Source organism: Pteropus medius, unplaced genomic scaffold (assembly GCF_902729225.1).
Source record: "Pteropus medius unplaced genomic scaffold, Ma_sr-lr_union100, whole genome shotgun sequence".
Lineage (NCBI taxonomy): Eukaryota > Metazoa > Chordata > Mammalia > Chiroptera > Pteropodidae > Pteropus > Pteropus medius.
The window spans coordinates 577135-709136 of record NW_024343580.1 but is presented as its reverse complement, the minus strand read 5'-3'; the positions used below and the strand labels follow the sequence as shown (position 1 = coordinate 709136).

Sequence of the window (132002 nt, the reverse complement as noted above, 5' to 3'; positions counted from 1 at the left end):
CACACACATATGCACACACTTACCCACACACACGCACACGCACACGCCCGCGGAAATGCTACATTTTTCATTATCGCCCCTAACGAGCTTTCTCAGGCGTTTTTCCTAAACGCTCTCCACGCATGAAATCTTAACAGCACAGATGTACTGCACGTCTGTTTCGCACTCCGTGTACATCCGCGCACATCTGTGCTTTATACGTAAAAAGAATAAACATCTTCGCCCCCAAAATCTGATTTCCGCCCCGCTGCTGGGAGCGCATGTATAAATGCAATGTATTATTAAAGTTAATGTCACACATTTCTCTTCACTGTTGTAACTCGACCAGAAATTTTAAAACACAGATGCGGCTCACACGATGCCACTTGGCAGCACTGGCGCTGACAGAAAGCAGATGCGAATGTCATGGTGTGCAGGCGTGTGCTGTGCACAGACACGGCCACAGATAGGTACCTGTGTGCACACGGACGCACACGCACAAAGCCCAGGTCTGACCACCGACACACCTGGAAGCAGGGCCACCCCAGCTGCAGTGTGCACACGTGCACCCAGATCTTGGCTTCTAAATACCCCTCTCCCCTACGGAACCAGAGCTCCTTGGAGAAATGGCTGAGTCCTGAGCTGGGGCAAAGAGGAGCCTGGAGCTTTCTGTGGCAGAAGGGAAGAGGCTGCTAAAACATGATACGAACACGTCAAAAGACACACAGAAGCCGGTGGGAAGCAGTTCCCACTGGTCACTCCCGAAACAACTCGAGCATCGAGATAAATCGTGACGGGAACTGATGCCAACTCTCAGAATAAAACAGAAAACCGTAATCCGAGAGGGAGGGGAAGGAAAGGCAAAGGCGGGGGAGGGGAGGACTAGATATTTATACTGTTTCCAAGTGTCTTCTGGAGAACACTCGTGATCCACACACGAGGGGGCACGGAGTGACTTCGGGGTGGAGACCCCCCCCTCCGGCCACCACAGCCCCAGCAACGGGACGAATCCAGACCACATGCCACGTGCAGTGCAGGACACAAGGAGAATTAGCATCGCGGCTGCTCTAGCGACGGGGCTCGAGCAGAGACGGGGCTCGAGCGGAGACGGGGCTCGAGCGGAGACGGGGCTCGAGTGGACACGTAACCCGCGGCAACACGAGGCGGCAACGTCGAGATCCCCCAGGGAAGGCCGAGGCGCTACCCACAGTGAAAGGGGCTGACGAGCACACAGGGCCCTCGAGCTGACCCTCCCGCTGCAAGGACACACACACTGCGACCGGAGTGGCTCCCCGGGCAGCACCACTGCTGCCGTGGTCAGTGGTTCTGGAGGAGGACACCCTCATCGGAGGCCACCCGCGGGGCGCAGGGCACCAAGTCCCCAGCTGACTCTCAAATGAGTGAAGGAAAAGTTATAGGTACTGCACTTACAGCTTCTCCCTAAGTCTAAGACAGTTTCAAAAGAAAGAAGGAAGGAAGGAAGGAAGGAAGGAAGGAGGGAGGGAGGGAGGAAGGGAGGGAGGGAGGGGAAGAAATCTGCCGCAGCGAGAAGGCTTCCTGGCTCCTCTCGCGTGGGCCTTCCTCCCTCTGCTCTCCACCGCCCTGGTGTCATGCAGCTCGGCCTCTGGGACCAAGTGGCCTCCTGCTGGCACTCGGGAACTCTCTGGACACCTGAGGGCCGCTTTTTCCGTCGGCGGGCATCCCAGCAACACCCGCTGCGGAGCCCTGCTCTCCCAGAAGCGGCATGAGAACCGGGACTGGACCGGCCGGCCCCGGCCCCCCTGGCCGAGCACGGCCGGCCTGGCAGTGCAGAGGCTCGGCAGTAACCCCTCGAGAGAAGGAACACAGCGATGAAGAAGCAAAGGGACCAAGGGACGCCAGGCTCTGTGGGACCCAGAGATGAAGACTCGGAGGGGCTCACGCCAGGCTAGAGGGGACAGGCACGCTCACACGGACGCCGGCACCCCTCACTCGAAGTCCATCCAGGTCCTGGGTTGGACAGTGAGCAAGAGTATGGCTCCCAGGTGGTATCGACGTAACCAACGTGCAGGCGTGGGCTCGGGGACACTCAGGGATGCTGAAGAGAGTGAAATCAGGATGCTTTCCAGAGCAGGGGCCTCTAGACTAGCTCCTCCAGGAAGAACAGGCCAAGAGCACGGGAGGTCTCGCAGAGGCACTGCACACGAGGGACACCCACGGAAAAGGCGTGCAGCGGGCAGGCGGGCCGGGGCGTCCGGCAAGGGGCAGGGCCCGGAAGCAGGGCGCTGGAGTGTGGGCAGGGCAAACCCGGAGGGCTCCCAAGCCCTCTGTGCCATAGCCCTGCCACCTGCCAGGGCGGCGCAAGCAATGCCTGGGGAGAGGGGGTGCCCCGAAGGTTCAAGCTGCAGGCCAGACGCGAGGGCTGTCGCCTGCTGGCATCAGGACCGCACAACCGAAGCCACTCCAGACACACGCCATCGCTTACGAGGATCAGCAGATTGTGGCCATAGCTAATTAGTTTAATTAAACCCAAGGTGGCTTCCAGGCATTCTGAATAAAAAATAAAGCACACCCTGCCGGCTCCAGGAGGGCACGACAAAGGGGCAACTTGGATGTCTCTGCGAATACCTCCCAGCGCCCGGCTCTGTACACAGCAGGTGCTCAATCAGTGCGTGTTGCTGTCGAGCTCCTTTATGGCCAGTAACCCAGCCGAGAGCAACTCAGAGAGGAGGGGCACTCCAGATGCTACCATCTGAAACTGGATGTCACCATGAGAAGCCAGCGTGGCATTCTGGAAAAAGGTGACATGGTGGAGGCCTTGGAGTAGGATGGGTCCCAGGCACACTGTGACGGGGGAGATGGAAAGGCCCTACAAATGACTTACTGACACGGTATCCAGATTCCCACGGGAAACAGGCCCACACTGCCCACCCATCCAGCCCAAGGAATCGGACACACACCACGAACCACCCGAGGAGCAGGCCGGGAACATCCGCCGGCGAGTCGGCAGGACCGAAATCACAATTCATTTACACAGTCCTGGAAGGGACACCTACGTTAGGGTTTTAGTTTCACCACTTACTATCTGTGTGGCCTGGGACCAGTCACCTAACCTCCTGAGCTTTTGCTGCCTCATGAAACTGGGGTGACGCACTCCTCCCGGACTGCCTGGCCCAGGGCAGGACCAGCGAGCAAGGGCAGCTGAGATTGTTCTTGTGATCCAACCACCGTGGACCAAGAGGACCTGCCTTCGCCCCGCCTCTCAGGGAGTAAGTGTCCCGGATGACCTCTCGCAGACCCTGCACAGCCATTCACGGTCACACAGTTGTCTCTTTAACTGTGAAAACACAGATGGGGCCATGCCAGGTCACCCCCAGCCCAGTGACACAGGTTCCCAGGGCACCTACAGCCGTCCCTCTGCCAGCACAAAGGTCAGTGTGACCAGCCACACCCTCCACGAGAGCAGCCCTCAGCTACAAGGGCCATCCCCGCCAGTGTCCAGGGGATCACCCTAAATGTTTACCCAGCACTGCACCAGGGGCGTTCTCTGCCCCGCCCCGCATCGAATCCTCACAATGAGGCTATGACGGGGCTACTAATGCTGCCCCATTACGCAGATGGGGAAACTGAGGCCCCAAAGGTGGTGACCTACCTGGGAGGTGACAGTGTCAGGTTTCAATCAGAGCATGTGGCCACAAAGACACACTGACACTCGCCCGCCTGGCTCCCCTCCCACCCAGCCCCCTCCACCCCGTTCACGTGGGCCGAGGCGGGTATCAGTGTTGCTGCCCCAGTTCCCGCCCCAGGAAGTCCCTGCACTTCCAGCCCAAGCCACCTGCCACAGCCAGCACCCCCCGTCCTCCCCCATCCTGTGGTCTGGCCCTCGGAGCTCCCCCGAAACCACAGCCGGGGAGGAGCGGCCACAAGACTCAGTGGTCCACCAGGCCCACGCTGGCCGCCCTGCAATGAGGTGCAAACTCGCTAGGAGCCAGCAGGCCTGGGCGGCCCCTGCAGCTCTCAGCCAAAGGCAGACACTCCCCTGCCCTCAGCAGCCCTTCCCCCATCTCTCCAGGGGAGGGGAGAGGTGAGGACTGAGGGGGGGACTGGATCTGTGACAGCGTGGTGTGGCAGGCCCTGGTGGCAGGGACTTTGGGCTGCGTAGCCCTCAGAGTGCCTAAGGATGGTGGTGCTGGCTTCGGGGGACCCCCGCGGGCCAGACCGGGCCCCCTCCCTGGGCCGTCCGCCTGCGAGGCCTGGCTTATTACTACTGAGTGGGAGAGCGGGTCCCCTGCCCCCTCAAGGCTCATCTTTGTCAACGGCAGTCCCCCCATCACCCCTGAAGGGGGGCATACCCCCATCTCCTTGGAAACTTGGTCACAGCCAAAGGGCAGAGGCCATGCGGCCCAGCCTGGAAAAGCAGTGACTCACTCCAGCCGGCTTCCCGATATCCCACTTGTGAACGGTCCTTGTCCACACAGGTCTGCCCAGGGCCCTGGGGCTACAGGGCTAAGAGGAGGGTGGCTCCTGGGCAGTGCTGGCCAGACCCAGGCCGGCACCCTGGTCCCCTGGGGCCCCTTCTAAGCCTGCTGGTGTGGGGGTTCCGCCACCCCAGGAAAGGCAAAACGAAAGCCTCGATCCTGCTTAAGTCTCGGCCAAGTTCCCTTCAAAGGGCCAAGAACGGCAGCTCCTTCGGGAGGAGCAGACATTTTCCTGGCGGTCCGTGGCCTCACACGCCTCGGCCACGACAAAGGCCACACTTAAGGGTGCCGGGGAAGCGACGAGGGCGGGGGTGGCTCCCTTTGCACCCAGTTGCGCAGCTCTGGGGACCCGATGCCGCTGGGCCAGCCGGGGTCCAGGAGGAAGCGGAGGCCGGCAGGGCGCAGGGGGCGGGGCCCGGGGCTCCCTGCTCCCCGGGGGCCCCTCCGGCCGCGCCTCGGGCCGCGCTGCGCCGGCTCGTCTTCCACCGCGTCCTGCACCCGGCGCGAGGCGCGACCACGCGACGCCCATCGAGGCCTCCCAGTGCGGCGGGCTCCCCGGGGTCGGCAGAGACGCTCGCAGGGCCCCGGTGCCCAGGCCGGGGAGCTGGGGCGGCAGCGGTGGGCGCCCCGCCGGGGCTCGAGTCGCCCCTCACCCCGGAGGCTCCGGGACAGTGGCCGCCGGTGGCGGAGGCTCGCCCCCGGCTTGAGGGACTTCGGTCAACTTCGCGCCTTCCGGGGTTGCCCCTCGGAGGAACCGGCTCGAAGGCCCAGGGTGCGCCGCCCCCTCTCTCTCTCTGCTCTGCGTCCCGCCGCCCGCCGACCTCCCCGAGCCCAGCCGCTTCTGCCACTGTCCCGGGACTTTCCATGGGTGCGACCTCGGCGTCGGCGTCCTCCCGGCGCGCCCGGACCCTCACCTGGGACATCTGCGGCCGAAAGTTGATGTCCTTGAGGTCGATGGAGCCGGGGGACAGGTTGTGCAGCAGCTGGCACAGGAGGACGCCGTCGCGCAGCGCCTGCGCCAGGTCGAAGACCACGGCCGAGGGCCACACCACCCGGTGGTTGGGCGGCAGGACCTTGCAGTCGATGAGCCAGCGGCCGCACTGCCGCCACTGCTCCATGGCGCCCGCCTGGCCGGCCGCTCAGCGCAGGGCTCGGGCCAAAGTGCGGCGGCCGCGGGGCATCCCGCCCGGGCCGCGCCGGGCTCGGTGGCCGGGGCGGGGCTTCGCGCGGGCGGCCCGGGTCCCCGCTGCGCCGCCGCGCGTCCCCTCCTCTTCCTCCTCCGGCTCCTCTTCGACCGCCGCTCCCGCCCACGTGCGGCCTCGGGGCGGGCGGCGGGCAGCCCGCCGGTCCCCCTTACACGCGCGCGTCCCCCGGGGCAGCGGGCCGCGCTCCACGCCGTCCGCGGCGGCCGCGCGCCGCGATCAGCCCCGCCGGGCACCGCATCCTGCGCTCCGGGCGCCCCGCTGCTGCCGCCCGCCCCGCCCGAGACAAAGGCCCGCGGGTCGCTCGCTCTGCGCGTCCGGCCTGGGCCGCCTTCGCTGCCGCCGCTTTGTTCGCCCCGCCTGCGGGCTCCGCGCTTCGCTACCGCGCTCCGACTCAGTTGCTCGGCTTGCGGGCGCTGGGGGCGCGGGGGCGCGGGGGGCGCGGCCACGGCCCGGGCGGGGCGGAGTGGGGGCGGGGCGCTCGCCTGGCACCTCCCTGCGACCCAGGCGCCGCCCTCGCCACCACCCCCCACTTCCTGCCCCGCCGCCGCCCACGAAAGTTACGGAGGGCTGGGTCCCCGGCCCGCAGATTTACTCCCTGGGCGCCGGGTCTTGGGGGAGATCTGTGCTCCGGACTGGCGACCTCGTTTATGGAGTGAGAGCGGGGTCGCAGTCTCTGCGTCCCTCGCGAGTTCCGCTCCTGAAGATCGGGCGGTGGCCTCTATCGCGACGGGCGCCTCCGCATGGCCCCTCGTGGAACACAGACTCGGGGCGGGGGCGGGAGTCGACTGGGCAGAGGCCTCCCACGCCCCCTTGGCCGGTCAGCTGCCCTCCCGGGGCATAACTGGAGGCTGGGGGCACAGCGGTGGGGTACCCGCCCAGAGCTCCGTCCCTATCTGCCACATTGGCCTGCCCGGCAAGAAACCCCCAGACCCCCAAACAAAGACCGGGAGTCCCCTGCTTAAAGCCTAGAGGCCGCTCCGGCCAGTCGCAGCTGCCCAGATGGCAAACCGTGGCATCCGAGGTGGATTTTGTGAGATAAGTAAGTGCGGGCGAGGAAAGGGGATGAGGCCTGGCCGGCCGGGTGGCGCCCGCCCCCGTGCTGGCTGCGGGGTCCGCTGACCTTGGCCTGAACTCTTTCCTGGGCCACGCCCTGGAGGGAGGGCAGTGTTCTCAGCAGCTGGTCTCCTGCGGCAGTAGGAGGGCTTCAGCGACATAAAGAGCCCATCTGGCAATGAAATGGTGTCCCCAGCCGTCAGGAGCCCCTTGATTCCCATCTCTGATGTACTGGGCAGCCCTGGGCAAGTCCGAACCCTGATCTGTCCTGGAGTCTGAGTGTGGGGTGACCAATCTCAGAGGGGCCACCGCCCTGGACTCTTGTGATTGAGCCCTGTACCTGTGTGAGCTGGGACGCACTGGGACACGCGTGGCCCAGTCCCCCTCTTCCTTTGGCATTTCTGGTGCTGGAGCCAGAGCAGGGTGACACCTTCACCTCATTTTGAACCCAGAGAGAGTCCCGTGGGCCCTCTGTTCTGAGAATTGGCCTCTGCAGAGTCAGACTTGCTCCTTCGCAAACTGAGGTGGAAGCAGGGCCCTCGGGCCAGGGTCTGGCCCAGGGAGAGAGGTGGGGGAGGCGCTGGCCTCCCAGGGCCTGCGGGGAGTGGCCCCGGCCAGAGTAAAATCAGGCCAAGTGCCCAGCGGGCTCTACGTTCCTGTCCAGCATCCTTCCTCTGAGGAAACAGGGTGTGGCACCTTGGAGAACATGCTCAGGAGGGAATCTGCCTGCGGGGAGGGGGGGGGTCTGCCTTCCTTGCCTGAGACAAAAGCAAACATTCTGCAGCCCTGAGAAATTGCAAAGTGGGGGACAGAGCCTGAACCCCAGCCCCTCCAGCCTCCACTCGGAGAGGCTGCGCAGGCACCTTCCGCTAGCACTGCCCCGCCCCTCCCCTGTAGAATGGAGAGCGCCCCACCATACCCGGCAGAGTCGCTTGTGAAGAATGAACAGGACGAACTACCCAGAGGCTCTGCACCATGCTTGGTGCCGAACGCAGCTCCCACAGCCCCTCGCTTGGGATGCCCTCTTCCTGGTGCCCCATAAAGGCCTGTGTCTATGTCTCTCTCCCACAGGTAGCGCCCTCAGCAAGAAAAGGACCTCTGTCCTCACTGCCCTTGGCCATCCTGCTGGACAGAGAACCAACCAAGGTGATGAGCAGGGGGCTGGGGCACAGGCCCCCTTGTCAGCCAACAACGCAGACAGTCATCTGCTGCCCCCTGGTGGGTGTGGAGGGCACTGTCGCCGCCTGCCTGCCCCGTGTTGGGCCACACTTTTGCCCAGCTGTCTGGGGAAGAGCCGAGTCAGCAGACCCAGACCTCCCCGCCGTGCGGTCCTGACCCAGTCACAACACTTCCCTGAGTCCCAGTTCCCTAACCTGGACGATGGGGACATTCACCACCCTGTGTTCCTCCCAGGGTCCTAGGGAGGCTCTGCGGGCAGGCTGGGTGTGAGTGAATGATGGAAACTTGATGGAAAACTCTCTTCCAAACACTTGCTGTGTGTGTATCATGAGCAGGTCCGGACTGGGTCAACTCAGCATATTTCAGGAAGAGGAGACACCGTCCCACAAAATCTCCCCGCCATACACATACTCTGGGACTCAGAGCTGTTTGCCAGGACTAACTGTGACACACGCCTGGGGCGGTGGTTCCCATGGCACTCCGGAGATGGCCCCCCGGAGAGGAGCCCACAGACTGCACATGCGCAGTACCCCCGGAGCCCGCCTTTTAGCCGGGTCAGCTTAAGACGCCCGTTTTCTTTAGGGAGCGAGGCCCCGTGCTAAGTACAGGACAGTCCGCAGGAGAGGCGTGAGGCAGGGGGATCCCTATCCAGGAGAGCAGATGAAATCCAGGGGGAAGAGGTGTCAGGACCAGCCACATACCCCAAAGTATGGAAGGAGGGTCACAGGCCACCTCCGCACCTGCCACCTGCACCACCCTGGCCCCTTCGGACTGTCCTAAGCCACCAGCCAGGATGCGGTGAGCCTTGGTGAGGCCCCGTCTCTCCTGCCCACAGGGAGTCCTCCCCAAAGGCAAAATCTAACTTCTTCCTGTGCCAGTCGCCGGTGACCTCATCTCCTGCAGCACGGCAGTCCCTCCCAGCATGCCCTCGCCCCAGAGCCTTTGCACTGGCCATCCCAGCAGAGGGGCCCCTGGCTCACCCCCTCGCGTTCTCCTTGACCCCCCCATCCCCGCTCTCCTTCTCTGCTCCCCCCGCCGCCGTGCATGTGGGGTGGCGTGCTCAGTCGCATCCCTCTAAACTGTCAGCTCGGTGGCAGCAGGGACCACCTCTGTCCTGCCCCCATTTTGCACCCAGCACTGCAAACTGAGCTCAGCCCATGGGAGCTGGTCAAAAAACAGCTGTCGAATGAAACGCCGAATGAACAAGCCAACAGCTTGGCAAAGCACAGCAACTATGATCTTTAAATGCAATCTATTCTGTCATAGAAGCCGCAGGTCTGTGTTAAGCTGACTCGGAGATTTTTTTTAAAAAAATAGGCTCTATGGTCTATCTACATTTGTAACATATTTCAACAACGTTTGTAGTGTACTTTAACATCACGTGTGACTGCCGAACGTCACACTACATAAGATTTGCACTGAATGCAGCACATTGCTCACAGCTCGTTGTGGTCCAGCAGCAGAGGGGACTGTAAGGGCCTCTCGCATTTCGAGTGCCGGGTGGCTGGCCGGAGGTCTCCTTTAAGCCTCACAGGTACAATCGCTGTTATTGTCCTGAGCGCCTTGTGAGCTGCCCAGCGTCACTCAGCAGTGCCCCGAAGGAGTCAGGTCCTTGTGCCAGGCGTCCCCAGCACCTACTACACCCAAATATCGCCGTTGCAAGGGTTTCTGTGCCCGGGGACTTCCTGCTGTCCCTTTGACAAGCCGATTTGGGTGGGTGGGTGACCAGGTAGGGGGGAAAATGCTGTGGTGACTGGAACACGGAGATACCGACTCAGCAGCAGAACGCAGAGCCTCGAAAGGCACGCACGCAGGCACCTGCGCACACGCCCCCACGCAGAAACGCGGCGGGAAGTGCCTGCTGGGGCGACCGTGGCATCTGAGCTGGAGGAGAGCCGGGTGCAGAAGTGCAGCCACACAGCCCCGAGCTCTCGGAAGCCTGGTGGCCGTCAGGTCTGTGGAGGTCCCCGAGGGGCGGCCTTTGGAGGGAGTCAGGCTGAGAGGCTTCCTGGGAGGCGCCCCGGGGCTTCCTACTCTGCCTCTCTCCCTGGAGAGTAACTCAGACGGCGAATGACTGCGAGGCTCCCGCGTCGGAGCCCAGTCTGCCACCAGGCACTGCGCTAAGCCCTCCAGGGGAGGCCCTACCACAGCCTGCATGTGTTTTGCAGGTGAAGGTTCACAGAGCGGAAGGGACTTGCCCCAGGGCAGAGCGGGCTGTGAGCGGGTCTGAATGCCGAGGGTGTCTCCTGGCAGCGCAGGGGAATCTGAGCCCCCCACGCCCCACGGGCGTCACCCTCAGCAGCCAGAGCCCCAGTTCCCCGAGCACAGGGTCGAGGGTGGTACGTGGACTGCAGGGCTCTCTCTGCCCGTCCCTCCATCCATCCTTGGTCCCTCCGTCCATCCCTCCCACATCCTCCATCCAGGAAGCATCGACAGCACTGGCTTTGTTCATGGGGGCAAGAGAAAGTGAATATTTTGACTTTTCCCAACATGACTGGGTAAAGGGATTATTCTCAAGTCCAAACCCCGTAAACAGACATGTTTTTGCAAATCCCATCTGTAGCTGTATCATGCAAATTCAGCTGTCACCATTTCTCGGCAAACTACTGGTGCAGAGAGAGGCCATGTGGCCCACCAGAGGGTCCGGTGACGCCCCACTGGACAGGTGGGTGCGGGCTCTTCACATTTTGTTTGAAAAGACAAAATGCAGATTTTTCGCTGATGTTGCTTCGACTTTCAAAATGCACTCGAATGCTGTCCTTGGTTTGTGCTTCAAACGGTGACCTCGAAGTCTGAGAGGCACCTGTGAGGCTGGGGTGCAGGGTCACCTAATCTGGGCTCCCAGGAAGGGGAGAAGAGCCTCTGGGACTTGATTCATTTGTAGGCAAGAGGCTGAGAATTGGGTGTTTGGGGTACAGTTCGGGTTTCTGCGGGAGTCCCTCTCACCGTGGCACCAACAAGCCACCTTGACAAAGGACAGAAATGAGAGTCCAGGCCAGCGAGGGGCACACCCAAGACCCACGTGGCTGGCTGTGAGTCACGGGACACGAGGGTGACAGGGGCGTCCGCTGCCACTGAACGTGCTCCTTGGCAGGCTCGGCTGTCACGCCGGCTGCCAGCAGTGCTGGCTCTTACAGAAGGAGAGGCAGCACTCCGTGGAGTCAGAGCCAGGGGCAGCTGTTCACAGTTTGCCCGCTCCGTTTGGTGTGCAGGGCCGCCCTTAGACCTAGGCAGGAGACAGCCCCGCCCACTGCCCCTGCGGCCCTCCTGCATCCTGGCCACCTCATGGGGAGATAGGTGAGCACAGCCACCCATCCATCTACATCCATCCATCCACCCACCCGTCCACACGTCCACCCGTCATCCATCCATCTATCCATCCATCCATGCACCCATCCAGAAAATGTTTCCTGAATACTCACCCTGCATGAGCCATGCCCCATGGGGAGCCTGAGCTGGTCCAGGATTACCAGTCAGGAGGGAGGACTCAGGGATGGGGGCGACAGAGGCTGCTCCCAGGCCTCTTGCCTCCTGGGAGGGTCCCAGGGGTCTGAGAGGGTGCCCTGTTGTTTCTGAGCAGAGCTCAGGCCCTGCAGACATCCTGACCCCCTATCCACCTCCAATGAACTTTCCCGCTTTATCCCGATGCAATGTGGTGACCGCCCCGACCCTCGCAGAGGTCCCCTGAGTCATCTCAAAGGTCACCCAGGTGGGCTCGGCAGGAGCGAGATTTGCCTTTCACAGGTTTCCGGGCTTTACCTCGTGAGAGAAGAGAAGGATCCGACCCCCCACTGCCGCTGGGCCAAGGGCTGGGCTCGGCCAGGAGGTGCCCCATCCCACACCCCTCTGTGGGGGCCACCTCCTGAGACTTGGAGCTAGGCCTAGGGAAGATCCCGCAGCCTTGCTTCTGGAGCCTTCCACCTGTGCTTGAGCCGAGGCAAGGGGGGCCAGGGCGTCCCCTCAGAGAGACAAAGGCCATGCGTGAGGGCTCCCAGCCCCGCCCAGCCACTCTGAGCCCGTGGGCAAGCGATTTAAGTTAAGTCTCTGAGACTCGGCGCAGAGACATCCCCAGGGCAGAGGCTGCACCGTGAGGGCCGGTGAGACGGATGCGTGCGCCGCACTCCGGACACCCCCTCCCAGGGGAAAACGCGGTCCCAGCCAGGGGGTTCCTGGGACTGGCTTTGATTCAGGAAGCTGGAGCTTCCCTACAGTTGGGGGGTCTCCACTTAGCCCACCCCAGGAGCCCAGCGCCACTGCCACAAGGGGGTGCTGCTGAGCACAGTCCATCCCCGCAAAGGGGACTGTCGGAGCCGGGATGTCCTGTCCTCACAGGCAGGCCACAGGCATGTCTGTCACCTGGGACCTTGGCTCAGAGCCTGGCTCATCTGGCCTGGGGCAGCCCAGCCCCCACCCCCAGTGTCGACTGGGAGGGACCACTCTCTGCGGTTCGCACTCACACCCTGGGCCGCGGCCGCCAGAACGGGGTCTGTCCCTCGGTCAGTGGGTGTCCACCGAGAGAGAGCTGGCATCTCCTCCTCTGCACATTTTAACCTGAGCCTCGCTGGGCACTTGTGTCATTGAATTTCTGGGGACCCGCCTCCCCTCCCGCCTCTGGTCCAAGGCCTCCTCTCTCCCTTCCCTCCAGGGTCAAAACAGGTCACAGCTCTCGCTGTCCTCCTGCCTACGCAGCCTGCGACTTCGCGAGCCCCTCTCAGCTCTGCTTCCAGGGGCCAGACCATGGCGACAGGTCTTTGCTGACAATGGCCAGCACCGGCCACGCACAGCCCAGCGGAGGCGGAGGCGGGACCGCCGGCTTTTCCTTTCAGGCCCCGCAGCCCCCCCGCCAGCCGGCAACAGACCCCACTGAGAGTCCCTGGCCCGGGGCCGCGCGTCACGCCTCTCCCGGCGGGGACGGGGACGGGCGGCGGAAGGGCGGACTGGGCGCGCAGTGCCTCCGACGTTTGAACGACGGGGAAAGAGTCGTTTTGGGAACCGCAGAGATGGACGACTGTCGCAAGCAGCTGAGAATGCGCTGGGGCGGGTCCGCGAAGGCGAGCGTGGAGAATCACGCACTTGGGGCAGCGTGGGAACGCCGGGCGGCGGGCAGGGCCCGCGTGAGCCGGCCGCGGCCTCCTCGGCCAGGCCCAGGGCCCCGGCTGGGACTGAGTGGGGCCATGGGTCGCGAGGATGGAGATCCCTAGGTGGACGCTCTGGAAACTCACCACCCACACTGCTTTGGGAAACGCTGGGCGCGCAGGTGGCCACACACACACACACACACACACACACACACACAGACCTCCCAGCGGCCGCCTCCCGAGACATCGGGCGCTGGCATCCTCGCTGTCAGCCTGCGTCTGGGACTGAAATGTGGGAATCTTAGCTCTTTATTGTCTTTCCTGGAGAGTCATTAAAAAAAAATACCCTGCACCATAGCCGTCCGCTGAGCTTTCTGGCACTGGCGGGTCCTGGGTCCTCCAGAGCCCTTCGCTGGGGTCCTCACTGGGCGATCACAGGACACCCTTGGCCATATGGTCCCTCTCGTCCTGTCTCCTAATACGAATTGTACCTCTATCGGTTTTAGCCACAGCCTGGCCAGATAACCCATCCTAGAGTCCCCCGCTTTTTCCTGCATCCGTTTCCATGTAAACAGTGGGTTGAATGAGAAACATCCCCCCCAAAAAGGTACGGCAGGGTCACAGCCCTGAACCCCTGTCAATGTGACCTTACCGGAACAGGGGTCTTTGCAGATGTCATTAACTGAGAACGTTGAGATGAGATCATCCTGGATGATCTGGGCCCTAATCCAATGACAAGTGTCCTCATTAGAAATGCAGAGGAGAGTTGTCGGGGAGGAGGACAGAGACTGGGCATCTGGGCCACTGGCCGCGGAAGGCCCAGCACTGCCGGCAGCCACGGGAGCCAGGAGAGAGGTGCCAGGCCGAGCCTCTCCTCCAGAGCTGCGGGGAGTCGGGGGGCAGCGGGGGGTGGGGTGGGGAGTGGACCGCGAGCCTGCCAGCCACCTGATTTCCCACTGGCCATGCATCACCGAATGCCACTGATCGAAAAACATCGAATACATTAAAATTCATGAGGTCATAGTGATAATTCTTTAAAAACCCTGACTTTAAAAAAAAAAATCCCTTTAGAAGCCGATAGACCACTTCATTATTGTGAAATCTGACAGGTAAGGGGGGAGAAAATGAAGCATTTATAATTCCGCCTTTCCCGTATTTCGGGGGTAACCAAAGAGTTGATGAAGAAAGTTCTTCCCTGTAGGATAAGTCCAGAAAATAAAGGCAGAAGTAAAACCAGACTCAGAAAATCACCAAGCCGCAATCGTCGACGAGACCGTGGGCCGAAGTTACGACCATTCGTGGCAGTTCGAGTGATTCCGTGAAGGACAGATGGAGAATTCTGTCACGGGTAGATCGGGCTGCCAAGACCCAAAACCACCCGTCCATCCCAAAGCTGCCAGACAGAGAGAAGGTGGCCCCACAGGGACGCGAGTAGTCACGGGGAGTTTGGCCAGTGTGATGCATCGCCGAGACCCCAGGAACGCCGTTCCCCACTGAGACGCTGCTTGATCCCTCGTGAGAAAAAACTTCGAGTTCGGTGACCAGCGCTTGACTCCCGCGGCCGTCATTGCCTCCGTGTCCTTTTTCGGTCCCGAAAGCCATCTAGTTAACCACTTCGTACCAATCGTTTCTACCGACGTCTCTCTGGTCAAATCGCCGGTGTGATCTCCGTCTTCCAGCTCGGTCTTAGGAGTTAATCGCACGTACCGTGGGCCTCTCCCCGCAACCGACTTCCCTCTTCGCTTATTTCTAAAAATAAGATTTTAAGTTTTAATTTAGTTTTAGAGTTACAGAAACATTACAGGGATAGTCGAGTCCCCATTTACTCCGCACCCAATCTCTACTGTTGACGTCTGAGTCAGCTGGTACATTCGTCACAATGAATAAGCCAATAGTGACACATAGTCATGAACCGAAGTCCATACTTTATTCCGATTTCCCTTGTTTTTATCTCATGCTCTGTTCCTGTCCCAGGATCCCATCCAGGACCCACATGACGTTAAGTTGTCCTGTCTCCTTGGGCTCCTCTGGTCTGGGACAGTTTCTGACTTTCCCTGTTTTCGATGACCTTGGCAGCTTTGAGGAATGGTCAGGTGTTTCGTGAAGTGCCCCTCAGTCGGGACTCGTCTGGTGTGTCTTTCATGGTGAGACGGGGGATGGGCTTTCAGGAAGAAGACCACCGAGGTGAGGTGCCCTTCTTGTCACATCCTGTCACGGGTCCGTGCTGTCACCACGACTTATCTCGGCTGACGCTGACCTTGATCAAATGGCTGCCAGGCTTCTCCACTGTGAGGGTACTTGTCACCCGCTTTGGGGGACCTAACCCGAAGGATGGGGTGTCACGTCCCGCCCCTCGAAGACAGAGACTCTACCTAAACTACTCGTAATCTTCTACACGGGAGATGTGCTTCTTCTCCCTCATTTATTTATTCATTAAATGATGTCTTTCCGTCAATATGGAATCGTGGATATTTATTCTATACTTTGAGTTCTATATGCCAATACTTTATTTTGTTTTTTTTCCAGTCATTCCAGCTTTGGCCACTGGGGGCTCTTTCCGGTTGGGCTCCTGTGTCCCTTTGACATACCCCTCATCTCTGCGACCTTTTTTTCCTCTTTCGTTTTGTTTTTAGGAGCACGTCCTTACTTCCTGAGACTACAAGATGCTCCAGGCTCACCTTGTATATTTCTTGCCAGATGCTGGTATCCGCGCTGGCTCCAAGTTCAAGCCCTACTTCCTTTCATTGGAGAATACCAAAATCAAGATTGGAGGGGTAAGCATGTTCCCTGCTATTGGGGTGTCATTCTTCTAGGTCCCCTCAGTTCACGGAGCCAGCAAATACATGCCTGTATACCAACCCGTGAATACACGTATATCTAGAAACATTTCTGCGTGTAACCATCTACATCCATGTGAAGCTGAACGCGGGCTCACCCTGATACCTCCAGCTCTAATCCATCACCACGTGGATCATTCTAGCACCTCCTCTGCTTTTCTGCCGCTCCCACGCCAACGGTGAAAAACCTGGTTCCCACCATGCGCCATAGGTTACTTACCTGTTTAATACGTGCACAGCAGCATCGGAGTTCTGAACACAGACCCCTGCGGGAATGAACGTGTATTCTGATGAACACATTCTTGACTTAAGGCTAGCGCTGTTTGTGAAAACTTTTAAGAAAACTAATTTTCATCCCAGGGTCACCAGGATAGTGTCTCTTTTCTCGTAAAATCTCTATTGTTTCTTATTCACATGTATATCTGCAAGCCACCTGGGATTTCCCTTCGTGTGAGAGAGGGCTCGGGTTTAAGTGTTTTCCGTATGGATACCCAGGCGCCCCGGGACCATTTAGTGAGAAGTCCACCCCCACTACTTTGCCACGTCGACTGTCATCGATCAAGTGTGCAAAAGCGTGTGGACTTCCTCGTGAGCTTTCCGTTTAGTTATTCTATTTGTACTGGTGCTTGTACCACATAGCCTTCATCACGATGCCTTTGTAATAAGTTTGAAACTTCAGAGAAGCAGACCTCGCACGGATTTTCTGCTTTGAGATCTTACCAGTTTTCGATCCTTCACTTGTCCTCCTAGATTTTAGAGCTGCATACAAACTATTGCGATTTCGTTTGGGATTGCACCGAATCCGTAAACCAGTTGGGTTGGGAAGAGCTGACCTCTTTAGATGCTGTTTTCCAGTCCATGGAATTTCTCCATTTCAGGTTTCTTTTGCGTTTTCTTTCATTTTTGTGTAGAAGTCCTGAACACCTTTTGTTAGATTATTCCTAGGTGTTTGATATATTTTGATAGTATCGTAACAGATACCGCTACATTTTTTATGTTCTGTTTCTTGCTGGCATAGGGAACCGTACTTGATTCTCTCTCTTTATTTTTTTTCTCACATCAGACGGGTCACGTGTCGACGTCATAACAAAGTTTGAGGGAGGCACATCTCACACAAAAGCGTGAACCCCCAATGGTCACGCTCATGGGCCGCCAGAGGATCTGCAGTTGATTTTGTGTTTTCATTTTCCACCTAGTAAGCTTATGAAGCTCTTATTCGTTTTAATAATTTGTCTGAGACTCTCCTGGGTTTGTATACAACCATAACATCTACCAGTTTTGTTTCTGGGCCAATCTCTCCCTCTATTTCTCTCTCCCTTCCCCTTCTCTCTCTCTCTCTCCATATATATATATATATTTTATTTTATTTTATTTTTTATTTTTCCCAGTTTCTTTTTGTCACATCAACATGCTGGTTAGAACTTTCAGTTCAGTGTCAAATAGCAGTGTCCTTTTCCTAATCTCAAAGCAGACTCTTTCGATGTCTCACTATTCATATGATTTCGCTGCAGGCCCTTTTCTAGATACGTTCTATCTGATTAGACAAATTTAATTCTTATTCCTAGTTCGCTAAGAGTTTTTTTAACCATAAAAGTTAAATTGAATCAAATGCAGATATTGAAATGGTTATATGCCTTTTCTTCTTCCTTAATACGTTAATGTGGTGAATTACATGGGTTGAGTTTTTAAAATACCAGGTGGACCTTGTACTTCTGAAATAACCCCAGTTGGGTCTGGATGTATTGTGTGTGTTTATATGTCTTCTGTATAGATCCATTCTTTTGCTTAGACTTTTCACATATGTTTATGAGTGAGATTAACCAACGACATCCTCTTCCTGGAATGTCTTTGGGAGTTTTGGTATCAAATTCAGACGAGTGCATAACACCAGCTGGAGATTATTCCCTCATTTGCTAGTTCCAGAAATCTTTGTGTAAGGACAGCTTTATTACTTCCTTAAATGTTTGGTAGGATTCTCTGGTATGGCCATAGGGGAGGTTTGAAATGAAGGACTCTATTGCTTTCATAGGACTACTCAAGCTTTCTATTTCTTCTCGTGTCCATACTGATAAACTATGTTGCTGGGGATTTGGTCCACTTAGTAAAATTTACGAGTTTACTGACATCGGCTTGTTCACAATATTATCTTTTTAAAACGGCTTCTGTAATAAGCCTCGTTTTAGTCCTTAATATTAGTTTTATGTATTTTCTGTTTTCTTAATCAGAGGCTTAGCACTTTTATGACTCTCTTCAATGAACCAACTGTTGGCTTTGCTGATCTCTTTTTGTATATTTTCTCCTTAATTTCTTCTTTCATTCTTATTCCATTTACTTTATTTGCATTAATTTTTGCTGCTTTTTTCCCTGATGTCTTGAGATGGATGCTCAGCCCTCTCGTTCATAATCTTCCTACTTTTCTAATATATGCATTTAAGGTTAAAAATTCACCCCCCCAGGCATGATTTTAACTGCATCCCGCAACTTAAATATTGTATTTTTATCATCATTCATTTAAAATATTTTAAAATGTGTATTGTGAGTTCCTCTATGACCCATGAGAAATTTAGAAATTCGTTTGTAATGATCGAATATATAGATTTTCTTCTAATTCCCTTTTTATTGTTGCCATACAGGCTATTTTTCCTGTGACCCTATTTATGTGTGATTTACATGTTTTGAAATGCGTTGAAATTGATGTATGGTCTGGCATATGGTCAGTTTTTGTAAATGTGTGGGTTCAGCGTCCTATGGATGTCCACGACGCCGCTTCCCTAATCAGCACTGGGAGAACCATAAAAATAACACTTCGGCAAGGAAAGGGACAGAACCGAATGACAGCGTTACGGAGCATGACTGGAGGCGGGTGCAATTCAAGGCCGAATTTGGAGAGTGCCCGGGACGACATTAAATTACTAAAAACGGCTGTATCGGTTCTTAGGAGTGAGAATGCTGACGGCAACAGCAGCGGCGAAAGCACACAAGCGGCAACGCTAAAGTGCAAAATGCTAACACCAAGCGACAGTCCCGGAGGGCGACGACACTGTCGCACCGCCCCCTCCCCCGCCCCCCGGCCGAGGCCCCGCCCCGCGCCTGATCGGCGGCTCCGGCTCCGCAGCGCGTCTGCGCAGCCCGGGCCCGGCTCTGCGCTCGGCTCGGCATGCCTGCGGCGTTGCCATGGAGACGCGGCCTGCGGCCGAGGCGCCCCGCACGTCTGGTCCCTACCGCGCAGGAGTCAGAGGCGCGGCTCGGCGATTGGGTGCGCGACCTAGGATGCTGGGGAGGCAACGGGGACACTCCACGGGGGGGTCCGGGTCGCGGATTGGGCGAGGCGGTGACCCAGATGCTGGAGAGGCCATGAGGACGCACCATGGGGGGGGCCCGGGGCGCGAGCCCACGATGAGGGCATCTGGCAGTAAGGGCGGGACTGGCGATGGGGGCCACCGGCCGCACGGAAGATAAATGAATTCGCATTGCTGGGAAAGCACTTGTGTGGGGGGCGTCGATCCTCCCGTTTGTTTCTCACCCGACATCACTTTCTTTCTCGTACAGGAGCCTCCTGATGCCTGGAGCAGAGAGAAGGTGCTGGTGGCTGGGTGAGTACCAGGCGGTCCTCAGCATGGCAGCCTGGGCAGCCGCCCTCCAGGTCTGGCTTGTCTGGGGGCAGTCCCAGGTAACCTGTGCCCTTTTTAAGAGCTCGGATTAGGCTCACAGTCTGCTCACTAGAGAGCTTGGCTGACACGGGGATCCAGAGTTAAGAAAGGTTCTGTGCCATAAAACCTGCCGTTGCCACGTGAGCCCTTTGCTCCCTGGCACCTGACAGCGTGTTCATTTCTTTGTAGCATCACCTTGGGGAAGAGTCGCAGACTAGCCAGACAAAGAGCACTGAGCGAACGCTGGCTGCACACCCCCAAGTGCCACGCCACGCTGTCGCCCCACGAGCTGGCCCGAGCTCCCATCGGGGAGGGCGGTCATGGGTGCCGCCGGCGGCTTCCGTCCAGGCGTACAGCACCCTTTCAGCCAGGACGCCGGGCGCGTCTTCTCAAGTTAAGCCGTCCAAGCCACAGTGTCGCAATCGCAGGAGACACCTGACAAGTCGCCCCTGAGGTCACTGTCAACCCCACACCTAATAAAGTGTGTGCAGCAGTCACCAGGAGAGGCTGTGGCCAAGGGGCCACCTCCCCTGCTTGCTGTCCCCCATGTGGCTCCCCGGTGCCTTCAGAATGCCCAGAGCCTCCTCTGACGTCTCCCTCCACCACCTCCCTCCCAAGGGTGCCGCCCACGACCGGCCCGACTCCTCCTCTCTGCCGTTAAGTTAAAGAAGGCGCTTCGCCACCAGCTGAGGAGCGTGCCCGGAGCCCACAGAGCAAAGCAGCTGGCAGCCGTCCGCGGGGGCGGCCGGGAGGCCGCTGGCTGCGGGAGCCCGGGAAGTGGGCGGGGCCGGGCCAGCGGCCAGCGATGAGCGGCCGCGTCCCGCTGGCAGAGAAAGCCCTGTCTGAAGGCTTCGCCCGGCTCCGGTACCGCGACACCTCCCTGCTCATCTGGCAGCAGCAGCAGCAGAAGCTGGAGTCCGTGCCGCCCGGGACGTACCTGAGCAGGAGCCGAAGCATGTGGTACGCGCAGTACGGGAATGAGGCCATCTTAGTCCGCGACAGAAACAAGCTCGAGGTCTCCCGGGACACCGGCCAGTCGAAGTTTTGCACAATTATGTGAAACCCGGGGCCCAGTGGGAATCCGCCTTTAGCACAGTGTCGGCCCAACTGGGAGGCGGGGTCCCTGGCCTCCCTTCTGATTGTCCAGGTGCTGTAGGCCGGGGGTAGGCCTGGCGTAGGCCGGGGCAATGCTACATCTGCTTTTCTGCTCGGCTTCCTGTAAGTCACCCAAGAGGAGCACCTGGCTACAACCTTTTCAAGTTCTGTAGGTCGCTAAGAACGGGTCAGATCTTGAAACAGGTGAAGGAACGGGCATCACGTGCGGTTCAAAATCCATTCACGAGACCAGGATGGATGGAACTTAAAGTCATCAGTGGCACTTCAGCGGCAACTGTGACGTGCCTGCGTTTTGAGTCGTTTCCAAAACGGCGTTGTGTGCCACACACCGTGGCAGCTCCCACACCCGCTCCCAATACTTGACTGCGGGCAAGTGCATCCCAAACGCCAGCCGCTTACAGGGATTTCAAGCTTGATCACAGGGCTGAAAAGGTGAGTTCTTAGAGTACCTCGGCCTTTCTGCCCCGAGACTGCAGCTCCCCACCGCTGCGGTGTCTGATGCGTTGTCAGCTGTTACCGCACACGGGCGGCCAGGGCCCAACGTGTGGGCGAGTTCTTACGCGTCATTTTGCAAAAGGATTTGCCGTCTGCTGTAACTGAAGTGTGCATGGCTATGCAAATGTGGAAGCATCCGTCAAAGCTGATTTTTCTAAATAAATATTTTTCCTTCCTCCTCTTTTTATCTGTTCATTCGTGTCTTGGCTTTGTTTTTAGTAATGTCTAATGATTGGTAAAAACCCCAACACAAAAGCGGGCCCCTCTGCTGGGCTTTGTCTCGCTCAGCTGTCCAGGCCGAGGGGTTGCACTGCATTCTCGCCAGCAGCCTTCCTGGGAGCCCAGTGGGCCAAATGCATCCTCGCCGTCACCACGCACACAGCACGCCCTGCGCCTCACTGTATGTGGTCCCTTTGGCAGCCACGTGACTCGGTTAGCGAGCAGCGTTCTGTAAATGGCACTGCAGGGTCTGGCCGGAGGCCCGGTCCTTGCCCAGGGGTCCTCGGCTGGTGTGCTGCCTCAGGTCACGGCCCTTCTTGAAGTCAGAGTGCCTCGATCACTTCCCAGAGGTGAGAGCGGAAGCCTGTCCCATCAACAGTGAGACCTCTGCACTATGGGCTCACCTGCGCGGAAGCCCCGGCTTGGGAATTACCCAGCAGGTAGGTTCGTCAGCATCTTTGCAGACCTTCCTGCTGGGGCACAGAGCACACACTTCTGACGTCCCTGGAGCACCCGTGCTGCCCGTGCACTGGGAAGACTGGCCTGTGTCGTTGGCTTGGCCCCAAGCACAGATGGCACCCGGGAGGAAAAGCCGGCCATGGCCGGTGTCTGCACAGGTCAGGGCATGCAGGTGAGCGGCATGTCCTGGGACACTTGTAGGACAGCCGACACTAAGCTGCTTAGTGTGCGGAAGACACTAACTGCCCGAGGGATGCCTGGGACATGGCCCAGTCCCCGTCCTCAGGGAGGTGGGTCTGGATGTGGGTGACATGTGCCAAGGGAACATAGGGGGGCATGGGGGCGTGTGCACTGGCAGTCGGGGGTGAGATGTCACCAGGCCTGGGCTGGGGCCGACGGGAACCTCTTCCGGGGGCATCAAGGCCGGGCTCGAACGGCTGTGACCGGTTTGCAAACGGTGTCCGAAGCCTGGTTCACGGCGCCGTTTCCTGCCTCCTCCACCGCAGCCTCTGCTACGCGCAGGGCCCCGGCCCTCGGGCCGCGCGCTGACGCGGTGTCACGGAAAGGTCCGCTGGGCTGGCTGGACGAGCGCCTGGCGCCTCGAGTCTCGGAAACCCCGCATGCAGACTGAGGGGCAGGAAGGCGCGCGCCTCCTGAACCAACAACCTGGGGATAAAGGGGTTTTCGCTCTCTCGGGCAGGAAACGACGCTCCCTAAATGCTGGTGGCTGCCAGCCCAGGCTGAGGACCAGGCTGCTCGAGCTGTGGGTGTCCCGCCGAGCGCCACGGAGGGCGTGGAGGGCAGAGGGCGAGGGGCGGGCAGCCAGTGGCTTCCGAGCATCTCTACACCCCGCCAGAGGCGAGGACAGCACAGGAAGAGGCACACGCAGGCACCTGCGGCTTTTTTTTTTTCTGCTTTTATTATGAAAACAAAACAAATGCCCCAGGAGAAGGGTCCGTGATTACCAGAAACATCAGAGTACTTTCTACCATTTTATTCTGTTGTGTTGAGGCCAGCATTGCAATAAACAAGCTAAAACTACTTACATTGGACTCATTTTCAGTAACTGACATTTACAGGAATATACTAGAAACGGCACTAAAAAGTTTTAAGAAAAGTTACGGTAAACTTGCATGCACGTCATACAGAAAAGTAACATTTTAGATATAAAAAAGGAAAACGTCCTGAAGTGTCACGCCAGAGTCACCGAGCGGGGCCGCACTGGATGGGACTCATCCTTTGTCGAGGGTGGATTTTCCCCGGACGACTGTCAAAGACGTGAATGTCGCAGAACAACGAAAAACAAACAAACGAAAAAGGCAAACGTATCTTACAGTTTGTAAGCGCGACGACGCTGCCCAGCACGAGCGCGCGGCGCCCCGGACTCGGCCCGCCCCCTCGGCCCGCACGGCCTCCGGCAGCGCCGTCAAAGCCACTTCCCACGCGCGGCCAACCTACTCGGCACCCTGTCCCTTTCCCCTGGGGAAAAGCTGCTCTACGGCTCCCGGCACCACGGCCACGCTGCCTGTCCAGCTGCAGTGTCCCCAGCGCAGACAGAAACGACCAACACCCAGGGTGCGCTCGCAGGGCAGGAGGCACCCCCAAACTGGAGGGAAGTCAGTTTTGAGGTCTGCACAGAAAGCCTTAGGAGCTCAGCACCAGCGAAGCGCCGGCTCCGTGGGGACGGCGGCCCCAGGAGGAAGGTGGGCGGGGCTTCGAGAACCCACCGTCCGGCACAGAACCGGCGGCAGGGGATGCTCCGAGAGGCTCGCGCTGTGCTACACCCCAGGGCCAGATGTTTCCCGCTCATCGGCTCCCACGGGGCCCTGCGCGCTCTCCACAGCTGGAGGGAAGCTCCACGGGAGCCCCCACACACCTCAGGGTGCCCCGCGCTGGGGGCTGCGACGCCTGCCCACCTGCCGTGTGCTGATTCCTTAAAGTCAGAGTTCAAACATTCCATTAAAGACCAAGTTAGAAAATGCCTTTGAAAAACAAGGGTAACTTTAAAAAATGGCAAGTTTAAAATCCATTTATATTTTTATTATAAACGAAACTTAATTAAAAGTTTAACAAACTGGCTCAAAACTCGCCAAGTGTCAGAATCACCGGCAGTAAGAAAAACGGCACTCCACCATCCACTCCTCCTGAGCCCCCCGCATCCATCAGAGGTCCCCACAGCCGTAAGGGTTGGCGCAATCTGAACCGGCTTCGTGATTTTGAAAAAATGGCCACCTCTTAGGACACTGCTGACTGGTCCCCGGACCATCCAGGAGTGCTGGCAGAAGGAACGCGCCACCAAGGGCCAGGCCGCTCACAGCTCCGCCTCCAGCTCCCGCCTCTGGGGACTTTGAGTCCTCTCTGCTGAGAGGAAAACGCCCGAGCAGGGAGCCACCGGGAGGCCTTGTGGGGGGCGGGGGGTGGGGTGGGGCACCTCCTGGGCCAGAGACTCTTCCACCCCCGGCGGGAGGAGCCAGGCCACCGCCACGGCTGGAAGAGTGTGTGGCAGTGGGGGCCGCCCCGGAGGCCTAACCCCCATTCCTGGCCGAAGCCACAATGCTCTGAACCTAGGCAGGCACCATGGGGCGTCCCTGACTCAAAAGGCCACACGGCAGCCTCTGGGAAAAAAACAAAACCAAAACATAACTTTCTGTTAAACTCTGTATATTATTATTTTTTTACAATAGAAAGTTAAAAATCAAGACTTAGATTTACTATACATTTTTTTTTCCTCTCAGATTACAAAGTTTATATTATATAACTGGGGTTCCCTAAATTGATTTCTTTTAAAACAGTCCTAAAGAGACAAGAGAATAAAAAAAAAAGAAAAAAACTAAACAAAATAAAAAATTAGAATGTGCTGCAGCTGGAAGTTGTCTATACCTGTAAGTCTCCAAACTTCACACACACACTTACACACAAGAACAGAAGCACAAGCCCCCACGCCCAGGAGCGGGGCGCGCGCCAGCGCTGGGGCGGGGCTAGCACCTGGCGGGGCGGGGCCAGCACCTGGCGGGGCGGGGCCACCCCCGGGCGGGGCCACCCCCGGGCGGGGCGGGCCCAGCCCCGGGACCGGCTGCCGCCCGAGCATCGGAAAGGCCTGCGTCTCTGTTGCTGCTTTTAATGCATTTCTTTTGCAGTTTTGTTTTTCTTTTCTTTTTTTAAAAAAACGACCAATGGTGTTAATAAATAAAGTACTCGTATATACATGAGATCGGGGAGATGGGCCGGGGGTGCGGCAGCGCTACTGAGTGGGGGACACGCTGGGCTGGACTTCCGTAGAAAATTGCTGAACCTTACAAAAAAAGTCTCCTTTTTTTTTTCTTTTCTTCTTTTTTTTCTTAAGTTGAGGTAAAAGTTTCAGTGTATGGAAACCCACACGCTGCGCACGCGGCCGCTGTGTCCCTCCGGGGCTCCTGGCGTCGTGGGGGGGCGGGCCGGACACCCCACGCGCCCACTCCACGCACGCCGCCCCGCCCGGCCCCAACCCGCAAAGGCTCGGGCGACCCGGCCACTCGGCCCCGCGTCCGTCCTCAGCCCCTGCACGGAGCTGGCCCCTCGGACTGAACCGGCTTAGAGCGACCGCCTCGGAACAAGTCCCTTGCGGAGCCGCAGCCCAGGCCCCGCACAGAGGGCGGCGCCGGAGGGTCAGGTCACCTCGCCGCGCTTCCTCCGTCACCTCCTCGCGACCAGACTCAGTTACGAAGAGGAGACTGTGCAGCCTCCCACCTCCTCACAGTCTCGTGTGCACACAACAGACCTGCGACCTAGTGAAGCAGAAAACGGGAAGGGACCGTGACACTGGATGGGGGGCGCCGTGGGGCACAAGCGGTATGCTGACGGCGGGAGGGAGTCTGTGGCGGGCGGCGGCTCCGGCTCCGGCTCCGGGCACGTCCAGGTCTGTCCCTATTCCGAGTCGCTGCTGTCAGAGCTGGATCCGCTGGAGCTGCTGCTGCCGGACTCGGAGGAGCTGCTGCTGCTGAGCCTGGAGGGCCCTCCCGAGGGCGCCGGGCCCGATCTCTCTGAGGGAGGGAGACAGGGCGGGTGAGGGGGGCCCACCCTCCGGGCAAGGCCTCCATCCTCGCCCGTCTCCCGGACACTCGCCGCCGCCCAGCACCCACGACGTGCCGTGGCCCATCCGCTTCTCCACGGTCACTGAACGAGCTGTTAACTAGCAGGTGTGTGCCGAAGCGAATGGACGGGCTGGGGAGGGTCTGCGGCTGTGAGACCTGGGCTCCGTCCCAGGGCCAGGCACAGAGACCCCAAAAGCCTCGTTGTTTCCTGGGCAGTGAGAACGCCTTGCTGTTTAGGAGGAGCCGCGGTTTATTCTAAGGGCGGAGGGGGCTGGTCACCAGGGAGAGCCAGCTGGGGATTTTCAGCCCCCGGCCCATCTCAGAGTCGGGGAGTGCGCTGCACACGGAGCACTACAACAGCCTTGGTTCCTGAGCCTCTGGGCTGGGGCGCGCGTGGCGGGGGGCACCGGAGAGGCACCCACTCCCAGCTGGCCCTGGGCACCCCTTCTTTCCGCTTCCTGCGACTGAGCTGTCGCCTTTGTAATAGAGCGAAAAGGTAAGGAACGTGCTTCCCTGAGCTCTGCAGTCCTCCCAGCACATCGCCTGAACGGGGGACTGTGGGAACCCCTGACGTACACCTGGTCAGTCGGAGGTGCGGGAGGCCCGGAATTGGGAGTCTGAGGTGAGGTGAGGGCAGTCTTGTGGGGCTGAGACCTTAATCTGCAGGGTCTGCACTAACTCTGGGTGGGTGGTGTCAGCACGGAAATGCACTGCCGGACACCTGGCTGGTGCTGGGGACTGGGGGACTGGTGTGAGAAAAATCCCACACGTTTGGTGGCAGAAGTGTGAGGAAAACTGCTCAGAGGTCAACGAGGCCACCTAAACATCCTCGAGACGGGGAAGAAACGAATGCGAGCTACCAAGACCTGACGGGGTGTGGGTGGGGCTGACCATTCAATGACACCCATCGGTCACATGGGGCCAGGCAGTAACAAGAAGCCCTGCCGGGGGACCCCCCCCAGCCTTTGGTGAGAGCGGGCCGGGCTCTCAGCCCTGTCTGGGCACTGAGCAAGCAAGGTCAGGCAAGGACGTAGCACTCGGCTGCCGCGTGCTCATCTGGGTGGGACCCTGACTCTGACCGCCTGGACCTGCTCACTGTACCTGTCCGTTCTTACAGGTTCCAGAGGAGGATGGAGAACTCAAACCACCTGCTCATCAAAATTAAGACCCTGCAATCCACAAATCACAGGGCCTGGGCGCGGGGAGTCAGAGCCTCTGTCCCCATGATTATCGGCTAATGTGCTGGCCCTGGTGTGCCTGGGGGCTCCAGAAAGCTCGCTGCCAGGGGCTGGCAGTCAGACTGGCGTCCCCCAAGCCACACGGTCCTGTCCCCAAACACCACGGCTGAACCCTTCACAAAGAGCCCTTTCCAGGAGCTCTAGAAAGTGGCACCTTCAAACGTGCCTCTGAGTAGGGCCGGGGTTCTGTCCCCAGACTACAGGTAGAGACGGGGTCCCAGGAGGTCAAGAGCTTCATCTAAGGGAACGTGGCTAACTGTTAGGCCCTGGACCCACAAGCTCAAGGCTGGGTCTGCCACCCACTGCCCACCTGGACCCTCCCACCTCCGGACCGAACAACAATGCGGGCCACCGGGGACCCCGCACCCCGGAGCGGCACGGCCCGCGGACGGCTACCTTTCTTGGCCGGCTTCTTGTTGCTGCTCAGCTGCCCACTCACGTCCTGCAGCCGCTTCTCCAGCTCCTTCTTCTTTTCCTGAGCTAACTCCTCCTTGGACTTGGCCGCCTGCTTCTTCCCGCTGGCTGCTGTGGGAGAACCGGGAGCTGAGACGGCGGGGGGCGAAGAAGGGACAGGTGGCCGGCCACCGCGCCTCGCGCCCCTCGGCCACCTGGCCTCCTGGGTGTTCATGACCCCCGACTGGCCCCCCAGGGCTGACACTGAGCTCCCTGAGGGAAAACTGGTATCACGAAACCCCTGCCTGCACGTCCTGAGCTCGTGCCCCAACTCTCACAAAATGTGAGGCGGGGCAGACCATTCCAGCTCCAGACGGGACGTGTGTGGCCCGCGGACACCCTCGTGAAAGGCAGAGCCACGACCTGAAGCCCTGACCCCCTCCCCGAAGTTCTCCCTCCCCGTGGTCACGGCCGTCTCGCGGCCTCAGCAGGAGGCCCAGTGCACCACCCGGCTCACCTGCGCCTGCCACCCACCGAGGGTCAAAGGCGCCGAGGCTACAGGGGCCATGAGACGCTCCACGGAGACGGTGGCTGCCCCCTCTGAGCACGTGAGGACCAAGCGAAGCCCCCGGGGCCCCACATGGGCTCAGGCGCCCTGGGTGGTCCTTGGCCACTGTCTGTTCTGCCACCACAGAGCTGCCTCGGGCCTGCCCTTCCTCTCACTTCCTAGGACCCTGGTTCCTGTTCGGTGACATCATCAACGCCCAGGGTGAGCCTGGGCCAGTGCTGGCGTCTGTCCTGGGAGATCACTAGACCCTCGACCCGTCAACAGGGAACTGGTCTACCCTGGCAGGGGACCGCCAGCTCCAAACGCAGGCTCAGGAGAGCTCGTGGCGAGGCCCTGAACTGGCACTTGAGTAGGGGGGCAACCCAGGGGTCCCGCCTGCCTACCCGGCTGCAGTGGGGCTGCCTGGCTCCCCGCCCTGGGGCTGAGCGAGGGTGGTGGGGGAGGGCTGTGAGGGCCCCGAACACCGACGACTCACAGAGCGGCTTCCTCTGCTTCTTCTGCAAGCATGACTTCACGTATCTCTCCAGTTCCCGCAGAGTGGTGGGCTTCAGGGTCTCGAAGTCGATCTCGATCTCGTCGGGGTTGGAGTCCCTGAGCGAGGGCTCCCGGGACTGGATGATGTGCACCACGCGGCCCAGCTTCTCGCCCGGCAGCCGGTTGATGTCCAGGCTGAGCTGCCGCTTCTCGTCGTAGCTCATGGGCAGGCCCTCCTCCTCCTCCTCCGAGTCGTAGGAGGCCGACGCCTGCCTGCCGCCCTTCTTCGGCTGCCTGAGGCACGAGGCAGAGAGCGCCCTGGTGAGGAGCCTGTACCCTGTCCCCCGTCCCCAGGAAGCCCTGTCCCCCATTCCTGCCCCCTTGTCTTCCTACTCCCGTGGAGCCCGTCCCTTTGTTCCCCCGCCCGTGGAGCCCCTGTCCCCTCGTCCCCCTGCATCTCCCTGTTCTGTCTGGCCCCCTCCCTCTCCAGGACCGGGCCCAAAGTGGCGCCCTTGGCAGAGAAGCCAGGCCGACTGCCTGTGTGTCTCCGGGGACGTGGATGACCCCGCTCCAGCGGTCAGAGCAGAGACTGCTCCAAGCTGCTGGGGGTTTCCGGGCCTCAGTCAAGAGATGACTAGCAGCCAGCTTTCTCAACACCCCACAGGCACCTCAAAGTCGACGGGGTGAACACAGATCTCCAGAGTCAAATGATCCCAAAGCAAGCGGGCAAGGAGACGGGGGGCGTCAGACAGAGAGAAGAGGCAGAACGGAACGGACCGGCAAACCGAACGCCCAGTGTGTCCACGATCACGTCACGTTAACTACAATGAGCTTCACGCGCCAGCTGAAACAGACGGCCAGGCTGGGCACGGAGCGGGAGCCGGCTGACGTGCTGCGTACTCAGAGCCCACTTTAAATACCAAGACAGAACACCGAGTCAGACGGAAAAAGCGCAGGAAACGACACAGCACGCAGACGCTGAGCGACAGAACCCGCGGCAACCTACGTGGTCATCTTCAGACCAAGCAGACTTCGGAGAAAGGAACGGGCCCAGAAAACAGAGACGCTGCGTAACGATCAGGGTCGCCTGAAAACCACCTTCACGACGTGAAGCAAAACCCGACGGCACCCAAGGGAAAACAAGAAAGACCCAAAACCATGGCCGGAAACCCCGACGATTATCTCTTGGTGACGAATAAAAAAGCAAATCGGCAAGAAGACAGACGACTCCAACGTCACCGTCGCATCGACCCGGCCGCCACGGGTCCGTCGGGGGGTTCTCGCGGGTTTTCTCTCCTGACCCACCCACGGGCGAGGCTCCGCCCAGGCAGGGCCCACCTGCCGCCCGCTCGCTCGCTCGGAGCGTTCGCCAAGACGGGCCCCGTTCTGGGCCCGAAAACGCATCTGAACAAATTCAAGTGTTGATCTCCGACCCTGATGGATTTAAACCAGACATTGATAACCGGAAAATATCTGGAAAAATCCCCAAATAGTTGGGAAATCGGAACAACACACTTCCAAAGAACCCATGGTCAGCAGGGACGGCCAAAGGGAAATCAGAAGGTATCCCGGACTAAAGGAGATCACGACGCGCCAGGTCTGCGGGCCACGGCGAAGACAGCGAGCGTGTCGGTGCATCCGTGCGGCGCTGAGCGCTGGTGTCAGGAAGGGTCTCGAGTAAACCCTCCGAGCTTCTAAAACAGGAGAGCAAACTAAGTCCAAAGCAAACAACAGGAAAGAGTGAAAATGAGACCAAAAAGGAAAAGAGTGAAAACAGGAAAAAAAAGGGAAAAAAGAGAAAATCAAACGCCGGATCTTGGAACGACGGGACAACTGGCCCATCTCCAGATTCACCAAGGAAAAGACACAGATGACCAGTTTCGGGAATGAAAGGGAGGGCACATCGCCACAGGCCCTTCAGACGCTGAGAGGGGAGGGTACGTGGCAGACACGCAAACGCCACGATGTAGGTGAAACGGAGTGATGTCTTGAAAAGCACGAACCCCCAAAACTCACGAGGAGAAACTGAGAACCTGACCAGCCCTGTATCTACCAAAAGAATTCACTTCATGGTGAAAAATGCTCCAGCAGTGAAAATGCTAAGCCAGGCTTGCTGTGGTGGATTCTACCAAACCTTTAAGAATTAACACCGATCCTATAGATCCACCCTGGAAAATGGAACGGGAGGAACAGCTCCCAACTCATCTTTGAGACCAGCATCAGAATGACACCAAAGCCAGACAGAAACAGCGCAGGAAAAATTGATTTCTGCACCCTCCCCACCACAAAGGAAGAGACAGGAGAAAACCCGAACCCCCATCCTCGCGGCCAGTCTCGCTGCCCACCCAGCCACCAAGCCCAACCCCCCTCGCTCCCCACGGCCGGGAACCAAGGCCTGTCCCTTCTGCCTCCCAAACGCTCCTTGAAGCAGCCTGCTGTCCAGCCAGCCTCGGCCACACCGCCCTGTCGGCTGCAGAAGCCCCTGGGGCGGCCTCTCCCCGACTCCTGCCCCCACTAAAAGGCCGTGGTCTGACTACCTCTAAATGCTTCACACGCCTTTCCATTTGAATAAAAGGCGAACACCCCAGAAAGCCTGTCAACCTCGACCCACCCTCCTCCCAGCCGCCCCAACCCGGTGAGGGGCACACGTACTGCCCGCCCCGCTCCGCTGCCAGGCTTGCTCCTGGAGCAGCTGCCACCCCCTCCTCCAGGAAGCCTTCCCTCTGCCCCGCGGGGGAGGCACCCCGGCCCCGAGCGCCTCCCTGCTGTCCTTGGCCAGTCTGTGGCAGGCATCGCTCAGCAGTGCCTGGCCACGGCGGACAGGCCACGAGCTGAACCCGTGCCACGGCGACCCTCTGCCTGGCAGGCAAGCTGGGAGTGGAGAGCCAAGTCAACAAGCCCAGTGTCCCCGCATTAAACCCTGGGGCCCAGATCACAGCACTCCCTCGGCCTCAAGGCGCCGAGGTCGCCAGGCCAGGCGGTGTGACCACTCCAGTGCCGAGGCAGGCCAGCCCCAGGCACATCACCCTCCGAGCCGGTCATCCGCCCGCCTCCCCACGAGGAGGGCGAGAAAGGCCCGCCCACCCCCAGCCTGCTGTCCACGTAGCGGCTCTGTCCCCGAGACACCAGGACTCACGGCCGAGGCGCCCCCACACCGCGCTCGCCCCGCAAGGGACGCACCTGCTGGCCGTGGCTGTGCTGTTGGCCTTCTTGGCGGGGGGCTTCTTCTGCTGGGCCTGCTTGGCGGGCGGGGCCACCTTGGCCTTCTTCTCCTCCTCGGACTTGGCCTTGTGCCTGTCCTTGTCCTTGTCCTTGTCCTTCCTCCTCTTCTCCTTGTCCTTCCTCTCCTTCTTCCTCTTTGGCTTGTTCACTGGGGCCTGAGACAGGGCCGCCAGCTGCTCGTGCACGGCCTTCAGCTGCAAAAGCGTGTGCGCTGAGCGGGGCTGCCCAGGGCTGAACCACGGGGGCCGGGGCGCTGCCTCAGCTGTGGGGGGAGGTGAGCCAGCAGCACCTGGGCCACGGCCGCCTCGGGGAGCCATGCTGCCGCCACTACCCGTGGCCGCTGGCCTGTCGCCGGGCCCTCCGGCCTTGGCTTCCTCAGGTGAACTGCAGATAAGCTGCCTGGCCCTCAGGTAGCTCAGAGAGCGACAAGGTCAGATGGTGACATGCTCGGCCCGAGGCAAAAGGCAGGACAAGGACTCAATGGATAGGAACTGACGGTTTTCCTAGTTTTGTTGCTCAGGCGAGGAAGACTCTCCGGGCAGGGGCTTAAACGCCCGCACAGAGAAGGTGGAACAGCGCCTGGGGCACCGCGCAGCCAGTCTACAGGGCTGGAACGAGGCAGCGCCGGCCACTGCCACGCAGCGGGGCCGACAGGCGCCTGGCAGGGTGCTCAGTGCCGCTCGCTCCTCTGGGCCCAACGGCCCCCGCAGGGGCAGGATGGCTGCCGGGGGAGCACGCGGGGCGGGCTCACCTGCTCCTGCAGCTCCGCCAGCCTGGTGGCCCGCTCCTCCTCCGAGTCCGAGCTGCCCGACTCCGAGGAGCTCTCCTCGCTGCTGCGGCTGCTCTCGGTGCCCTTGCCAGACGCCGGGGCTGCAGGGGCGGCCAGCGCGGGCACCTCAGCCGGCTCGTCCGGCATCTTGGCAAACCGCATCTCAAACACGTCCTACGGGAGAGCAGGGGCCGCCTGAGGTCCTGGATGCCGCCAGGGCGGCCCCCTCGAGTCCCCGAGATGTCCTCGGAGCTGCCCCTCGGCCAACGGGAAGGTCAAGGTCAGCCCACCCACCACCCCACCACCCCTGGGAAATGGCCTGGCCCGCACCCCTCCCTCTCCAGGCACAGAGCACAGACCCAGGACAGGGCGGGGCCAACGGCCCAGAGAGGGTGGGTCCCCAGGGAGCGACCAGGAAACGGAAGCCCGTGGGTGTGCACCCCTCCCGCCCGCAGGCCAAGGCCCTGCGAGGTCCCCCCCTGAGTTCTGACCCGTAGGGGTCCCCCAGCCACGGGCTCTGGGACCACGCCCCACTCCCTCCGTTCTGGGACAGTACTGTGGCGTCACACCTCACTCCTAGTTAGCTCCAAAACGTGGCTCAAAAGCCAAAGTCTCGTCCTCCCAAAACTGGCTCTGCAAGCCCTGTGCAGGCCCACGGAGCAGGACCTGGGCCCCTCGGGAGCCCCATCAGCGGAGATCCCCTCTCCCTGGTGGCTGGGTTCGTGTAGGACAGGAAGAGTGGCCATGGGGCGGGACATCGCTTCGTCAAGTTCACACACCTGAGTCCGCCTGGTTCACACACATACAATGTGACCCCACCAGCGAGGCATCAGCTCCCGGAAGAGCCCATTCTGGGTTCTGGTCCCCAGACTCTCCACCCTCGGGGTGAAGACATCCTCCAAAGGACACTGACATGCAGAACCACAATCAGGTGGCCCTGACAAGCAGCCTCGCGGGGTGTGTGCACCTGGTGCCTCCACGGTGGACTCTGAGCCCGCAGCTCGGCTCACACAAACGGTGTGTGGCTGAGCAGCCACCAGTGGCTACGCGACTCAGTCTCGGAGGTCGTGCAGCTCGGAACCACCTTTGCAGAAACAGAACCAGAGCCGCTGGCCCAGGCCCAGCACGGCCTAACAGTGACACCAGCTCGGCGTTCTGCAAACTGCAAAACCTTTTGGCTTCGAGACATGGTGGGCGCGGTCCCGGTGTAAAAGCACGGGTCCTGGCAGCCTGCTCCACGCATGCTGGGACCTCCGGGGCTGCTCTGCCGTATCCCCCATGGGGGCCGGTCAGCACCAGAGCTGGGGAAAGGTGCGGGCAGGGCCCTCGCGCGGGAGGGAGGGCAGCAGGACCCGCAGTGTGGAGCAAGCTGGGCCCTCGCTTGGAGCCTGGTGACCGAGGGTGACACCGTGAGCCCCTTCACAGAGGGCAAAGGACTGGGGCTGTGACAGAACACGGTTCTGGGCTCTGTGATGGGAAGAAATTCTGCAAGTGGAGCAAAACCCACGATTCTTACTCTTTTCTCCAAAAACAAAGTTTCCTGACTAGATGGCATTACAATAACGGTGCTGCCGTCTACGAAACGCCAGCCCACACGATTCGTGGCGAGGAAAAGGCCGGGTCCCGTGTCCTGACCCACACGGGCTGCGGGAAATCGCACACGCGCCTGAGGCCGCCGTGCACGAGCACACGGCCCGCCCGCAAGGACCCTCGACACTCTGGTTTCGCCACGCTTCACCTCGCCTCGCCAAGACGTAAGTACACAGAGACTTCCGCTGAACCGTCTGGCCAGTCGGGCTGGGTAGGAGAGCTGACGGCGCCTTCTTCTTTCCTCTCCGCCGGCGGGGTCCGTTCCCTGTGCCTCAAACCCCCGCACTCACTGCCCACCCCCCACCTGAGCCCGCAGCTCCTGGAAGGCAGAGGGGCCTGTCTGTCACCAGGTCCCCGGGAAGCAGGCTGGGGCCTGGCTGGCACCCAGGCACTGGCAGGAGCAGCATGTTGCACGGATGAGGCTCCCGCGGCCTCCCCAGCTGGACGTCCTGGGACGCCTCTGCCCTTCCAGGAGCCGTGCGCGCCAGGACGCCCCGGTTACCTGCAGCTTCCGAGCCATGGCCACCACCTCGTGGTCCGGCGGGTTGTACTTGTAACAGTTGGAGAACATTAACCGGATGTCGGCCGCAAAGCCCTGCGCGTCTGGGTACTCGCGGCTGTCCATCTTCTTCTGCAACACACGGTGACAGGCCGTGAGGGACGCCGGCCAGCGTCCCAGGCCCAGCCAGACCCCCTCGCGCGGCCGTGGGGCCCTCCGTGCCCCTGCCACCAGCCCCGACACCTTGCAGGGGAGTCTGGAGAGGGAGAAGGGGGACTCGGGGGCTGGGAGGGGAGGCTCTGGAACCCCACAGAGAGGCAGAGCCCTGGGGGGGAGGGAAGGTGCTGGACAGGAAGTCCCAGCCGCCACCGGACCCCGCCTCTCCCAGGGCTTCCACTGCACTGGAAAAATTTAGTTTCTTCTCCATGACATCCGGGTGCTGTCAGCAGCCCCCCCCTCACAGGGGCACCAGACTGTCCCGGCCACCCCAGCAAAAAACTCGGTGGAAGCAAGACAAGGGCCCACTGCACACGAGAACAGAAGTGTGACCAGCGAGGGGCACGCGGGGTGGCAGCTGAGAACGACTGGGGCTTGAGGACACGGAGAGCGTCACCACCGTGAATGCCCCAGCCCTGAGCTAGAGACACTAGCTCGGCCCTGATGACCGAGTCTCCACAGCCCCCCACTCCCCAGGACCAGGCCCGGGACTTAGAGGGGATGTGGGCCTCGTGTGGGGACAACGAGATGGGAGCACAGCCTTGTCCTACCCGCCCGCCAGGGAGAGCGGGCCTCAGGGACGGTGCACGGAGGGCCCACATCCCACTGCCCACAGCCAAACCGCGCCCGGAAAGAGCCAGCTGGAGCCAGGGGCTAGTCTGGCAAGGTGTAACCAGCCACTGCCGGGACCCCCGTGGAAAGGGGGCGACGGCAGAGCTGACACCCACTCTCCACCTGCCTCTGTGCTGCGTGAACACCTGCAATGACCCTCTGTGCGTATCTGCCCACGCGGGAAAAGAACACCCCAACGGAAACAGCCAGCGTTCCTGGGCTCCCGGGACGGGCGGGGCCGCAGCGCTGACCCCGTCCGTGCCCAGGGAAGCAGGAGCCCTGGCCCGCAGGTGGCAAAGACGCTCAGAGAGAGCGAGGGAGCTGCTCGGCCGCCTAGCCGGGCCTGTCTGACGGGTGCGGCAAGCAGCACCCCAGGGGAGGGCCAGGCAGGCGTCACCGGGCAGCGGGGCAGAATGACCGAAACCAGCCAGTCAAGGCCCAGACCCCAACGACGGAGAGACACGACTGACCCTTTCTGTGGGGGAGGAGCCCTTCCTAGGGCCACGAGGGCAGCCCAGGGAGGAGGCGGGTGACACGCACCCAGCTGCCCGGGGTGTTCCTCAGAAGTCAGAGACCAAAGCCAGGCTGCCTCGGAGCTCTGCCCAGGGAGGACGGGCGCGCTGGAGCCCGGGCCAGACAGGGGCTCAGGCCGCCTCCCCGCCTGCCCGTGTGCACTCAGGGAGGCCTCCCTGGGAGGTGATCCCGGGTGCTGTCCTGGGGGTGCCACCTTCCGGGCACAAGCCTACTGTCTGCTGATTTACAGCTGGCCTGATCTGGAGCAAACCCGCACGAGCCCGGTGGGGAGCCTCTGACGCAGGAAGACCCTGGCACGGGAGCTGGAGGAGCTGGAGGCCAGGCTCTCGGTCCCCACTCCGGGACCCACTTCCGTCTGCTGAGGGGGTGGGTCACCTGAAAGGGCCTCCCTGCCTAACAGCACAGAAACCCGCCACCGTTCCAGGACGGGAGGCGGGAAGGAAGGAAACGAGGCAACCAGGTTCGAAGGGCTGGACGACAGTGAAGCTGCAGACTCAGCCACCAGAGAGCGGAACGCACCGCCGGCCCGGCCAGCCCCGCCGAGTCACCCGCAGGCCGGCCCAGGACGCCGGCGCCACAACGGACCCTCGGCGCGTCGGCGGAGCAAGCGGACGGACGCAGTGCCCGGGATACCTGTGCGGGAAGCGGCCGGCCGCCCGGCCGCCCGGAGCCCCACCGCCCACTGCCCGGAGCCCAGCCGGCCGCAGACCTTGACGGTGCTGAGGTCCATCGGGTGCTTGATGATGTCGTGGTAGTCGTGCAGCTCCAGGGCCTCAGCGTCCACCGGCTTGTAGAAGGGCCAGGCGTAGGCCGCGTGCTTCTTGGACAGCATCTCCTTGAGGATGCTCTCGCAGTGCCGCAGGTGCTCCGACAGCTTGCCCTTCTTGCCCGCGTGCTGGGGCACCTCGCCGTCCTCCAGGTCCTTCTTGGGCGGCTTGATGGGCCGGCCCCCGCTCTCGCGCCGCGCCACCACCTTGGCCTGCTTGGGGTCCGACAGCGGCGGCGGCGATTCGCTCCGGCTCGCGGTGATGGCGGACGTCGTGGGCGTGGTGGTGTCCGCTTTCCGCTTCACGCCCTTTTTCTGCGACAGCAAAACCCCCGGTGAGCACCAGGGACGAAGCCCGGCCTAAGGACACGCGTCGTCACGGCCACGCTTCGGGAGCGCTGACCCCGCCAGGCACCGAGCGAAGCGATGCCATGCACGCGGCCCAGCCGCCCCCACGGCACGGAGGACACCGAGGCTCAGAGGGGCCACGTCGCCGGCCCAAGGTCACACAGCTGGTAGTGGCGAGGCTGGACTGGGAACCTACCCCCAAGCCACCCCGAGGGCCCTCTCCCTTGGTCACAGTGGGCTGGCTCGTGACGCCCACGCACTTCATCTGCACCAAACCAGCACCCCAGGCCGAGCGCGCGAGGGGCTCCAGAGACAAGCACGACAGAGGTGGCACCACGACCGGGACTGTCAGCAAGCGGCACTCGGGCTCAGGGACAGCAGAAACGGAGGAACCCCCCGCTTGTGAAGGCCGGATGGAAAGTCCCAGAGGCCTCAAAGCCGGTGCTCCAGAGACACTCGCAGTGGAGCAGGACGGGGCGAGGCGGGCGGAGCATGCAGGGAGGGGACACAGGCAGCAGCAGCAGGTTGGACGAGGGCTCCAGGGGCTACGGGAGTGGGTGGGTCTGCACTTCACCCAGACGAGGGAGGGAGCCGGCTGGAGCTCTCCCCCCAGCAACGGACACTGCAAGGACCCGGAGCCTTCAGGAGGTGTGTCCAGGGCTGACGCTCACGCGGGGCGGGGTCCGGTGAGCGTGTTTAATGCCTGAGCACCCCCGGCCTGTGGCCTCTCCAGGCGCAACGACTGGCCCTAGGGCCCACGGGCACTGCAGCCACGTCCTGCAGCCAGGACCAGCTCACCCGGCCCCCGCACCTCAGCTCAGGCAGGCAGAGGAGCCCCTCAGGGCCGCAGGCGCCGGGGCCGATGGCCTCGTAGGCGTCTGCTGTCTAGAACACCACCACGGCGGCCGCCCCTGCCAAGCCGCCACCCCCAGGCTGGCTACCCGCGAACACTTAATGAGGGGCACCCACGAGACGCCAAGCGCGTGCCGCAGAGGCCTGGGGTGGGAGGGTACCCATCTGGCAATGGCAAACAGGACATGCTCCAGGAGCAGCGGGTGCTGTGTGGGGCAGCCTGGCTGAACGCCGCCCGGAAGTGCAGGCAGTGAGGCCACAGGGGAGGGGAAAGCAGCAGAGGTGGCATTTTACCTGCGGGAGCCATTAACCCCTCTGAGCGCCTGCTTCCTCATCTGTAAGAGGGGGAATACTGCCTGCCCCAGAGGGTCGCTGTGAGGGTCAAATCGGAGAAGACGGTACACGTCAGTGCCCGCTCGGGGCTCGCTCTGGGCGGAGCAGGGGGCTCGGCAGTCTTCACCTGCCCCGGGTCAGGCGGGGAGCACCCGCTCCGAGCCCGGACTGGCCGGGACGGTCCCTGCCACGGACGGACATGCTGGTGCTCCCGCTAACGGTGGGGTGACCGATGAAGCTGGTGCCACAAGACCACGGCCAGGCCACCGCCCGCCCCGTGCTGACCGCCAGAAGTCCGAGGGAGAGCAGGGGAGAGCCGGGACCCCTCCCGCCCTCCTCTCCTACAACTTCCCCTCGGGGACCCATGCACTGCGAAGGCCTGGACTTCGGGGCCTGAGGGGCTAGGGCCCAAGTGCAGCCTGCCCTCACCAGCTGTGTGACCTGCAGCTCCGGAGCCGTGGTCTCGTGTGCATCAGTCGGGAACAGTGGCCCGACCTCACGGGCACAGCCAGACCACTCCAAAGTCACATGCACCAAGTGCCCGACAAGCGGCCGGTGCCCAGGAAAGGCAGCAGCGCCTCCTGCCCCGCCCGACGCCCACCCACACCCAGGAACAGTGACCAGCGCTCAGACCCCAGGCCGGCCTGGCGCCCAGGGACACTCACCTTGACGACGGGCGGCGTGGGCGGGACCACGGGCATGATGGGCGTCGCGGGAGGCGGAGGGGCGGTGGCCGGGGGCACAGGGACTGACGTGACGTTTGCGGTGATGGTTGGCACAGGGGTGGCAGCGATGACGGGCGTCTGGGCGACAGCGGGGGGCACGTTCTGAAAGGGGGTCGCTGGGGAGACAGAGGACACGGCCGCCACCTGCTGCGTACCTAGAAAACACGAAAAAGAGGTTGGACACGCCCGGCAGGGAAGCGCCACACTTCCAGGAGCTTCGTGGACCCTCCTCTGCGGCCAGAGAACCGATCCCAGAGGAGCCCCTCACCCCGAGACCCCTGGCCCTGCATCCTGGCTGCCTCCGCAAGGCCTGCTCACCGGGCAAACGAAAGGCCTGTCGCCTGTGCCGGGACCCGAGGCCGAAGGAGGGAGCCAGGACGAGCCACACAGCCTGGCAGGTAAGCGCCGGGTCTGTGCCTGAGACACCGTCGGTCACCTCAGATTCCGCCAGTAACCGGCTGAGTGACCCTACTTAGCCACCACAGTCCCCATCTGCAAAGTGGGACGGCCAGCAGCGCTGGTGACCCACCTGGCCTCTCTCAAGGACCAGTCCACCTGGTCGGCCTATAGGGACCCAACTCTGTTCCAGGTTCCCAAACCAGGCACAGCCCTGGGGCCCCGGCACCTAACCCCGCCACGCTCCCCGGCGGGTGACCTGGCCCCTCTCCTGTCACAGAGAACGTAACACGCGCTTGGAGAGGACACGGGGAGAGCTGTGACTTCTGGGGAAAGTGGCCTCAGAGCCAGGGCTGAGAGGAGCACGGGACGCGGCAACGCCACGGTCCCCTCCCCAGAGCCGCGGGAAGGCAGACCGCGACATCGGCAAGGGCCACGTCTCAGAGGACCTACGGGTCACATAGCTGAGACGTGGCTCCTGGAGTCCATCTCTTCGCTGCCCCAACTTCACAGACAGGGAACTGAGCTGAGTCCGGAGGGGCCGAGGGGCCCCCCCAGAAGAGACGTCCGCCCGGGACGTCACGACAGAACAGCCACAGGCATCCAGCTCCCGTCACCCCTTTACCTGCACTCTGGGTTCCCGCAGCCGGTTTCCGGCCTTTGCCCTTCGGAGCAGGGGGTAATAATTCAACTTCCTCCTGGGGCATCTGGGCCACTTTCTGCAGAAAAATTTTCTCTAAGGCTTGGGCCATTAGCACTATGTCATCTGTGGGCTGAAGACACGGGAAAGCCGACGTTACATGCTGGGGACGAGCCACACGCTTGCAAATCACATCGCCGCTTGCAGTTCAATGTATTTATTTAAAAATTTGTTAAGAGATTTGCTAAGGCAAAAGGAATACGTTTTAACGTGGAAACTCTTGAATTCAGAAAATCACGAAGACTAAAACCCACCCATCGTCCGTCACGTGGAGACAAAGAACCTTCAACTCGGCACTGGTTTGTCTTTGCCCCGTCACCTTAAAACAGAACCCCACACGGCCAGGATCACGGGGGACGTCCCTAGCCTGCTCTTCCGGCTAAAAACCCTCTTGCGGACGCCCCCTCTTGTCATGAAGTACCCGCATCATTCTGGGAGCTGCGTGTGGCTGCCACGAACGAGTCTCGCCACTCTCTGATGGCCCTGCATGCAGGTGCTCTAACTGTCCACGGGTGTGAGCCTACGATGACCCCTTCGGTATATCTAGACTGAGAATGTCCAGGTCCAAGGGTGCGGACGCTGTCGATGAAGCATTTGGCACGTGTCACTTCCCTCTAGCTCTCGCTCCCTCCCGCAGGGACCAGAGCACGGGGACCGCACGTGGGGCTCGGGCCAGAGAGGCGCCAAGTGTGACAGCGTGACGGCCGACGTCTGCCCAAGCCTGCTGCAAAGCAGCCGGGCCAGTCTCAGGGCCCCGTGTCAGCCCCTCCCCACCCCGGGTCTGCCCTGGGCCAGTGGGCAGCTCGCGGGTCGCTTTGGGTCCGTGCCACGTGCACCTTCTTACCTTGTTATAAATGTAACAATTTGTAAACATGGTGTTGAAGTCCTGCATACATTCACTTGCACTCCAATAATAACTATTTTCTAGTCTCTTCTTAATAGTCCCCATGTCCATTGGGTTTTTTATTATTTTATGATAATCCTAGAAAAGAGATTTTCACAGGCGTTACTAAGGACGCAACGTTAACTATTCTGTAGTTCTCAGGGGCAGTGACTGCCCACAGAGCGGTCTTCCCGGCTGCCCTGGGTACAGGGCTGAGCCAAAGGCGTTTCTGGTCACCTGAGTGAGGGCAGGTGGGCGTGTGGTCCAGGGCACACACCCGGCCAGCTCTGAACCTCCTCCTCCAAACCTCCCGCCTGGCAAGGGTCTGCGCGGAGGGGAGGTTCTCACAGAGGCACAGAGCCGCGGCCGGTCTACACTCTGGAGACGGGGCCACGCCCCCACCCAGACCCTAAGCCTTGCTCAAGGGCCTCAGGGGACCAGGGCGGAGCTGGGCCCAGAACCCAGACCACCAAGTGCTGGCCCAGGGCATCCGCTTGTAACACGCAACACTCTCTCTCTGGGCCCGAAGAAAGCCATCGGACGTCAGGTCAGCCCTGAGAGTCAGTGTCTATGTGGGGGGTTCCCCCTGGAAACCGAGTGTCAACCCACTCAGAGCATCGCACCTCAAGGAGGGTGCAAGGGACAGGAGGCAGCCACGGGTGAGCCTGGGCACCACCACCACCGCCAGCCCGTCCCCCCGCCCCCAACACGGAGAGGCAGGATTTCCTCCCCCGCCCGGCCCCCGGGTCAGCCGCTCCCTGTTCTCCAATGTGCGTGAGCGGCCCCGTGGCTCCCTGGTCGCTGGGGACCTGGGCTGTCCCCGCCCCCGGAGGCACCGGCTGTGCGCCTGGCTTACCCGCACCAGCCACATCTCAGGCAGCACCTCTGCCAAGGCGGGGGCAGCCCCTCCTGGGAGCCGGAGCAGCGGGGTGGGGCGGGGGCGGGGTGGGCACTCACGGGCAGGTTCAGCTTGATGGCGTCCACGGGCTGGTAGAAGGGCCAGGCGAACTGGTGTTTCCACAGCGTCTTCACCACCACGTTCTGCATGTACTGCAGCTGGTTGGTCTTGCGGCCGGGCTTGGCAGGGTTGGCGACCTCCGGCGGGGGCGGGTTCACGGGGCCCGGGGCCACCGGGATGCCCGCGGGGGCGACCGTCGCCGTGGTGGACATCCTCCGGCGCACGCTCACTGGCCGTCACAGCAGCGGCTCGGGGGGGCCCTGGCTTCCTCTGTGCTCCCCGCGGAGGCGTGGCATCCCATGTCCAGGCCCGACCAGGCAGCACCTACAGGCAGGACAGCAGAAAGGCCGGTCACCCCAAGCCCTGCCGCCGTGGGCCCCCCGGCACACCCTGCGGTCACGTGAAGCCCCTCGCCTTGGTCAAGTAGAGCCTCGCCTGCCACAGAGCCCCTCTCGAACTGGAGGACAGAGACACGGGGGACGGGACAGCACACGAACACGTGCCACCTGGGCAGTGGGGAAGCGCCAGGGGCCAAGGCGCGGACTCGGCCCGTGGCCTGATGACCACCTGCCTGCGGGGCCCGACTGTCCACTGGTGTCGGCCGTGGCAAGATTTTAGGGAACGAGCGACCCGCAGAGCGCTGCCCCACGCTCCCCACAGCGCCGAGCCCGGAACCGCCGGGCCCCCCGCCTGCCGCCACGCGAGGTTCCACCGTAACCACGAGAACCAGCTCTGGGTTTGTGACGACAGCCAAGCCGTGCCACAGCCGACCCCTGAACCACGGGGGTGGCGGGCCCAGTCCACGGCGAGGGGCTGCTGCGGACCCCGCCCCAGCCCTGGCCAGCTTTCGGGAATGCTCTCCGAGGGACATGGCGCAGCACAAGCACGCACAGGCCACCCCGACGTCCTAGAAGCCAGCGCCCCGCCTTTGCCTGAAGGACACAGGCAGCCTGGGGGCCGCCCGCGGACCCTGACCTCCAGCGGCGTCTGTGTGGTCTGCCACACGCCGCTCTTCCTGCGTCCCTGCCCCTTCTGTGTGAACTTGTCCCGACATTCGGAGACAGCGCTCGCCACGGGCGGGGCCAGATGGCCTTCGGGGAGGACACAGCAGCGCACCGCTATCGGCCACTGGAACCAGCCACTGTTAGGACCCCGGTCACTGGCAGCACAGGCCACGAGTGGGGGGCGGGGGGGCCTTCCCGGAGCGCTGGCTGGGCGACGCTGACGAGCACCCCGACTCCCCTCCGTGCTGCAGCCCAGGGCGAACGGGGCGCCAGTGAGCCCCTCGCCCTCCAAGCCAGCCCGCCCCCTGCCGGCTCATTCGAGGAACATCCCGGAACACCCACTAGGCGCCCCGCCTGTCCTCTGGGGAGCCCGGCCCCTCTCCGCCCACTCAAGGTGAGGGGGCGCCTCTCACCAGGCCTGTAACCAGTGACCAGGTCAGCAGGTAGCTATGGCCTCAGGCCAGTGGCTCAGTGGGGACGGCAGCCACGTCAGCTGGTGCCGACCACGTCTTCACCGCCAGACAGAAACCCTGGCACCAAGCTGGTCATCCTCACCACCTCGCAGCCCCATGCCCACTGGGAGGTCAGCAACCCTGAACTCAGCCCAGCATGGCCGCCTCCCGCTGGGACCGCGGTGACAGCGCCCGGGGTCTGCCCTCCCCACGGGTGGAGCCCTCCCCAGCGGCACTGGCCCTGTTCAAACCAACCCGGGCCAAAGCAAGTCCCTCACCCACTCCAGACCCTCCAGTGGCTCCATCGCTCCCATAAAAGCACCGTCCCCCCTTTGGCCGATGGGGCCCAATATGGCCAGTGACCAGTCCCCCTCCTGGGCTGCTGCGGCTGCACTGGCCCTCGCCCTCCCTCGCTGCAGGAACAAGCTCGCACCCTCGCCGCCCCCAATGCCACCACCTGCCAGGGCCTTCCGGAATCTCCTGGAACACCAGCCCCCTGGACCCCAGGCACCTCGGGGCTGCAGAGCAGACACCGGGGCCAGCCTGTCGCTCCCAGTCCCAGCTCTGCCCTTTGCAGCCGTGGGATCCAGCCCCCCCAGTGTCCCCACGGGCTCTCTGAGGTTAGGAGTCAGACGCAGAGTGCGCTCGGCCGGCGCTGGACAAGCACTAAGCGCTGCACAGCCCTGCACTGACCGCCTCGGTGGGAGCTCGCGGGGAAGGACGCGCTGTGCTGCTGCCCCCTCCCAGGGCAGTCGACCCGTGAGTGGGTGGCTGCCCAGCACCTGGTGCTGCTGCTCGGCCCAGGGAGCTGGGAAGTGGGCAGATACAGCCGCGGGCTGAAACTGACCTGGAGGCACATGGAGCCCACAGGAGGACCCAGGGCTACTGGCCAGGGTGAAGGCTGGCCTCCTCCAGGCACGAGGGCAGCCGAGCACGGATCACTGCAGGGTCAGGCTTGGCTTGTCCTGGCCCTCGGCCTCCCTCCCTGGCCAGCCACGGCTCCACACCTGCGGCTGAGCAGGAAGCCAGCTCCAGCCATGCACACGGGACACACACAGTCCTGGGGTGGGCGCCCAGGAGCAGCGCTGCAGCCCAGGACCCGCAGGAGCCCTGGGCCAGGCAGGGGCGGGGTGGGGGGGGCGGTGCCAGGGCAAATCCCAACCAACACACTAGGGCTGACCAGTGCCTGGCCTGGGCACGTGCTCACTGCACTGGTCACTGCAGGCCACGGGGCGTCCCTTCCATAGCAGCCAGAAGTGAAAGCTGCATCCGGTCCTGCCTCGAGGACAGAGACGCCATCGGCCCGTGTCTGGCAGACGGGTACCCCACATCCGCAGGGACTGCGCGTGGTCAGAGCCCGGCAAACATGTGTCCCCGTCAGGGTGCAGAACCAGCCCTCTGCCACAGTGGACGCAGGCAGGGCTGCCCTCCCCGGCCCTCAGCTCCCTCCCAGCTTGTCCTCTGTCCCCAGCACCAGCTTGACAAGGAGGAAGGACAGGCAGAGCATAAGAGCCTGGGGGCCCCCGTCAAGCCCTTCCCATCGCAGGCACCAGGACTCACCTCCCCAGAAAGGCCACATGGGCGGGGGAGGAGAATGGCAAAGGGACAGCCAGGGAGCTCAGGCAGGACCCCTCCTCCACGGAAAACACCCTGGGGAGTCCCCCAGGGAAGGAGGACGGACACCCCTGGCCGTGAAGCTACACAGCTGTCCCACGCCGCCCCCTCTAAGGCAGCAGACAGAGAGCAGAGGCTGCGCGGCCCCCTGCTGGGGCACGCACACCGTGACCCCTGGGACAGGCCCAGACCCGGCCACCTCACAGTCAGCTCTCCTCGAAGCGAAGGTGGGCGCAAGTCCAGGGTAGGCGGACACAGCGAAAGCCTGGTCTGGCCCCTGGACGCTTCTCCAGCCAGACAGCTACGTCGCAGACGGGGCCACGACAAAGGGCCACTGCGTGCAGACAGATGGCAGGCCTGCAGACCCCGCGTCCGGTCCACAGCCCCTGCGCGCTGCCTTCTCTGGCTGCGTCATTCCTGAACACTGGTGTTTTGTTTTTAGAAAATGTTACTTTTGCAAAGGGAAACAATGTAAAGAAATTTATATTTTGCTCAAACACCAACCAAGAAAGCACAGTGGGGCACAGAGCCAGGGGCTCCCACAGCTGCCCTGGGTCAATCAATAGTCAAGGGTCTCCTCCTCCAAGGTCTGGGGACACTGCTGCCCTGGGGCCTGGGGAGAGGCCGAGCAAGCAGCCCAGAGTGTTCCTGAGAGGGGAATTTGAGGGCATGTTCCCTAAGAAATATCAGGGCTGTCAACACCCCCAAGTCTGGGACTCAGCCTCAGCAGAGCTACCAGCCCCTGGGGTCCAGGCGGCCACCACTGCGTCACCCAACTGCCCGAGAAATCCCAACAGAGTCCACCTATCAGGGCAAAGCACACAGAGCAGCGACATCGGCGAGCACAGGCGCCCCACCTATGGCCCCCCACTGTCGGGCTGGCCAACACACACAGCAGCTGCGCTGCGCCCTCAGCCGCCCTTGTCTGGGAGGGGGATCGTGGCCACACCCCGAGACCAAGAAGGCAATGCTGCTTCCAGAAAAAATTAAAATTTAGGCCACTAGCTGACTTTCCCATGGAGTTCAGGCCTGAACTGAAAATCAGTCACAGACAAAGGTACAAAGGGACGTGGAATCGCCCGGGCTGATTCCTGCCTGTCCCGTGGGGCAGCTGCCTGTCCCCCAGCACTCTCAGGAGTGGCCTCTCTCAGTGACATCCCCAAGGGTCGTGCTGACACCATCGGCCAGGTCCCGCCTGCACGCCCTGCCCCAGCAGTGTGACACTCATGCCCCAGCGCCCTCCTGGGTGAGGCCGGGCAGCAGCAGACAGTGAAGACACCTAGCCCTATGCGGGTGGTCGGCCGTGGCCACGAGCGCTTTCTCTCTGCGGAGGCTGAGACACCCACGTGACCCCATGAGGGCAGTGACCGTGCCCACTGCACAGATGACAAAGCTGAGGCCCCTCCATCCTGGGGCTGCTTCCTGGGTCTACCACATGGAGATTCAGGGACTTAAGCCCAGGGCCTTGTGCCTCCCCAACCTAGTCCTAGCACTGGAGGACACAGGCAGCTAAAAAACATGGCCCACCTGCCAGCTGCTGGCAAGGACACCAGGCAGTGCCCTGCAGGGAGGGCCACACAGAAGGACCCCAAGGAGAGCCCTGGGGTCTGCACGCCCGCTCCCTCGCTGCCAACTTGGCTGTCACCCATCAAGGGCTCCCAACCCGCCCCGTGGTCACAGACAGGTGCCATAACTTCCCCCTCACAGGACTGTGGGCGGTGGGGTCCGGACACCAGTGCTGAGCCCTGAGCCAGTCTGTGAGATGCCTGCAGAAAGCCCGTGGAGGGGCCGGCACGTCCCTCAATGCCAGCCATCTAAGAACCTTCTGGACTCAGTGCTAATGGTTTGGGGGTAACGGCGGTGTTGTGGTTTTAACTTCTAAAAGCCCTTACCTATTAGAGAGGGGTACTGAAGGTCACGTGAACGGGACATGTCTGGAGTTTGCTTCTCAATAATGGGGTGGGGACTGGAAATGAGTGGGGGTCTGCAGGAGACCGTGCAAGGGGCCACTGAGCCGTGGGGACCGTCCCTCTGCCTCCGCCTGCATTTGAAAGCTGCCACCCCCCAAAAGGAAGAGGGTGACGAGTCGGTTTTCCTCGTGTGCTCAAGGCCCCGCGTCCCTACCCCCACAGCAACTGTGAGACCCGGGGGACGTGACCTTGCTCCCCACTCCCCCCTCGCCTGGCAGGGTGGGTCCAGCACCCTCAGATGCGACAGCAGACATATGCTCTCTCCAGCTGCACATCTGCCCTGCTCCCCAGCCTGCCACTGGGGGATTGGGGCTGTCTTCTGGGGTAAACGTGCAGCTCGCACTCCCCAGCGCCAGAACCTCAGGCCCACTGAGAGCTGGGTGGGCTGGACGCCGTCTTCTAGAATGCGGGCCGGAAGGGGTCGGCCGCAACACAGAAGCAACGCCCGGCAGGAGCAGCTTCGGTCTGGGCCGCGGTCGTGGCCAAGGCTCACCGCACGCCCGGCAGCCACTTCACTCCAGAAAGCTATTTACTGCACAGACGACACTGTCCTTGTGCAGCCAACCCTCCTGGTCACGACCACGGCCACGGTGTCCGGACTCCCCCAGGGACAGCGCTCACTCTGCCCTGGGCACTGCAGGGCAGGGACGGGGCCAGTGTGAGTGTGTGTGGGGGAGGGGGTGGCGCTGAGGCCAGAGAACCGTCCCCCACTTCCCGGGGATCCGCCAAGGACGGGGAAGCAGCCCATGTGAATCTGGGTAAAAGTCAAAGACAACCGGCCTCTGACCCGAGAGGATCCGAAACCACGCAGGGCGGAAAGTCAGACAAACCACAAAGCCCTCGGACATCAGGCGAAACCCCAGACCTGGGGTTCTGGCGAGATCCTGAAGGACCCCGAGCACCAGGCAGAGATGTCCGCAGTGGGCAGCCACCGGGGGAGGGCGGAGTGTACAGGCGGCCACCCCACCCTCCAGGGGCCCTGTGGGGACTGCTAGGGCGGGAGCAGCCAGCCCACAGGGAAGCTGCCCAGAACACCTGGCCCAGCCTCCCCACGCAAATGGACAGGTGGAGTGGTGGAGTCTCCCATCGTGGAGATGGGGCTGGCCCGGGGGGCCGTCTCCCTGCTCCCTCCCAGGGGAACTGGGATCCTGACGACACGGAAATGCAGTCCCCTGCAGGCTCGCTCAGCTCGGAGGGGTGCACTGGGACAAACGGGGGAGCTGGTGGGGACCTCTGGCTACTCGTGGCTATAGAAACACCCAGAAAATTCAGCGGCAGCCACACCAGCCCTCCTGCCACAAAGCTATGCCTCGGGCACGACCACAGGCAGAGCTGGGTATTCCTGGACAGCTGGACCCTGAGAGGTGGCAGGGGGGACACTGTCCTTCAGACGGTGGATGGAGGAGCAGGTACACTCACTCACCGGTGCTGCCAGTCAAAGGTCAAAGGATGAGGCCGGAAAGTGACCAGGGGCAGGACCAAGGGGGCACTTCCGGGCTGGCCCAGCCCAGCGTGGAGCCCTTACTTGGGCCCGGGGGAGCGACAAGAGGGGGCAGGAATGTCCCAGCTCTGCAGGAGCCTGGAGCACTGAGCAGGGCTGGGAGGAGGGTGCGGACTGGAGGGTGTGCGGGGAGGGAATCCTGCCGCAGGTCCTGGGAGGACAGGAGCGTCAGTGCCACTGAGGGCGGCCGGCCAGCGAGACCCCATCTCAGCAGGGGGGGCCGGGAGGGGGCGGGGCGGGGCCGCTTCTGCCTTGGCCTCAGCTGGGATGCGCCATCCCCACCAGCAACAAAGTGGCCTTCGAATCAGCCTCCTGAAGGGATGGTGCGGGCTCACTTTCTTGTACCCCTGAGGAGGGGGCTTCCAAGGCCCTGGGGGTGCCCTGGTGTTTCACTCCAGCCCCAAATCCCCCCGCGCCATCCGGCACAGTGCTGGGGGTCACGTGAGCTCTGTTTTCCAGGTGGAGCGCAGAGGTGAAGGGGCACGAGGCCCCCCAGCCAGAAAGGCAGAGCTAGGTCCCAAACAAGGGGTCCGCCCCACACCGGATTCCCGCCCCCTAAACCATCCAGACAGTTCTGCAGAGACGGGGGCCGAGGGCAGGCGGCTGGGCCAGCCTCCACGGGCACGCTGACCGGCGGCCACCCGGCAGCCAGCTCTCCAGGCCTCAGGAAACAGGATCCACATGGGCCCCGCGGCTTCAGTGACAGACAGAGCCAACTGCCTCCTTCTGTGGGCTGGGGAGGGGGCCTCAGGGCGCCTGCCAGGGGCCCCAGGGCAGGGCGGGCAGGCGGGTGGGAAGGGGGGCACCCCCTGCTGGGCCCCGCAGGCCACCACTTCCCGCCCACGCACACGCCCTGCCCAGGCGGGAAGCAATGCCACCGCAGCTGCCGCCCAAGGGGCCTCTGCCCACAGCGAGGCGGCCCCAACCAGGGCCCCTGAGCCCTGGGTCTACACGGCACCCGCTCTCTCGAGAGCAAGGGACCAGCCTGGCGAGCTCAGTCCAAGCAAACGTCCAGGCTGGAGCGTCACCCTAAGGCAGCTGAGGCCGCGGTCCCCTTCCCGACAGCCCCCGATTCTCTCGGGGCTGTGCCCACTGCACCTCCATGACCCCCCCTCCAGGAGACTTCCTTTCTTGCCAAAATGTCAACCTCACACGGGGACCCAAGACACCCACCAGAGGGGCACCTCTGGCCCTGCTCACCCACGGGGGACTGGGCCAGCCATCTTCCCACTGTGAGGCCCCGCCCCGTCTTTCACCTCCCCCCAAGAAAAACCAACAGAAACACAAAGAAACAGTCCCAGCGGTGCCTCCTGTGGGGCATGAAGCCCCCAGGGGACCAGGGGACAGCCTCTCCTCCCCAGGCCCGCCTTCTACCCCCCACTCCCAGCTCTTGGAAACAGCTCTGGCCCAGGCGGCCTGTGGGGCCCCGGGAACCTGGTGTTCCTCTGAGGGAGCCCAGCAGCCACTTACATGGCCCACCCCATGGGCACCTCCTGAGGGGAGGCCAGGCCAGCAGCTGCACTGAACGGGCCCCTCCTCGGGGAGGAAGGGGGCAGAGACCCCCAGCTCAAAGGAGAACTTCCTCAGGTGAGTGAGGGCAGTGCGACCAGCAGCTGAACTTTGCCCTAGAGAGGGAAAAGGACATCCCCCTTTGGGTCGGGTGGTCTCGCTCATGGGGGTCCGGCCCCATGAGCACCAAGGCCCCACCCAGCCCGGGCACCTTCTAGAAGCTCAGACTGGCCTGGTGCCGGAAGCTGCCCACAGGGCTGGTCCAATCGATCACAGGAGGGGGCCGGCCGGTGGCAGAGCCCCTCCCCCTGGAGGGCCTGACAAGCGGCGAACTCAAGACTTCACCGTGTGCGGCTTCACAAAGCACCACCACCCCGGGCTGTCTGGGCCACACGCCCCACTGCACAGAGAACCCAGAAAGGCCACTGCCACCCACGATGGGCCCTGAACCGAAACCACCCCACGCCAAGCCTAGATGCCCCCCAGCACTTGCCTTTCCTCCCCAAACCTGTCCCCCCCGGGATGGCAGAGGGCCAGGGGCTGGGACCTCCTGAGCTTCTGGCTGCCCCCTCATCGTGAAGACCAGGGACCTAGAGCACCTGCCGTCCAGACCTCACCTGCACAGAGTCCCAGCCATGCTGCCCATCCAAGCGTGTTCCCAGGTGTCGCCCGGCACTGGTGGCAACCCCAAGGAGGAGAGAAACACCGTGTTCCAAACCTGCCCGAGGAAATGGCTGTCCCCACCAGGCCTCCGTCCTCCTGCCAGGCGTCACCCTTGGACCCCTGGCAGTGGCCCTCGGGAGGCCCCTCACCCACCGCCCCACTGAAGAGCTGAGACAGGAGACCTAGAGAAGAGCCCGGGTCCTGGGAGACGCGCGCAGTGGGCGGGAGGCCACTGCCCCCACCTGATGTCAAGGGCAGCGGCCCTGCCCACCCCTCACTTCAGCTGCCTGTCAGGATCAACAGCGTGATGCGGGGGCCAGCTAGTGAGCCCAGAGCAGGACCCAGGACGGCCCCGCCCTCAGCAAATCAGGGTCTTTGTTAGGCTCTCATGCCCGCCCCCCACAGTCAAGGACCCCAGGTGTCCACACTTTTCCAGAACAGGTGCCCATTCACTCCTGCCTACGAGGCAGGCTGCCTGGAGCCCTAAAGCGAGAACGCACAAGCCCCAAGCACAGAGGAGCCCCAGGGAGCCCCACCCTGCCACCCACCACTGCCAATGTCATGGGCTCCCGGGGCTGGGCACCCACCTGCCCGTCACGGAGAGCACTGCCCACCAGTGCCCAGGTGTCCACTACGGCCCGCGGTGCTTGTGTGAACCAAGCAACTCCCGCAGGCTTTACTCACTGTCCCCTTCTGACCCTCGGTCAGCCTGCATGGGGAGGGGGCCGTCCACCATCCCAACATGGCAGTCACACCGTCACGCGTGTCTCCCCACCCCAAACCCACAAACAGCCTGGCTAGGCCGTCCTGGAGGCAGCTAACATGTTAGAGGGAGTGCGGGCCTCATCGCGAGTTCGCAGCCAGCAGAGACCCAGGTCTTGACACCCGGCTCCTGGCAGTGGGCTGGCACCAAGGGTGACCGGTCAGCCTTCCCAAAACAGGCCCTCCAGGGCCCTGGCTCCAGACGGTTCAGTACCTGTGACATGGGTGCCCCCACTCCAGCCCCGCCAGCCCTCTCTTCATTATCACTTCTGGAAATGGTGCCATGCCAGTTACCAAGCCCAGCTGGAAAAGGCCTTTCCCAAACCCCTCACTGACTCCTGGGGGCTGTCCCAACACTTCTGGGGCCCGTGGCGAGGAGGGAGGGGGGCTAGATTGAGAACTGACTCTCTTACAGTGTAGGTGAAAGCTGGCAACAGAAACACTCGGCCCCGGGACCTGGAGCGGCAGAGCCCAGAGCCTCTGGCCACAGCCCCGGTTCCCAGCGGCTCGGTCGCCACCCGCGTGGAGGAGCCAGGCTTTGGATGCAAGCCACCAACCGGGAACAATCCTGAAACGTGACTCTGCCTTAAGAGCCCCATGCTGCCTGATGGCGGGAGCAGGGGGGCAGGCACCCAAGGGCTTCATGCCCATGGGGATGCCGAGAAGGTTCGAGGTGCCAGTCCCCACCCGGGCCGTGACCAGCACCCCTGACCCAAACACCTGTTGATCTCTTCTTCTGGAATGAGAAGGCAGAGCCTCGGGCGGGTCCCCGACATCCGAGTTTCTAGAAGGCCAGCATGTGACAAGGAGAGAGCTGCTTTCTGCCTCCATCCACCGGTTTCCTTTCGAAGGAAGAACGCTTCGGCCGGATGCCCGCCTCCTGACACGCAACACGCGAACGGGCGGCCGGCCTGCGTGTACAGCAGAGTCCCGTCCGCCACAGTCGGTTGGGCAGACAACACAGGAGGACCAGGCCACTTAGCGACCCACAGTACTGAGCCCAGGACTCGACTGCCCCAAAGCCAGGACACCTGCAGAGTGGCCTCAGGCAAGTTCCCAGCTGCAGTCATGCGGGTGGGGGGTGGGGGGTGTGCTGTGAGTCTGGGGCAGCCACCCCTCGCCCACCCCAGCCCATGGACAGACCCGCAGCAGAACGCTGCTCTCCTTAAGAGAACAGGGCTGCAGCAGGGGACAGAAAGCCAGACAGACACGGCGGCTCCGCACCGAGGCAGAGCCCCATCCGTCTTGTGCCAAGCTCCCCGCTCCAAGGGCTGCGGGGCCAGTGCTCCCAGGGGGCATGCTCTGCCACCGAGCACCAGTACGCGGCCGCGCACCTCACCGCAGCCTCACACAGGGCTCCGGCAGCTGGCAACTGGCCCGTCTGGAGGAAGAGGCGCAGGAAGGAGACAAGCTGGGCGGTTTGCTTTCGCTCCCCCTCCCCCCCACTTTCGCTTTCTTCCTGTCCCGGCTCAGTGAGTCCAAGGCGGGAGCAGAATGTTTACAAACTCCTTCCCTTATTCGAAGCTCACTTCGGAAGCACACGTGAGCTCTTGCCGAAAAAAAGCAATCATTCTACTTTCAAAAAAAAAAAAAACAAAACCAAACAAACATCGCAAAGCTGCTGAGTGTCCAGCCCAGAAAGCGTTTTAAAGCCCTCCCCTCAGACGCCCCGTGGGGGGCTGGGACTGGATCTAAGCCAGGAGGAGCTGCTCAGAGGTGGGTTTCCAGACACCCAGAGCGGAGGCAGTGGGCACCCAAGTCACCAGAGAGCTCAGAGAGAAAGCCCTCGCCCCCTCCTGGCACGGCCTCCTCCTGCTCGTCACTCCGCGTGCCCAATCTTTCCTGATCTGTAACCACTAGCACACATCAAGGCCTCGACACAGAACAAGGCAAACACAGACCTTTATTTGCAAATGAGAGGCCCACGAGCAGGGCCGCGGGGGAGGGGCGGGGAAGGAGTCCGGGACTCCTGCCGGCTGACCCTTGCAGGGAGTTCAGACCTTTTCCTGACCAGCCCCCTCCCCCGAAAGCCAAAAATAATCACCCCAGAAAAATGCCGTGCCAGGCTACCTGGCAGAGGTTTCGGTCTTCCCAGGGCCACTGTGTGGACCCAGGTCCAGCAGCCCCATTTCAAAGGAAAGAGCAAGGCTGAGGACCTGCAAATCGGCAGAAAAGTTTCCCGCTGGTCCTGGGGGGAAGGGAGGGCTAGAGCCGGAAGGAGAGGGGACCCTCCAGCCAGGTAGTGTGCCCACTGATACGCGTCCCCCGGTTAACACGGGAGAGGGCCCAGTTATGCACGCCCCGGCAGAAAGCTTTCGGCCAAAACCAAGGGTTGCAGGGCACTAGGGGCTGGGCACGACGGGGGGAACTCACGAGACAAACCACGAGATGCGCCCAGGTGGGCCTCGTAGCGGGCCCCGTTCAATGCCCCCACTTTTTTCTTTCCAAAACTACCCATGGCGCCGAGGGAAAGGAGGCCGAGAGAGGCCTCCGCCCGGCCCTGTCCTCATAAGAGCAACCGGTGGGAAGAGAGGACCCGCCTCTCCGGAGCCCGCAGCTTTATTCACGGGGAGCCCACCGGGAACACAGGGACATTCGAGGTTCGGGGTGAGCACTTCTCCCCGATGGGCTTGTAACACGCTGTGACGCCGGTGCCCACCCCGTGTTCTTCCCGCTCCAACTCGACCTCGCCCGCATTAAGCGCTTTTTCTGGCTGATTGCAAAACGGGAACCGCGTCTCCTCCCGGCCTGGCTGCAACGACCCCGCGAAGCGGCTCAAAGTCGGCGCCGGGCCCCTGGCTCTGGGAGGGAGCTGCGCCCACGCCACGCCGCCGGCTCCGGGGCGGCCGCCCAGGCCCGCGCCCGGCGTCGCCCCCCGCCCCGGCCGCGGAGAGCGGCGACAGCCCCAGCGCGAGCCCCGCGGCGGCCGGGAGCGAGGGCGGGCGGGACGCGCGCGAGAAAAGTGGCGGCGGAGCGCACGGCGCGGCCCGGGACGCGCCGCGCTCCTTCCCCGCCGCGTCCTCCCCGATTTCCCCCTCCAAAAGATGGCGGGCAGAGGAAAGGGGGGAAAAGGAATCCCTTCCGAGAGGCAGAGCGCGCGGGAGGCCGGCTGACGCGGGACTGGCGGGCCGTGCCAACTCCGGGCTGCGCGCCCCGGCCGCGGCGACGCCCCCGAGCCCGGGACGCGGGCGGCGGAGAGGCAGCGGGCGGAGGGGAGGGGGCCCGGGCGGCCGCCGCCGCGCTTTGTTGCATCGTGGCCGCGCACAAAGGCGGCGGCGGCGGCCCGGGCGCCGGGCTCCCCGGACGCGCCGGCGGCCTGTGCGGGGTGCAGGGGGCCGCGCTGCCCGGCCCGCCCGGCCCGCCGCCGCCCGCGCAGCCCGCAGCCCCGCGCGCGCAAGGAAGCAAGAGAAAGGCGTACTTGGCCTCGGCGGCTCCGGCGGCCGTCCCCTCCCGGCCCGCGCGGCCGGCTCCTCTTTGGCTCGCCGGCCCCGGCAGCATAATAGACGCGCCGGAGCCGAGCAGGGCTCATGCGCTGCGCCGCGGCGCCTGGCGGGAGTCGTAGTCCGCGGCCGGGACCGCGCCGGGCCGGCCCAGGGGAGCCCGCGGCGCGCGAACTACATGTCCCGGCCCGCCGGCGCCGCGCCCCGCCCCGCGCGCCCCCGCCCGCCGCCCTCCCGCCCCGTCGACCCGGCCGCGAGCGGGCCCAGCCCGGGGGGCGCGCGGGGGCGGAGCGCCCGCCCACCTCCCCGACGCGCAGACGAGGCCGGGACCGCGGGCGGCCCTCCCTCCCGCGCGGGGGGTGGGCGCCTCGGGCGAATCTCCCTGTGCCCCTGGGAGGCGTGGAAAAGGTAGGAGCGCCGCCAGCGACCGCCCGCCCGCCGCCACCCGCCCCGGGAGACCCCGCAGCCGGAGGCGGGGGCCCGCCCAGGAGCCCCCGGCCGCGCACGGCCAGGGCGGCGCGCACCTGCCGGGCGCCCGTGTTTGTAAACAAACCGCGCGCCTAATTAGCCTAGCGGGGGCGCGCGCGGGAGGGCAGGGGCGGGGCGTCGGGGCGCGCGCAGGGGCGGCCCCGCCCGGGGAGGAGCCGTGCTCGGCCGCGCCCTCATCTACCCGCCTCCCTCTGCGCCGCACTCCGCCCGCCTTCCTGACCACAGGGAGCCCGGGCCGGGGGCCGAGTCTCGGAACTGGCGGGGAGCAGGGGATATCCCCGTTTCCGCCCGGAGACCTCGCCCCCAGCCTTAGTTTCCCCATCTGCCCCAATGGGGCAGGAATGAGCTCAAAGGTCTCTAGCCTGACAGCCCAGGCGTAGGCCACAAAGGTAAAAACGAGGACTCCAGCCCTTTTTCTGTAATTCGAAAGGCTCGGCTCGTCGACACGTTTAGACTCTTCTTTGGGTGGCAATTCCTCGGGTGTATACATAACTAAAGTTTTGTCCGTCTGTAACTTAAGGTGGATTCGCGCTGTGTACATCAGATCCCCCCCTCCCGATAAAAATGTCAGAAACAAAACAAACAAGTTTTCCTCCGTGCACGCCGAACCTGGTGGAGTTTCCTCGTGTGGGCCGGACCCATCCCAAGCCCCTGGGTCCCTGGGTTTATTTGAGATTGGACAAGAGCTCCATTGCCGAAATGCACACGTCTTTACGATGGGAGGAGGGTCGGTGCCAGGCCGGCCCGCCCAGGCCAGGTGGACCCACGCCCCAGGCTTCCAGGTGATGAGAGAGGCTCTGGGAGGTGAAGTGACTTGCTCTGAGTCACAACCAATATGTAGGAGAGGAGATGTCAAAGCCCGGGGTCCTGGGAAACACTTTGCTGGAGAAGCCCAAACCTTCCTCAGCCTCCCCACAGCATCTGGGATGTCTTGCAGACCCTGCCGAGGCTCTAGGGCAGGGCTCAGGCTGGGGAAGACCTTTGCCTCTTCAGGTTCCAGGGGAGAGAAGGTCAGGCAAGGTGAGGGTCTACAGATGGTCCCTTGGAGCCATCGTCCTGGCTGCATCTGTCCCCGAGCCCCAGTGTGGGAACCCGGCTTACAGGCTTCTGTTTCACTTCCAAGGCTTTGCCCCGGTCCTGCTGTCTGGGTCTCACCCTCTTGGACACCCTGAGCCCTCTGCCCATCAGGATGATCCACCTCACATCCCCCGAGGCCAAGAGCCTCTCCACCTGCTCTTGACCTTGCAGAAGCTGGTCCTGGCCAGCCAGCCTGTCAGGGCTGCTGGACCAAATGCCCAGGACCCTGATGACACTCCTTGGGCCTCCTACTGATCAGAGAAGTCCCCCGTGGCAGCATGGCAGGAACCTGGACCCTCCCTGGGGACCTGGCTCTGAAAGAAGGGCCCAGGTCTCGCCTCTCCGTTCCCCACGCCCATGGGTCCTGCTTGTCCACTCGTGCAGTGGGCTGAAACTCCCCGCAGCCGGAAAAGTCTGAGGAGCAATGTGACAGACACTTGAACTTGGGCATCTTGGCCTCTGGCCCACCACTCCTCAGGCTCAGTGCAGGGGCCCCTCCCTCGGACCTCTGGGGAAGCAGGGGTGCCTTAGGAAGGGACTCAGGTGACCCTGACTGTGCCCACAACCACTGGCCACCATTCCTTCCCTTCCCAGGCTCTTGGATACCATTTCAATACCATTGAGGTTGGGCCCCCAGCAGCTGCTGAGTGCCCGGAGTGGAGTCACTTAATCTCCCCAACCAGGGTCTCCTCATCTGTCAAGGGGGACAAAAATAGGACCTGCCGCCCCGACTGAGGGAGGCAAAGGGGTGCGTGTGAGAGGCCAGGCACATGGCCCCCCCTTGGCCGGGGCTCACAGCTCTGCCCTGATCTCTCACTCACCGGGCTTGTTTACTGGCTTCTGGCTTCCAGAGTGGCAGCCCCATGTGAGCCAGGCTTTGTGTCCCCAGGGCCTGCAACGGATTTGGCACCCCCTAGGTGCTCAAGCTACTTCCTGAATGGGTCGGTTTTCTCTGCAGTGCACCTGTCCCACCTTCCAGCCTCCAGCTGCAAACCTCAGTGCAGCCAGACCTCTGCCGGCTAAAGCAGCTGCTCTGTTCATCCCCAGAAGACACCCTGCAGGAGGCCTTAAAGCTTGCACTTGGCCTTAAACCCATGCTCAGGCCAGAACAGGGCCTGGGGCCTCAGCTGCCTCCCCCTCCCTGGTGAAGTCTTCATCCACCATGCCCCTGAAAGCACAGAGCAGTTATGTTACTGCATTATAGTTTATAGTCTCTGAAAAGTTTACTTATCCTGAGTCCTTCCCCAGGAGACTGATCAGCTCTCAGAACAGCTAAAGAAAAAAAAGAAGCGTTTCTGTCTCCACCACACAAAGACAGGCCACAGAGACCTCTAGAGGGTAGGAAGCAGAGGTTTCTAATTATATAATCATTTACTGACCACTTACTGTGTGCTGGGCACTGTGTCAAGAGCTTTACATACATAATTTCGCCCGAATCCCCAAACAACTCTGTGAGGTGGGGATTATCATACCTTCTTTACAGATGAATATGGAGGCACGGTACGGTTAAATTGCTAGCATGAACCATGCTTTGGACGCAGATGGGGTTCACATTTCACCTGCAAAGTACATTCCAGGAGTCCGCGTTTTGGTAGGGGAGATGGGCATATTTGAAGAGGCAACCGCCCACATCCGAGTTCATTAACTGATTTTCTCAGGTGTGGGGAGCCCCGGAGGGGGGATGGAACTTGGCGATGAGCCTTCTCACTTCCTCGTTTTCCTGCCCCCAGAGTAGATCACGCACACAGGAGTGATAGCAAAGTCCTTAAATGCACGGAGCGGAAAGGTCTCAAGTGTGAACAGAGAGGCTGGGCCACGCCGCAGCCGCGTGAATGTGGTCTCAGAGGCGAGAAGACAGGCGGTGGCCTGCCAGAGCCCCAGCCTACTCGTCTGTAAAATGGGGGTAGTAAACACCTGCCTTGGCGGATCATTGTGGGGAGAGAGGAGGTGAAAGCTGTCATTCGTTAGATCGCGTGTGCATGCTTTCCTTCGTTCACTTCAGGGGTACGGACGGGAGGGGCGGTGGCCTGCACTCCCAGTCCCTGGCGCCGCAGATACGACAGGGAGCAAGACAAAGTACCAGGCGTCATGGGGCCGACATGCTACTGGGGACACACAGACTGTCATAAATAAACTATGCAGCATGCCCGATGATGCTCAGTGCTATGGAAGAAAATCAAGCCAGGGAAGAAGCTGGGGAGCTCGGCTTTGTGGTCACGGCAGCTAAATATAGGAACTAGGATTGCGAGTGATTTCGGTTTATTTTTTATTCTTAATCTTTTTTTCTCCCATGGCAAACACATATCACTATGTGATGAAAAACTTGAGTTTTGATTGGAGAAACTCCTCGGATCCCTGCTCAAATTTTAGGTGCTCCTGTCACTCCTGAGATGCTGATGGTTTAAAAGATGACGATGCCAGCCCCTCCCGGCTTTGCTACCCCCAGGAAAGCTTTCTCCACTGATGGCCTGTCTGCATCCCCTCCCCATGCTCCCTGCTTCTGGGATGAAACCCCAAGACTATAAAATAAATGTTTAATATGACTGAAGACATAAAATAAAATTTTAAAAAAGACCAACGAAAAATTTGGAAGTTTAAAAAAATCCTAGAACTTTTAGAAATTAAAAATATAGGCTACACAGAAATTTAAAATTCAGAGGAAGAAATAAATAGTGGCTTAGACAAAGCTGAGGAGAAAATTAGTTCCCCAAAAGATAGATCTGAGAAAATCAATCAGATGAAGCTCAGAGAAAGAGATGGAAAATATCTAAATTGGAAAATTCAGTTAAGAAACAGGAGAGAGGTATTACACCATCCTTGTAATAGGAACTAATAGAATTAAGTAGAGGAGGAGAAGAAATTTTGTGACAGATAATAGGTGAAACTTTAACAAAGTAGATGGAAGAAACGAATCCTTGGACCCAGGAAACACAAGTCACAAGTATAAATACAAGACACTCCAAACCTAAATGTCTCAGAAAAAAATGGAAAAAAACAAAAAAACCTACCAAAGACAAAAAGATCTGCAAAGCAATTGGCTGAGGTGAAGTCAGCAAAAAAACAGCTGATTAAAGAACTCCAAGGGCCCATAACTCCACAGAAACAGCAAGTAAACTGGCAAAACCTGTCAGAGTAAATTTGATCTGAACTCTAGAAACTAGTCAAAGGTTTACAGAAACCAGGAAAACTGACTGCTCAGTGGACCGCTAACCTAATCAAACAGACACTTCAATGGCCACACACAACAGAGAATCCTGGCTTTATAAAATTAGCTCAGAAAAGCCACTAAATACACAACAGCAACCACACGTAGATGCGGCATCGACAAAGCCTGGGGAGGTGGGGATAATCTGATTTCCGGAGGCGCTACATTATAATATTCACGATGTCCAGTTTTCATTAAAAAGAGGCATGCAAACAAACAAAAAAAAAGTTGAGACATGCAAAGAAACAAGAAAGTATGGCCCATATACAGAAAAAAAAATTAAAAAAAAGAACTTAGTAGATTCTATCTCTTAGGAAGCCCAAACATTGGACTTACTAAACAAAGACTTTAAGTCAACTTTTTAAAATATGCTCTCAAGAGCTAAAGAAAACCATGGACAAAGAACTAAAGGAGCCAAGAGCATGATACCTCACCGCACAGAGACAAAACTGACGAAAAAGAAACCAAATAGAAATTATGGAGTTGAAAAGAACAATACCTAAAATAAAAAATTCACTAGAGGGGTTCCACAGCACATTTGAGCAAGCCTAAGAAACCATCAGAGAACTTAAAAAATCAGTCAATTGAGATTGTCCAGTTGGCGGAATGGTGGAAACAATTGAGCACGGCGTAGGAGACCTTCGGGACACTATTAAGCATACTGAGATATGCGCAATGGGAGTCACAGACGAGGAGGAGAGAGAGAATGGGGAAGAAAGACTATTTTAAGAAATAAAGGCCCAACATTTCCCAAATTCGATTAAAGACATTAATCTACATACCCAAGAACTCCAAAACTTTACCCAAAGTCGGATAAACTCAAAGAGAGCTCTACGTTATAATCAAAACATTGAAAGATGAAGACCAGGGAGGATCCTGAAAGCAGGGAGAAGCGACCCATCACTTACAGGGCTCCTCAGTAAGATTTGCGGCTTGTTGTCAGAAACCGTGGAGGCCAGAAAGCAGCAGGATGACATAGTCAGAATGCCGAAAGAGAAAAAAAAGCCCTGTCAACCAAGAATTCCGTACAAAGCAAAACTATCCTCGGTAAAGAGGGAGATACTAAGACAGCCCCAGATAAACAAAAACTGTGTTGCTGGTCGACCTGCCCTTTAAGAAATGCTAACCAGAGTCCTTCAGGTTGAAATGAATAGACATCAGATAGCACTTAAATCCACGTGACGAAATAAAGAACGGTAAAAATAACCACATAGGTAAATATAAAAGTCAGTGCTAATATATTTTTGGTTGGCGACATCTCTTCCCTGCCCCTCGTATGACTTCAAAGATAACGGCATAAAATGATAATTATAAATCTATGTCAATGGATATACAACGTATAAAGATTTAATCTGTAACAAAAATAACTGTGAGGAAAGGATGGCCCCATGTAGGAGCAAAGGTTTTTGTATACTATTAAAACAAGTCTAAGGTAATTTACTATAAATTAAGGTGTTAATTCTAATCTCTAGGGCAACTAATAAGAAAATTACATACTTATAGTAAAGGAAGAAAATGGTACAGTGAAATGGTACAAGTGCTTCTGCGTAAGTAATTACATGAAATGTCAAATGGATTAAATTAATTATAAGGCAGTAATCGACAGAACATATAAACAAATAAACAAACAGACAAAAACCAGGATCTAATTATATGCAGTCTACAAGACACTCACTTTAGCACAAAATAAACAAAGAACACAAAAAGATATTAAACGGTAACCCAAAGAGAGGGCATGTCTATACTAGTATCACACGAAATAGACTTTAAGACAAAAATTGTTATAAGAGACCGACACAGTCTATAATGAAGGGCTCGATACATCAAGAACATACAATAATAATAAACATGTACGCACAAAACAACAGAGCCCCAAAACGAATGATGCAAAATCGAACAGAATCGGAGGGAGAAATAAGTTCAGTAGTAATAGTTGGAGACTTCAATACCCCACTTGCAGTAACTAGACAGAAGGTCAGCGAGGCAGTAGATGACCTGAGTAGCACATTAAAGCAACTGGACCTAACTGATGTGTGCAGATCGCTCCAGCCAACAGTGGCAGAATTCAAATTCTTCTCAAGCGCACAGGGAACATCCTCTTGGACAGACTACGTGTTAGGCCACAAAACAAGCCTCGATAACTTTAAAAGATTAAAATCCTACAAAGTATCTCTTCTGACCACAACAGAGTGAAGGAAGAAGTCAATAACAGAAAGAGAATTTGAAAATTAGACAACATGCTTTTAAACAACCGATGGGTCCAAGAAGACATCGTCAGGGAAATTGGAAAAATACAAGACGAATGCAAAGAAAATCCAAACATACCAAAACTTGGGCGCAGCGAGGCGGTGCTCAGAAAGTCGCAGTCACAAACAACTATTAAGAAAGAGGGAATATCTCAGGTCAACAACCTAAACTTCCACCTAAAGGAACTAGGAAAGGGGCAAACTAAACTCAAAGCAAGCAACAGGGAGGAAACAATCAGGATTAGGACGGAGATAAATAAAACAAAAATGTGAGAAAACAATAGACCCAACTAAACTAAAAGTTCTTTTTTTGGAGAGGAGGGAAAAAGCAATAAAACTGGTAAGTCTTTAGCTAGATCGACCTAGAGAGAAAGAGAGAGAAGGCTCATATTACCAGGATCAGGAATGAACGTGGGGTGTTGCTATCGACCTCACAGAAGCAGAAAGGCCTGTGGGAGAACACGGGGGAGAACCGTGTGCCGACACATTAGATCATCTAGGTGAAACGGGCACATTCCTAGCAACCTACAAACTACCAAACCTTGACGGGAAGAGACGTAAATCCGAATAAACCTGTAGTGAGCAAGGAGATTGAATCAGTAATCACAAACTTCCATCGACGTTCAGCCCAGTCACCCAATGGCTTCACTGGTGAATTCTATCAAGTCCTTCAAAGGAGAATTAACAGCATTCCTTCCTAATCACTCCCCCAAATGGAGAACTGTTTCCTTATTTATGCGATCGTTGTTACCTTCATACCAAAGCCCACGAAGAGGTCCTGAGAAAGACACCCCTGCATCCTATTTCCCATCCCCCGGGTGCCCTGTGACAGCGACGTCCCTTCTGGAGCCTTCGCTGCTTCAGATTCTCGCTTCCTCGCGTCCCGCGCAGCGCTCTGCTTTACGGAAATTGCGTCACCGGCTCCTCCCTCCTCCACGTGCCGCCAGTGACCTTCCACCGCACGCCGTCCGCAGCTCCCTCGCTGCGTGGTGGCTGCAGACCGTTCCCGTATCCGACGTGCCCCTCGGGATGGACGTTCGGGCTGTCTGGTGACTGTATCCGTACGCGTCACGCAGCCACGGGCCTCGGGCAGCTCCAGAGTCTGCAGCCCTCGCTGAAGGGCTCCCGGCGGGAAATCCTGCAGGGCCTGGGTTCTGAATGGGTGCTGAGGTCCGACCCGCCGTCCATTCGGTTTCAGAAACCACTGCTTCTGTTATTCACTTGGCCTCCTTGCTTTCCTAGTCCCTGGCCCTTTGGGACCACTCACATCCCGCCTCTTCTGCCCCGGATACGATGGAGCGGGCCCCACTTTCCAGCCTGCCCCCCGCCGCCCCAAACAAGCCCGCAGCGGGGCGCGCCTGCCCCCTCTACCTGCGCCCTCTGCCTGTGGGCTCCAGGCTCAGGCCCAGGGGCTGGGCCTGGCGGGCCAGCACTCCAGCCTCGCATTCTGTCCCCCAAGGTCAGGCTCCCACGGGAAGGCAGCTGGCCAAGATCAGGCCACTGGAGAGTCTGGGAGAAGCCTGTTCCACCTTATCTGCAAATGTTGGCCCTCAGCTGCTCTGAGCGGGGGAGGGGGAGAATTTAAAGATGGAAGATGGAGGGAGGGGAAAGGCAGAGGAGGGGAGCCAGGGATGGAGGGAGCACCCCAGCAGCTGGCTGAGCCAGGCCCGAGGCCTCTGGTCACTGGTTCCCCTGGGTCAGCTTTTCTATTTCAGGCCGGTTGCTCCTCAGTTAGGGAGTTCGCAGTGGACCGTGGGAACCCAGCCAGGAGGGGCTGGTCTGCCTCCCTCCCTGGCCCTTCCGCAGCCCCGTGGGCTCCCCCCGGTGCCAGGTGAGGGATGCCCCCCAGGCCGACACGCTCCCTTGTGTCCCCAAAATGAACGTTCCCCCCTCTTGAGCCAGTTGGGGTGCTCTCTGATCCTATCTCACAGAAACAATTCAGTCCTAAAAGCCCGGAAGTGACCCCAATGCGCAGCAAGGACCCACGGACAGCTGTGGGGGGGGATGGAGCGTGCTGCGTGGGGGGACGTGGGGCCCCCCGGAGAAGCCGTCAGCGGAGAGGCTGGCTGTGATCAGTTCCTGCATGTGGGAATGTGGAAACGGTGTCTGCCAACAGACGAGGGCCCTGTGGCTGGAGGGACACGCGGGGGGACACGCGGGGGGACAGCAGGGAAGCCCCAGCTCAGTCCCACGTGTGTGGCCTTGGGCAGGTCACCGAGGCCCTCTGAGCCTCTGCTTTTCTCATCTGCACAACTCAGAATAGCTTAGAGCCACGTTTGGGATTTCAGGTGACTGCGTTCAAAGCCCTGTAGCAAGTGAAAGGCACACAGTAGGTGCTCAGGAAGGACAGCTGCAGTGGTTTTGAATAACAAGCACGAACGGAAGTGGTCTGACTGACAGGGCGGCACAGGTGGAACACCAGCAGCCAGATTTATATTCCTTAAAAATGCCCCCGTGAACCACTGTTACACAACCCCCCTCCACCGCCCCGTCCCTCAAAAATCTAAAGCCTTTGGAAAAAAAAAAACCTTTGGCCTTTTGGGCCTCTGATTTCCACCTGCCAGTCACAGGAGCTGTTTCCTCCTCACTGGTTGGGATTGTCCCTAAGCAGGGGGATAAGTCCAGGCCGGCAGGCGGGGCGGCGAAGGGATTTGCAGACCGGAACAGGTGGGGCCCAGCTTGGGAGGTAGGAGTTGCATTCCAGGGATTCCTGCTGGGAGACCGGCCCCGACCGGCCCCAGGCCTGACTGTCGCCCGGAGGGGGCCGTCCCTGAGACTCCCAGGCCTGGAGTCCGGTGGAGGCTGAGGGCAGGCGGATTGAGTTGTGGGGACTGAGAAGCAAGTTAGGGTAGTTTTAAATCCAACAGGAAATGGAAGTGAACATTCCAGGATTCATTCATTGGGAGGGTCTTTATTAAGCACCCACTGTATGCCCCTCCGGCAGGCGCTATGGCCTGGACAGGCCGTCCCTGCTCCCGTGGGCTCACGGTCGTGAGGGGGGTGGACAAACGAACAGACCCTGGTGAGGGCCAAGGTGCTGGCAGGGATGGCAAGGGAAGAGACAGAGGTATGTGGGGCGGGAGAAATGTGTCCAGGGCCGAGCCTGGGGACCTTGAGGAAGGGACTGACTGGGAGCAGGGCTGAGGGACTGCTGGGGACGAGGGCTTTCAGTTCTAAAATGGAACAGTGCCAGGTAAACTGGACCATTGGCCACCTTAGGGTGGAGCATCCTAGAGGGGTCACCTTAGAGAAAGTGGCCTGGACGGTAGGTGGGGTGATGAAGGGAAACCAGGCTGGGGTGCCCGCCAGCAGGCGGGTCGGGGGAAGGAAGCGAAGGGACAGGGTCAGGTCCATGGGGGAGGGATCCGCACTGGGCAGAGGCCGTGGGAGGAGAGGGTTCAAATTCGGAGAATCCCGCAGCCCATGACAAGAGCTGACGCGTTCTTCCTGTCTAACCTGCTTTCCCGCACCTGGGAAGCTGAGGCCAGGGGAGACAGACAGGGATGGTGGCAAAGGTAGGACCAGAAATAGCTCTCTGGATACCGGGGCTGAGAGCGGCCACCTGACTCGGGTTAGCTGAGGGCCCAGTGTCCGTGAGGAGGCGTGGGGAAGGGAGAGCAGAGCCTGAGGAGCGGAAAATGGGGAGGTGAGTCTCCCGAATCAGCTGCCCCAGCGAAGGTACCAGAAGAAAAGGAACTTAGCACAAACCCCACTGACCTGGGCCGGTGGGAGCCTCGGGGTGTTCGGGCAGTGTCAGCAGCCCCGGAATGGTGGTCCAGTAGGGGGAGCTGTCCAGTCTGGAAATCTGGTGAGCAGCTCCTGGCAGCCCTGGGTGCTAGGCATCCCCTCTGTCCCTCCCTCGTCTTCCAAGACCCTCCCTCATCAACTGCCATCGGAATCCAAAGCTGTGGGCTCGGCCATTAAAGGGCCAGTGCTCTCCACCCAGCTGCTGCCCACTGTGGGGAGCACCACAGCGTTTCTGCCACGTGGGCTGTTCCTCTGCCGCCTCCTGGCACGCCCTCTTGAGTTTGGCGGTCCACTGTCTCTGACGAAATACTTATCATCGGGTGAGTAAGTATGGCTTTTCGAAAGCTTCAAGTTCTATAAGAAGGTAACAGTCTTAAATTAAGCTGTGCTACTACCATAGACCCTAACTGTTCCTGTTGACATAAGCCGCCCTCATTTTTCAAGAGCAGGATTTTCTAGTGGCTTTTTTGCTTTATTAATTTATTCTCTTCCATTGCCCGCTCTTCACTTGCTATCTATGGATTCTCTTCCTATGTATTTGTCCCATATGTGTATGGTATCTAATATTCACCAATGGTACTTTTATCTATCTATCATCTATCATTCATACCTATCATCAGTAATATTTTATCATCTATTCCATCTAATTTGCATTTATTTGAGCCCATATCTATCTATGTATCATGTATCGGCTATGTATCTATTTAGACATTCCATTTGGTATTCATTCTATCTACCTAACGCAATTTTGTAGTAGTAATTTCATTCCATTCATTCATGCATTCATTTTATTCAATTTACTCTACTATCATTTTATTATTATTTCATTCCATTCATCTATCTATCTATCTTATCATCTATCTAGTATCTATCTAGACCAGAGTAAGGCCGCTAATATGAGGGGGGGGTCAGCTTTTCTATGTAATTCGGTGGGAGCGGTGGGAGTGCAGACCTCTGCCTTGAGCCAGTACTGACTTCCGCAGTCGTGCCTACTGCCTGTGGCTTCTCAACCTCTCCCAGCCTCTGTTTCTTCATTACAAAAAGGAAGAAAGGCACCACTTCGCAGGCTGGGCGTGAATAACAAACTTACTGGACAACTGAACACAGAGGTGCACCTCTTCCTCTTCTCCTCCCCGGCCGCCTGCCAAGAGCACTGTGATGAGGAGCCCAACCCAGCTCAACCAGGAGACACAGGGAGAAGATGCAGGCCAGGAAAATGGAGCCAGGAAGACAGAGTTTGGGGATCAGAGGAAGAAGGACTGTCGGCTGGGCTGGGGGAGGGGTGCCCTACAGAGGAGAGCCTGGAGGACGGACCTGGTTGAGCAGGGAGGGTGCCCAGGGTGGCTCACGTTGTCTGGTTGATGGAACAGCCTTGGGAAATGTGCTTATAAAAATCGTTCACGGAAACAGTTTATTTTACCAATTAGCTCCCCTTGGCCAAAACGCAGTTGATGTTTTTTAAAAAAAATCTCCAACATGTTTTTCTTTTCTCTGTAGTTTTTATTCTCTCTTCCATCTGTGATTTTTCTGAGCCTGAGGACATTTTGGGAGCGATATAAAAGGATTTAAAACTTAGACGAGTTTTTAAAGTTTTTGTTAAATTGCTTTACTTGCTGTGTTATTGGTTTCAGGGTTCTAGCTATGGCTGCAGGGGTGGATTGCATACACAATCAACAAAGTTAGAACGTTTTCTCATTTTCTCTGAAAGTTTCTAATCTCCTGTGTCCCTTGTCAACCAACTTACCTGGTTGAGTTCTTAGTTCTGGGTCAGGGGCTCCTGCTCCACCTGGAGGGCTGGAGCTCTGGAAGTACTTTTCATTTGCGGCTGGGACCTGGGGTGCGCAGGTTGGGGGTGGCGCTAGGCTAGAGGGAAAGGCTGGTCCCGTAAACTCAGCTGGCAAAGTTTGGATTTGGACCGCGGGCAATGGGAAGCCAGCTCTAGGGCTGGGTTTCAGAAGTTCTGACTGTGCCTCAGAGAGGTTTGAAAAGGCCCATTGCGAGGCAGAACCGGGGCGGCAGGTGGGTGCAGATGCGCGTTTTTCTTCCTGGTTTGGTGACCTTCATAGTCACTGCCTCAGGCTCCGGAGCACCAGGCCCACAGTGAGTAGGTTTCCTGGGCACAGAGATCCACACCGCACCATGCTGGGGCCAGACCGGGACTTTGCCGCCCTTGTATCCTCCTCGAGAGGGTGGCTTCGGACCCGCTGTCAGTCTTTGGCTCCTGTGTCTGCGACAACCACACACCTTACTTATCCGGGCATTTCCAGTGTTCTGTCCTTTCCTTTACAGTTTCCTGTGTCAGAGTTCCCGTTTTTAATTGGAATTAGGAGACTGCATGTTATTCTACCCAGGGCCCGGGTTGGGGCGGAGGTGGCCATGACCACCTCCGACTCTAAGAAGCCCCACGTGGGGAGCAGAAGCGGGGCAGCGGGGTGATAACGCGCAGGACATAGGGCCAGAACGGCGGTTCCAGGGGCTCCTTACGCCTTCCTCTTTGGTCCTCCCCTTCCACATTTGTAACTGGAGGTGATGATACCTGTCTGTGACATCACTTTGCAGACAGCGGAGCAGCCTGCATGCAGTGACTATTCGTATTGGCTCTCCGTGTTGGGGGCTCAGGAGGTAAGCAGGTGCGGGTTCTCTGCTGGAGGGGCGGGAAGACCACCAACCAGGCAGCCGGTCCTGCGGGAGAGCTGGTGGGCGGAGCTCCTTTCGGAGCTCAGGGTCCTCGCTTCAAAGTAGGAAGGTAAGGATCCCTGTTTACTGAGGTGTCTAGGGCATTACTGCAGCCACTCGGCGGAGAGCACGGCCCGGGCGGGGCCGGATGCCCCGAACGCGTCCGCTGCCGCTCCCATCAACAGGGGAGGTGCGCTCCTAAGAGAAACGTTAGGGCCTCGTCCGCCCTAGATTCCCGGATGGGCGCTCCGCTCCTCCCTGGGGGCGTCGCTGCAGGGCAGCTCGGATGCGAGCATTCGAGGGGTACCCTAGGCACTTTCCTGTAGCGTATATTTATACTTCAGATTTTAGAAAGTGCAAGAGAAGAACGGCCTGCACTGGTCGCTTTTGGGGTTAACGCTTGTAAGCAAGAACCGCGCGCAGCACACTGTCCCTTTAAGGCGTTGGACCCGCCCGAGGCATTCTGACCCTCGCCGCTCGCCGTAGCGCCCCTCGGAGAGGCGGGCTTTGTGCCCTCGCCCCGCCCCGCCCCGACGCCGCCGGCCCCTCGCGCACGCGTACTGCTGGCCCCGAGCCGCCTCGTCGAGCTCTGCCCGGCTCCCGCCCAGGCGGCGGCCGACGCGACGTCCGGAGCGCCCCCCTCGCCCGCCGCAGCCCGGCAGGTAAGCCAGGGCCACCCAGCCCTCGGCCGCGCGCGGGGGGCTGACGCCGCCGCACCCGCAAACCGCCGTCGCCGCACGTGTTTCGGCGGGCTCGGCCTCGGCCCGTGTCCTGGCCTGCCGGGGCCCCTCGGTGTAGACGCCCCGCGTGCCCACACCGCCTCGCCTTCCGGGTACCCGCCCTGCGCCCCTCTTGCCCGTGGGGCGCCCGGCCCGCCGGCGCGGCCCCCTCCCCTTACCGGAGCCCCGCCCGCCGAGGTCCGGTCCCCCTTTCCCAAACGGACCCCCACCGGTTCCCGGGCACCTCCGGCGCTCACCCGTGCGGCCGCTCCCCAACCGTCCAGTGACAAGCTCTCAGCCAGGGGGCTGCGACTTTTCTCGTGCAGCCAGCCTGCGTCTGGCCTTGTCTCCACAGCTGCTCCAAAGAAAGACCCCAGGCCCACCGAGCCACCCAGTGGACCGGGCGCGCAGACAGACCCCTGTCTGCCCGCTTCGCAGAAACGCCCCTACCCCCGACCTGCTCACCCTCAGCCCCGGCAGCTAGGCCCTGTCACTCTCCTAAGAGCCCAGGGTCCCGGCATGGGGTCCCCGGGGTGCGGGTCCGCTGTCAGGCAGGGAAGGGCCACAGCGGCCTTGCCCTGGAACCTCAGACCACTTCCAGTGTTGTTTGCTAGAGCCATTTTTGGGTGATGTGAAAAGACCCTCGTAGTCATGGTGTTTGCTCCCAGCCAGGTCCGTTTACTAAGAGTCTGGCAGGTGCTGTATTAGACACTGCCTCCCAGGCTGGCCCGGCCCCGTAGAAGGAGGGATGCGCCAGAGCGGAAGTATGTGTCCGAGAACCCAGGTGGAGCTGGCCACCGAGTTACCTCCTGTCTCACTGCCCCGGGGGGCCTCGTCTTTGGGGTGGAGTCTGGGAATCAGCATTTTGCAGGGAGTCAAGAGAGCATTCCCAGCATTGGGAGCGTTTACTGAGCATCCACCTTACGTGCTTAGGCTCACCTGGGTGAAAAGCCTGTGGGTGCTAAGAGGGGGCAGATAGCATGTGCTCTGGAGGCAGACTCCAGTTCAAGTTCACCTCAGATCATCCTGCCTAAGGAGCTGGTCCTTAACCAGCTTCTACCTGTCTCAAAACGATTATTCCACCGAACCACCTGAGTTTGAGAAAAATGCCGAGCTTCCCCCCCCCCTTAGATAGAAACATGGGGCATTGAGTCAAGAAATCTTATTTTTAAATTCCAGCTGATTTTTTGGTGTTAATGTTTTGCTAGTCCAAGGGGTGGGCGAATGGGGTTGGAGCTGGGAAGGGTTGGGGTACCTTTTCATTAGGACCACCCTCACCTGAGGGCAGCCAGTTTGCTGGAGTCACGCCCCACCTCCTGGCGGGTCTCAATTTTTATGCTAAAAGAGCTACTCTGGGCCCCCTGAGCTGCCCATTCACTCTAAAATCAAGTCTCTTCCTGCCGGTGCTTCGCTTGGCTAGCCCTGGGCCCCACTTCCTTCAGCCCTGACCCCTCAGAGTGGGGTTCTGGGAAAACAGACTGCCTTGCTCTTCTGGCCCTGGACTTGTCCAGCCCACTGGCGAAGGAGCCTTGGGCCAAAGATAATCACCAAGCGGCCAGCATTTACTGAGCTCAGCTGTGGGCCAGCACTTTGTTCCTGGGGCAGGTTTACCCGAACCGCCCCTCCCCCACCCCAGTGTGGGCTTTGGGTGCAGCGGCACCCATCCTCGCTGCAGGTAACCAGGTCTTGCCGCACCGAGCGCTGCACAGCTGTTACAGTCACCCCCCCCTCCCGGATGAAGACCTCAGGCAGCTCTGTTCCGATGGCTCCCATTGCATCTTGGTGTGACAAGGAGCCTGTGCAAGCTTTCAGCTTTCAACTCCGAGCGAGGATTTCCAGAGCATAAACTCGTTAGTGATGGCGCCGGCTCCCAGGAGCTGGATAGCCAGCGATTTTCGCAGGAGCGTCTCGGTGGCTCTCCTTTTGAATAACGCTTTCCCTAGTTGCAGAGTCACCCGGCGTGCTTCTCTGAGGTGTGTCCAGGTAATGGGACCTGTCCCCGTGTGGATTTGGGCCGGCAAGGTGACATCTAACGGAGCTGCAGTCTGCCCCCTCTGCAGTGGATCCGCGCACCCCTGAGGCTTCTCCCACCGTGGGGCCGGCTCCGTTGGGCTTCCTGCAGGTGTCAGTGTCTTGCGCTTGCCTCTGGCATTCTGGAAGCAGCCTGATCTGCAGCCAGGCCCCCGGGGCAGGCCCTGCCAGGGAGCGCTGGGGCTGGTAGCACTGCTGCATCACTGGGGATGCAACTGAGGATTTGGATAAGTTCCTACGTTTGGGCGCCCCGGCGCCCCGAAGCTCAGCCTCTGGTAATTTGGCATCTTAGTTTCCTGACAAGAAGCCTTTTTTTTTTTTTTTTAAATGTATAAGCGCTCTGAAGAAGTTCACTTGGGCTGTGCTGCATTCCTGCAGACACGTGCATAACAGAATAGAGAGCGTCCTTGAAGGCGGGGTCTTCGATCAGAGTCACAAAAGGCCTGAATGGGGTGTCTTAGCATCTGGAAAGCCCTGGCATGGGGTTAGCTTGATAGTTGAGCTCCTCAGTTTGGGACAGCGGATCTGCTCCAGGATTCAGCAAGGTGGTCAAAGCTTTTTTATCCTTTTCCTGGAAATTAATTTTTAAAACGTGGTTTGCTTGTTGGCCTAGGTCCCCACTGTAGGTTTCGATTAGCAGAGGGCTCTCCCCACTGTGAGTCTTCTGTTGGGAGCTGTGACGCTCTCTGCCTGCGTCTCCCTGCCCGGTGGGTCTCAGCCATGGCAACAGAGGAGAAGAAGCCAGAGACAGAGGCTGCCCGAGCACAGCCCACCCCTTCGTCATCGGCCACGCAGAGCAAGGCACGTCCCTAAGGGCTCCTGGGGACCGCAAGGGGCACATAGGCTGGGAGATTACCGGAAATGTCATCTGAAGCCCATCGGTTCCTTCTCCCCTTCTCCGTTAGATGGTGCCAGTTTTTACTGACCCCATTCTAAACCAGTGCTTGCTTTGTGCCTGCCGGGGATTCCCGGACCTGTCCCCTGGGGGTGGGGGGCTCCTTCCTCCCAATCGTGAGAGCCCCCGAAGGATCCAGACAACGCTGTTACGAAGCACGCACGCCCTGGCCCCTGGTTCTGGTGCCTGGGCGGCTTGGCAGACTCTCCTTAGACAGCGGGCAGCAAACAAGCCCTTTCACCAAGGGAGCAAGCCTCCAGGTTTGCGTGGGGCGGGGGTGCTGGCCCAGAACTGTCACAGGCGGGATGTTGGTGTCATGGCACTTCCCGTTGCAGTGGGGTGGGGATTGGGATGCAGGGGCCAAGCCACTGAGGTGGGGGCTTCAGGACAAGCAGGGATTTTGAGGGGAAATGACGGGCTCACGTTTAGACGTGCTCATCTTGAAAGATGACATCCGGAGGGCTCTTGTGGGCACTTGGGGTACTGATTGGCCCTCGGATGGTAGATCTGAGCTTGAGATGAGGCTTTGGGAGCCAAACCCGATTGGCGGGCAGTTGGATCGGGTGGCGGGGGTTACTGACCAGCACCCATCTCTTCAACAGCCCGCCCCGGTCAAACCAAACTATGCTCTCAAGTTTACCCTGGCCGGCCACACGAAAGCCGTGTCCTCCGTGAAGTTCAGCCCGAATGGGGAGTGGCTGGCGAGTTCGTGTACGTATCGGGGGCCTCGGCCGCTGGGCGGCTGTCAGACCTGCAGCCCAGAAACCCGGGCCTTGGGGAGGCCAGCCTTCCGACACCCTGCTGGGTTGGTGCAGCCGGCGTCTGACTTCAAAGAGGTCGCTCCCCATTGAAGTTGTGCCCATCGCCACTCAGGGTGCGAGGACTGGCCGCTCCCTGTGGGCGGCCCGTGTTCGGGCGGCCCGAGCAGTCCCCACTGTTCAAGGGGCCTGCGTGAGAGTCCCGATTTCCAGGCAGAGGGGTCCGAGACAACCTCAGTTCTGTTCTCCTTCCTTTCAGCTGCAGACAAACTCATTAAAATTTGGGGTGCCTATGATGGAAAATTTGAGAAAACCATATCTGGTCACAAACTGGTAGGTTCTGGAGAGTGCAGCTCCAGCGGCCGCAGGGTGGGACCCCTGTCCGGGGTCGAGGGGTCGGGCCCTTCTCTGGGGCTAGCCGCGTTGTGATGTTGTCCCCTGGCTTGTTTGGGTGGGTGGTGCCTCTTGTTTTTTAAGCAAATGCTTCTGACTTCCCGAGACGAGTCCCTGCCCTCGCGAGGCCTGGCAGAGCCGCAGAGGACGTGCTTGTCCCCGGGGGCCCGCGTGGCATTTCCGTGTGCTCCCCACTCGCCAGAGGGGCTCCACGGGGATGACCGCTGGCTTGTCTTTAGTTGGGTGTTGGGGGGTTTGACCTTTGTAGGTTAGTTGTATTTGTCCCATCAAGATGGCGACCCTGTGGTTTTTCCTCCGCAGGGAATTTCAGATGTGGCCTGGTCGTCAGATTCTAACCTTCTCGTTTCTGCCTCAGATGATAAAACTCTAAAGATATGGGACGTGAGCTCGGTAAGCCAGACCCTTGTCCCCCCTCCCAGTGCTGCGTGTCCAGGTGGAGAAGGGGTGTGGGGGGGGAGGCTGGCCTGAGTTTGGGGACCAGCCAGCACCTGGACGGCCTTGCGGCCAGCAGATGTGCCTCACAGCTGCCATTGGTTAGATTTCCATGGGTCAGCCTGACACTGACATTCGTCACTGGGAGTAACTGTCTAATGATATTTCGTTTTAGGGAAAGTGTCTAAAAACCCTGAAGGGACACAGTAACTACGTCTTTTGCTGTAACTTCAACCCTCAGTCCAACCTCATCGTCTCGGGCTCTGTGAGTGTGCCGGCCGCTCCCGGGGGAGGCGGGTGGGCTGTGAGTGGCCATCGCGTCACGGTAGATGAGCTCTGAGTCGTTCTGTGCCGCTCGTGGGGGACAGTGGGGCACTGCTGGCAGACCGTGGGTTCCGGAGGATCTGCCCGCCCCTCTGCTCCCTGCGGGATCACTTTCATCTCCTGTCCGCAGTTCGACGAGAGCGTGAGGATATGGGACGTGAAGACGGGGAAGTGCCTCAAGACTCTGCCTGCACATTCGGACCCGGTGTCCGCTGTAAGTCCTGCGACCTGTGAACGTCCAGTTCTTGATGTTCACCCGACAGTGTAGAGCGATGGTCAGAGGGGGGCCACTGGGGGTCCGGGGAGCTCTCACAGTCCTGTGCCCCAGGGACGGCCAGGTGGGCGTGGTGTGGGGGCGTCCCGGAACCCAGCCTTACAGGACGAGGGGCCATGCATCGGGAGGTATGACCAGGGATGTAAGTTCAGAGTGGAGCTGACTTCGCTGGGTGGTGGGTAGAGGCTGGTGGCGGTGACCGATCGTGACTGAGACTGCTCGGTAGGTGGGGCCCTGTGAGCTCACCACAGGTGGTCTTCTGCAGATGCCACCAGTGTCCACGATGGGTGTGCAAGAGTTGAATTCCATTGTCATAAATTGCTCCTTTTAGAAAATGGCCAAAGGTTTCCTTTGTTAGCAAAGAGCCCGAGGTAGTTTCTCGGCCATGTGCGCCCCATGTGCGCCCCCGAGAAGCAGAGGGCTCTCTGTAAGCGGTGTCTGGCTCCTGGGCGCGTGGCCCTTCTCGCTGTCTAAAGGTGTGTGGCCGGGTGATTTTCAGCATCTTTGGCCTTGAAAGGCCTTTTTGCCCATCCGAGACCGTAGCAGGGCCCTGGCCCACCCAGGACATGGGGCTCGTGCCTGCAGAAGCCAGCTACGGAGGCCTGGCCCTGGGACACGGCCCTCACTGGCAGAGTCGCCTCAGGTGCCTGGGCTCGGAGGAGGGCGTGTGCCCATGTGGCGGTGAGCCGCGGGCCGGTCTGGCCCCGTGCGTCGCCCCGCCCTCCAGCGTGGGGTCACAGTCCGATACAGGCGCACAGGGAATGTGTGTGAGAGCGTCCCATCTACGACGGTGCTTGGGTGGCCAGGCGGGCTCTGGCCTTACGTGGTGTGGGGCTTTCAGCGTCTTTGTTTCTGACACCAGCAACCTGTGTCCGCTAGAGGGACGGCCGTGCAGATGGGGGTCAGCCCCCCGAGCCCATGCCACCCCTCCCAGCACCCGACCAGGCCCCACCTGCCCTCCGGTGCCTCGGTGTCAAATGCGTGGTGTCCAGCCGCACCCTCTGTTTGATGGTGGGGGGGCACTGCGCGCAGCCGCTGTCCTGCCACTGCTCGTCTGCTTCTGGAAGGTCCCTCGGCAGCGCAGTGCACAGCCTCTGGCCCAGACCCATGGCGCTGCACACCCCGGGGGCAGTGGACGCTGCCAGTCACCCCGCCGGGCTCTTGGTTGTAACGGTCACTTTTACTGAAAGTGCAGCGGACACGGTTGTTCGAACAGCCTCGCGTACTCGGGCGACAGTCTCTGCAGGGCGAACATCAGGAGGGCGCGGCGTCTGAGTGCGCCCCGCTTCTTCACAGCTGCGTGGGGAGCCGGCAGCCCAGGCATGCTGGCGTTCCGCTCGCCCCGCCCCGCCCCTCCTTCCGCCGCTTCGGGCCAGCTGCTTTCCTCGCAGGATTGGACGCCGGGCCCGGCTTCTTACCCGAAGTCCCCTTCTGTCCCTCTCGTCCTGCCCTCTCACAGCCCCACGGCCGGTGTTGATTCTCCTGGCTTTTCCTGCCTCGGCGCTTTGGCGCGAGTTCCTCTGTCCCCAGGTGTCCCCACTGTGGGGCTCCGAGTGACTTCGTCTGCGTTGAGACTCGGCACCCCGTTGCATTGCGTTCCGTCGCCGTTTCTGCTTCCTCGCAGCTCAGTTTGGGGCTGTCTTCAGCACACGCAGTGCGGGCGCAGTGGCCTCTGACGCTGGAGCGAGGGTTCAAGGGAAAAGCTGTGCCGCGTTCGCCAGCGGTGACACCTGGACGTGGTCGGGAACAAGGCAAAGCATGGAGTTGGCATTGCAGGTGTCGGGGACCTGTGTCAACTCGTCATCCAGTGTAGTGGCCTCGGTAAAAATATTTCGCACAATCAAAGAAGCGGATGAACCTGGTTAGGTTGACTGACGTCAGGGATAGAGAAAACACCTTTGGGAGCCAGTGCCCACGGTGACAGTTAAGTGGCCTGCACTGCAGGGAGCACGGAGCGCGCAGCGGGTGGGGATGGGTGGACAGCTAGGAACCTGGCGTGTCTGCTGGGGTCGCACAGAGCCACACCCCCCAGGGTGCAGGCGCCAGCCACACGCGACAGTCGGACGCTTGAGTCCAGATTGAGACGTGTGGTGTGAAATGCACGTTCGGGTGTCACAGATTTGGTGCCACAGAAAAGAACACGAAGTATCTTGTCAGTGACTTAACGTCGATCACGCGTTGAACCAGTAGTTCAGAGGTGTTGGGTTAACCAAAACCCACCAATTTAGTTTCACCTGTTACTTTCCTCCCGCAGCCACTAGAATAGTTAAAGTTGTACGTGTGGCTCACCGGGCTCCTTGAGCCTAGACCAGTGGTTCTCCAGGTGTGGTCCCGGGGCCGGAGCGTCAGCACCTCTGAGAATGTGAGACAGATGCCAAGTGGCGGCGTCCAGCTTTGCCCCTGGGGACGTCGGCAGCGTGTGGAGACGTTTTTGGTTGTCACAACCAGATGCTACCAGCATCTCCATGAGTCCGGGAGAAGGGTGCTGCCACCCAGCCCCACAGCGAAGAGCAGCGGGACCGAAATGCCAGCGGTGCAGAGGCCGACACCGGTGTGGACAGGAGGCGTGAACAGACCCCGCCTGTCCCCGAATGGGACCCGGGCTTCTGTACGGCTCGCCGTCCCACGGGGTGTGTCCTATGGCCAGAAACGGGACGGTCTCCGAAGGGCGCTGCCTGGAGAAGGGCTCACGCTGCGTAGTCGGTCCAGGGGTCAGGTGAAAACGATAGGGACGTGTGACGGACTCTGACTGCTGGCATCGTGGCCTTTGCTCCTGCCGAGATGCAGCTGGGAAAAGGAGGAAAGGAACCCGGGTTCTAAGCGGCTCCTGGGGTTGGAATCCGTCTGAAGCCGTGTCTCGCCCCCTGCAGTGGGCAGTGAGGCTTTCCGCTCAGGCCAGTGCTGTGGGTGCGCAGCGAGCCTCTGGGACAGGCAGCCCCTGGGGGGTGCGCTTTCTCCTGGGCACAAGGTTTGGAGCCACTTGGGTCGTGCTGTCCCCTCTGCACATGGGGAAAGCCCGAGGCGGCTCGGGCACTCCCAGCGTCGGGGTCAGGCCCGGAGCACAGTGGGGGTCTGGGACTCCTGGACTCAGCGGCTGTCAGCAGGCAGGACACCTGAGTGGAAGGTGCCGGAGTCCGCGTGGGATGGTTAGTGAGTCAGTCTCTTCCTCCTGATATTGGTCGCTTTTTAAAAGCGAGGTCGGGGCGTCGTTTTTAGCCACCTTGGGGTCAGGCAGCCTTCGCAGCAGCGCCGGGCTGCCGGGAGCTCGCCCCTCTCTGGGAGGGGGGTGACTGAGTCTCGGGTGCTCAGTCGTCTGTGTTTGTTTTCAACGAGACGTTGCGTGGTTCGTGACTGAATTACTCGAGGTGCGTTCAGGTTGGGTTTTCTTTTTAAAATTCAGTCGCCTATTGTAAAACAGGCTGCGGCTTGAGGCTCCGGGTGGACATGGCCGTTTCGTCCGTGTCTCAGGGTCCAGGAGGTCAGTGGAATCAGATGCAGCCGCTGGGGCATAGCTGCTCCGTGAGCGGCGAGACGGCCACGCGTGTGTCGCGGGCGTTTGCGGGGGGCGCTGTCCAGGCAGGAGGCGTCTGTGTCGATGGTTTGAAAGTAAGTTTCTTTCTCCCCCACTCCTCACCCTCAGGTCCACTTCAATCGCGATGGCTCCCTGATAGTGTCCAGTAGCTATGACGGGCTCTGGTAAGTGACGTGTCCTTCACGGGGTCGGCGAGTATTTGGGACAGGCCTCCTCCCGCACCGGCCGGGCCTGCGGGTGTACGGCCGGGGGGAGAGGACAGGCCTCCTGTGACAGCTGTGGCGGGCTGGGCGGGGACACACACATAGCCGCAGGTGGCGAAGCCACTGCCGAGGCAGATGGTGGGTGGGGGTGGCGCGGCCTAGAGGGTGGGCTCCTGGGACAGTGCTGTCCCCACCTAAGGGGCCCAGCCAGGCGTATTGGTGCAGGACCTGGCTCCGTCTGTGTGGATGCTGAGGTGTGCGCATCACGTGCCTCTGGTGTTGGTGTGGGTCTGAGGCGTCACCATGGCCAGCCTGGCATCCCATGGGGGCCGTGTCGGCCTCGAACGGGGTCTCGGGGCCAGAGGTCCAGCTGGCCTCTGCGGGCCTTGCCCACAGGGCTCGGAGTTCGTTATAAGAGTGCTCGGGATTCAAGGGACGTGAAGGAAATGAACGCGTTTTAAATTTAACTCAGCAAGACCCTCGGAGGGGTGAGTGCGGGGTGAGTGCGGGGTGAAGCTTCGCTTGAACGCGGGTCGGGGGCGGCAGCGTCGTGACTTTCGGTTACTGGAAGCGCGTGGCACGGTGGCGGCCACTAGCCGAATCGATGACCTGAGTAGAACTTCCCAATTACAGGGAGAAAGACCGTGACTAGAAATTTGTCCACATTTAGCAAAAGTAAAAAAAAAAAAAAGAAAGAAAGAAAGAAAGAAAGAAAGAAAGAAAATAGAGTCGCACGGTGATTCGTGGAAGGCCAGGGAAGGGCCGGGGCGCGGTGTGTCGGTACGGTACGGTCGCAGTGAGTTGGCGGGAAACCTGTCGAGGCTGCGGGTTTGGGCAGAAGCCCTTTGTTCGTCTCGAGGAGACCGAGCTGGGACCCAGTGGCTGCCGCAGGCGCAGGATGGGCGGCCGGTGTCGGGCGGGCAGAAGGCACAGGCGCTGGGACTCGAGTGGGGTTTGTTTAAGGACAGCGGCCGCGGGCCACAGCGACTGTGGTGAGCCGGGCGGGGTCGGTGGAGCACGCTGAGCGGAGACTCGGCACCACGCGACAGGGCGGCCAGCGAGACCACGTGGAAGCCGGAAACAGAACTGAAGCTTAACGCGTCACGAAGACTGTGACGGAGGGGACTTGGGACTTCGCAGGTCTGAGCAACACCCCAGCTGTGCATGCTGCCGGCACAAAGGTGGGGGGGTTTTCTTAAGAGCGGGGACACCCAGTGGCTTGTGAAGAAATAGAGAAATAAAAAGTTCACCCAGAAAGGAGGAGGAAGTTTGTGAAGTTAAAAGCTAGAGGACGGGGGAAAGTCACAGGCAAATTTAAAAAGCTGAATTCTTTAATGAGGCCAGTAAACAATAACAATAGCCTTTATGAGCCCAAACAAGGAACAAGGCAAAAACGAGCAAGATTAAACTGGAGAGCGGGCGGGGCGCTCGCAGGTTCGGGGGTGAAAGAGGAGAGAGCCCCGTCTACCACTGAGCCGCCGGGGCCTCAGGCTGAACCCCTCCTCCGTGTCGACTGAAAGGGGGCTCGAGGGGGCCGGAAAAGGTGACCGAGGGGCCAAAATGACATCAGGCCCTACGGTTTCATACGGAATTCGCTTGAATAAAAACTTCTGTGTCTGCTGAAGCCGTTCTGACCACAGACCGAGCGGGGCGCCCCCCCCACTGTGCAGAACGAGCCCCACGGGGACACGTCACTCGTGAATGGTGGGGCCAGGGCTCCGGGAGACTGTTAGCAAGCATTCCAGCCGCGCGTCAGAGGTCGCGTTCTGTAACCAGGCGCGTTCGCTGGACACGGAAAGGGCTGTGGAATGTGCGCATCGAGCAGCCCGTGACCTTAATTACGCCGACAGACTGAGGCCGCCTCCCGTGTAGTTTACTCCCAGTACAGGTCAGACAGGCGGCTGAGATCCGGCAGCCTCCTGATAGAAACTCTCACAAAATAGGCCACTACTTCAGTTTATTTAGCAGAAACCTAACGGACGTCTCCATCACGAGCGGCGACACTCAGCCCGCGGCCGTGACATCCGGAGTGGGACTGTCTTGCACTCCGCTGTCACTGGGTGCAGTCTGGAGTTGCTAGTTATTGTGGTAAGAAGCTAAGGGGTTGCCAGTCAGCGGATGAGGAAAAGTTCCACGTGTGATGGTGACAAACGTCAGGGCCCTTAGGGATGCGTCTGACGAGAGCAGAGCCCGTGTGGAGAAGAGAACGGGGTGGAGCTGCAGGGGCAGAGCGAAGAGCCGGGGGCCGGGGGCAGGGCGTGCGGCCCAGTCCCAAGGCGGGCACGTCGGCCGTCAGCGCCGCCCTCAGCCGATCCGGGGTGTTCCTGCAGCTGGTGACGGACGCTTCTCATTCACACGTGCGTTTTGGGCTGTGTGCGGGGACTCAGGACAGGCTAGTGACAGAGTCGCCACGTCTGGGCAGGAGAGCCTGGCTGACGCCACTGCAGCACGCAGTGTGGAGTCATCCTGGGCTGACAGGTGCAGGGGGTCACAGACCCCGGGGCCAGAGTTGCTCCCGGGGCAGGGACCTCGGCAGGGCGAGCCGCGGGGCTGGTCCCAGAAGCCGGCGGCGTGACAAGCCCCGGCCAGGGAGCAGGGAGTTGAGACTGCCACGTTGGGCTGGAATCGGGGGTCTCCGTCCTGAGGTGGGGGGGTATGGGAGATGACCTGTCAGTATCTGACCAAGTACCCTTTGACCCCGTGCCTACACACTGGGGTGTGCTTCCAAAAACGTGCTGTCTGGATAAAAGTCCCAGAAGCACCAAAGCGGGATGGACGTGGCGCCCGGCCCGTCCACGCCAGGAGCAGCGGGCCTTTGAATGAGCTCTCGATGCCGAATTCGAGGGACGTCCAGGAAATTGCCTGTGACCATCTACTGTTTCGAAAAACAAAATCCCGAATGACTAGAGCTCAGTGTGTTTCAGGCTTGGGGACCTGGAGGAAAACGGCCGGGCTGCTGGCGCCTCCCTTCGCAAAGTCCACGTGGACGGTGCCATTCCGGTCCCCGGAGCCTAAAGCGTGGGCGGGCGGGGCAGTGGGGAGGCCAGCTGGGGAGTGTGTCTTTGGGGAGCTCGTGGGCCCTTGGGAGCGACTGGCGTTCTAACGGTGTGTGTTCTGTGTTGCTTCGCAGTCGGATCTGGGACACGGCCTCGGGCCAGTGCCTGAAGACGCTCATCGGTGAGTGCTGCTGGCGTCCCTTCTAGGTTCCGCCATCCCTCAGGGGACCGGGCTGTGTCCCCGAAGGGGCCGTCCTGCACGCCTCCTAGCCTCGCTCTCCTGGTCTTCTGGGAGGGCCCCTCTCTCCTCCGCCTGCCTCTGCTCCCTCTGCGAGGGGCCCCTCTCCCAGCAGCCCCTTCCTGGTGAACTGGGTCCACCTTCTTCTGAAGGACGTGGGCTCCTCCGACTCCCCCGAGCCTGGCCGAGCCCTGGGCTCCTCTCAGCTCACTCCTCCAGCAATGTGAGCAGCTCCCACCCAGGGGTGCACAGAGGTGGGCGCGGAGGAGCCTGGAGGACGGGCAGTGCGGTGTCTGCCTGTGGCACTGGAGTGGCGCCTTGGGGACGAGGCGGGAAGGGCAGTTCTGGGCAAGGGCGCAGTGGAGCAGGGAGCTGGGAGCCGTCCCTCCGGGAGTAGGGTGCAGCGGGCCCTGCAGGGCCTGGGTGTTGCTGTCGGGAGGGCTGCCAGTTCCCGGTGACAGCAGAGCCAGGCCGCAGCCTCCTGCTCGGCGCGGCGCCGTGTGCGGGGAGGGAGCTGGCCCACCTGAGGCAGTGCCGTCCCCAGGCTTCCTTCCCGTGGCTGTCACAGGAGCACATGTGGCTGTGTCAGTTGCCGGGACCACTAACAACGCCACAGGCCGGGGGCTCAAACAGCCGGCCTCGTCCTCACGGTTCTGGAGCCTGGGCATCCGAGCCCAGGTGCGGGCAGGCTGGCCTTCTGTGGAGGCCTCTGCTCGGCCTCCACTCTGTGTCTTCGGGCCCTCACACGGCTGCACCCGTGTGTGCCCCGCTGTCCAGATCACCTCGTGTTGTGCGGACGGCAATCCCGCTGGAGCAGAGCACCCCGTGGGGCCCTGTTGTACCTCGGTCACCCCCGTGGGGGCTCTGTCTCCGTAGTCTGAGGTGCTGGAGTCAGGACCTCAGGGGGTTTTGGGGGGACATAGATCAGCCCTAACAGTGGCCTTTGTGGCTTTTTTGCTTTTGGGGCCGTCCTTTGGATGTGCGCTCATGCTTCCCACGGTGACGGCGCACTGTGTCACGGCATCTCTCCCCAGGGGCCTGGTGCAGCCACCTCTGCCTGATGCAGTGCTCACTCTGTTAAGCGCTGTTATATCAGCACGTTTAGTCCTCACAGCCCCCCACAGCTGGGGACGGGCCCCAGGGAGCTGGCTTACGCGCCGGGGGCATCGGGAAGCGGGGTGCGGGCAGCAGACTGCCCCCCCCGCATCTGGTTCCAGGCCCAGGGAGCTGGAGCTTTCTGGACTGGAGCTGACGAGCCCTGTGGCACGTTGCAGACAGCTGGGGTTGGGCTGCCGCGCCCCCACGTCTGAGTTACCTGGCCTGCCGTGCCGTGCGACCCCTGTGACCTGAGGTCGCGAGCAGCCTCATGACGCCTGGTGTGCCCTTCCAGTGTCTGGGACCAGTTGGCCGCGGAGGCTCCCGGTGAGCGGAGCCGGGCCCGAGTCCTCCGAGCTGGGAAAGCCGCTCTCCCCCGATGCTCGGACACCAGCTGCCCCTGCTCCGCACCGGAGCACACGCCCCGACCTTCATCCTCGCTCAAGGCAGGGACACGCGTTCCTCCCGACGTGAGGACCGTGGGCTGTCACGTGCTGGGAACGCGGCCTTTCCGTTGGTGTCTCGGAGTGCCGACCCCTTGTCAGCTGTGAGGGTCTCTGCACAGTCCATGCTGGCTCTCACCAAATTGCCAGGGCCGCCTGGGGTCCAGCAAGGACGTGCTAGGACAGTGAAGGCCATTTCTAGAGGCCGCTCGCTCTGCTCTAAGTGTGACGGAAGTGTGTCCGGGCGGACTCACCCGAGTCTCCCCGGTGCTGTTGGCAGCGCCCACGGGGCGTCTGCACGCTCCTTCACTCAGGGAGCTTAACCCTGAGTGTCCCCGCAGGGCTGTGCCTGCCGAAGGCCTGGCAGCTGGGGTGTGAGCCCTGCAGGCCCCGGGCTCCGAAGGCCCTCGTGGCTGAGGTGTCCCCAGACCCCCCGTAAGGGCCTGCGAGGCCGTGGGCTTGTAAAGCCTTGACGGCAGGCTCTCACGACTGGCATGAGCGACGGGCCCCTCGGGTCCTGTCCAGGTCAGCGGTGGCCTCACTGGGACGTTCTCTCGTGTTGGGGGCTGCCCTCCTTCCTGCCCTGGCTGAGGCCCCAGCACCGTGCCCTGTGTGTCAGCCCCCCTGTTTCCATGCAGATGACGACAACCCCCCCGTGTCCTTTGTGAAGTTCTCTCCGAATGGCAAGTACATCCTGGCTGCGACCTTGGACAAGTAAGCGCTCGTGCCTCCCGGACCTGCCAGGTGGCCCTTTCCTGCCCACGTCACACGTTCTGAGCCCAGCGCAGGGCCAGACTCCCGCCGGGACCTGGCATTTGGCCTGCAGATGCCATGCCGAGGGCCCGTCTCTGCTGGGTGCGAGCCTCTGGGGGGCTGTGGCCAGGGAAGCTCCGGCCCCGTCTGGATTGGGGGGACCAGCCTCCGAGGTGCTTCTTGGCTCCGCTCCAAGCACCCCGGTTCCACCACACGTGGGAGTAGATGTCACGTCAGCCCGCTGGCCACCCCCCGCAGGAGCCCCTTGGGCAGCCCTCGTTCCCGCCGAGAAGGAGGGGGTGCTGTGGCTGTGCTTTGACCTGGAGGGTTCTGGAACCAGGCCTCCCGCACCCCTTTCCAGCGGTAACGAGATGGCCTCTCAGTGAGTTAGGGAGGTCCCAGCAGCTGCCTTTGAAAAGTCTGTCTTCAAACCACAAGTATTTGGGGTTTTCATGCTGTGCTTTGAGATGTCCTCAAATCCCTGGACCCGCACCCTGCTGGGCACCCACACTCGGACAGGGCGAGGGGTTCCGGCCCCCGCTGCGCTCCAGATGTGAGAGCAGCAGAGCGGGGTGCACGGTGACAGGAGACAGGCATCCCGGAGAGACCCCGGCACTGTGTGGCTGACGTGTCTCTCTGCCTTCCATCCAGCACGCTGAAGCTCTGGGACTACAGCAAGGGGAAGGTGAGCGGCCGGGGCCGGCTCGCGCGCGTCTGGGTTGTGTGGCGTCCCCGGCTGTGGCTTTGCTGATAGCAGAGCCGAGCAGGAGCCGAAGCAGCGGGGACTCGAAGCCATCCCCGCCGAGCGGGTCTGGCACGGGTGTCTTACGGCGCGGGTTCCGATGGCCAGTCCGCGTCGGGGCTGGGCGGCTGCTTCTGCGCTGTGGGGATTCAGGGCGCTTTTCAGCACTGAGTTTACTCAGCCGTAAAGCGTCTGCGCCCAGCGCGGGGAAGCGTCCGGAGCGCCAGGAAGCCTGGGCCGTGAGCAGACTGCCCCCCTTGCCTCCTCAGTGCCTGAAGACGTACACCGGCCACAAGAACGAGAAGTACTGCATATTCGCGAACTTCTCAGTCACCGGCGGGAAGGTGAGTCGTCCCCAGCGTCCTTCTCCGACGCGCGCCTGAGGCGTGACCCCGGCACAGCTCGAACTCCTAGAGATGCTTCTGTGCCCACAAAACAGATGAGCTTTTCGTTCAACCAGCGTGAAGTCACGTGCACGAAGTGTTGGCGATGCTCACGCAGACGCGGACGTGTGTTCACACCTGCATCCGGACCCGCCCCATTCCACTAGCAGGGGCACGAGAGTCCGTGGCGAAGCGCGTGACAGCCGCGGCTTTGTCTTGAGCGTGGCCCAAACAGGCCACTCTGCCTGCAGCTCGCGTGCCAGGCCCCTGCCCACCCTGGCTCTTCCCTCGCGTGTCTTAGTTGCTTGGTCCAGGTAGAGTGTGACTAAAGGGTCGATGATGACGTTCAGCTGAAACGTAGGTGACACATAAACGTAGTGGTCCTTTTGGAAAACACTTGAGGCCCCAGAAGCCGGCCGCGGGCGCGTTTCTCTGAGGAGACCGGCAGAGCGCGGAGCTGGCGTGGCTCGGGGAGGTGGCGCAGGCTGTCCTGCAGAGGGACGCTCAGTGTCCTGGTCCTGGCACAGCAGCCACCGGAAGGGCGGGCGGGCGTGCATTTGGGGCTGTCGAGTCATCTCCGGCTGCGTGGACGGGCCCTGACCTGGGTTTTCTCGCATCGTCCCCCCCTTTTCGTCGCCAGTGGATCGTGTCTGGTTCAGAGGACAGCCTGGTGTACATCTGGAACCTTCAGACAAAGGAGGTGGTGCAGAAGCTGCAGGGCCACACAGGTGAGCCTCGGCAGGCGCGGGCCGCTCGGTCGCAGCGGCCGTTGCTGCAGAGACGGGGAGACGGCGCTTCGGGGTCTTGCGTCTGGTTCCGCCTCTCGTCCCTTAGCCCTCCGGTGCCTGCGGGGAGCGGCTGGGGAGTGGGTTTGTCTGGGCTCCCAGCTGGGCAGGGCCAGTCCTGGCTTCAGTCTTCCTGGCCACCCGCAGGCTGCCCAGCCTAGCTGTCCACGTGGCCGTGCACGGGTCCCACGTCCAGACCGGCGCAGGGAGGGGAGACATCTGTGAACTGTCGGGGCTCTGGCTCCCATCTCCCAGGTGGCCGAGGGGCTGGCCGCACTGGTTCCTCAGTGCCTGGGTGACCTTTCCTCGGCTCCTCTGCCCCTCCCCACCCCGCTGGTTCCTCAGTACGTGGCGCCCCCTTTGTTTACTCCCCCGCTGCCTGGGCAGACGCTTGGTGCTTGTTTGAAGCCACTTGGGGAACAGGTAAAGTTTGGGGGTTCAGTTTATGTAAAAGCATTATGTTGGCCGGTCCCAGATGCTAGCTCACGAGATGTGATGTTCCCACTGGGGGACTGGACTTGGCTCGTGGTGACAGCAGCTTCCTTGGAGCGTCGTGGGCCCAGCTGTGGTGGGAGGCGGTGGGAGTGTCGGTTCTGGGTTCCGGTGAGAGGGCACTTCGTTGACACACGAGACCACCCGTGACAGCCCCCAGGCGTGCACCCGTGCACGGCGCAGCGCCAGGTCCTCCCGGCTGCGCGGGCCGCTGCCGCCCCTTTGCAGACGGACAGACGCCTGGGCCACTGCATCACGTAGGCTTCCAGCCAGGCCGGGGCTCGCTGTCCTGTTCTGCTTGCTGTCCACTGGGCTCTGCCGGACAGACGGGCAGCAAAGTGCTCGTCGCCGTCGGCAGCTCCTGAAAGCACGTTGCAGGGAAGGGCTGTGGGAGTGGGTGGTCAGCTGGGCGAGGCCGCGTCCTCCCTCAGGGCCAGCGGGATGCTGGGGTGGGGGCAGGTCCCCGTACCAAGGCGGCCACCGTTGCCGTGTCTGTTTTCAGATGTCGTGATCTCGACGGCGTGCCACCCGACAGAGAACATCATCGCCTCGGCCGCACTGGAAAACGACAAAACGATTAAGCTCTGGAAGAGTGACTGCTAGGCCCTCGGTGCCGCGGGCGGGCTCTCAGGAGGGTGACCGACTGGCCAGGAGCGCCGTGTCTGGGGGCTTTCCCTTGGCCTGGGCGTCTGGGAGGGGCCTGGACTGGAGCCGCCTCGAGGGGGGCGTGCTACCACCACGAGTTCCGAAGGTGACATTTCTCGCCAGTCCCTCTCACACCGTCTGGGGAAGAGTTCGTAGTCTGTATTATGTCCAAACAGTCAACGAAAGTTTTAATTTTTTATTACAAAAGGGTGAAGTTCAATTTTCATGAGTTGTGTTTTTTTCCAGTAAATGTTCTATACTGTTTTCGATGTTTTATTACCCAGTGCAAGCGCTGTGCCGTCCCCCCTGCGGCCTCCCAGTCTGGCCTCCGCTGGGTGGGTCCCCTCGTTTGACCAGTAGATGCTCTAGCGACCCGGTCGTCACGTCATCGATCCTGCCTGCAGTAGTACCCAGTGTATTTTAAAGTCTTTCTGGAAAACAGACCACTGTGAGGTTGCTTCCGTGTAAAGCTTTTGTGTTTCGGGGTTCGTGGTCCCTGTGCCGACATGTGCCGGTTGTGGCAGGCGCCCTCGGTCGTCCATCGTGTCACCAGTTTGCCACAAGCGGCGCCGTGGGCCGTGAGAAGAGGCGGGGTTTTGTGCACGGTTGTGGCAGCCGGGTTCTCACGCGGCTCTTGTGTGAAAGTCTCACGGCTGGCGGGAGGTCGGAAGGGCTGTGGTCAGGGACGACCACCCCGCGACGCACGTGTTCTTCCTTTGTCCTCGCGAAGCCCAGAGCTGCAGAGGGCTCGACGTCTTGTAGGTGACAGCTGGTAAACGTGAGGGTAGGGTGGCCTCAGGGACCTTCTTAGTTGAAGAGGAGCCTGCGGCCCTGAGCGTCCTGCTGGACGTTACTGTCGTGGGGAAGGCTGGCTCGTGTGAAGCCCAGGGCCTCAGGTCCAGGTTCAGGCTCTGGTGTGAGAGTCACAGGCTGGTGTCCACCGCCTATCGCGGCCTGAGGCTTCCTGGCGTCACCCTGGGTGGGCCTGGGACCTGGCTCCTCGCTGGGCGTTGGGTGTCGTCCACCCGCCTGGTGCCAGGACTGCAGAGCAGAGTTTCGTAGCCGCTCCCAGTCCCCGGGGACACCTGCATGCAGCAAATCCCACCCGATCTGCCAGCGCTGAGGAGGCGGGGGAGGCGTGGGGGGCTTGGGGGGCGGCTTCGGCCTGGGCTGGGTGTGCAGGTGGCCGACGTCTGGTCTGGCTCCCTGCCTTCTCCGCCTTTGCTAAGGTCCGGGGCGTTCTGGACGCTGCCGATGATAGGTGAAGCCTGCGGGGCCTTCGGCTGGAGGCCGGTGGGAGAAGGCAGGGCTGCCCTTAGGCCTCCTGGGACCCCTCTGGTGGCTGCGGTCACGGGGTGAGCCTGGAACTCAGCTCCCTGCCGTTGCTGTCCTCTCGCCGGCAGTCGGTGTGCATGTGGGCTCTCCGCTCCCAGCATGCACTGCTGCGGGGTGATGCCTCAGCTCTCGCTGGGACCCGCCTTGGCAGCGTCTGATAGAAAGCGCCACGGTTGTGTGCGGGCGTCCCGGTGGCCCTGCGTGGCGGCGCCTCCAGCAGCTTTGCTGGTCCCGGTGTCACTTTGTCCCATGAGGAGGAGTCTGCAGACTGCTGTGTCCTTGAACATAGTGTATTTTTTCTACATTGGAATTCTCTGTTGTAGATTTATGTAAAAATACATTCTTTTTGGAAATAAAGATTTTCATGTCTTGTAATTTCGTGCTGTAAGGATTTCTTACCTTAACGCGAGCTGTTCTCTGGGGCCGGGTGGGGGCAGCTGCCGGGGCACTGTCACTGCCCGGCGCTGCAGTGTCCTGCCAGCCACACGCTCGGGAGGGAAGATCGTGGTGTTTTCTAAACAGCCTTCCTTTCCTCCTGTGAAAGTTGCTCATTATTGTGCTCATTATTGACAATGTAAGACAAATAGGTAGACAGTAAATCACCCAGATTCCTATGACCAGTTACATCCTGGGGAATACCGTCTAGAATATTCATTCAAAACAAAACTCTTTATTACAGAAAATTTCAAATAAATAAAAAGGGAGAAATACGTCGTGTGTCAGCCATCCAACTTCAGAAACTTAGCATGTCTCGCGTTGTGCCCCTCCGTTGTTTTATAAATCCCAGGTATTTTATTTAAGCACTGACTACATCCGTCTCTAAAATTCTCAAAAAGCATTACCACAAGCTATTTACACCTAAAATATTAATTCTTTAATCAAACATATGATGTCCAGATTTTCCCAGTTTTAATTTCTTTAAAAGGGCGTGTATACACGCACACGCACACACGGGGGCACATGCACATGTGTATACACGTACCCACATGCACCCCTGTTTGACCCAGTCCCGGGTTGCCTTTGGCTGGCTGACCCCCAGCTTCCTCCCGTTTCATGGGACATCTGGAGAGCGAGGTTGACCCCGTAGGTCTCGGTCTGTGCCTTGACTTCTGCTGCTCGCTTCTCTAAGCGGGTCCGGAGCTGGAGGCTGACCAGAAGATTGGTGGATGGTACTGTACTGCAGGGATCCCCAATCCCTGGGCCGTGGACCAGTACCCGTCTGTGGCCTGTTAGGAACCGGGCCACACAGCAGGAGGTGAGCAGCAGGTGAGAGAAGCTCCCTCTGTATCTAGCCACTCCCCAGCGCTGGCATCAACCCCTCAGCTCCACCTCAGGCCTCAGGCATTAGATTCTCATAGGAGCACCGGTCTCTGGTGCCAGAAAGGTTGGGGACCGCTGCTGTACTGCATTTTCAAACAGTGGAGTCACTGATCAGGTTTCATTCGATAAACATCTTTCTGGGTCCTGATATGTGCCTACAGCAGGTTGTGCTCTGGACGCACAGGAGAAACGCCCTCCCTGCCCCTTGGGTTGCCTTCCTGGGCATTCCCGTCTGTGGCAGTGTGTCACAGTTAGCCCTGGAGGGAGGCGCGCGCCGCCCTGTGCAGGTGGCCTTCGGGGCAGCGGGCGTCAGCGTTCTGAGGAGGCGGGAAGGGCTGGGCACGGAGGAAAAGCAGCTCCGGTTACACGGAGGAAAGGACTGGACGCTGCAGGCCGGGCAGTGATGCCAGCTCCGGCGCCCTGGCCGCTGGGGGCCCCGGGACTGGGGTCCTGGAGGAGAGCTTGGGCTCCCCCCCGCCACCACCCCGTACAGCGGGGGAGGCAGAAACGTGTGAGGGCAGGATCCCCGACCGCGCCTTAGCTCGGTGAGGAAACCTGCACGGTGTCCCACTGCTTCAGAGTTCAAACCCGTCGTGCATTTGCAAATGGACTCAAACCGCAAAGAGGGTAAAAGCCCACGGGGCGCTTTCTGCGGACTAGAGCCTGCGGTGGCGGGGGCACCAGGGGCGGCGGGGCCCGCACGGAGGGCCGCAGACCCCCGACCGGCTCGTTCGCGGGCGCGTTTCCAATCGCAGCTTTCCGCGGCAGCGGGCTGCGTGGCGGCCGGCGTGCGGGAGGGAGGGGCGGCGGCCCGGCAGGTGCCACCTGCCGCAGGTGAGCGACGCCCCCGCGACGGTGGAGGCGCCGGCTCACGAGGAGCGCCAGGCCGCTCGGCACAGCCGCACGCGCGTCGCAGCCGGGCACGCAACGCCGCCCGTGTCACCCGGCCCCTCACGGGGGACCGGCCCCGCCGGGGGGCAAGAAAGCGAGGGAGAAACAGCAGCAGACGGAAAACGATGGTTAGATGCCACGAAGTAGGTGGCAATGCCTTAACCGTATGCGTGTTGTCAGGCCCGGGGGCCTCTTCCATCCTTGTCAAGGGGAGTGCTAACCTTCTCTCCTTTCATACAACACGCCCGCGTCCGCGCGCGCCCGCCATTTAAGGGCGCGCGCGCGCCTCGCCTTTCGCTCACGGTGACTTCGTGCGCGCGTCTCGGGCACCGAGCGGAGGCGCCCGCATCTGTCGGGACGGGGTGGGGGGTCGCGCCGGTCACACTAAATGGTCTGTATTCATTTCAGCGTGTGAATAATCAGAAAAAACCCCTATCTTTCTTGTGCTCTAATATATTCATGAAGCCAGCCAATAGGAGGCCGGGAGGGGCCTCCGGAAGTCCCCTGCGTCCTTCCGCACACTGGATTCCCCCGGAAACAAAACAGCGACGCGCCTTGCGCGCGGTCGGAGAACGGCTCGGAACCCTACGCGGAAATGGAAGTGGTTGGTAGCGAATCAGAGGACGAGGAAGGAAGACCCGCCCCACGGACTTCCGGCGGCGGCCCCGCGCTAGGAACTGTGGGTGCCGCGGGCCCTGGGGGCGCGGAGGAACGCCCGCGCATGCTCCGCCCTCGGCCCGCGCATGGCTTCCGCGCATGCTCCGCGCCGTCCAGTGGCCGCGGGTTCAAGTCCCAGCGCCGGTCCAGTCTGCGCGGAGCCTCCCGCCCTTCTCCCGTCCGCCCTCTCGTCAGGCTTCTACATTTAAATCCGTTGCTCCTGGGGCTGGCTGTCGCCGCCACTGCGGCTCCGCCTTCTTTTCCCGCATGCGCCGCGCGGCCCACCCCCAGGCGGGGACGCGGGGCCTCGGGAAGGCCTGGCGTGTGTCCTCCGGCCCGACCCGCACTTTCTTTGGGGCGCGTGCGGGCCGGGACGCCCCGCTGATAAACCGCACAGGGCGTGGAGGACGTGCGCGCGCAGTGCGTGCCTGTGTGCACACGTGTGTACGCATGTTTACGTGCGTGCATGTATGCATTCTTGCATGTGTGCACACGAGCATGCTTCCGTGTGTGCATGTATGCACGTGTGTGTAGGCACGCTTGCGTGTGCATGTATGTGTGCACATGTGCTCACGAGTACACATGTAGACACTGCGTGTGCAGAGTCTGCACTGTCTATGCACGCCCGTGTCCACACGCCCTCGCGGCCACACTTGCACAGAAGGGCGGCGGGCAGAAGCGATGGTGGGTCCCACGGGGGGAGGCGGAGCCGGCTGGGGTGGACAGTGCCCGCGGGAGGCCAGCTTTGCCTCCATCCCATCCTCTGTTGGAAGGTTCAGGTAAACCCTTGAGTTACAGGTAGAGAGCTAACGAGGGGTGGACGGAAATATTGCCCACCTTTGCATAGCACGTGCAGAGAGAAGAGCCTGTGTTCGACCAGGGGACAGGCAGGCAGCAGCGTCAGCTGTGTACCCTGTGGCTTGGGTGAGTCCCTTCCCACCCTGTGTGTGACGTGAGGCCTGGGTGTCATCCTGGAGCCGGGACAGTGAGCACCGTCAGCTCTGACTTTGCCCGGGAGCTCCGGGCACTCCAAGGGCCTGTGGCAGTCACACACCTGTGTGCGCCGTCCTGGCGGGCCGGGGCCTCTGTGGTCCCTGACATTCGGGGCTGTGCTTCCTTGCTAGCACAGGCTGCTTGCGGGGCTGTGCTCAGTGACCTTCCACGCTCTGGTTGGCCAGCTCCTCTGGCCCGAGCGTTCCCAGACCAGAACTTTGGTATCTTTTACCTGCGGGTCTTGGCTGTATCTCCAAACCCTGACCTCATTTTTGGGGTCACCGTGCCCCTGACATTCCAAGAAGTCCCTTCATCCCTCAGCACTCTGGGCTCTTGCTGTACTTGCCCTCCCCTCTGCCCAGCTTGGGTGCTGCCCGAGGAGGTGCTGCAGAGGCTGTGACCGCACAGGAGCCCGACTGAGCACCTACTGTGTGCCAAGGCCTGCACAGGTGTCCCTCATTTCACTTGCCAACTCACAGCAGGAAGATGCTGCCAGCATCCCTATTGTATAGCGGAAGACACAGGTCACAGAGGTTGGGTAACCTCTGGTGGGGCAGCAGATGGGCTTAAGCCAGGCCATGGGCGAGCGCCAGGGGCCTGCCGTCTCGTTCCCTGCCTCCACAGCCCCCTGCCTCTGGCCAGGCCGTGTGGGGCCCCCCCTTGCTGTGGGTCTTCAAGCTCCTGCTCCCCATGGGCTTGGAAAGAAGGGGCAGCTAGGTCCTCGGGAACCTCAGACCAGGCCGCTCAAGCTTTAGGTTGGAAATGAACCACCTGGGCTAAAATGCAGATTCCTTGGCTACCCCAGAGTCTGAATACGAGGCCCGTAACAGGTCCAAGAGCTCTGTGCTCACAGAGTCTGTACCCATCGCCTATCTGCTCCAGGAGCAGCGCATGGCTTCACCTCTTCCAGAGGACTCAGCAGTAGTGACAAGACTTGGGAAGTGTTCATAGAATGAGGGGAGGGCTGCCTCGGAAGGGAAGGCGGCCAGGGGGTCCGCGTGGGGCTCGGAGGGCCAGGCGGGGAGGACCCGGCGGCGGTGGCTCCCTCCCTGGGCGGGGTTGGCGCTGCCCTGCGTTTGTGGGCCGCGTTTACTGAGGCTGCTCCCCGCCGTGCCGTTGGCTGTGGCTGCCAGGGCTCGAGTGCCAGCAGGCACCTTCCACCCTGGTCACCGTCACCCCCAGAGCCGAGCCCGGCGCCAGCACACGGGGCTCCCAAAAGTGTCAAATGCGCACTCAGTGTCGCTGTTATTGCTGCGAGACCCGTGCCCCAGCCTGGTTCCTGCACGTTCTCACCTCCACCCCAGATAGCGAGACACTGGCCGGCAAGGTCCCCCTGGGGTAGCGAGTTGCTCTGGGCCAGGGGAAGGAGCCATGTGCCTCCTGTCCTGCGCAGGAGGCCGATGGGCAAGCAGAGTGGTCACCTACAGGGGACTTCATCGGAAGTCACCGGATCCTAAGTCTCATTGCCTGGGGGCTGTCCCTAGAGGCCCCCGCATGAATCGGGGGGCTACACTCAGAGTTCCAGAAGCAAGAGAAGGTGCCATCATTTTGCACAGACAGAAGCAGAGGCCGCGAGCACCCAGCAAGTGGTCGCTAGAGGGTTTGGGGTGAGGGCTCAGCCCCGACTCCCAGGGGGGTGGGAATAGCGGTGGGGGGCGGGGGGGTCCCCTTCCAGTCTGGCTGAAGCCCAAGCCTGCGTAAGCCTCCTCCCTGCGTGTCATGGTGGGGTTGCTCCATGAAAACCGGACGCCCCGTTCAACTGGAATCGCGATGCGGAGCGAGTTAGTGTAAGTCCTTTCCCAGTGTTTTACGGGACGTATTTACACTAAAACTTATTCGTTGTTTAACTGAGAATTTAACTGGGTTTCGTTTAGTCACCCGTCCTGGCTAATGGGCTGTGGGCTGGAGGTCTGTATTCTCAGAAGGAAGAGCGTGCCGGAGGGAGAAAGGGCCCGGGGAAGGGGAGGAAACCGAGGGAGGGGCGCGGACGGCGGCAGGGGCGGGGCTGGGGCGGCAGGCGGTTCCTGAGCGCATCCGGCCAGCCCCCGGGCGCCCCCTGGCGGCAGCCACTGGATTTGCAGGCACAGCTTGGCGCCCTTGGCTCCGCGAACCCGGTGGCTCCCCTCGGTCCATCCGGCCTCGTCCCCGGCTGGCCCCCGGGCAGCACGCGACAAGTGTGCGTTGAGTGGCGACTGCAGGCAGCACCCCAGGGTGTTCGGAGCCCAGCCACAGTGCTCGTGTCTAGGCACAGGTGGCTTTGGAGGGTTCTCCAGGCCCCCGACGACGTCTCCGCGGCGGAGCTGGAGGAACGTTGCAGTCAGGTCTCAGCAGCTGCAGGGAAGTCCGAGGCCAGTTTGGGCCCCGCGTGTGGGCGTTTCCCGTCCCCAGCCGGCGGCGGCCCAGGTCTGCCCGCTGGCCACCAGTCGGATTTCTCGGTGGCCAGGAGAAGGGCGGGGACGGAGATGAGAGCAGCTCGGTCCCACAGGTCAGGGCTTTGGTGGTGGGACTAGAGCTAAATCTTGATGGGGGGAGTTTTTGGAGACACATCTTGCTGGCAGCGGCCGTGGCTGCCGGACCTGGCCCCTGCCCCGCTCGCCTCCCGTTCACAGCCGTGCGCCTGCTGGTTGGCCAGCCCCAGCGGCCTCTCCGGGTTCCTGGGACGTTCTCAGCTGGGGCGGGGCGAGGAGAGAAGCAACATTCCCAGGGACAGTGACAGGCCCCCGGGACTCATTGCCTTTTGGAACGGAAGGCCTCCGCGACCCAAGACCCTCCAGGGGCCATCACGAGCCTCTCGAGACTGCTGGGGCCCAGAGAGTCGGCATCAAGGCCGCGAGTCAAGGCCACCACACAGACCAGAGGCCTTCGGAATGGGGCAGCCCCGGCCCATGGGCGCCCTGTCTGCCGGCCCCGCTCCTGCTGGCCCGGGAGGAGCCCGGGCACTCCTGCCCCTCACCTGCGCTTTGCTCTCTGCGAGAAAGGGTGCCCTAGGGCTTGAGCGTCCACCCCAGCCAGTTGTCCTCGCGCGGGTGTAATGCTGGATAGTGGGGAACCCAGGCCCTCTCCTGGGGCACCAGGCTGGGCAATTCCAAGAGCGTCCACCAGGGGGCGGGGTTGCACCTCTCAGGGTCCCAGGTGGTGACCGTGAAGGAAGCAGCCTGGGAGCCAGGCACGGGGTCAAAGGGCACTAAGCATCCCTAAGCCTCAGCCCCTGCAGCAAAGCCCACTTTCTCGGCTCCTGGTGTGGCTTCTCTGGCCTTGGGCAAGCGGCCTCCCCCCCCTGGGCCTGAGCTCCCTCCCCCGATGGCACTGGAGCTCAGAGCTCAGTAGAGGTTGGCTCTTACTGTCCCAGTTTCTAGGTAGAGGCACTGAGGCTCGGGGCGTTCATGCGGTGCCCGAAGGTGACACCCCCGGTGCGGCAGGCAGTGGGGTCTGGAGCCCAGGCTCTGAGGCCCCCAGAGGCCCTGGAGACACTGGGAGGGGCCGGGCTGGTGGCCCTGTGGGGGAGGGGCCCTGGTTCCTGACGTGGGACACCTCCAGCGGGGGCCCGGACGCCTCTCCTGGCTTCAGTGTTTTCAAAAGCCACTCCGCCTCTGTCGTGCACGGTCTGTTACGCTCCCCGAGTACACGTCGAAAACCACCGAGCGAAACAGCCGTGACCTTACCATCCGCCCCCTCGGGGCCCAGCTGCTCACGTTTCTGCAACCGGGAATCGTCCAGTGGTTAACAGTTTCCTATTTCCTGTGACCTGCAGAGTCGTGACCTTGCCCCGGGATGACCCGGAGGGTGCCTCGCCGGTCGACCCGTGGTCAGCTCCGTCGGCGGGGGGGGGTTGCTGTGCGGGGAGCGGGGCGAGGTCCAGGTAAGGCCTTCTGGTGAATACCTTTCCAGAGTTTTCTCTGTAGTAATGAGCCCAGCGGTCTCAGATGGGACACCCCCTGTGAGGCAGACACTGTCCCCCTCGCTCCAGTGTTTCCTTTTGCCCCAAGAGTGGACACGAAGTGGGCGCTGTCTAGCAGTGGACGGCGGGAGGCAGGAAATGCGATGTTTGAAAACTGGTTTGTTTTCCCTCTCCGTGTCCTCTGGGTGGGGTGGTGATGTCCCTCGGCTGTCACTCCAGGGCTCTCTGGGCCCCTCCGAAGGATGTCCCCAGGCCAGACCGTCCAGGGGAAGAGGCCTCTCCTCTGGGACTGCTATGAATGAAGGGACCGCTGACCCCTGGACATGCGGAGGGGGGCGGGGTCGGAGCGTTCCCAGGGCTGGCGTCTGGCCCGAAGCCTCTCTTGCGTGACGGGTGCCTGCAGAGCCCTGCTGCTGCCCTGGCCCCGTGGCCCTGTGGGCCGGAAGCTCTGGTGGCCGAGCAGCTGCCCTTCCTCCAGGATATAAATATCCAGGCTCCCTGTGAGCGTCCTGAGGGCCCAAGGGAGGAGGCAGGACTCGGACACAGGCCATCCGGCCTCCAGAACTTTCCCGGGCTGCCACCGTCCGGCTCTGTGTAAAGACCCTAGAGGCTGCCTTATTTCTCTGCTGTTCGGGGCTGGGACGGAAGAGGGGGTGGCGTCTGTCCACCTCCGGGAGCCCTGCCTTTGCCTGCAGAGACGGGGAGGACGTGACCGTGGCAATAAACGGCGTTCACGTGCCTGCGAGCAGCCCCTCAGGTCCAGGAGGGGGGGGCAAACCAGCGAACGGGCCCGTACGGGGGCACCTTGGCCAACAAGAGGGCGCCGGGCCCACGTGTGGCACGTCACGCCCAGCCCTGTGCCTCATTTGTCCACACCGGCTCCGCTGCCTACGTCCCATGGGAGACACTGAGGCACAGAGGCCCCCTATGGGCCCCACGGCCAGCGGGGAGTGGCACCTGTGTCCCCTGGCTGGGCATTCGGGCTGCTCCCTCCCACAAGGCTGCAGGGCTCGAGGTGCTCTAGTCCCCCCAGTTGGAGAACCTCTTGCTGGCGGAAGACCCAAGGTAGCCAGCTCTGTCAGAAGGACCCGGAGAGCCTGCCGTGAACGGCTGTCCCACTGTCCCTGCTTGTCCCCCGGAGGTGGTGGTCGGGACGGGACACGGCCCCTCCTGGCTCTGACTCCGCTGGGCCCCGTTTGACAGGGTTGGCAGGAGGCTCAGCATGCCGAGGCACTTATTAAGGGCACCCACCCCCGCCCTTAATAACGAGACCAGAAGGATCTAGTGTAAGATGCTGCCGGAGCACAGCCAGCCCAGGAGGGGGGCTCTGGCCCCCTGCCCGCTCCCAGCGGACCCGCAGCCACCCCTCTCCCCCGAGGGCCTACTATGCGCTGGTGGGAGCCAGGGGCTCGCACCTAGTAGTCCTGCTCCTGGGGCTGGGCGCTGCTTTCTCCGTGCGATGTAGGAGGGAGCCGAGCCTCGGAGAGGACCTGGAAGGGAACAGGGAGGGGTTTGGAGGCGGCTGGGTAACTGTAGACCACTCTGCCACTGTCCCCAAAGACACAGGGCCCTGCCCTTTGAGGGCTCCTGGCTGCGGATGGCCAGCTGTGAGCAAATGATCCGTGGATTAGGTTTGAGAGACCCTCGCCCTGGAGGGTCCCTTGCTTTTAGCAAACTGGCCAGCAGCCGCACTGGCCACAGCCAGTCCATCCTCCCCTCCATCACCCGCTGCTGCCCCCACCCCCGCCCCGCCAGCAGCCGGCACTGGTGCTACCTCAGCCCCAGCAGGCCCGGCTCATGGGCTGGCTGAGTCCTCTCGCCTCTTCCTGCTGAGTTCTATTTATTTGGCCTGGAGTAACCCCCGATGGAGCCTCTGCCCAGCTGGGAGCCAGCGTCCTTCACACTTGGCCCTTTGACCTTGAGATTCTGGCCTGTGAGCCCCTCTTCCCTTCCAGGCTGGCGTCCAGGGTGGGCCCGAGGGACCCGTCCACGTGGCTTTGCGATGATGGCATCAAGCTGCAAGTCTGCACGGAGCTCGGGGCGCTGCGGGCCCCCTCCCTAGCCTCCTGGGCCCAGGAAGCCCTGCACCCCAGCTCTGCTCTGCCTCCGCCAAGGGATGCCCTGTGACCTCTGCATGGCCACACTGGGGTGCAGGTCCCCATTGTCCTCTGACTGGACTGCTAGGATGCCCTGCTCACCCTTCCTGCCTCCGTGCGGCCTCTGCGTCCCCTCTGCCCCGGGACCCCTGCCCTTCTCAGGCCCCTGGCTGCCTTTCCTGGGCCTCTGAGAGCCAGCAGACCCCATCTCTTCCCCCCCCCACTGTCCCCGCTGTCTTCACTCCTTAGAGGCTTCTCCCAGCCAGGCTTCTAGTTCCTTCTGTGGGCCAGCGGCGCCACGCCTCTCTCTCCAGCACCTGCCCCTGGGCGTCTGCGGGCGCCTCCAGCTAGCGTCCAACACCAAAGTCTTGACTGCCCCTTGCCTGCTGCCCCCAAACCAGTTCTCCCCACTTCCTGGTCTCAGACGAGGCCCCTGGTTCAGAGAGAAAACGGGAAGGAGAGGGAGCCCGTCCCCGTGCGGCCCTGGACCAGGCGGGGTGGGGCAGCCAGGGGCCTCTGCACGGCGAGGTCGCCCCAGTGTGCTTGTCGCCGTGGGGCCACTGGACAGCCACGTGGCCTGCTGGCCAGCACCGGGCTGAGCACCCCTGGTGTGCAGGTGCGTCCTTGGAGGACAGGTGTGGGCCGAGGCCGGTCCCACTTCCTTCCAGCTGTGACGTGGGAGCAGCAGGCAGAGCGGCCGCCTGCCCAGGGGTCCTGCGCCCACAGCGTCCAGTCTGTGAGCCGGAGTGCTGGGCCAGACTCCGCTGGGTCCTGAAAGTTGAGACCAGCTCATCTGGCGAGCAGGCGGTCACCTGCGGTTTCAAAGGCCACTGCCTGTAACTGAGCTGGGGACACGGCAGGGCCCCTGGAGGGCCAGGCCGCTGCTATGCTCCAATTTCACCCTCAGAGACCACAGGGGCGGGGGTGAGTCAGGTGTCACCACCTCCTTCCTAGGTAAGAGGCCCCGGGGTGGGGCGACCTGCTGGAGGTCATACAGCTGGTCACGGACACAACCGGTGACTTTCTGGGTCCCCTGGAGACTTTTGGGAAGTGGCGAGTTTTAGTTTATAGTCTTCGTGAAAAAAAAAAATCAGATCGATTCATTCTACAGAAAATAGAACAGAAAAGTGCAGAAGAGACGGCCCGTCCGGCCGCCGGGAGACGCAGCCCTCGCCAGCTCCGCCGTGTACGCGTCTTCGAGCCATTTCCCGGTGCGTGTGTCCCCGCATCGAACTGTCACCGGGGCCACACCTTAGCACCGTCGCCCCCGTGCTGCGTCACGCACGGTCACAGGAGCCGTCCCACGGTGTACGAATCCGTGATTTCCGTACGCCTCCCCCAGGAACCGCTTTCCCCGTAACGAACGCCAGGGTCGAGACACACATCCTGGCCCACGTCTGTGACGGAGAAAGCCAGACCCGAAGTCACGGCGTCGGAGGGAGGGCCCGCGGGTGGCTGCGCGTGCGTGACGGTCGCCGTGTTCCCGGCCCCTTTCTGCACGGCGTCGCTTCGAGGTATTAACAGAAAAGTCGCCGCCCGTTCCGTAGGGGCCAAAAGATGTCTTGGAGTCCTGATTTCGAATTTCATGGAGTTAAGAGTGTGAATTGGTGTCACCTACTTTGTCCACTCTCCCCCTAATGGACAGCCATCTTGTTATGCATTTCTAGGGACGTTTTACAGGTGAAGAATAGAAAATCTTTTTCAGCCACATGCATTGCAACTATTTTTCCAAGTTTGCCTTTTGGCCTTTGGCTCAGTCTGCCACCGCGTTTCGTATTTGAACGTTACTTTTTTTTTCTTCCTATAACGGTCAATTGCTCTTTCCTCGATGTGTGGTCTCGGGGTGTCATGGGGGGCGCTGGGGACGGCAGCGCTTGGCCAGCTGGGGGTGCTGCTGGCTGAGATGCGCTCTGAGCTTCTGGGGGACTCTCAGGCGGAGGCAGAGCCCTCGTCTGTGCCGTTGAATTCTTCCTGGAAGCGCTTTCGCGGGGGATGCTTCGGGGTCACCCCTTTGGCTCTGGTCAGCCCAAACAGGACGTTCTGTGCGATGACGGAGATCACGCTGTTTGTTTGCTGGAGACTCAGGGGTACGTGAGCACGAGTGTGTGCGTGCGAGCGTGTGGGGGAAGCGGCCAAACGCGCCCAATTAGCAGTTTTAAAAAAGCTTCTGCCGTGAAAATCCGCTTCCTTTTCGGGGCAGGGCAGGGCAGGGCTGGGGCCTGGTCCCTCCCTGAGCTCTCAGCCGCCCTGGCGTCGTGGGCAAGTCCCCCTGGAGGGGACACGGCAAGCATGAGGAGGGTGGCACGTGGGCGTCCAAGGCGGACGGGGCCCTTGGGGTGGCGCTTCCCCTACCCTACCTGCTCCTGCTCCTGCCTGGGGGCCGTGTCTGCCCCCGTGTCACCGGACTGTGGGGAAAGCACCGCCCCGGCTCAGGGGTTGGGCGGATGTCCAAGCTCGGGGTGACTGACAGCTGCAGGGGTCGCATCGGCCAGCGGAGACGGCATGTGGCCGGTGCCGTCAGCAGCGATGGCAGAACAGACGAGGGCTGGATCGGAGGCCACTGTCATCTTCCTGTGTTGATGGCTCCCAGCAGCTCCTGGCCTGGGGACAAAGGGATCACTGGACAGCTCTCAGATACTCCCCTGTCCCCCAGATGTGCATGGCTTCAGCCATCTGGGAGGTGGTCAGATGACCAAGGGACGCCCGGAGCGGGGCCAACTTGTAGTTCCCACGGCCTCGTCTCCCCGAGGGGAAGCATGGCGTTCGGGCGCCGGGCCCCTGGACTCTAGGGACCAGGTGTCCCGGCACAGAGCACGGCCCTGGACCCTGTGGCCTGCTTCTGAGCCCCGGCCCTGTCTTTCTCCAGCAGGAGCCTCCCTGTTCTGTCTGCAGCGGGTCCCCCCGCCCCAGCCCGTCAGCGAAGACCACGGGCAGGGGCTGTTTCTGAGCGTGCCCTGTAAACATGGCATGAACGCAGACTGCTTTTCCCAGACTTCTCGCCGGCCACACCCTGGTCCTCCCAGGCGCCAGGAGGGCGTCCGTGGAAGCTCCTAAAACCAGGGACCCGTCGCCGGGCCATGCCGGCTAACGCTGTGGGCTGGCCCACCGCCCGTGTGGCGCCCCGTCTCCACCGCCCAGCCAGCCAGTGCCTGCGGCCCACCTCGGTGGGCTGCCACGCCCGTCCAGGGCCCGGGCCTCATCTGCGCCAGCCACGAGGGCCCCTCGGATCCTCTCGGGGGAGACGAGGGAGGGCGGCCTGGGGCAGGGATGTCCCCTTGCAGCCTTCTTAAACAGGAGAGAGGTGACCCCAAAGTCCTACGGGGAGTCAGGCCGAGCCGGATCCCGGAGTCTTCATTCCCCAGCCAGAGCTGGACACTGAGTGAGGAGGAAGTTGGGGGGCCCAGAACCCAGGGGCCCCCAAACACACCTTGAGCTTGGCGGGGCTGGAGAGGACAGAACCCCGGCCCAACTCTGAAGCTTCCAGGCACTTAGGGTGTTTGGTTTTCTCCCCGGCCCTCCCTGCTTGGAGCCCAATTAATCAATGGGAGAACTCTCTGCTGTGGCACCTCTGCCCGCCCCGCAGGCTCCCGCGAGATTGATGAACACAAACATCAATTTCTCGGGCCGCACGCCTCCGAAAACACGGCACTTCCTCAGATTGAATTGCTACTGTGTGCCCGGTGTAAATAAGAGACGGAACGATCCGGGAGATTTGTTACTGTGCGGCTCGCAGGCTTCCCTCCTTCCCTCCGCAGCGGGGGAGGACACGAGGCGGGCAGGGAGACGGGGGAGGGGAGGAGAGGGGAGGGAGGACGGATGGGGCAGAGGGAGGGAGGGAGGAGAGAAGGCAGGAGACAGGCGGGTGACCAGGGGAAAGGAGGAGGCCGGGAATGGGGGTGGGCGATGGCGCGGGATGGTGAGGAGAGACTTACTAACTGGTTACCTAGTTCCTGGCAGTCTGGGGAAGGGTGGCCTCTGAGGGGTGGGCGCCCTGGTCTCGTAGCAGCAGCTGGGGTGGCCTGCACCCAGGGGTGGGGCTGCTCCCCTCCTCCAACGGAGAGAGAGAGGCCCAAGGGAGCTGGCTCAGGTGGGCCCAAGTGGGCAAAGGACCCAAAGGCCTTGCCAGGCCAGCCCGGCAGTCGGGGGCCGGGAGGCCAGAACGCAAAGCAGGGAGACTGGGTGCTGAGTCCAGGCACGAGAACCACGGCCCCCCGAGCCGTGGGTGTCAGGGCCTCGAGCCCAGGAGGCGGCTTCACACAGTCGCACCCCTTTGCCGTGACCTTGTCCCTGCGTTCGCTGCCCTCCTGTGACCCCACACGCCGGTCCTTTCTCTGCCCGGATCCTCTGCCCGGCAGAGGCACGCTCAGCGTCCACGCTGCCTGTGCCCCGCTGTCCCCAGCAGCACACGTGCCACAGGCCCAGGACGCAGGAGCCACAGACGGGATTTAAAATTTCCTAGTAGCCGCATTAAAAAAAAAAAAGGAAAAAGAAACCAGTGAAATTAGTTTCAATAATGTATTTTGTGCATCCTAAGGCCTCGCCTATATGGTCACCTAACAGGCGATGACGATGGAGTGACGATTCACACACTTATTTTCCTCCTGCTCGATCTTTGCCCTCGGGACCGGTGCGAGGGGTCTCAGTGTGGCGGCCGCATTGCGGGTGGGGGCTCCGTGGCCCGGGTGGCGAGTGTGGCCGTGGGCGACAGCGTGGCTCTGACCCCACCTCGGCCTCGACCTTCCCGGTGTGGGCGCCCCGTTTAGACCTGGTGACAACGGCCTCAGGGCAACTGTGGGGTCCTCCCCTTACAGATGAGGGGCCGGCACTAGTGTCGACGGAAGGAAGGGGGTTCACACGGAGAGAGAACCTCGGAACCCCAGCTTCTGTTGGCTCCAGGCTGCCCCCCTCTGCCTGTTCCCCAACCTGGGGGGCTTTGGGCCCCGAAATGAGGACAGAACAGGGCCGCAGCCGGGCGCTGGGGATTATTGTTACCTTCCTGGTTGACATTGTCTCCCCGTCCCCACCCCCAGTGGCTCTAGCAGAGCTGGCCTTTGACCTTGGGAAAGCCGGCAGGTGTGAGTGTGGCCTGGTGTTGCTCGGTCCATGGATTGGGGGGTGTGGGGGCCCTGAAGTCGATAGACGTGTTGGTCCAACTGGACGTTGGCTGTCTAAATAGCAAGAGACCCGTACCCCAAGGCAAAGTCGGGGTTCCTGCCTTCCAATCTGCACTGGGGGTGGGGCGGGGACGATGGGGCCGGGCCATACAGGGACAGCGGCTGCCTGGGCCCTCAGCCTGACCGTGGCCCTCGGCTTCGAGCCCCCCGTGGCTCCCCAGTGCCCTTGAGCCAAGCTCAAGCCCCTCCCCTCCCCTCCTTACTCCACAAGATGACACCCCACTCCACCTCACCGCTGGGCCTCGGTGAAAGCTGCTTGACCCCTGTCACAAGTCTGACTTCTGCTGTCCCCTCAGGACCTGGCTGCCTAACCATGTGACAAACGTTTGTGGAGGGCTCGCTGCACACTGGGCACTGGTTGGCCAGGAGAGGCCCTGGCCCCCAAGCTTGTGGTCGGGGGTCCTGCCCTCCTCCCGGAAGCCTTTTTCTGTGCCCAGTGGGGAGGTGGGGCTCCCACGGACCCTGCGCGTGTTGGGTGCTGTGGGGCCCTGGGGGGCGGTGGGTCTGGCACACAGTAGGAGCATGGGGCTCGGAAGCCCTTCCAGAAACCAGGGCTCTCTGGTTCTGAGTCAGAAAGTGTGAGAGGGAGTGTGGGGGGCTTACCATTGTGGGGCGCATCTCTCCCGACGCCTTTCCCATCATTTGCCAGCAATTTCCTAGCACAGATGGAGCTGCCTGACCTGTGTCGAGGGGTGCGCGTGTCTGCCACGCCCGAGTTAGGGGAGAGCACACGACGGGACTGAGCGAGGGGCTGACCGCTTACGAGCACAGAGGCGCCTCCCAACTCAGCTGGGGCATCCGGGCAGGCTTCCAGGAGGAGGTGGCTCCTGAAGGTCGTGTGTGCATTTCCTGAAGAAGGAAACAGGCACAGGAACTCACAGGTGAGCAGCGAGGGGGCTGGAGCTGAGCCCGGCTGTGCTGGGGGCTGGAGGCCGAGGGGCAGCCACCCGAGGGTCACGTGGCCTGGACCGGGCGCGCTGAGGAAGCAGGGGAAGGGGGGGATGGGAGGGATGCTCGGGCGTGAAGGGCGGACGGGCCGTGCTGGGCAGTCAGGAGTGAGGCCAGTGCCTCTTGCGCCTTCGGAGATCCTCCCTGGTCCTCTGCTGTGGCCAGCGCACCCCAGAACCCCCTCCGAGGCTCCTCTTCTTCCTCCTGGGGCACCCTGGCTAGATCCCTGAGAACAGCCAGGGGTCAAGGGGGTCTGGGCCTTCGGCTACCCCTTCCCTGGGGCCTGGTGCGCCTTCTGCTGTCCCGTTTCTCATTTTGGTCCAAGGTCAGCTGGTTCTTGAGGGTCCCCGCGTAGAGCCTGCGGCTGATGTGCTTCTGCGGGGCTTCCTGGAACCAGGGCGGCCGCGGGCCCAGGGGCCGCTCTGCTTGAGGGTCCTGGGGGTCCTTTGGTGGGGGCTACGCCATGTCCCCTCAGTCCCTCGGGGCTGCCTGGGCAGCGTGCGTCTCTCGACCGCCATGTACAAGGCCTACATTCACGGCGATGGAAGTGCCTCTGGGCAGGGAGCCTCATGCCGCTGCTCGGCTCTCTGTCCTGGAGGCCCCTGACCGTGCCTCCTGACCAGCACTTGGATGTCCCTAATGTCCCAACAGGGAACGGTGTCCGGTCAAAAAACGCCGGGTGACAAAGTGCATATCTGCCACCTCCAGCCCCCTGAGCACCCCCAGTTCTAGGCTGGCTTCTCGCTCTGACACTGGGTACCCCTGGGGAGTGGGAATTGGGTGGGGGGCAACATTTATCTATTTCTGTGCTGATGCTTTCTGTTCAATGAGCTGGTATTCGTGTTTTTATTTAAAACTAATTTTTTAAATTGAGGTTTAGCTTAGAGTCAAGGGTGCAATTTGTAAGTAAACAGCTGCCTGACATTTCACATACTTCTCACGTATAACATTTAAAATGTTATCTTAGAAGGGTTTGTCTGAGTCCTCTCTGCCGTGCCGGGTAGATAGGAGATAAAGCCACAGACCAGCTCCGCTGGCTGAGAACTTGGCTTTTTACCCCCACGCCAGTGTCCTCACCCGGACCTGTTATCTGGGGTCAAGGGTGAGGGAACAGGCTGGACAGGGCGGGAGTCGTGGGCGGGAGGAGACCGAGCGGGCTCAGGCGCGGGCGTCTGGGTTCTGAGTCCAGTGCCCCTCGCACGGCTCGCACTACGTCTCACTGCATCTCGGGGACCTTCCCCAGGCTGTGCCCCAGAGCTCAGGAGCCGGCCCCATTGCACTGCGTCTCGGGGACCTTCCCCGGGCTGTGTCCCAGAGCCCAGGTGCCGACCTGCGCTCACGCGCTCATGCGTCCGTTCCGTCATCCACCACGTGCCCAAACCCGTGCGTGTGCCCGGCGCTGGCCGCACGCCTCAGGCGGGGAGCTGTTCTAACACCTACCGGTGCGTGGTTACTGTGCCCACGTCGTAGGGGCCGAAAGCCAAGCTCAGAGCGGGCGAGACTCATTCAAGTGCTGAGCAGGGACCTGAGCTAGTGCAAGTCTCTGTCCAAACGCCCCCAAACCCATTTTCTTAAACTTCCGCCCCTCACTGGCTTGGCCCTGACCTGCAAGCTTTCTGCCACTCGCTCAGTGACATCAGGGGTACAGATCCTTGTCTCGTGGAGGGGGAGGCGAGGCCCAAGAGGGGAAGCTCTCTGCCTGAGTCACAAAGCCGCTGAGCCGAGCTGGGCCTGCAGCCCAGCAAGCGTGGCCCGGTCATCACGGGGTGGGTGAGGGCCAAGGGCCGCCACAGCTTGTAAACTTCGGGTGGCATCGGGCGAGTGAGTCAGGCGCGCTGCGGGCTCGGGCATGCGGCGGGCAGGTGGGCGGCAGGCACCTGAGTTAGGTATGGCTAATTTGGTACAAGAATGTGGATGCCGCTGGCAATTTCTGCATCTCGGAGAAAATAGGGAACAGTCCGAGGCTTGTTCCAGACGCAGCAAGAAGCGGGGGCCGGGGAGGATGCTGCGTGGTGTGGACAAGGGTGCCCAGGCCCTGGGTGGGGCACCTGCAGCCGGTGGGAAAGGCGAACTTGGCTCCAGCACGGTGACGGGTCAGGGTGAAGGGGTGGGTGGTGGTCCTGCTGAGCTGTCCGCCCCGGGCCGACCTCGGGGACTGAGGCAGGCCCGCGTGCTCGTGCGCGCCACCTCACTTCCCTTCCTTGCGTGGGGAGTAACAGGAGGCCCAGGGGCAGAGCACGGTGTGAAAGGTCTGGCGGGGACACCAGGGAGCAGGGCTCCCCGCCCTTGGCCTGGCCTGGGGGTGGGGGGCTTGGCTGCCCGGACAGAGCCGGCCCCTGCTTGAGTGTCCGTGCCGCAGCAGGCTGCAGGGTGATGTTGCTGGCCCAGGGCCTGGTCTTTCTCCTCCAGACCCTCCATGTCCTTGGTTCAGGAGCACAGACCCTCCCCGGGTCTAGACTGGGAGCAGAGAACTAGGCAGCCGGTGGGAAGGGCGACCCCGAGCTCGTCCCGATCCTGGCTCCTCGTGCCGTTCCTTCCCGCACCCGTGTGCCCTGAGCTCTCGGCAGACCTCCGTGACGAAACAGGCCAGAGCCCGGTCCCGTCGCTTCCGCTCTGACCCAGGACCCTGCTGTCCCGCTGACCGTAGGGGACGTGGACAAGCACTCATCAGACCCTCTACTTCTAAGGGAATATTGTAGGCTTGGACATAGGGTCAGGAAGCGCTGGCCCGCAGTCCCTGGTGAAGAGTGAGGACTTTCTGACCGCGGTCATCCTATTCACTCAGGCAGGGGACATAGAGCCACAGAGGTGAGAAGTCTCTCGTCTTGGAGCACGGGTTAAGGAGCCCTTGGGGTGCCAACTAGTGCCAGAGCATCAGGACAGCTGAGGCCCTAGTGCTGTGCCAGGCGCCACGGCCTGAGAAGGGCTGAGCCGGGCAGGACATGGCCTGCTGAATCCCGGCTCATTTTCTCTCCTTTGAGCAGCTGCTCTTTTGGGACCGGCCTGGGGCTTTGTGGGGTCTCAGCCAGGATACTGGACGTGGAGTCCCCAATCAATCCCTGATTACCCTAGTCGCCCAGGGCCACGTGGCTAGTCTTGGCGAGTGGCAACGAGCAAAAGAAACGCCCCAAAATTTTGAAAATTAGAACACGACATTTGTCACACAAAATCAGAACGCGACTTTGTGCGATCCAGCTAAAAACCTGTTTAAGGAAAAGTTTCTAGCTTAAGTTTATTTAAGGAAAATTTATCTTAAGGAAAATTTGTAGGTAAATGCTTATATCGAAGAAAATCAGCGATGTAAACTTTCACCTCGAGAAACTAGGAAAAGAAGCAAATTAACTTCAAAGCAAACAGGAAGGAGGAAGCAATGTGAGCAGGAATCGAGGAAATAAAACACAGAACAGCGACAGGGAGAAATGAGCAGTGGAACCAAACTTGCCTCTATGGAAGGATCGTATATAATCGACAAATCTCCAGTCGGATTAACCAAGAAAAAAAGACAGAAGACACAAATGACCAATCTCAGGAATGGAAAAGGGGACGTTGCTATAGGTTCTATAGGTAGTAAAAAGATAATAAGTGATATTACAAACAATTTATACCCATAAATTTTACAACGTCGGTGAAGTAGACGAATTCTCTGAAGGACATAAGCTACTAAAGTTCACTCGGGAAGAAAACAGACAGCCTCATGTACATTAAAGCGTTTGTTGCTAAAAACCTGCCAACAACAATAACAAACTCCAGATCTAGATGAGTCTCCTGGCAAATTTCCCAAACACTTAAGAAAGAAAGAACACCGATCACACACACAATCTCTTCCAGAAAATAGAGGAGGGCAGAACGGCCAGCAGTTTTTATGAGGCCAGTATTACCCCGATACCGAAATCTGACAGAGGCATTACAAGTGAAAAAACCTGCAGACCAATATCTCTCATGAACGTAGACACAAAAATTCTCAATAAAACACCCGCGAATCAAATCCAGCAATATCCGAAAAGGAAACACATCACGAGCACTGGGATTGTCCTAGAAAATGCAAGTCTGGTTCAACGTTCAAAAATCGATCGCCGTAATTCACCATATCAACAGATTAAAGGAGAAAAAAAACATACGATCATTTCGATAGATGTTTAAAAAAAAAAAAGCATTTGATAAAATTCAACATCTAGTCATGAAAACAAACACACTTTCAGCTTACCCGAAGGAGAAGGGAACTTCCTCAGCTTCACAGAGGGTGTCTACAAGAACCCGACAGCTAACATCGTAGTCGATGGTGAATACTAAATACTTTGCCTCTGAGTTCAGGACCGAAGCAAGGGCGTGCAGTCTTATTACTCCTACTTAGTGCTGTGCCGGGCAGCATAGCCGGTGGGATAAGGCAAGAAAAAGAAATGAAAGATCGTGTTCAGTGTCATTGTTGTGACAGAAAATCTCGAAGGATCTATGAAAAATTTACTAGAGCTAATGAGTTGAGCGAAGTCACAGGATACAAGGTTCGTATACAAAGAAATTAATTATAATTTTATGTACCGGGAGCAAATCACTGAAAGTTGAAATTAGAAAAGAAACAAAACCATTTATAACAGCACCAAAACCAGAAACCTAGGTATAAATCTAACAAAACACGTACAAGATCCGTATGCTGAGACTACAAAACCCCGATGAAAGAAATCAAAGACCTAAATAAACAGGGAGATGTGCCACACTCATGCGTGGGAGGACTCCGCGTGGTCAGAGTGTCATTTCTCCCTGAATTTGTGGTTTAATGCAGTCGCGATCAAAATCTCAGCAGGAATGTTTGTAGAAATCAACATGTCGATTCTGCAATCCACGTGGAAGGACCTAGGGGAGCCAAATTAGCTTTGAGAAAAAGAATGAACTTGAAAGATTCACACTCTTTAATTTTAAGACTTATTTTAAAGCTACGGTAATCAAGACAGAATGGTATTGGCAAAAGGCTGTACGTGTAGATCAGCGAGACAGACTATGGAGTCCAGGAATAGACCCCAATGAATATGTTTGATTGATTTTCACCAAAGGTGCAAAATAATTCAATTTAGAAGGGATAGTCTTTTAAGCAAATGATTCTGGAACAGTTAGACATTCATATACCAAAAAAAAAAAACCCAAAACAAAACAAAACAACAACAAAAAACCCCCCAAACAGACACTGACCCCATACTTCGCACCATATACAAGAATCAACTCTAAATAGAATATAGAACTATAACATCTAAAGCTATAGAACTCCTAAAATAAAACATAGGAAAAATATATTTGTGCCCTTGGCTTGGGCAAAGATTTCTTATATGTGACAAAAAAAGCACAATCCATTAGATATCTGATAAATGAGATTTTATCAAATTTTAAAAAATTTAAATGGAAAGATAATCCGCAGGCTCGGAGAAGATCATTTCAAGACATAAATCTGATAGTTTGTATCCAGAATATATAAAACACTCCCCGAACTCAATAGTAAGTAAACAAAAATTTAAACATGGTCAGAAGATTTGGATAGGTCATCAAGAGACTATAGTGCCTGCCAAATACACCCCTAAAGAGATGCTCGGTATGGTCAGTATGGTCAGTCGTTACGTCAGTGCTGAACGACATACCCCTGTGACCTATGATGATGACTTTTTAAGAAGTGATCATACCGGGTGTTGCCGGGGGTCCAGAGCAGCTGGAGCACTCGTGCATTACTGGTGGGGACACAAAGTGCGGCAGCCACTCAGGAAACGGTCTGGCAGTTTCTTATAAAGTCAAACGCACACTTAACAACACGCCCCAGCAATTCCGCTCCTAGACGTTTACCCAAGAAAATCACACCCAGATCTGTGCTTGAATGCTTATAGCAACTCAGTTTATGATGGTCCCAAATTCGATGCAACTCGAATATTCTTCAAATCACGGTATGTCCACATAAGGAAATACTTCCCGGCAATGCCAATGAATGAGCTGTCGATAGATGCAAGAACATGGATGCGTTTCCAATGAATTATGCAGAGTGAAATAAGTCGGGCTCAAAGTCTGCGTACCATATGACTTCATTTAAATTACGTTCTAGAAAAGGCAAAATGACAGGGACAAGCAGTAGGACGATGGTTGCCAGGCACTGGCGGCGGGTTTCGGGAGGTGGTTTATTTGCTCCATATCTTGAGTATGGTGGCGGTTACCTGCCTATTTTAAGTTTGTCAGAATTTATGCACTAAATTCTAAAAAAAGGATACATTTTACTATAAATAATTCTACTTCAATAAACCGGACTTTAAAGCAGTCTATTTGGGAGAATTAACATCTTCCTGTCCGGTCTTTTTACTGTATTTTTTTTCTTATCATATCGCATCGGTGAGCGCTGCTCATACGACATCGGACAGGAGAGACGAGGGAAGAAATCCTTCCCTTGCTTCTCATTTCAAAGGGGAAGCTTTGAATATTTTGCCTTTAAGCATAATGATTGCTGCAGACTTTCTATAGCCTTTGACAGGTGAGAGAAGTTCCCTTTTATTCCTGGCTTGCTAAGAGTTCGTTTTAATCCTGAATGGGTGTTGAATTTTCTCAACTGTCTTTGCTATATGCAGTGAGATGCTCATCTGATTTTTCTCTTTACTGTATCGATGCAGTACATCGTCTTGACTGCTTTTCTAATGATAACCACATCTGCCTTTCCGATACAAATACAATTCTTTAATTACGCATTATCTTTTTCTTATTGCTGAATTCAATTTGCTAATTTTTCGCGTTGTATTTTTGCATCTGTGTGCATGAGTGAGTCTTTTTTTCTCCAAAGAAAGAGCTAGGGTGAGGCCAGTGAGGTACACACTCGCACCGTGAACCCGCATCCTTAGATGTGGGGCTCTTGGCACCTCGCTCACCTCCCCCTAGTCTTGGCCTTATCTTTCGCATATGTTTTTTGTTGGGGTTTGATTTTAAATTTATGTTTTCGTCACAAAATGAATCGAGGAGTGTACCATCTTTATTTCCTGGGAGAGTTCATGCAAGGTTGGAATGACTGTATTTCTTCCTTAAACATTTGGTAAATATTGTATGTCAACTGTAATTGGAAGATAAAATTATTTAAAAGAAATGAAAATAAATAAAAATATTAACGGATAAAAAGATAAACAACATTTAGTAGAACTCACTGGCGAAGTCACCTAGACCCAAGCTTCTTTATTCAAAAAGTTTTGTTTTGTTTTATTTTGCCGATTAAACTCATGAATGGTTAGAGGACTTCTCAGGATTTCTCTTTCTATTAGTTTTCTATTTCTTCTTGAGTTTGTTTCGATAAACTTTTCTGTTTATTTCTCTTTACATTTTTCCCTTTTCATCTCATTTCATACGTTTTTCAAGTGTATTGATATCTTGTTTATTTTTAATGGACGTTAGGCTTTTGTTTGTATCTTCGTAGAACTTAAACATTGTTATTTTAGAGTTGTTGTCAGTCTGCTAGACACACTCAATTTCTCATTTCTACCTTTTCTCCTTGTGTTTTTACAGTAGGAGTTAGCTCATCGTGAGGGGCGGGGTTTAAATTTCGCTTCCTCTGGTTTTACGTGGCTTCCACACTCTCTCTTCTCTGACTGGCACTAGTTTTGTGTTTGTCTACTCGGACCCTTGGTCCGGAATCAGGTCTCGAGGTGGTATTCCTGCTGTGCCGTGAGGCTGGCGATGTAGCAGATCCAGTCCTGGAGGCGGAAGGCAGCTTGGCTGGGCCTGTCACTTGGAGCTGCGGCATCAGCCCTCCCCTGCCCCCGTCCCCCTTCATAGGGCAACCTCGAGGCCAGGCTGCCCTGCCTTTCTCTCGGCTCCTTTTACAGGCGTGAGTCCTGGCCCTGCCTGGATGCGGGTGCCCGTTCTGCATAGGGAGCTCCAGAGTCCAGACCCCGCCACCGCCCCTCTATCCGGCCTGTGCCCTCCACCCTCCCCCTGCTGTTTCTCGTCCCCAGAGGTGTTCACCATGCTTTTAGCCCCGTGTATGCTTCGGGTCCCCCCTGCATGTTGCATCCTGGTCACTGCCTTGCACCGGAACAGTGGGAGGTGGGGAAGTGTGTGCCCTTGAGTAGTTCTGGGGGGAAACCCGCTGTGTTCAGGGGTGCGATTGCCCCCTCTACCTGTCCCGCCCAGAGAGGACGCGCTGGCCTCCCCCTGAAAACCAACGCCTCTGAGGATGCTTTCGGAAGAACAGCAGCTCCGCCCCCCCGAGGTGGATGCAGACGCGGCGATGGGCTTTAAGCCACACTTTCTTCCTTCCGCGTGCCTTCCTGCCTTTATGTGTCTCTGCGCGTGTGGCATATCAGGATAACGATGGGGCCGGTGGCCTCCGTCGGTTTCCCTGACGCGGAGTCTTCCTGCTCCCGCTCCCCGCCCTCCCCCCCGGGGGCCCTCACCCTCCAGTGTCCGGTGCTCCTGAGAGAGGCCCACGGGCCAGGTTGGACCCGTTCTACACCTGTCCTCTGCCTGGCACCTGTCCTCTGGCTTCGCGGCTTCGGTGTCCTTGTGGACTTCACGTCAGCCCTGGACAGTCGGCCTCGGTGTCCTTGTGGACTTCACGTCGGCCCTGGACAGTTGGCCAGAGAGGTGGCTTCGCGGCTTCGGTGTCCCTGTGGACTTCACGTCGGCCCTGGACAGTCGGCCAGAGAGGCGGTGGCCATCATCCTGGAGTCTAGCCCTTGGTGCCAGGCCTGCTGGAGGAGCCGCTCTGAGTCCATCGAAAGGACTGGATGCCTGGTGCCGGACTCCTCAGGCCCCTCACCGTTACCGGTGCTGCCTCGGCTGGGGGGTTGGGGGACAGCACTGGAATGAGACAGATTTTGTTCCCTTTCACCCGCCGCTGGGCCTCTGGCTTCACGGCCTCACGCCCGCCGCCTGGCCACCCCTCTCTGCCTCTGCGAAGGGAAGCGAAGGGCTTTGAGCGTCGCCCGAGATCTCTTTGAGGCGTCCAGTGTGACTTCCTGTTTGAGGTCTTCTAAGTTTATGGAATTTGAGAAACGCTCTGTTAGTAAAGGCAGGAGTGACCTTTGACCTCCCCTCCCCCCTCGCATCCTGTCACAGGAAGCCAGCGCTTCTGCCCCACCTACCAGAGGGGGCAAGGCAACACCCCTGGGAGGAAGGCTTTGCCTTTTCGCCCCATCCTCCGTCTGGAAAGTTCTGTGCCCTCATCCCTGGGGGGTTGAGTAAGACAGTGGAGGGAGGCCTCGGGTGTTTTATTGAGGGCCAGAGCCCTGCGGAGGCCCGAGACTGGAGTCCCTCTGCCACAGGGCGCCCCGTGACAGAGGTGGGGAGGCCAGTGGAGCAGCAGATGGCTGCCCCAAAATACCTGCCTGGACGGCAGCCCCAGGGCGGGGCGGAGGGAGAGGCCATCCGTTTGAGAGTTTTATTTACCTTGAACTACTCAGTGAAGCAGACACATTATTTAGGGACTAGAATAAAAAGCCATTCACTTTACTTCAATTGACCATTTAGTTCAATTTGCGTGTTACTGCAGGTAATTACTCCGGTAATAACGGGCGGTAGTCTGCGCTGACGGGGAGCCGGCCTGGCTGGCGTTCACGCGGCGTGCCGTCTGCACTAATTACCCGTGCGTTACCATGGTTATCCGCGTGGACGCCGCGTTAACGGCACCCTGGAAACATAAAGCAATCGCGGGCTTTGAATTAAATCTTTGTGTTCTCTTAGGGCTAAAAGTGCATTTCACATAAAATAATCATGAATAAAATGAGATCATCTCGGCAGAGTTGCCGGGAAGCTGATTAACTGAACTGTAGAAATGTGACTCCCCCCAACCCCAAGAATCGGAGCCTCCCAAACGTTGCGGGGTTGCTAGGCAACCCCCCAAGATGACATCACTCACACAGCCACGCTGCCCGAGATGTCATCGCTGCATATTTATAGCGCCTCCGTGGAGAGGGCGTGCGTTATAGAAACGGCATTATTTTTCTCCCTGATGATGGGTCTGAATGGCGGGCAGGCCTCCGGGGACCGTGAAAAAAGAGAATCTGGGAATACCTGTGAGACGCTTGCTCGGGGTGACAGGTGTTTGATTTCCACCAGGTCACGATCGCGGGGCCAGATGGAAAGGTGCCTGTCCCGGTGCATGTCTGAGCGCGTGGTCAGCAAGGCGGCCTTCTGCCTGTGGACGGGCTGAGCTTGGGGAGGTGGCAAAGTCCCCTGGCCATGATGGGCCCTGGCTCCCTGCTCTAGCCCAGAACCCGCCCGGGAGGGGAAGACCAGGGCGGGAGCGGGAGCGGCCCCCCTTCGAGGGGGAGCCAGGCTGGAGCGGAGCAGAAGGGAGAGGCGGCAGGTTGAGGGGCGTGCGGCCGGCCCGGCTGACCCTGGAGGCTCCCTGAGTGGTGATGTTCGGCGGCTCCGCGGCCGGCCGTTCAGGGCCGACTCCAAGCCGGGCCGGCCGCACGCACAGTCGACGTCTCTAGGGGCAGGGGCGTGTGAACCCCACAGGGCATCCTGCCTCAGCCCAGGGGACCGGCGGGGGCCTCCTGGGCCACTAGGCGATCTGGACCTCACCCTGAAGGCCTTCCTGAAATTCGGGTCCCTCTGGCTTCGGCAAGAAGGGTGACCGGGGGTGGGGACAGGAACCAAAATGCACCCGGGCTCTGGACTGGGAGCCGAGACACCTTCACGGTCTCCTTCCCCACCTGGAGGGCCGGGCTCAGCCCCCAGCTCTCCCAGACGCACCCGCGCAGGGACGGCCCCCCGCCCCCGTGTCTTTCTCCAGTGCCCCGAGATTCAGGCCGTTCGTTCAGCCATCCACTCCCTACAACCGCGTCACAAGGGCTCCTAACGGCTCAGAGTGCGCTCGTCCAAAGCAGGGGCCCGGTCGGCCCGTGTCGCCCGCCCCTTCCATGGCGCTGTTGTTGTCTGTGGGGCCCGGCTGGATGCCCCGAGACTCTGTCCTCTGCGTCCCCTCCACCCAGCCGCCTCAGAGCCTCGCGCCCGCTGTTCCCCGCCTGGCACGTTCTCGGGGGTCTTCCCTCCCTTCGTGACCTCTCTACTCGAGGGCCCCACCTCAGGGGTCTGCCTGTCCCCCGCCCCCGGTCTCAGTCCCTGACCCTGACTGTTTGCTGTGACATCCCCCCTACCCCCGGCTCTCTGGAGCCTGCATCTGGAGCCACCGTTCATCTCAGCCCCCAGGACAGAAAGGCCGTCAGAGCAGCAGGCTCTCTGCCCTGTCCGTCTGTGGGGTCCACGCAGAGTTGTCGCCTTAATGGCTAATGCAGGGGCTGGTGTCGTGGTGACGGGCAGCGTGGGGCATGGACGTCCTAGGTTCTCTCGTTGGCGCGGGGGTCCCCAGGGCCTGGAGCCAGGGGGCGCGGGTGCTTCCGAGGGCCTCGCACTCGGTCTGAGGGGTGTGATGTGGGTATTCATGCAGAAGAGCACGTGGCGGGGGGCAGTGCTGGTTGGGGCGGGGCTTCCTGAGCTGGGGTATGAGGGACGGTGCCACAGGAGGCGCTGACCACGGGTCTTGGGGCCCACGGGCTCAGGCTGGGAAACATCCCCAGGGAAGTCAACACTGTCCACCACCTTGAGGGCTGAGAGAGGCCAGCGGTCAGGAAGCTCCGGGTGACCAAGCCGATGGGCCACACGCTTCCTGTAGAAGCTGCTGCTCCTGCTGATGGGGCCGGGGATGGGTCAAGTCTGAGTGGCTGGGACCCCATCCTGCGTCCTGCGGGCGGAGAGACCGTGCACACGTCTTCCTGGGAGATGGGCCCTTGGCCCGGAGCTGCGGGCCTGAGCCACGGGGACAGCAGGGACTTGTTCGTCACCTCCAGCTGTCCCCTCCCCTCCGTCACCCTCGGCCCCACGGCCGGGGAACCCTTCTGAAACCCTAGTCCCAGAGGGTCGCCATGAGGTGGTGCTGACCCACCCTGATCCCCCACGGACCATGCCCAGACACTGATCCCCACGGACCGCGCCTGGACAGGTGGCCGGGCCTCTAGGGGCCCAGCGTCCTCACCTGCGGAAGGAGGTTGGAAAACCTACCTTGGTGCGGGCCGAGAGGGTCAGGAAGCCCCCAGACCCGCGTGGGCGGGGCGGAGCCAGCCTCATTCACAGGACGATGGCATCCCCAAGGACCCAACGGTGGCTGTCCGCAGGCGCCCGTCGGTCGCCAGCGGTGGGGAGAGCCCGCCTCGCTGTGGCTGTTCCTTGGGCGTGTTCGGCTTCACTCGCGAGCTGCCCCCCAGGGCGGAGAGTCCATCCGCGCGGGGGGCTCACGTCTGGGCTCCCCACGCAGTCCCTGAGTCGACACGAACCTAGGAGCTGGTGTCGTGGTGACAGGCGAGACACCGGGTGGGTCCAGCATGCACTGCTGAACCCCGTTTGGGGTCGAGCTCGGAGGTGCTCCTCGCTGTCTTGAGTGACGGCACTCAAACGAACAATGAAGTCCAGCTACACCCGCTGTGGCTGCGATGGCATAAACCGGGGGCGTGTCCGAACGCCCTGTGCGGCAGCAACGCGCACTCGGAGCGGAGAGCGGCCCCCCACACTCCCTGTTCTCGTGTGTCACCGCCTGAGCTGGGTCTGGGGGCTGGGTCTCGTGAGGCCCCAGTGCCGACTCAGCCTCCGAGGGGTCTCGGGACTTGGGGTCCCGGGCTGCCGTGACAGTGGCCGTGACAGTGGCCCGTTGCCGCCCCCGTGGCTTCCCACGGTGTGCGCCGCAGTCGTGGGCCTCTGGCAGCCGGATCGAGTGTCCCCGGTGGATTCGGGTGCTGGGCCACGATGGCCCCCTGGTTTCACCCCCCGGCACCTGCAAGCATGCTGCATGGCCGCTCACGGCCCGAACGCTCTCGGGGGGAAAGTGAGGCTGGCGCTGAGGCCACGCCTCCCTCGCCTTCCTGAGATGCGGCCTGGACAGTTCGGGCCAGCCGTCGCCTGAAAACTCGTGTGGGTGGTTGTTAAGCAAAGACGAGCGGGCACGTGAGCAGGGCAGAGGTCCTCTGAGCCCCTGCTCCCGCATCTGCGAGCCTGGGTGTCCCCGGGCCCGGGACCTCTGGCCCACACCGCGTGGCTTCTGGCACGGCAGGCCCTCTGGGGACCTCCACGGGCTCTGTCTTTGCCACGTCAGGGCCAAGTTTGTCCTGCCCATGGGAGATATCTGGTCCCTCCCCGGGCACTGGCCCATCGTCCTTTCCACCACAAACGAACCGAGCCATGTGGGCAAACGCACGGCCAACTAGGCCACAGCTCCGCGGGGGCCTCTGTCATTGGGAGCTGCCTGGGCCAGACAGGGCGAGGTGTGCGGGGTCCCTGTGGGCCAGCAGCAGCCAGCGGAAGCTAGTTCTTGGGGGCCTCAAGGGCTGGGGAGGACGGAGACTGGTGTGGTGGAGGAGGGGGTCTTGGAGGTGAGCACTGATCTTCTCCAGGGGCGTGGGGGCCGTGCTGGCTGGAGGAGGGCCAGGTGGGGGACAGGGCCTTGGCGATGGCCCTGAGGACCATAGCTTTGTCATCGGGCGTTTCCAGGGACAGGGTCTGTTTCCTGCCTTTTGCCTCCTAGAAACACAAACCACAAACCCATTTTACAGATGAGGAAGCTGAGGCTCGGAGAGGTGAGGCCAGGCAGGAGCTGGCCGTCAGCAGAGTCCGGGCTCCGGGGTCTGACTCGGGGGGTCACTGGAGGAGAGAGGCCCCCAGAGAGAGGGCATCGGAGGTGACCCTGGAGGTGTGCAAGGGGACATCCCTCCTCCGCACCGTGAGAGGCCCGGCCCGGCCCCGCCCTCCCGGCCTTGCCGGCTTCAGGCTGCGAGTCCGCCTGGCGGGTGGTGGGGGAGGGCAAGCTGGCTGGTCAAGGACAGTCGACGTCGCTGCCATTCTAAGCAGCAGCAGTATCCCCCCAGCTCCCCCTGCTCCCCAACCCCGGGATGGCCAGGTTGGCCAGGTGGCACTATGTCCCCCTGGCAGAGTTAATGACGTGACTCTTAGCTGCTGCTGGCACGCGCAGGAGTCGTCAAGGCGGATTCACTCTGGACCACACACACAGCCTGGCGGATCCCACGTTAACCTGCCGAGTGCAGGCGGCAGCGTCCAGCACCCGCTTTACCAACCGCGTCCGCACTCTGCACGGGCAGCGATCAGGAGCCCCACGGGCTCTGAGCCCCACGCCTGGGGCCGGGGTGGCTGGTGTCCTTGTAGGCTGGCCTTGGACTTGCCCCCGGGGCAGGCACTGGCCGCGTCTGCAGCAGGAGCAGTCTGCAGTGGGGCCTCCTGTCCTCTGATGGTGTGGACGCCTACCGAGCCATGGGTCATGGAGCTAGCACGTGGCGGTGTCGCGGGCCAGGTTCCGACTCCGGGCCTGCCTCTGGCAGGCCGCTGACTTTGCCCGGTAATTTCACCTGGTAGAGGCTCATTTTCCTAATCTGGGAGCAGGGAGGCCAGAGGACTCACAGGTGCCACGAGGCTCTTAAATCTGCCGGGGAGACGTGGACGGCACGGCGGCTGAGCCAGGCCACTGAGCGCTGAGTGAAGGAGGGGCTCGTGTCGGCCCCTCTCCCCCCAACCCCGGCCTTCCCGCCCTCCTGGGGCCCCGTGGATCGCGTGGGCACCTGGGCTCCGGCTCTGCTGCAGGGTGCTGTCTCTCTGTGGCTCCAGAAATTATCTAGTAGGTCGGCAGTTTTGAACACCTACTGCGCGCAGTTTGCCGTGCAATGTGCCTGGAGCAAGGAAGAAGGGGCCACGAGGCCGTGGTGCCAGGGGCGCACCGTCTCAGGGGTGGGGGTCGGACCACCCAAGGCTTCCTGCGGAAGTGGGAGCACGTGTGGTGTCGGGTGAGGGGCCCTGAAGGGCTGGGGAGCTGGGGATGGGTGCAGTGGGAAGCCAGGGAGGGCCCCTGGAGTTGGCAGGGTGCCGGTCAAATCCTTCCTGCCTCAGTATTCCCATCGGGGAAATGAGACCAGCGTCCCGTGACCTTTTAAGGAAGACAAGGTAGTCAAAGGCCAAAGGTCAGTGTGAGGGCCTGGGTCCTGGGACTCATCACGGACTCGTCACGGGGAGCCGCATGATCTTGGGGGAGTCCCTACGATCGCTCTGTGCCTCTGTGCTCTGGTTTGAAAACTGGGGATGAGGATAGCCCTGCCTCCTGGGGGCCGTGAGGGTGAGAGGGTGAGAGGGTGCGCCGGCGGGGCCTCAGCTGGCCCCTGGGGAGGTGGTTTGTTTCTCTCCCCCTGTCCCTGAGGAAGCGCTCGGCGTAGCCCCTCAGAGAGCGGGGTTCGACCCAGAGTTACAGGGGCTCGTGAGCACGAGTGGAGGGCCCTTCTGAACTGTGCTTGGAGCAGGTGGCCGACACGAGCACCCTCCCTCCTGACTCCCAGGGGAGGCTGGGTGGTGGGGGAGGGGAGTGAGGAACACAGAGGCAGCAGCCAAGGTCAAGGTTTCAGGCACTTCCCTGCAGGTAGCCGGCCTGCTGATTCGCGGGCCCACGCCTTCGTCAGGACTCGGTGGGGGGAGGAGCCCCAGCCCAGGGCAGCCAGAGAGAGCGGTGGCCGGTCCCCTTACAGCCCACCCTTTCCCTCACCTCCCTTGAGGTGGAGCCGGCCAGTGATGTGTGTGGGGAGCCCTGCGGGGATCCCCTACTCTCTAGGCTGTGCCAGGGTCAGCCTAGGGTCACTGTGCCTTTGTGTGTATTTGTAAGGGGGTGGCCACCTGGTGGGCCTCTCCTGAGCAGACCCCAGCCTCAGGCCCGGAGCCTCCCAGCTGAGACAAAGTGACCCCACCCTTGATCTTGGTATTCGAATTCCATGCGGGCCTGGAGGTGGCGGCAAATCGCCCAGGGGTGTGTGGGGGTGTGTTAGGCTCCCCATGGTTGTTTGCCACCTGCCCAGGCAGCCCAGAGGAGCAGCAAGCGTTTGGGGCGGGAGGTAAGGGGGTGCAGCCCCAGCCCCTGAGTCCGGTCCTCTGGGGGAGAGTTGGAGACACAGCCTGGGGCGTGAGTGGGGGGCAGCCTGGCGCAGCCCAGGGGGGGTCCCCCAGCAGCTCCCCCTCCCTTTGTGCTGATCCCCTTCCCCGCGGATCAGCAGGCCAGCTACCTGCGTGGCCTGGAGCGGTCACTTGCGTTTCCTCATCTGAAAATGGGGTGAATGACAGCCCAGGGTCTTGGGGTGTTGTGGGGACAGTGGGGACACACAGTAGGTGCTCCACTGAAGCCACTGGTTCTTATGGGGGAGCCGGCGGGGTGGGGGGGCTGAGCTATTTGAGATGAGGAAACTGAGCCCAGCGAGTGGACGATGGGACAGGAGTCTTGGCGTGGCCTGGACGAGCGTCCCTTTGTCCTGGCATGGCAATGGCAAACCATGAGGGCTCCTCCCCCCCCAACTGTCGTTCACTGTGCCCCCACCCCCGAGGCCCCGCAGTGTCTCCCCAGCTCCTCATCACAGGTTGGACCCGAGGTCCCCTGGAGGCGGAGAATCTCTTAGTCTCTCCAGGGGTCCCCAGGCCCCGCCATGATGGGGCCAGCGTTGGGAGGGCCCGTGGTGGGGGCGGGGCGGCCCGCAGCTGGCGGGGACAGATGGAGGAGGGGGCAGCGCGCGGAGCCCGCCCCCTCGGGCCGCTCTGAGCCAGAGCCATCCGCTAACTCCCGATTTTTCATTAAAACAGCAATGGGCTCCCAGCCACCCAAGGTCACGGTGGGGCTGTGGAGGGAGCTGAATGAGGCCATTACGCTGGCCTCTAATGTCCCCGCGGCCGGGCTGGCGCTGGCACAATCAAGCACCGGGGACACTCCAATTTCTGCCTGTCCTGTGGCGATTGTATCCGGGCCTGAGTGATCTCCTCCCCGGCGGCGGCGGCGGGTGGCGAGGAGGCCAGGAGGCGGCCCTCTGGCCCGCTGTCCCTCCCTGAGGAACAAAGGGACGCTCGGCCTGGCCTGCGGGGCTGAGAAGTGGCTGCAGACCATTTTCCAGAGTGCCTCCCCCGCCTGAGCCGCGTGCCGCTCAGCTCGTCGCCGTGGGGGACGCTGTTCCTTCTCTTCTAGCTGGAAGGGCTTGGCCGCGTGGGTGCAGCCGCGTGTGCCGCCCCCCTGCACGGGGAGGTGGGGGGAAGTGTGTAAGGAGGTGCAGAGCGGTGGCCGCCCGCCCTCAGGGACCCTCCAGAACCCAGATCCCGTCGCCCCGTTTACACGAGGCCAGGGGGTCGGCCGCAGCCCGCAGCAAGCCCACCCCGCCGCCCCGTGCAGGGGGGTGTGTTCGGGGGCGGAGTCCAGTGGCTCTGGGTCCCCCGACTCTCACAGTTGCCCAGGTATCCCCATACAGAGCTCGGACGGGGCACCACTCGGGAGCTGGAGGCTGCGAAGCCAGTTCTGGGCTGAGAAACCGTTTCTCAGAACTTGGCTAAGCAAACACTCGGAACGGCCCAGCGCCCTTTAGCTGGGGACAGATAAACAGCCCGAGGCCAGCACCCACAAAGGCCCAGTGCCTCGGCGAGCCCCAAAGTGCCACGCTGGCTCCAAAGACCACACGCCGCCTGGTCCCTCCGACATGGCCGAGCCACAGGCACAGAAAGGGCCACTGCTGGTGGCTGAGCTGGGCAACGGGGCCGACCGCAGAGGGGCACAGGGGAGCTGGGCGGGTGACGGAGTGTGCTCCCTCCTGATGATGGCAGTGGTTCTGTGACTGCACGCATGTGTCAGGACCCCCAGAACTGTCCATGAAAAATGGTGGGTTTTCCTGTATGTAAACCGTTCCTTCCTTAAACCCAAAAGGGTTCTTTATGTTTGTACCAGACACGGGTCCAGGCCAGACACACTGCCCAGTCCGTGTGACAACCCAAGAAGGGCCTCGTGCCGCCTGCCCCTTTGTCCCTCTTGGGCCTGGAGCCACTGCTCATTCTGAAGCCAGGATTGGCTGTTGGGGTGGGGTCCCCCCTCTCGGGCCTGGCTGCCCTGGGGCAAGGACAGGCCCTCGGAGACCCCGCCCCGGCCTAGCTCCTGGTTGTCCCTGGTCTGGGAATGGGGTGCTGGGGGGCAGAAGGGCTCTGCTGAGGACGTGCCTCTCTCCTGTGTAAGCAACAAGGGGGAGTCCCCCGAAACGTGGGAACACACAGACCCGGAAGTTTCTGCCATGGGGGGCCGGGGCTGGGGGACGGAGCCGCTGCTGGCTCTGGGCTTTCTGTCCCATCGCAGTTCGGATGCTGGGGCGATACCGGGCTGACAGGGCCCCACTTGCTCCTCTGGAGCAGCGACCTTCAGGACAGGGAGGCTGGCGGAGGAGCCCGCCGCCCCAGCTCCGACCTCGGCAGGGCCTGGGCGCCTGGTCTCTGCCCGTCACCGTGCACAGCCGCTGTGAGTGGGTGTCCCCACTGCCCCCCTCCCCACCCCAGAGTCCTGGGCCCTCACTGTGACCCTCACAGCTGTGGACACTGGTCCTGCGTCTTCAGTGTCGTGTTATCCCGCTGGCCACGTCAGACTGGCCACCCAAAGGGGGCGGGGTGCCCCACCAGCCCCTCGTGAGGAACGGGAGTCTGAACTCCCACGGCACCCAGGACGGCTCATTTGGTGAGCACCTACTGTGCGCTGGCCCCGTGCGGAGGCCCAGGCTGTGGAAGGCGGGGTGGTGGCGACAGCCAGCCACGCTCTCGTGCTGCCAGGAACGAGAGGCGGACGAGAGCAGAGCCGCGGCTTCCCCGCGTCCAAGTGCCCGGCCGCGGCCGCATCTGGGTTGTGCTCACTTCACGGATGTGGAAACCGAGGCCCAGGCTGGGCTGGGACGCAGGACACTCGGCACCTTGTCCCCACCGCCCACCCAGGCCCCTCCCAGACCAGGTGCGTCAGCATCCGAGATGGGTGTCAGCACATTCTGTACTGTGCGCCCGGCGACCTGGCCAGCGGTGGGCCTCCCGCTGGCCTGTGGCAGTCCCTTTACTGCCCGAAATGCAAATCGCAGGGCGTATGACCCATCTCGCACTTAATTTCGAAAAAGGAATCGATATGATATCCTGACTACAACGCCCCGAAGGAATTAACGGGAAATCATTGGTAATAAAACAACGTGCACTCATCCAGCGTGCGAGCGCCGGGCCGTCTCCCGCAGGAGCCGCGGGAAGTCCCTCCCTGGCTCGTGGACTCTCCCTGTCGGCCACAGCGGGGACGAAGACGGCTCGGGTGAGGTGTAGGCCTCCGGCACCCACAGGGTGTGTCTGTCTGTGACGTGACTTTTCCAGGTGGTAAAGTTCCAACCAGATCAAGGCACAGTGCCTTCGCCCCACGGCCAGACGCTCCCCTGGAAAATCCCGCATGCGCAGGAGACACTCGGGTCTCTAAGCATCTGGCTCGGGTGACGATAAACCGTCCTCTCCCACCGGAGCGTCTGGTGGGAGGCTGGGCGAGAAGCTGGGTGAGACTCGGGGCAGCGTCGCTGGTGGGCCTGCTCTGCACGATGCAGGGGCCCTGCTTACTGAGGCTGCCACCCCTGCCATTGTCGTCGTGATGACCCTTGAATTTCCAAAATGCCCCCTCAGAGGTAGAGCCACCTAAGTTTTAACCATTATGACTTAACTCCAGTGACAACAAATGTTCTGGGGAACAGAAGATGGACAACTTAATCTGTCGGGGGAACTGGCAGATCACCAGAGTGACCGGGAGTCCAGAGGCCCAGACAGTGGGCGGGTGCCACCCCCGTGACAGAGCTCAGAGGGGCTGAGGGGAGGAGCGTGAGGCACTCGTCCCAGACTCCAGGGAGCTCTTTCGTCGGGAAACATAACGCAATATTCTTAACGATCGAAGTTAATGCAAAAAGTCCAAAACACCCAGTTTTCACAGACAGAGGGTCGGGATCGCTGACCTCCTTTTGTCTCAGGCCCCGACGTGGCTGGGCAGGCAGCCGCGGGGACACTCAGCCCTAAAGGCCTCTCTCCTTGGCAGAGGGACGCATCCGCTCGGTGGCCGTAGAGAGAGTCCCTTCACTGGTCAAGGCGAGGGCCTTGCTTTGCTGCACTGTCTGGCCCATGTCTGGTAGATCGAGAACCTAGTGGCCTCAAATAGAAGGTGGGAGGCTCAGGGTGACAGCAGGTTGGGCTCCGTGACCAACTGGAACATACTGGAATGTGCAGGATCTTGGCCTCGTGACCATCCTAGTCGATCTAGGGGTCCAGTCATTCCGCCCGCCCGGCCAGCCGGGAACCGGGCTGGGGACTGGGTTGTGCCAGAGGGCAGGGAGGCGGAGGCCCACCGACCTTCTGGGTCCCTGCAGGGCGTAGGTGGCAGGTGGTCTGGATGGTCGGGCCGGCCATACCCAGACCAGTAAAAACCGAGTCTCTGGGGGTGGGCCTGGGCGTCAGTGTTTAAAACCGTCTGCAGGTCACTAATGCTCAGCCAGGACCGAACCAGCTGGGACCTCGCCTGGCAGCCGACCTCTGCGTCGGTGGCGGCGAGTTGTCTCAGCGAGGGCAACACCTCCGCTGTCACTCCCTGTCCTGGGAGAGAGTGAGCCGTGTGTGAGGCACAGACACTTGTTATAGTTTATATACTTTCCTCCCACAGAGCCCTCACTGCCTTTGTCATTCTCTCTCGGAAACTGTCATTCGAGATTAGCAGGATTATGCCCACTCACACTCGGGGGCCCTGGCCTGCTGGGGGGCAGGGGGGCGGTGTCCTTGCCTTGTGCCAGAACTTTCCAGGAGAGTATGTTCTCAGAGTGTCCCGGGGAGCCAGGGCACCGCATCTTCCAGGCGGGGAGCTGAGGGGTGGATGAGTGAACTCGTCCCCGGGCCTCTCAGGCAAGTGCAGGTTGTGCCGGAACCTGGGTCCCAACCCTGCCGGCCGTGCCCCTCTCCAGCCTTCACGGCGAGACCGTGCTGTGCCCTTTCGATGTCACCAAGTGCCGGAGAGTGCGGCTCCAGGTGGCGATGTCCACTTAATCTGTCTGCTGGACCCACCGCCCCCGTCCTCGCCGGGTCGTTGCATTTCACACCCAGTCGCTCCGTTTGCTGGGCAGTGGCTCGTTTTTCGTCTTGCATCAGTGGTTACCAGGCTTGGTGAGGACGAGAAGCACGATGCCTAAGCACGATGTGGAAGGGCTGGGGGTGAAGGCCTGGGAACCTGGAGAAGGCTTTTAACAGGCGGGGGAGCAGGGGAGGGAGGGCGGCTTCCCGCCTGGCGGACCAGGGCAAAGACTGAGACCTAGCCCGCCCGCCCCCGCAGTTGGGGGCGTGGCCCGTGGCTGGGGCGTGGCCTGTGGCTGGGGGCATGGCCTGTGGTTAGGGGCGTGGCCCGTGGTTGGGGCGTGGCCCGTGGTTGGAGGTGTGGCCTGTGGTTGAGATGTGGCCCGCGGGGTTGGAGATGTGGCCTGTGGTTGGGGGCGTGGCCTGGTGGTTGGGGGTGCGGCCTGTGGTTGGAGATGTGGCCCGTGGTTGGGGGCGTGGCCTGTGGTTAGGGGCGTGGTCACAGCCAAGGCTTTCCCAGTCATGAAGCCAGAGCTTAAGAGCCACTTTGAGAGTTTCGCAGTGCATAGTAGGCATTCGATAAGTGGCGTTATGATTACAGCTATGGTATGTTATAACTATAACGTACGCATTATGAGTAATAAAATAAGAGAACGGCTTTATGTTGGGGATCTCTTAGAAAACATAAATGCGAAAAAGAAGCGTGAGATGGCTGGTTGAGGATCGCTTCCTCTCTGTTATCCGCTGCCCTCCCCGTTCTCCGTCCCCCACGCCCTCCGTCTGCAGGCGGAGTGTTCCGGGCCCTCGCTGCACTCGTGTTAGCACGTCGGGCTCCCCCGAGGGCCCGGGAGCCAAGTCAGCGGACTCAGCACCCCCAACCTCCATTCTGAAGACTCGTGGGCGGCAGAGCCACGGGGAGGGAGAGCAGCCTGCGGATCCCTGTGTCATTCTCTCCACTTTGTGGACCAGAAAGATGAAGTGACTGGTCCAGGTCACCACGCGGCCGGCAGCAGGGCTGGGATTCCAGCTCCGGGGTCTCGGTCACAGACGTCTCCCAGCTCCATATTCGGTCATCGTTCGGCCTCCCCCGGGCTCTCTGCTCCGCGATCCAGCGGGAACGTGTCAGGCCCTGCAAAGGCCGCGGCAGGAAGTACACACAGATCGTCCCAAAGTGAGATTCCAAATGCGGGGCGGCTCCCCCAGGCTGGTCAGAAGCCAAGCTGGGGCCCCCATGGCAACACGGCCTCCCTGAGCCCTGGCACCCCTCTGGCCCTGAGGGTCCGTCCGCCACACCTAGCCCACGAACGCCCGCTTGGCTCTCTGGCCTGAGGGCTGTGTGGCGGTGACGCTTCCCCAGGTGTGGGTGCTTGCACATGGCGGGAAGCCACGGGGGTCCCGTGGCTTCTGTGTTTTATCCCTTCCCGTCATGGCCAAGAGCCCAAGGGGGCTGGCCAGGGAGGGCTGGGTCAGTGGGAGAACCCGGGACACACCTCTCTGGTGGCCCGTGTGGCCAGGGGCCTCCTCCATGGCTGCTGGCCTGGCCGAGATCCTTACACGTGGGCTTGGCCGCCTTTGGGGAGAGCAGAGCACAGGGACCCACCCACTGCCTAGGTTCCCTCTCCCAGCAGGAACAGGAATGGGGGATCCAGGAAGAACCCAGAGAGGCCAGGAGAGTGGGCGTGGCTAGGGGAGCTATGGCGAGGGGCAGGCCCGCCGGGGTCTGGGGTGGCGGGCGTCTGCCCTGACCCCTGTGTGCGTCCCAGCTGGGCACGCCCACCTATCTGCCACGTCCGAGCTCCGAGCCTCCAGGGTCAGACGATGGCCACCAGCCACTCACTGTCCACAGGCCGGAGCGCTAAGGAGGCTCGGGGCCTGGAGTCTGGCCCCGGCGAGCGTCCGCACCCATCCTATTTATCAGTATGAACTTCCTTCTTTTCCAAAAAATTTTTTACGAAAGTGAGATTCACCTGCTGTAAAGTTACCTGTTTCAAATCTCACGACCCAGTGGCATTTAGCACGTCCACAGCGTCGTGCAGCCTCCAGCTCTATCTGGGTCCAAAACGTGTTCATCACCCCGAAAAGAGACCCCCACCCTCCTCCCTCCAGCCCCTGGCGGCCGCCGACCTGTGCTAGGCTCTCGGCTTCACTCACTCTGCTTATTTCACACAGACGGAGTCACAGTCCTTGTGACCTCTCACGACTGCCTCTCACTCGGCACGGTGTCCTCGAGGTTTGTCCTGCGGTAGCGTGGGCCAGCACGTCCTTCCTTCGCTACGGCTGAGTGGTGTCCCACTGCGCGGGCGGACCGTGGGCGGACCACCTTTCCCCACCTGCCGGTCGGCTGAGGGCTACCTGGGGGTGCCAGCTCTCGGCCGTGGTGAATGGTGCAGCTGTGAGCACGGTGTGGGAGGTCTGTTCTCAGTTCTCTTGGGTAGGCACAGAGGACCGGCATTGCTGGGTCTCGGGGGTGCGTCTACGTTTAATATTTTTTGAGGTACCCCCCAAACTGTGTTCCTGAACTTCCTTCTTTTCGATAACACGTCTCCAGCCCCAGCGGCACCGACACGCCACAGACTTTAAGATGTGGGTGCTAACGTGATTCCTGTTTGAAAGACGAGGACACTGAGGCTCCCGGAGGTCAGGTGCCATGCGACAGGTGCAGCCAGGATTCGGCCCCTTGGACCCAGCTTCTGAACCTGTCCATCCCTGGGGCCCCAGACGACCTCCGCCCCCTCCCGGGAGCCCTCGGAGGGGCTGCCCGTCTGGAGCCCTCCGGCGCGTCGCCCGGGTGCAGGGCTCGGCCCCGCTTTCAGTTTCCCGAAGGTGAGCTCCTTTCAGGCTGTGACCTTGTGTCCCCGTTCTTTGTGGGTCCCCCCGGACCACGCACACAGTGGGTGCTTTATAAATCACCAGGCTGTGACTCTTAATGGGCTGTACGAGTTTCGGGCTGATCCCAGGACGCGGCCGTGGCCCGGATGGGCTTGAACATCTCAGCGGGCGCCCGGCACGGGCTGTGGGGACAGCCGGGGGACTGAGCCTCCCTCTGACGTAAGGAAGAGCGTGCGTTTGTTAGAGAGGGCGCTGCCGGGAGACACCGAATCTCTTACCTCTTTGGGGAAAAAGAGATCATTATTTTCCTTTCCCTTCCCCCGTAGCCGAGCAGATGTTAACTTTCCAATAAACGGAGGAAAAAAATAGATGAGAGACATTTAGCAAACTATAGCTGTGCGGGCCGGAGTTATCACTCTGATTTCAACTGGGACCATAAAATTTTATGAGCTATTAAATTGTCCTAAAGCTCCTTTAACACACAAACTCGAGTGTCTGAGATTACCCATTACGAAAAAGTGGGTCGCATCAGGAGAACTTTACCACTGGCTCTCAATTGTGTTCAATCAATAAAACTTTTAACTAGCCGTGCTGCTCGGGGCCGACTACTCGGGTCCCGCTGCGGACCGGCCGGCCGGTGGTCTTGGACGTGTCCTTGAGCATGGCTGCAGCTGGACGGCAGGGCTCTCAGCTAGGGCAGGTCACCTCCAAGCCTTCCAGAAGGTTCTGCTTCCTGTCTGGGGTTCCATGGCCGTGAGCTGGATTGAGCTAGGAGGTGGGGCATAGAGATGGACGAGTCACGGAAGTGCCCGCCGAGGATTCTGTGGGGAGCCCCACGGGCAATGCCTCGGCCTGAGCATGGGGGCCTGGAGCCCCCCGAGCGGGGTGTGGGCTGCGGGCCAGGCAGCCCTGCGGGGGTGAGCGTGGTGAAGGCCGGGCTGGTTGTCTCAAGGGCAGGGGGGAGGGAGCCCTCTGATCAGGAGGCTTGTGCTGGGCGCGTGTCCCGCACATGTCCCGCTGGCTCACTCTCGAGGTAGTAAACTCGCGCCAGGCGGGGTGGCTCTGTGCTCCGGCTTTGGTCTGGGAGGCTGAGCCCCTGGACGGGGTACGTGTCACCGGGGAGGTGGATGTGGGACGGGGGAAGGTGCCCTCTTCTGGGGCCTGGTAACCCAGCCAGAGGACTGTGGGCGAAGAGCCATCGCTGCCCAGGCCCTCGGAGGCGTGTAGCTGCAGACGGGGGCAGGGAGGCAGGGGGGCCCGCGGCCGGCCCCGGGGCTGTTTGCTCTGCTGGTCCGCTGCCCGTGGGGCTGAGTGACCCTGGGTTGGGCGGGTCAGAGGAGGTCTAAGGCCGGAGGTGCCGCCCTGCTGGACAGAGGGGCGGAGCCCGGGGCGAAGCCTGGACTGAGGCGGACGGACGGACGGAGAGAGGAGCGAAACTCGGGGCTCCGGGCTGTGGCCCTGGCCGTGACCCTTCACCTCCTCGGGCCGCTGCTTCTCCCCTGCAGCGCGGGGTGACAGCGTCTGACTCATGGCGAGGTCCGGAAGATGACGTGGCCTCACCCACACCGGGCACAGGGAGGAGATAGTGGGCACGTGTCGGCAGTGGCCTGATGGCCCATCAGTCTGCGTGTGACAGGGAGGGCGAGGCCAGCGTGCCCAGGCCGGGCCAGGAGCGTGGCCTTGGGGAGTCCCGCTGAGCTTCAGGGCACTGCCAGTGGCCGGAGCTGCTCTGTTGGGGCAGGTTTGAGGGCCGGTCTGGCGACAGCGTGTCTGCTCCTCCAGGGCTGGCGGGGATGAGCAAAGGTGTGGGAGCCCCGCGGGGGGCACGGGCCGTGGGAGCTGCTGCCCGGTCCTTTGTCTTCCCTGTGTCCCGGGGGCTCGGCAGTGACGGCCATCTAGTCTGAGGCCCCGTTCCTGGCCCTCGGGCCTGGGAGCCCAGGGTGCCTGGCCTTTCCTTCCTGTGCTGCAGCCACGTCCTCAAACCTCAGACGCTCGGGCCACTGGGAGGCAGGGAGGCCCGGCCGCCGGCAGCGTCTGGAGAGCTGCCCGTGGAGTCTAAAGCCCTCGCCGCAGACCCGCCGGGCAACTCCCGCTGGCCGTGCTCGGCCGTGCTCTGCCGGGAGCTTGGCTGCCCGTCCTGGTGTCTGGATTAGCACAGACGCGTTTCCTGTCACAGTTTATATAGCCGACTCTGCTCTCGGGGGCCTCTGGAGCCTGCGTCCGGCTCGGCGGGGCTCCCCGTCCGTGACCCTCGGGCTCCGTGGTCAGGGAGCGGGCCTCCCAGGCCTGCAGCCCCCGCCACACTGGTGCCTCCGGCCTGGGAGAGGCGCTGGGTCAGAGGTTTCCTGGGGCGGCCCGGGCGGGAAGGGGCTGCATCTGTCTGGATTTTGGGGGTGGCGTCAGGCGCAGAGCAGGGCAGGAAAGCCAGGCCTGCTGTTTGGGAGTATGCGTGCCAGACGCCAATTAGCGTGGTATGTGGCCGTGTGTGGCCTTCCCGCCTGCCTGGTGATAGGGCTGCGGGTCCACTCCCCCTGGGCTCCCCCTGTGGGACCCCTGTCCGATTCCTGGAGTCCCACGACCTGCGGATGCTTCGGGGGTCAGAGGGCTCTCAGCCTCCCTCTCTCGGCCGGGTCTGGGAAGAGAGGGGGGTCTGACCCAGCCCTGCCGCCAGTTTCCTGAGGGGCCGGTCAAGTCATGTCCCACTGTGGGCCTGAGAAGGAGGGGACGGGGGCTTCGAGGTCGCACAGCGAGTCGGGTGGCACTTCCTTCCGTGTCCTGGAGTTCCGCCCTTGGCCGCACGGTGACGGTGACGTCTGGGAGCCCCGTGTAAACAGCAACGTGTTTCCAGGAAAGTTCGCCCACCCAGCAACCTACTTTCCAGCGATTTCCACTCTCGTGTGAATCAGCTCTTCAGCTTGGACACAGAGCGGGGAGGGGAGGAGACGGGCACGGGCCGTTTTGACGAGGGGAGTGGGCAGACTGGGAGGGGCCTCGCGGTGAAGCCAGACATCCCGAGGGTCCCGGAGGAAGGTCCAGGAGGCGGAGGTGTGACCTTGGTTTTGGGAGCTGAGTTGGGAAAGGGAGCACTGGGGGGAGAAGCCTGTGAATGAGTCAAACTTCGTTCTGGGGCAACGCGGAGCCCAGGAGGGCTCTGTACCAGGGGCTGGTGGGCTCACACCTATATTTTGGGGATTGACGCTGGCAGGGAGTGTGTGAGGGACTGGACCAGGGCAAGATGGAGGCGGGGGCCCCGAGCTCTTACACGGGTGGAAATGACCAGCAGCGGGGCGTGGGGTGGGGACTGGACTCTGCCGCCCCGTGGGAGAGCTCACTGCCCTTTAGCTGACTTGGTGGCTCTGCCCCGTGGAGCCACAGCAAACCTCCGGCGCTGAAGCTCTGTGCTCCGTGGGGGAGGGGAGAAAGGGACACGTTTGGCTTCCAGAAGCTGTTCCTGGGATACTGGCTCTGTGGGGTCTGCGGGGTAAAGAGGTCTGGGGACCCAGCTTCCTCTCAAACCGTCTCTTTTCTTTAACCAGCATCGCCTGGCCATCCGCCAGCCTGCGCTTGCTCCTCAAACTCACAGCCCCTCGAAGCCCCAGCTCTCAGGCCCCTGGGAGACCCCTTGCCGACCATGCCTGCCTACAACTCGTGGGGTAGAGCATGAAGCGAAGGCCCCGGAGCTGTGGCGGGCGGGGCATTCGCGTCCCTTCCCAGGCCCTGGAGGGGACACCAGCGTCTGGGAGGGCACTGAGGCCCATTCAGGTGACGGATGTGCGGCCACCTTGCACGCGTGCGCCTAGTCCTACCCTCACAGTGCCCAGAGGTCAGGGCTGCAAGTTCACGGAGCAGGGACGCTGAGGTGCAGACACGTGGCCCCCGCCCAGGGCCGCCAGTGTCCTGACCCCCTCCCTTGCCGCTGCTCCTCCTCCAGAGCACACAGCACCCCACGGAGTGTGAGGCCCCACCCACTGCACCCACGCACGCGTCTCTGTGTGGGGACACCTGTGTCCGGCGTGGCCGCTGAGGCCTCTCGTGGACGGGGCGTCTGGGGTAACAGCGGTGCTTGCTGGGCTCATGCTGACGCCGAGCCTGGCACAGACCTTGGGCTCCCTGCCCGTTTGCTGACAGACCGACCCGGCCATTCGGCTCTGGGGAGCAAGAGCAGGCCCTGGGTTCAAGGCCCTGTCCCTTTACTGACTGTGTGACCTTGACTCGCTGGGTGACCTTTGGCGACTGCTCCAGGATGACAAGGAAGTGGGGCTAGGCACAGAGGTGGCCTCCCCGCCTCCGGCCCGCTGTGTGGATGCTGGGGCTCAGGGAGGGAGAATGCTGCTGTGGCCCAGAGATTGGACCCCTGTCTTGGCCATGTCACCCCTCTGTCCCCTGCGCCTTCCCCCTTCTCCCTCTGGCTGGGACGATGCTCAGTGCCTTTGTCACTTTCCCGGGAGGGAGGCCTTGCAAACTTCGGCAGCCATCCTGGGGCCAGGGTCAGCGCTAGGCCCCCAAGGACGCGTCCTGGACGCCGGCTCCGTCATGCTGGTGGCCCAGGGCTGAGGGCCCGGGCAGTCAGGGCTGAGGGCCCGGGCAGCT

At 60.8% G+C, this 132002-nt stretch overlaps 6 protein-coding genes and 2 non-coding genes across 13 annotated transcripts in view; 3 read left to right on the top strand and 5 right to left on the bottom strand.

Moving 5' to 3' along the window:
- Positions 1 to 6072, bottom strand: part of LOC120606414 (guanine nucleotide exchange factor VAV2-like) — a 70506-nt gene extending 64434 nt beyond the window's left edge. Inside the window, exon 1 of the mRNA XM_039867606.1 lies at positions 5351 to 6072. Coding sequence (XP_039723540.1) covers positions 5351 to 5554 — 204 coding nt within the window. The 5' untranslated portion in view covers positions 5555 to 6072. The remainder of the gene's footprint in view (positions 1 to 5350) is intronic.
- Positions 6073 to 16845: 10773 nt separating this feature from the next.
- LOC120606421 (small nucleolar RNA U13) lies at positions 16846 to 16949 on the bottom strand. The gene has a single exon (XR_005653892.1). It is a non-coding gene; the product is annotated as a small nucleolar RNA U13 (small nucleolar RNA).
- Positions 16950 to 18924: 1975 nt separating this feature from the next.
- BRD3OS (BRD3 opposite strand) lies at positions 18925 to 21244 on the top strand. Of its 3 annotated transcripts, none has more exons than XM_039867604.1 (3): positions 18925 to 19044; positions 19338 to 19381; positions 19628 to 21244. In XM_039867604.1, exon 3 carries the CDS (start codon positions 20244 to 20246, stop codon positions 20496 to 20498), a length of 255 nt encoding a protein of 84 aa, XP_039723538.1. In that variant the 5' UTR covers positions 18925 to 19044; positions 19338 to 19381; positions 19628 to 20243; the 3' UTR covers positions 20499 to 21244. The 3 variants fall into 3 exon arrangements, with proteins under 3 accessions (XP_039723538.1, XP_039723537.1, XP_039723539.1); XM_039867603.1 differs by having other exon boundaries at positions 18931 to 19044; positions 19628 to 20222; XM_039867605.1 differs by lacking the exon at positions 18925 to 19044 and adding an exon at positions 19097 to 19200.
- Positions 21245 to 24887: 3643 nt separating this feature from the next.
- On the bottom strand, positions 24888 to 54911 carry BRD3 (bromodomain containing 3). 3 transcript variants are annotated; one of them, XM_039867602.1, is made up of 12 exons: positions 54767 to 54911; positions 41873 to 42197; positions 40877 to 41014; positions 39958 to 40105; positions 38877 to 39091; positions 36622 to 36993; positions 34554 to 34682; positions 32444 to 32635; positions 31651 to 31886; positions 28472 to 28764; positions 27432 to 27557; positions 24888 to 25746 (listed from the first exon to the last, which is right to left on the bottom strand). In XM_039867602.1, exons 2-12 carry the CDS (start codon positions 42083 to 42085, stop codon positions 25631 to 25633), a joined length of 2178 nt encoding a protein of 725 aa, XP_039723536.1. In that variant the 5' UTR covers positions 42086 to 42197; positions 54767 to 54911; the 3' UTR covers positions 24888 to 25630. The 3 variants fall into 3 exon arrangements, with proteins under 3 accessions (XP_039723536.1, XP_039723533.1, XP_039723535.1); XM_039867599.1 differs by having other exon boundaries at positions 27432 to 27560; positions 54767 to 54910; XM_039867601.1 differs by lacking the exon at positions 54767 to 54911 and adding an exon at positions 42806 to 42821 and having other exon boundaries at positions 27432 to 27560.
- A 9843-nt stretch (positions 54912 to 64754) lies between these two features.
- LOC120606418 (uncharacterized) lies at positions 64755 to 67127 on the top strand. Its single transcript, XM_039867610.1, has 3 exons — positions 64755 to 64827; positions 65438 to 65872; positions 66573 to 67127. The coding sequence occupies exons 1-3, from the start codon at positions 64755 to 64757 to the stop codon at positions 66872 to 66874; spliced, it is 810 nt and encodes a 269-aa protein (XP_039723544.1). The 3' UTR covers positions 66875 to 67127.
- A 1623-nt stretch (positions 67128 to 68750) lies between these two features.
- Positions 68751 to 86646, top strand: WDR5 (WD repeat domain 5). 2 transcript variants are annotated; one of them, XM_039867598.1, is made up of 15 exons: positions 68778 to 68890; positions 70891 to 71253; positions 71592 to 71779; positions 72476 to 72584; positions 72891 to 72964; positions 73346 to 73435; positions 73653 to 73742; positions 73932 to 74015; positions 77716 to 77771; positions 80941 to 80987; positions 83221 to 83296; positions 83987 to 84020; positions 84347 to 84421; positions 85101 to 85188; positions 86240 to 86646. In XM_039867598.1, exons 3-15 carry the CDS (start codon positions 71699 to 71701, stop codon positions 86338 to 86340), a joined length of 1005 nt encoding a protein of 334 aa, XP_039723532.1. In that variant the 5' UTR covers positions 68778 to 68890; positions 70891 to 71253; positions 71592 to 71698; the 3' UTR covers positions 86341 to 86646. The 2 variants fall into 2 exon arrangements, with proteins under 2 accessions (XP_039723531.1, XP_039723532.1); XM_039867597.1 differs by lacking the exon at positions 70891 to 71253 and having other exon boundaries at positions 68751 to 68890.
- Positions 86647 to 88675: 2029 nt separating this feature from the next.
- LOC120606404 (putative hydro-lyase KRH_21160) lies at positions 88676 to 90327 on the bottom strand. Its single transcript, XM_039867592.1, has one exon. It carries the CDS (start codon positions 90125 to 90127, stop codon positions 89156 to 89158), a length of 972 nt encoding a protein of 323 aa, XP_039723526.1. The 5' UTR covers positions 90128 to 90327; the 3' UTR covers positions 88676 to 89155.
- LOC120606420 (U6atac minor spliceosomal RNA) lies at positions 90046 to 90171 on the bottom strand. The gene has a single exon (XR_005653891.1). It is a non-coding gene; the product is annotated as a U6atac minor spliceosomal RNA (small nuclear RNA).
- Positions 90328 to 132002: the final 41675 nt, after the last annotated feature.

Coding starts and splice junctions, on each gene's coding strand:
- BRD3OS (XM_039867603.1), top strand. CDS start 18,946: ATGCCTGCGGCGTTGCCATGGAGACGCGGCCTGCGGCCGAGGCGCCCC. Junction 19,045..19,337: donor AGGCGCGGCTCGGCGATTGG/GTGCGCGACCTA, acceptor TTTCTCGTACAG/GAGCCTCCTGATGCCTGGAG. Junction 19,382..19,627: donor GAGAAGGTGCTGGTGGCTGG/GTGAGTACCAGG, acceptor ATTTCTTTGTAG/CATCACCTTGGGGAAGAGTC.
- BRD3 (XM_039867599.1), bottom strand. CDS start 42,085: ATGTCCACCACGGCGACGGTCGCCCCCGCGGGCATCCCGGTGGCCCCG. Junction 32,636..34,553: donor CCATGGCTCGGAAGCTGCAG/GTAACCGGGGCG, acceptor GCTCTCCCGTAG/GACGTGTTTGAGATGCGGTT. Junction 27,561..28,471: donor GAAGCAGAGGAAGCCGCTCT/GTGAGTCGTCGG, acceptor GTTCTCCCACAG/CAGCCAGCGGGAAGAAGCAG.
- LOC120606418 (XM_039867610.1), top strand. CDS start 64,755: ATGGCCTGGACAGGCCGTCCCTGCTCCCGTGGGCTCACGGTCGTGAGG. Junction 64,828..65,437: donor GGACAAACGAACAGACCCTG/GTGAGGGCCAAG, acceptor GAGCCTGAGGAG/CGGAAAATGGGGAGGTGAGT. Junction 65,873..66,572: donor GACGAAATACTTATCATCGG/GTGAGTAAGTAT, acceptor AACCTCTCCCAG/CCTCTGTTTCTTCATTACAA.
- WDR5 (XM_039867597.1), top strand. CDS start 71,699: ATGGCAACAGAGGAGAAGAAGCCAGAGACAGAGGCTGCCCGAGCACAG. Junction 74,016..77,715: donor ATTCGGACCCGGTGTCCGCT/GTAAGTCCTGCG, acceptor CCTCACCCTCAG/GTCCACTTCAATCGCGATGG. Junction 84,422..85,100: donor TCTCAGTCACCGGCGGGAAG/GTGAGTCGTCCC, acceptor TTTCGTCGCCAG/TGGATCGTGTCTGGTTCAGA.
- LOC120606404 (XM_039867592.1), bottom strand. CDS start 90,127: ATGGAAGAGGCCCCCGGGCCTGACAACACGCATACGGTTAAGGCATTG.